The following is a 138,013-nucleotide window of genomic DNA, read 5'->3' as shown; positions in this document are numbered from 1 at the left end:
GGCTGTAATACAGCACGTTTCTCCCCCTTTTAGATGCAAAGCATCTCTTAGTCGACCCTCCGTCGTCCCCTGGCGCCCGGCATCCGCACCTCTCCGTCTCGTCCCCCTCTCCACGCCAGCTGTGATAACGCAACGCCACCTAGAGCAAGGCCGGGTTTCTGGTGGGCCTACGTCACCACTTGTCGGGGGTAGTGGGCTGACGCTTCCCGCCGTTTGACCTTGAGCGGCCGCGGAGGTGTGACTGAACGGCGAACAAGTTTGACCGCGGCATGTCCGGACAGGCCCTCTTAGCGTCGGTGGCTGACAGAGTACGCCGATCGTCTTTCCTCATTTCGGGACGCGTCCGAGCCAAATTTTCAAGCGAAAATTCAGTGTGCTGTGTGTACTGTGCTGTAGTGTGTTTCGTGATGTGAAGTGCACCGGGAAAATGCCCGGCAAATGTTGTGTGCCCCGCTGCAATGGGGACTACGATTCCGGTTCAAGAGTGCACGTGTTTGCGTTCCCCAAAGATGAGCTAGCGCGTCATACCGAGGAATAACTTATCCGTATCGAAACACTTGAACGTAAGCACATTTTGCCTTTGCGGCTTATTTCACTTGTAGTGAGCGTTATAACGTTGCGTTCATTAATTTGTAGTAGAGGTAACTCGTAATTACGTAGTGTGAATACTGTTTTAGGTACGCGAGTGCCATTTCAATCCGGACGACATTCTCCGTGAAGGCACTCATGTGGACGAAGTGACTGGACGCACAGTTACAGTGCCACTTTCCGAGTACGACTGCGCCCAGACGCAGTGCCGACGATTTTCCCGTCATGCCCGAGTTACATAAGCAAAGAAGAAACGAGACGAAAGGATCCAGAGGCAAAACGAACACGGTTAGATGCTGCGTCCTTGCAAAAAGCGCTCGCTCAGTCCGTTCTTACTGCCCGCAATGAGGAGGAAGCGGACAAGATTCATTGCGTACAGGATTTTATTGTGTGTGTCAGTAGCATGCACTCCAAATTCTGGCATGCTATCGAAACCAATGGGAACCTAATTTTGCTGCACAGAACTTACGATGAAGCGCCCAGCATCAAGTACTCCATCGTCGTAAAGCCAGACCTCACGATTCCACTACACGTTACAAAGACACCGGCCAGGCGACTGGGCTGCAACCTGCTTGTCTCAGCGGTGGCAAACAGCAAACGGGTGTTGGAGTTTCTTGATGGCGTCGAGCAGTATGACAGTGGCCTGAACGCCTCCTCTGAAGATTCAGACAATGATGCCCGGGAAACGATAATTTATCTTCTGGAAAAATTATCACAACAAGAAGAAAACACCCCAGGGATGACGCTACTGATTGAGCAAGTAAACCTGCAATTCGTGAAAAAGGAACGAAGGCGCTATCCAGTAGACTTCATGGTGTTTTGCTGCCTCCTGTTTACTGTTTCGGCCCATGCATATACAGATTCCTGCGTAGCCATGGAAGCCTCATCCTACTCCACCCACGGACAATTCATTCCGTCTGCCCATCGTTTGGGCAGACGGATCGGTCTGCTCAGCGACCGATCCAATGTACAGCCTTGTCAAGATATTGACAGGGGAGGACTTGTTTACCCTGCAATGGCAGCGGTGAACGCTGTGGCCCACAACTATGTTGTCGTTGAGGAGCTCTCTAAACGAGCAGAGTTCTTAAATGTTCCCAACCAGCGACAGCTCGTCACTGAGCTAACGTCAGAGCTGCTGAACGATGACGACTCTTCCGACTTCGACGACTGCGAACAAGGACACAAAAGTGAAGTTCATTTAAAGCACGTGCTGTGATGCAGTACCAACATCCTATTCAAGAATTTTTGCCGAGTGCTCAATGTCAAAGTGCAGGACGAAAACAACAAGTCCAGAAAAAGGAAACTGCAGACACTGACAAATAAATGAGGCAATGTTTCATTGCTCTAAAAAATACTCAATTTTGCGATTTTTCCTTTTTTGTTTAGTATATCTTAAAGCGGTAAGCAGGCGGCTGCGGCAAAAACTCGTGCAATTGCTTGTCCACCGCGCTCGCATGCGGCCGGAGCAAGCCCACTAGCTGTACGTCACTGAACAAGCCTCCCGGCCTTGAAACCTTCTCTAGGTGGCATTGGATAACGCCGCTCTCCTCCTCGCCGCTCGGCTCGTCTCGTGCCGGCTAAGGAAGACACCGGCAACACTGTCGCTCCAGGAGCCCTAACCAGCTGTGATAACGCCGCTCTCCTCCTCGCCGCTCGGCTCGTCTCGTGCCGGCTAAGGAAGACACCGGCAACACTGTCGCTCCAGGAGCCCTAACCAGCTGTGATAACGCCGCTCTCCTCCTTGCCGCTCGGCTCGTCTCGTGCCGGCCCACGAAGACACCGGTGACACTGTCTCTCCAGGAGCCATCTCATGGTCGGGGCTATGTCACTCCCTTGTTGATGCGCCGTCCACACCCCCACCTCGCATGCGCGTCTCTCTTCGATTCCCCTCTCCTCCAGCTGTCTAAAAGCAGTCTGCTCCGAGACATCGCCTGCGCCGGTTCTGCTCCGGTGTGGAACCTACACGGAACCCCCATGCTTTGCATCCCCACATAGTACCCTTCGGGGAGATGGTGTAATTCTTTTGCCTGCACTTCTATTCGCCCTTATTGACTCTTTGACACTCAATTTTGTTGACACCAGGACCCTGTACATACACGAGAGGTGGTTTTCGTTCACATGAGAATTCTAATGAGCCGCATTATTAACAAAACCGGCTTTGTCATCCTGTCAAGCCTTCAAGACGCGTATCGTTGAAACTCTCACCACGATAATGTCATTGAATCCAATCAAGTGCTCATTCAGCCAAGTAGGAAGATGCCCAAACAAAGGTTCGTGCTGACAACGACTCACCTAGAAAGGAGAAATGCCGTTCTGGTATGACGGCATAAGGAGCAAATGGCAGCCGGGCTAATCAGCAAGCCGCTGGTCTCAGTTTTCGATTCATTCATCCAAGAAGCCAGAGCAGGGTAAAGGCATCCGGTGCCGCGTTCTATACAGAATGTCCAAGCACCAAATTCTAAGAAGACTGGCCGACCTTCAAAAAATACCTGCCGTGGTTCACATTGGATATAATGATGGCGATAGATCGCGAAGAGGCCGCGATTATAAGAGGGGTTTGTATGACCACACCAGAGGAAGTCTTCAGCTCCATCTAGATATCTTACCCACTCCATCAGTTTTCCAAGTCGGCACCAGTCTTCTGTATCACAGCGCAAAACTCCGAAGCCTTGTGTGTAGTATTAATATTTTAAGCTCTTGCACCTTGCATTCACAACCTGATCATCTATGTACGCCTAAAGAAATATTCACCAGCCTTCACTCGATAATGCAAGCCCGATTTTCGGCTTTCACTCTTGGTCTGACTTCCTCGGTGCAGATGGGACCTCCTTTTGATACCATACCAACAGCGCTCAATACAAGGTGAAACAGACGCAACACACGGGGTTGGTCATTAGGAAGTTGCGGTTAACACCCGTCGGCCGAGTAACAAAACCCAATGTTTCTAAAAATAGCGTACTTCCTACTACTACTACTACTACTAGGTGATTCGGGTGAAAAGGAAAGGAAGTGCACTGGAGATATCATTGAGCCCATCCGGGGGCTCACCTGCATACAACCCAGTGCGGAGGGTGGGGGAGAGGAGGAGGGATGAAAGATTAGAGACGAGAAAGGGTGGTAAAAGAGCTGGGTAAGCTAGAGAAGGAAAGCGTGGATCCTCTGCGCTAAACTAGGCGATGCAGCAGCAGCAATGGCGCGGACAGCGGTCTGCCGTCTACAGGCGCTTGTTGAGTCCGGCGGCCTCAAGGTAGAGCAGCAGGTGGCGGAAGACGTCACGGCGGGTGCCGTCGAAGTCCGTTGGGAAGAGTAGGTCTTGGAGGCGTTGGTGGGGCAGCCCAAGATGCATAGTGTACTTCCTGTAGCTTATGTCCGCGAAAACGTCAAGCGGGTGGTGCCGAGCCGATAAGTCCGCATATGAACGCCAGGTGTGATGCAGATTGCTTTTGCAACGGGGAGGTTAACCTGAAGTTTGCAAAACTGTAGAATAATCTAGCCGTTGCGAGGACACTAAAGAAACGGCGTTGACAGTCCACAAGGCTACGAGGGAACTATGGTTCGGCTCTGAGTTTCCTGGGCATTCGCGTCCAGCACAGAACTCGCCGAGAGCCGCGTTCCTCCTGCCTCACACTTGCAACTTCTTCTGCTCCTTCCTTTTCCCCCGCCCTCATTCGTCGTGTCTTGGCCGGTTCGCCTCGGAACGCGCACGTTTTCTTTTGTAGCGTTAGCTACACTGGCCGAGGGTGAGCAATTTCGCGTGGTCCTGAAGGGCCGTGCCGCTCAAGTGCGAGGACCATTGGATTGGATTGGCTTGGCTTGGCCTGGTCTGGCTTGGCTTGACTTGGATTGGATTGGATTGGATTGAATTGGATTGGATTGGACTGGATTGGAAATACAATCCAATTGGAGTACGGGTGTGTAGAGAATTGGGTCTGCACATTCGCCGGTTTGCACATTCCAGGGGAGTGACGTTATAGCCGAAGAAGACGCACTGGCACTGGCGCGTGCCCAGCTGTGCGCCTCCTTTGCGCAGTATCGAAGTCTGACGGTGCGCCGGATCCGCTTGATAGCCCTTTCGCGTGGCTCCTGGAGAGCCGTGTTTTGCATGCGCGAGGAGCAGTGACTCGACTGGACTGGACCGGACGGGACTGGATTGGATTAGATTGGATTGGAAATCGTTTTAGCAGCAATAAGCATGATAATCAAGCTAATCCTAGACAACAAGGAAACCTAAGAATAACCAGCTGAACCTCAGCTCACTCTACGTATATCCTGGCATAGCCGAGTTAAGCCACTCCTCCTTTTTTCTTCTTTTGCTCCCCAAAAAGCGCCCCCCACACTTGGCTACGTAGAACTGTTTTGTCTGATGATTCCAAGGTCTGCTATGGTGAACAAATACCGCATGAACTGTCAGGTTTGAAAAGATTAGTTTTTGCCGCGTATGTTTTAGTTGCGGAATCTATGGGCACTACTAGAAATTTAACCCAAATATTTTGCCACACTTCATTCTTGCAGGCATCAGCACCGACGGCTGCTCTTGACAGTGGAAGAGTCTGGACTAAGCCGAGCGCCCTTTCACAGCGTTTCGGGCCACGTCGAGGTGGATCACGTTGCACTAAACCCTTCGAGGCACACAGGGGTGAAACCTGTGTCATTCGACATGCCGTACTATGAATACTTCATAAGCTACGTAATAGGTTGCACCGTTTCGTCAGCGATCCTCATTGCAGAGATAATTTTCCATGCTCGCACGCTGCAAGATGTACAAAAGTAAAAATGTTTGAGCTCCGTCGGCATGCACATCTGCTAAAATGTGACCTCGATTGCGCATTACGAATACAGCGTAAGCCGTCAGCATCACTCACCTATACCCTGAAGGCAACCCCGAACTTTACCCGTGTGTAGAGGGACGTTTCTTCCTGATCTGAAGTTAGAGGCAGTCTTGGAGAGCCTTATGCACTTCTCTTGCGTTATGGAGGCCGATTTTTATTTAGCTGTGTAGTACTAAATTAACAGCCATGCTGTTAGAGCTGGTGGTAGGGCTGGGGAACGTGCTATGGTAAACCTCGCCCAGCGATGAAACTAGTGTCGCCATCTGTCGGATGCGCGATGCAAATGGTACAAGCACAGCTTTAGAAACCCGTCGGGGGTTTGCTCAGTCTATCTCTTGTTGCAACTAGTAGGGCAGTATTAACGGTGGAAAGAGAAGACATAACGCCAAAATAAAAGAAGACGAATGGCCTAGAAGCTATTCGCGTTCCACACGCAGCCCCCACAAGCCACCGCTAACGCTGGCCACCGAAAACGTTCAAACATTTTGAGCAAATGCTTGTCCCGATGCGCCATCTGTCACTCCTGGGGCTTAACCATAAAGCAGGTGAGTTAAATATTGTAACGTTGTTGCTGAGCAGATGATACGAACCATGAAGAACGTGAACAATCTATTTACAGTATTTACATGGCGGCGATCAGACAGACAGCGCAGGGTTGGTTGGTTGGTTGGTTGTATCCGGAACAAGAATGGAGCGTACCCACTCTGGGGGATTGGCCAAGTCTTATTGTGATTTCACGGCTGAAGAAGCTTACTAATTAGTTTCAAACGAAGGGAAAATAGGGTACAGTGATGCTAACAATTTTGGAACCAAAAGAAATTCAATACTATGTACCAACAGGTATTTCAATAAACGATTAAAATGGGTTAATGCTATTGATTATCAAGGCAAGCGACCTGTATCGGCAATAAATGAGTGAAGAGCGCGAAAAACATCCCCGTTGCACCGACCAAGCCCTACTGCCCCAAATGACAATAAATTAGGCACCGACAAGGCGAGACCCAGGCGCCGGAGGGGAACCTCCAGGTAACGATTTCGGAGGGAAGAGAACCGCCGGCAAGACAACAAGAAGTGGTCAAGTGTTTCCTCCTCTTGACAGAAGCTGCAGATGGCCGATGGCGCTATGCGTGCACGGTGTAGGTAAAAATTCAAATTAGGTGTTCGACATCGAAAGCAAGTCAGTGTGACCTCGCACAGCCGAGACTGCGCAAAGTCACACTTCCAAGAGTACCGGAGATGCTCAATGTCAGGGCAGCCAGCGATGCGGTCTGGTGGGAAGCTGTCCAGCGAACTGTACCTTCGAAACGTAGTTCCAACAACATAGGCTATCGGGGGCACAGTATCAACGAAAGGACCATTAAGAGCTACTCCTGTCAGGTAATCAGCAGTTTCGTTAAGTTCAACTCCTCTGTGCCCTGGGACCCAGACCAGACGGATTTCTCTGACATGTGCCGATATAAGCATCGACAGCGATCGGCGAAGTGGAGAAACGGTTGGTGAAGATAAAGCGGAGCAAACCGAAAAAGAATCCGTCACAATGATCACCTGGGAATGCTCTTCGCTAAGCTTTCGAAGAGCGAGCGCGATTCCCAAAAATTCTGCCAAATATATTGACGTGAAATTTGGAAGACGAAGAGGAAATGCCCAGTCAAGCGCAGGTGAAAAGATACCTACACCAGCTTTTTTGTCTCGAACAGAAGCATCTGTGGATATAACCACATGTGTCGGGAACTCTTCTAGGTAGTTTTCTAAAATGCCAGATATTGTTCTCTGCGGCAAGCAATTGGCATTGGAGGGAAAAATGTTGACGAAATCAATGTCCACCATCGCAATGCGATAGTCAAACGTAGGTACAGATAATATGTTGATATTTAAAGGGGCGAGCAAGGACTGGACGAACACTACCTGTGGACGCTTGTACATGGGCCATGATTGGCAAAAAAGGACGCTGGGGAGTGTACAAAAACCATTTGTGATCGTGATATAGGCAATTCTATTGCACGAAGGTATGCTTCTACTGTCAACACCTTGAAACAAGATATCAGAGGAAGGATTCGAGCCTCCCAGTTCAATACCCGAATGGGGACGTACCTTGGCAATCGAAAACACAATCGCAACGCTTGCCTTTCTAATGTAATCGATGGTCGGAGCTTGTAGAACGGATAACTAGAAAAAAGGATACAGCCGAATTCCAGAATAGGGCGCACGTACATGCGATAGAGCATAAGGAGGACGTCTCTGCGCATACCCGATTTCTTATTACAATATCTCTTTAACTCGGAAACCGCTCCCCTCTCTTTCACCGCAATGAAGTCAATATGAGGACGCCAATTCAGAGTGCTCTCATACAACACTCCTAGATATTTCATAGAGGTAACCTGCGGTATTGATTTCTGTCTGTATGTCAGATCAATCGAAACCGGGTCTTTCACTGGGAATGCCAAGAGTGCACACTTGTCGACATTTAAGAATAGGTAGAGGCCATCCAGCCATGACTCTAAGGTCGACATATAAAGCTGCAGTGACTGAAACAAGACATGTACATTGCCTGAAGAGCTAAAAAAATGCGAGATCGTCAGCATACAAGTACGACTGTACGCTCGCAATAACGAAAACCTCGCTGAGTAAGACATTAAATAAAACCGGAGAAAGAACGGATCCTTGAGGTGAGCCTCGCGTTTGATTGTAATGTGAGGAGGTAACGCCCTTCTGAGCAATAAAGAATTTGTGACCGGTTAAAAACATCCTAACCCACGAAGTAATATATTCGGGAAAACATAATCAATACATCTTTTCTATAAGTATGCCATGTTCCCCGCAATCATAAGCTTTCGCCATATCCAATGTCACAAGCGCTGCGACCTTTTTGGAACGATGAGCCAGATGAAGGCGGCTCTCTAGGTCTATGTGCGCCGACCATATCGAGCAGCCTGGCCTGAAGCCCACCTGTCGAGGACTCAAAATGCTAGCACTATTTAAAAACTTTTCGATTCTGCCCACTAAAACCCTCTCAACAATTTTTACAAGATTCGACGTTAAGCTTATCGGCCTAATGTTATCCAATGAAAGAACTAACCCAGGTTTTTTAGGCAAGGGAACAACTTTCGACAGACGCCAATCGATAGGCACCCAGGAAGCGCGGAGAGAGAGAGAGAGAGAATAACCTTTATTTCGTTCCAGCATGCGGGATTCCCACCGGCCGCGCAGGGCGCGGGGTTCACCCTATCTAGCAACCACCTTTACCTCGGTGGCACCCGGGCCTAGACCTCGGGGCTAGGTTGCCGGCCTCCTATTGCTACTCGGAGTGTCCCCCTTTCGCTTTTGGAGGGCCAGCGCAGCCTCGAGCTGCCGGACGGCCCGTAATTGTTCTTCGGGATGCCCCGACCCCACACAGTGTTTCACAGGCGGCGGCAGCACGCTGTCCGTCGCCCCCCTTTTGCCACACCCCCACAGCACATGGGCCAGCGTGGCCCTGTCCAGGTTGCACAGGCTACACGTGTCGTTTTCATAGAGTTCCGGACACATGTGTTTTGCCAACGCGGGGGTGAGAACGTTTTCAGTTTGTAGCTGCCTGAGTAGTACCCCCTCCCGCCGAGTGAGATCTCGGTGTGGTGGGGGGAATACCCGGCGGCGTTCGCGATACCATTCGAGGATTTCCCTGTAGCTGGTGAGTTGCTGGTTTTCGTCTTCCAGGCTCGTAGTCGTCTCCCTTGCAACACCGGCGGCATAGTTCGCCACTTCCCGGCACTTTTCGCCACTTCCCGGCACCTCGTTGCAGTTCACTGTATGTTCGTACACGTCCCATCCCGCATGGGCTGGGAACCATTTCAGTGTCACAGATGATGCTGGCACTGAGTCCCTTAATAAACTCGCAGCCGCCCCGCACACGGCTCCGCGCCCGAAATTTCGTATCGCGTTCTTACTGTCACTCAGTATCGTCCTGACTCCCCCGGTTTTCAGGGCCAGAGCTATCGCGACCTCTTCGCCCTGGCCCGCACCAACGGCGCGGACACTGCACGCGTTGATCACCGTCTTTCTTGTCGCCGAAACCACCACTGCGACGAACGCCTTCTCCCCCGGGGTCCTGGCGGTGTCCACGAAGACCGTCCCGTCCTCGCTTCCGTGCAGTTTGAGCAGCGCCCTGGCTCTCGCTGCTCTTCTGGGTTCATCGTTCGTCGGGTCCATGTTACGGGTTAACGGGTACACGATCAGCTTTCTCAATGTTTGCTCGTCTATTGGTGTCGTGGTGTAGTCGCCATCCCTCGGGGACTTTAGGCCGACTCGCTCTAATATTCTTCTCCCAGCAGCCGTGTCTCCTAGGCGCGTTAGCTGGGCTGTGCGTTGGGCCTCGCTGATCTCCGAGAGCGTATTATGAACTCCCAGAGATAGCAAGGCCGACGTCTTCGTGCCATTGAGGAGGCCCAGGGCTCCGGTGTATGCCTTCCGGATGGCCGCATCGATGCGCGCCTCTTCTCTGGCAGTCCACTTGTGGAAGGCGCCTACGTACGCCGCGTGGCTGATGGCGAAAGCCTGCAGCAGTCGTACGAGGCTAGCCTCTCTGGCGCCACGAGCTCTAGTCGCAATTCTTCTTACTAGCCTCGTGGCGATGCCAATCTTTGTTACCACTTGGTTGGCTGCTGTGCCGTTGGTGCGGTGGGCGTCAATGTGCATCCCCAACACCCGGATCTTGTCCACGTGAGGGATGGGCATGCCGTCCCCGGTGCTGATTGTAATGTTTCGTTCCGCTTCTGCAGCGGCTTTTTTTCGTTGTCTTCCCGGTGGGGGGATGATCATACGTTGGGATTTCTGCGGAGCGCATTTCAGTCCGGTGCCCTCCAGTGTCTTCTCGATAGTATTTACAGCTTGCTGCAGGCCGGCTTCTATATCGCCGTCGCTGCCGCCCGTGGCCCATATTGTAATATCGTCTGCGTATATGCAGTGACGGATTTTCGGGCCGAGCTTGTCTAACTCTCGGGCGACGTCTATCATTATTAAGTTAAAGAGTAGAGGGGAAATCACGGACCCCTGTGGGGTGCCCACACTGCCTCCCTCTCTTTTCTCCCATCTCTCTCCCTCCACCTCCAAGCAGGCCGTGCGGCCCGTGAGGAAGGATCGCACGTAGTTATATGATCTTTCGCTCATGCCGAGCGCCACCATGCTAGAGAGGATGGCTGAGTGTGTGACCCTGTCGAAGGCGCTCTGTAAGTCTAGTCCCAGGACCGCTCTTTTGTCCTTCTGTGGGATGCCTCCGACCGGGTCCAGCACCTCTCTCTGTAGCAGCAATAGGGCGTCTTGTGTTCCCAGATGGGATCGGAAGCCCAGCATGGAGTCGCTGTAGTGGCCCTGGGTTTCCAGGAATCTTTGCCATCTGTCGTTTAGTACGTGTTCGAGGACCTTCCCCACGCAGGAGGTGAGGGAGATCGGACGTAGGTTTTCTATCCCCGGGGGCTTATTAGGCTTCGGGAGGAGAACCGTTTTGGCTGTTTTCCACTGTCCGGGGATATCCCCTTTCTCCCAGCATTTGTTGTAGAACCTCGTGAGGGCCGCTATCGCGCTGTCACTGAGGTTCCTGAGGGCTTTGTTTGTGACCCCGTCGGGGCCGGGTGCAGAGCGCCAGTTGAGGGCACCTGTCGCTCGGCGTACCTCCCATTCTTCGATCTTTCTGTCCAGTATTGAATTCGGCGTTCCTGTGTATTCCGGGTGTTGAACCTTCTCCGTGGACGGTATGTACTTCTCGTTCATAACCCGGCGTACATTTTCGGCGCCCATTTGTGTGGTCGCCTTGTGAATGATTTGGGACATCCTGTGCCTTTGATGCTCCTTGCTCTTAGTGTTGTCCATTAGGCTTCTGAGCAGGGCCCATGTGCCTCCCCTATGTAATTGCCCGTCCGCCATATTACAGGCCTCGAACCACTGTTGCATACAGAGGTGTCTGCTGTATTTCTCTATTTCTTTTCCCAGGATTGCCACTCTCTTCCTAAGTGTCTTGTTGTTCCTCTGCCTCCTCCACCTCTTCTGCATGGATCTTCGGGCTTCCAGCAGGTGAGCTAGGCGGGAGTCGACGACCATGTCCTCGTTATCCGCTTCGACCGTATCCGTGGCCTTTTTGGTCTCTTCCACTAGCTTTCTTGACCATCTGTCGACGTCTTCTATCTCGCCAAGGTCCGCTTCGCGAAATTTATGCCAATTTGTGATGTTCCTTGCCACCTTTGGTCTCCTTGTGTCAGTTCCGTGGGGAGTCGGTATCAAGGTCTCCAGAATGAAGTGGTCACTCCCGAGGTTCCACCCCGTGTTCCTCCATTTCGCCGTTCTTTTATGGTGTAGGAACACGAATGCGAGGTCCGGGGTGGTGTCCCTCACGGTGGATGTCCCAATTCTTGAGGGTTGTGCCGGGTCAGAAATCAATACGAAACCGGCTTCCGCTGCGTCTTCGAGAAGTCTTCGTCCCTTGACAGTCGAGCGTGTATAGCCCAGTTCTTCATGAGGGGCGTTAAAATCTCCGCATATGACGCATGAACGACTCTGCCATAGAAGCCAACATGGTAGAGATCGTGATCAAGGGAAGACGGGAGAATGGTAGGGCAAGAAAGACCACATCCATTTACATCACCAATGTATACAGCAATCCACAGCACGGCAATCAAAGATTCCGACACCTAATCCAGGCAGCGGGCAACACTGCCAAAGGCGAAGGATCGGAGGCCATCATAAGCGCGGAGAGAGTGGTTCGCAATATGCAGGAGGTACCACCTGCGCTTTCTTTATCTTCGTCGTCGCTGGTCTTCTGTGATGGCGCTGTGGGGTATTGCCCACGTAGATGTCCCGTAACAATATAAACATAGATGAACGTCATGAATGTGACCCTGTCGGGTGAATAGGTCGCCAAAGATCGAAGCGATGGTCAACTGATACGATGACTCGTTATCGACAGCACGTGACAAAGGCTGAGCTACTTCAAGCAATTGTACAATTATGTACACTTTCTTTACACTTCGTATTTACAACTCTCAAGGCTTATGATCGCATACAAGAGGCCGAGCAAGGCCCGCGTCGAGCCGGGTTCGCCACTCTCTCTTCTACCCAAAACATCAAACACCATTCGACTGTCAATAAAATTGTACTGGCAAACTGAATGGGACAAAAGAACCAGAAATAAGTTACGCCGAGTTAAAACATATTTATCAGAATGGAAAAGCTGCAGACATAGAAACCGCTTATTCGCGGTTATTTTGCGCCGGCTGCGTATAGGTCACGCTGTGCTCACTCATGGCTTCCTCATGAAAAAAGAACAGGAACCCGTGTGTGAGCACTGTGGAGAACCCCTTACCGTACTACACGTGTTAATTAGTTGCCCACACTTGGAAGCAGCCCGCATTAGACATTTTAAAGCGTTATACACATAGTGCATGCCCCTACATCCTGCGTTTTACTGGGTGACGAACCAGTGGTATAGTTTCGCTAACTTTTTGGATTTTTAGAAGACACTGGCCTTATACACCAGTTATAGCTACTTGCAGTTTTGGAATGCTTTAGAACAGTGATTTTCATCCTTACAATACCTTTCTAGTTTTTAAGAATACATCTCACATTGTGTGTGGCGCATTATGACCGAAAAGTTACTGTGCTATAAAACCACAAATTCTCTCTGTATTACTTCGAAGTTAATTTTTCTAGCGCTGCTGCAGTGTACAACTGCATGGTCTCTCCAGAGCTCCTTTCGTACATTACAGAATGAAGTATCATAATCAACGTATTCGGCATAGTTGAAAATATATTTCTGCTCCTTACGATTAAGCTTCTATGATACAACCACAGCACCATGTTTAACTAAATTAACTAAATTAAGTTGATTAGAACGGACTTGTGCTCCCAAATACAGTCAGCAAGAAAAAATTACGAGCTCACGTGAGCACTTGCAATGGTGTAGCGAATAATGTACAAATGGTGGAAACGGAAGAGACTCAGTATGGGCGCAGCCGTAATGTCCAGCTTTCTGGTGACCCCTGCGCGACTGGATGATGCCGCGACGAGCGGCGGATCCTCGGCGCGGCGTGTGAAATCAAGTTTCCTCTCAGAACCTGCATCATTTGTTTGCCGATGCGTCGTTTCGCCTAACTCTTACTGTGACTGGGAGGTTTGGCAATCGCCCTTGTTATAGCTGTTATAGCAATATCTAGGCGTAACGTAAGGTAATGCTTTGTTCAGACCACCTACGTAACAGCCATATCGCGCGCTATGGACGTAAAAAACGGCGTTTTATGCGGTTCGGTTGGCTGATACGTCATATGACGTCATTATTTATGATACTAGGGCAGTTGCGACGACCGTCTGAACCAGGTCAACGCGTAACGTTGTACCTTACGACGTGTCAAATAACGTCAATCTCTTTGCACGTGAAGCAGCGGGTTCTGGTAGAAGATGGACCTAAAAGCGCTCCGCTAGGCCTACCGTCAGTCCACCAGACCGCCAGATTCACAACTGCAAGGATAGGCGACATTTAGCCCAAATACAAAGTGTGAAACCAGCAGGCTCCCAATGCTTGTTAGGGCGTCACTGCATGTCTCTGACACGCGTTTGGAAATACATACATGGGTAGAATACATCTACTGCAGCCATACTTATCTAACTATATCTTTGCTCGCAGCACTTTCCGGAGGCCTTTGGTTTTATCCCCATCGAGATACATATTTCTCCAATTTTCCTAGACGCAATTACTCAACTTTCATTTCCGATAGGTCGTTTTCGTGTTTTTTACTCTTAGTTTTGTTTCTCTCAGTACTTCGGGTATGGTCCCCCATAGCTACCATGAATCAGGTGGTTCTATTTTCTTTATACCGAATTAGGATGCTTCCTCAACAAATGATAACAATAGGTGGTCGGATATAAAATTTGATGCGTACCATTCAGTGAGTGATTAGAGTACCACGGCGCCGGCTACTTATAGTAGTTAAGGAGCCCTATCCCGGTGACCGCATCCGTCCTCGGTTTCCTCATATGATCGGACTGTGACTGCCGTATTTTTATGCTGTTCGTAGAAAATTTTTGCGTAACATTGAGTTTAGTGCGATCAACCGGGTCACGCAAGTAACACCGCCGCTTCTGCCCGCCAACCCATGTCGTGTGAGAACAAAGCCTCTTTCTTAAGATAATAAACTGCCGTTATTGTGTCACAACATAATCGGATAGACGGCGGCGTTATAACGCGAGGGCCCAGGTTCGGTTCCCACCAAGAAAAACGTTTTTTTCCCGTAAGACCCTTGAAGTACCTTTGTAGAAACCCATTCTGTAAAGTGTGTTACATTCGTGCGTTTGGGTGTAACGATTTGGACTTTCGACTGTCAAGACATTGGCTTTCAATTTGGTTTTTGCCTGCCTGCGCTTCGTTAGCATTGAGTGGGCCGACTTTTGCTAACCGGCAAGCACGCGCAGTCAACGTGTACAAGCGCCGGGAAACATCGCGAGTGGTAGCAGTAGTAGAAAAATTTATTTTAGGAAATATGGGTGGCAAAGGTTAGAAAGGTTAGAAGGCTCAATAAAAACAAAACTAGACGCCTCGTTTTTTCTCTGACTTGGAGCAATACGCTTTGTGGCGTTCTGACGAAACACATTCCAAGCTTCGACTTTTTTAAATGTGTGTGTTTTTCAGAATACTTCGTTAAATAGAGAATGGCGCTGAATATATTAGGTTAGTTCGAGTTCATGAAAGCAATTAGCCGTATAGGCCTGTTAAGGCTGGCTCCCTCACTTCATAATTAAAACCACCCGGCAACTAGATATCTTTCCTGGGGTTAGCTTATTTGCCTGTATGGTGTTTGTTTTCACGCCGGCCAAGCTGAGTTACGCGCGAGGGGCTTGAGTAAAAACCACGGACGTTTATTTGTTATTCGCCGCACGTTTGTGTCCACCCGACGAGCGGGCCCGGAGATGACACATACAAACGCGTCGGTCACCCCATGATAGCTGAAGGTGATGTAAGCTTTTAAGGGAGGCTTTCCTCTAGTTCTAGTCTCTAAGAGGTCGAAGACGTGTCTCACTGGCGTCCCGACATGAGCTTTGTTTTGTAAATGATGGCAGCCCAACTTTTCTTCGTGGAGCAACATATTGCAGTTGTCTGGACTTGGCATTGGTCTCCAGAAGTCTGACTGACAGTGTTCAGTGGTTTACTGATATTGAAAGCCATGGGAGCGATCATCTTCCGACATACCTGAAGATTGAGGGCCTTGATAGTTTGCTTTAGGGAAAAATTATCCGGCGGATAGACTGAAAAAGTTTCAAATCCCTCATGGAGGACATCTGCAGCAAAGGGCTTTTCTCGAGCTTTGAAAACGCCATAACGAGCACTGCGGAGGACAGAACGCGTTGTGTTCGGATACATTACAAACTTACGGAGTTTGACGAAGGTTTAGAACATCTAAGAGCGATTCGCCGTCGTGCGGAACGGAAATACCGGCGCACAAAATCTATTCATGGCCTTCGGGAGGCCAGACGACCACAAAAGAAAATTCAACGACGTATTGCACAAGTGCAAGCACAATGATGGAAGTCATTCTGCAAAAAACGTGATCCTCGAAAGCCTTTGTCTCAGATCTAGAACACGTTTAGGGGCCTACGAAGCACGACGCAGCAACGATGCCCGTTTAGTGCCTTGGCGTTTCATTAGAAACGCCTCGAAGTGGAGGTTGCGGATGACTTTTGCCTCAGAATCGCCCAGACCCCAGCTTTGCCGAGCCAAGACGATATACGTGTTGCTCCAACATCACGGGACTCTCGCATGGACCTGCTACTTTCAATGGAAAAGCTAGAAGCTGCACAATCTCTGTGTCGACGTACATCTTCACCAGGACCAGACGGTGTCACATACGCCGCCCTGTGCCACCTAGGTCAAGGAACCCGTCACACCCTTCTTTGTCATATAAACCAGTCTTGGTAAGAAGGCACGGTCCCTGAAAAGTGGAAATCTAACCGTCTGGTTCCAGTTCTTAAACCAGGCAAGTCTCCGCTGGACCTGGCGTCGTATCGCCCTATAGCCCTAGCCAGTTGCATAGGCAAGTTAATGGAAAGAATGATTCTGCTCCGTCTGGAGTGGTATCTTGAACCCCACAATATTTACCCAACGCTATGGCTGGATTCCGGTGAGGCCGTTCTTCGATCGACAATGTTATTGACCTTGTGACATCGGTGCAGCACGAGAAATCGCTGAAACGTCTATCTGCAGCGCTGTTTCTCGATACGTCTATCTGCAGCGCTGTTTCTCGGTATTAAAGGGGCTTACGACAACGTACTATATGACGCCGTTTTGAATAGCCTGGAGGATTCGGGAGTGGATGGCCGAACGTACAGATGGATTCAAGATTTTCTATCCTGGACGATTCTTTTTTGTTCAGACCAGCGACGGCACAACCTCCCAACACTACGTTTTCCGGGGCGTCCCACAAGGCAGCGTTCTTAGCCCGACATTGTTCAATCTTAAGTCGATCTGAATTCAAAAAGCTATAACAACCACTGTACATCTCTCCATGCATGCTGATCATATTTGCATCTGGGCATCAGGAGTTTCACGTCCTCGGGTTCGGGCACGCCTTCAAATAGCCGCGACCCACACATGCGCATTCTTGCGTCTACAAGAACTTGAAACAGCACCAGATAAGTGTGCAGTGGTGACGTTTACTCGTAAGACAATGTCGCATTATGGCATCTATTTAAATGGACACCCCATTTATTACGTGAATAGTCACCGCTTTCTTGGAATCATGATCGCTCGGGTCTTATCATGGACAGCACAAATCTCATCTCTGAAAAAAAGGCTTACTGAAATTATCCAACTTTTCAAATTTCTGGCTTGAAAGACGTGAGGCGTTTCTATTCAATCAATGCTACATCTTTACAGTGCACTATTTTTCGCTGTTCTACGTTACAGCCTGCCCGTTCTGTCCAATACAAGCAAAACCAACCTGCGTGCAATTCAGGCGATACAAGCCCGATGTCTCCGTACGTGTCTTGGTCTACCGCGTTGCACCTCAACAGTGGCAACCATATGCACGGCAAGATACCATCCGATGACGACCTACGTGGCAGTGGATGCACTCCGGGCTCACATTAGACATCTCGCTCAGCTGTCTCATCACCACCCTGCATCCTTGCCATCAACGAGACCACAGGCATCCTTTTATAAGATAGTCGCCGCTCACTGCGAGAGTCTTCCCTCGGGATACACACTTGCGGCACGACCATCATCACCCCTTTGGTGCCTCTCGAAGCAAGAAGTGCATCTAACCATCCCGGGAATAACCAAGAAATCGGATGTTCCACCACAAGGTCTCCAACAGCTCTCTATGCACATTTTACATGAAGCCTACAGAGACCGGATTCATGTCTACACCAATGGCTCGGTTACAAACTCCAGTTCTGCGGGAGCTGTAATTGTGGCAACCAGATCGGTAGACATTCAATTCAAGCTGTCCAATTTAACGACGTCAACTCCATCCGAACTCACAGCTATTCGCGAGGCTCTTCTGTACCTAAAGCAAGAATTACCACAAAAATGGGCTCTGCTTTGCGACTCCAGGCCAGCTCTCCAATGTCTGCACTCTGCTCTTCGCCAAGACCCGTACGAACAGCTTGTGGCCGTGATTCGTCAAGAGTATGACTTCCTAGTAAAGCATGGGCACGATATTATTTTTCAATGGCTCCCTAGCCACTGCGGCATTTCTGGAAATGAATGCCCAGACAAAGCGGCTGTGCACAATTGGCCGACATTGCTAATGACCCCCGACGATGCACTATATGCTAGTGTGTTCATGACGGAAATGTCAATCAGTGTTTCTGTCAGAGCTGTGGCGCGCGTTGCGGCTTTCATCGAAATATCATGTGCAGTAGTGTGAATAGTTTGCTTTGCACGAGGGAAGGTTTTAATATGTCAATAGTAAAATCGCCACCAAAGACCTATTTGAAGTCACTTATGATTACATAGTTTAACAAATCTTCAAGCTGCGTGATGAAGTGGTTCAAAAGACATTCAGGGGGTCGATAAATTACGGAAAATACGTAGTACTTTGACATTAGGATCTGGTTATTCAATATCAGAACAAATAAACCAAAAGTGCTGCACGGTGTTATACTCGATGTTATTATTTACGATTATCGCGATACCACCGCCTCAGTATTTGATCTGTTAAGCAGAAATTCTGGTAGCCGTCGCGTTGCTAAGCGTCCCTACTGCAGTCGTACCATGTCTCAGCAAGTATTGACCAAGCCTCCAAGCATAACCACGCATCAACGTAGCCCAACCTAAGCTATGTGGGGCCGTGATCTCTCCTGTTTCTTCACCCTTGCTCCACTAATGCAAGCTGCGCCAGTTTGATTTTTAATTTTTTTCTATTTTATCTTTATTATCTTTTTATGACCAATTTTCGGTCTCATCCTCTCAGATAAAGATCTCCAAGAAAATACCAGTGGGGCGAGCAACCCCTCGCCGATTAAATTATGCGACAACACCAATTGAAGATACAAAAACAAGCATGCCTTTTTAGGTCAGGCAGCACATACTGGTGGCACGAATGCTGAGAGACATGCATTTGTAGTATACCAAGGGCAGAATTATTGCCCAAGCACGAGCCTTATCCTCCACATATAGAACCGAGATATAAGGACCTGAATACCTGCAATGTGCACGCATTTCCCTATCCACCACTCCCGCCTATGTGACCTGTGCAGTGAATCAACGGGGACCGGAATCAACATCCTGCAGAGTCAAGAAAATGGTGATCGATGCTGTCGAAGAAGCCGTTATTGATTACGCCATCAGCACTACACATGACCCAATCAAAATATTTACAGTTTCTCATACAGCTTGCAGAATTTATGTGCAAGGTCGCATTTCCAAACGGCACTTCGTCTCCTACCAACAAGACCGAGCATTCCGGAAGTTTATTCAGTCTTGGTGCAAGGACACGAATCCATTGAGGGTAATAACGTGGTTGACAGCGCTGCCCGCACTTATACGGGATGTCCCAACTATGGTGCACAGATATTTTAAAAAGGAGTAATTGCGTTACTCCAAGAAAACATCCAGCATAACATTTCCAGCACAGTGGAGCAGCACCTAGTAACTTCTTGTAATGAGATTGAATTAGGTAGTTTTATTATTTTAAGTAGAAAAGTACGATTCCAATCCCTACGGTGCCACTTAATCACTTGTAGCTACTCAGGAGGGACATCTAACTGGGGTTTTTTCAGCGACTACTTATGCGTACTCATTTGTTCTGACTGATGAAGGAAACACGGGAAATATGAAAAATAACACGTGACGGTGTTCCTGCCCGCGCCACAAAGCAGTCCCCTCGAACAGTTTTCCTCCGACTTTTCCAGAATGAAGTAAAGAAAACAAAGAAGAAATCGCGACCAAGTCTGTGCCTTAAATGCGACACATGTCCCGCGAAACCCTGTTGCTGCTCCTTTCGTGCCGTTATCAAGGAGAGGCGCTGTCTTTTTGGGAGTGCGACAGGCAAAGCAGTTGCTTTCAATCAGCTTATTTGGGGGCGCTGGTTTACGATACGGTTGGAAGCGCCGTCACGTGGTATTTTTCATATGTCGCGGATTTTCTTTATTATTCAAAATAAATGAGTACGCAATTAGTGCGTCGCTGGAAATTCAGCAGTTAGATGTCCCTCGTCGGTAGCTACAAGTGCCTCATTAACCCCTTAATGACTGAGACCACACTTCTCGAGTCTATATTTAATTACAAATACTTAAAATTCGATTAACGAAACAATTACTGGCGACTACTCCACTTTACTTGAAGCATTATGCACTGCGTTTTCTTCAGGTAGCACAATTGCTCTTTTTTCAAATCTCGGTGCACGATAGTTAGGACACTCGGTACATACACCGGGCTGCTTCTTTCCCGCGGCGATCAGCTTCCCGTTCATCTATCCTACAACCCCTGCTGTGCTACATGGGCATATTGGCGGACTAACTTAGCAAACGGGGCATTTTCCCCTATTCACGCCACCAACATACACCACCACCTTCAGACGACTCCAGACTAACCGATATCCGAACTCAGCCATACCCGTGGCATCTATCCAACAGAATATCAATTTACCTGCAACTACTGTTGAGTCCCCGGTATCCTATACCATCAGGTGTAGTAGTGCGAGAAAACACTGGATCTGCGAACAATCCCCAACCCATCCATACAACTGTGCACGACGAGGTTACACCGCAGAAAATCCGCGTTTAAGCTTGGCCTGGTGAAATTGGCCCGAGCAGCCACCAGCACCCAGGGGATCACGGACGAGGTGTTCCCTCCACGGCGCCGGTGCCCTAACAATAGAACGGGTTGGTTTCAGAAAAGATTTCATTCATTCATTCATTCATTCATTCATTCATTCATTCATTCATTCACCCACTTACAATACTGGAGCGTACAGAGTCTAAGCCCTGCTCGACACCATTTGCGGATACCCGCGAGTTTCAATTAAAAACTTCAAATAGAAATTTAAAATGCCACTTCGGCCTCCCTAGCATCAAGCCTTAGCAAAGCCGCGGTGCAGTGTGTAACTTCATGTCATCGATCTTCCCTAAGACAGTGCATACATGGATTCCCGCCATCACGACAACGCAAACCTCGAAGATGAACAATAATGAATTTTTACTTAAGTTACGATATATCATTTTCCTAGAAGGTGCCATTTCACACGCTGGACGTTCTCTGGAATGGATTACGACTTCGCGACAGGAGGGGAAGACAGTGTATGAATTGGCACCCGTATTTCATTTTAATTTTATTACTGTGAATAAGACTAATTTAAGTGGCTTTGCAGCTGAAAGATAGCTCCATTACGGTGGAGCCACGCTGTAATCCTGAGAACCTTCATCCGAGGCCCAAGCCTTAATGCCTACTCACAACAACGAGAATGCTATGGCTGCGGTACTGGCCGGCTGCATCTTACGGGCCTAGTCACAGGCTCAAATCGCCGTCACGAGTGTAACTGCAATATAACTGTAGGACCAGATGTACTGACACATCGGCTGGTACAGTTGCCATTTTCAATAGCTTGGGAAGAAGACCCAATTCCATTCGTTCACAGAGTGGCATTCTCCTCGATCACTGATTTCAATTCCGTGAAATCTAATACTAAATTGGCTCTTTTGGCTAAAGCAGCGTCATCCGTTAGTTACAAAACATGTAAGAAAGGGCACAAGACAGGTAAGGAGTGTTATGTGGGTCAACATTCATGTACAAAACGCGTAATGGTACCATTCAAGAGGTGAATAAAACATCCACGTTTGCGGCGAAATGCAAATTAGACCAAGCGAACTGTACAACAAGACCACCGTTTTTTCTTAAGGCACTGATACCGTCCACGTGCTGATGCCTAGTTGTAGGTGCGCGTATACGTGCACGCGTGTATACGCATGTGCGCGACTGCGAGTTCGGACAAACCAGATTGTTACGTTTGGTGTTCCGCAACAGAATCAATACCAATACCCGACCCCGGGGCATGCCGGTTTAGTTCGGACAAGCAACCCTTTCTTGAAGTGGCCGTGACATTGTGCAAAAACGGTGTGCTTGCCATTTATGTCCATTGTTATAATACCGGCCGCAACAGTGGGACCCACGAAAAGATGATTTTGAGAGCGTTATAATCGGTTGTGCCGTACCCGAAAACGGCTCGAACCCGGAGTGAGTTGCCTGGAGCAGGTTTTCAGAGCCCGAGGCCTGAGTACACTAACGAGAAAAAAGTTGTTACAATAAACCACAGTTATCCCTACAATTCATAGAATATTAAGTCTGCGGCAGCCCGAATAAGATAATGGGGAGCTTTAGCTTTACGTATCCTCCGTCTGTTTCGTGATTACTGCGTTTACCGGGACTCGGCGGCGCCTGCGCTCGCAGGCAAGGCGCACCTCACCGTGACGAACGCGCGGGCACGGCGAAGGCCGGCCCGCGAAACTAATCCACCCTACCGCGACGAATACACAAGTGCCCAGATGGGTTCCGGTGAACACGGTACGCACGTACAACGTCGAGCATACGGAGTGCTAAAACCCTCTATTGTACAACCGCAAATACAGAACCAGGCAGCGAATGTGACGCGTAGTTAAACCGTAGTAAATAAGTTTATTTCTGGCGAGAAATTCAGGTAGAGAATTTCCCGCCAGGTTTGTCCTGTGCGCATATTAGTTCCGTGCAGGTTGAACTCTGTGTAATGTATCGTGGCAGCTTAGCAGGCTCAATAACACAAGGTAGCCTGAACCGTGCGTTAGTTTGAGCTGGCGGCGACACTGCCCCCACCTACGCGGATGTCATCGAGTTCATCGGCACTTTCTCCGGGGGATGACACGTCAACAGGATCCATTTCGGTAGGGCCCGCTGAAGAGTTAATGGACGAAGAGGAGACCACTGCGCTCATCGTGTGCTTCATTTTTGTCCAGTTCTGGCTATGTTCGTCGTCGATACCCTGTGGGGCTGTTGAGGAGTCGTCACCGAGATCCGTTTCTGTTGTGGTGAGTGTGGGCTCGTCCGTATAACCCGACGATGTGTTAGTATTATCATCATGGGCCGGCCGCGATGCGGGAGGAATGCTTGCCATTTCGTGCGATGCGTTCTGCCAGCGTGCTGAGGAAGAAGCCACCTGAATGGCTTGACGGTGGGCAAAATGCCGGTCGAAGGTTGCCAGTAACACATGTGCAACTACGAGGGTGAGAATAACCAGGATAAGAAAAACCAAAGATGGCCACGATACAGGTGACGTTTCCGCAAAGTAAGACTTGAAGCGGCTCCAGCTGCTGCGCCAACTTATCTTACTAGGAACCGCGCCTGTCGACAGGCCCGGAAGCTGAACGTCGGCCAAGTCCCCGGCATCCCACTCTTGGCGTGGGTTTCTCACCGTTTCCGGAATAACTTGGTTAAGGTACGTCGGTGGTTGCATGGTGTGGGCGTCTACTGGTTCGCTCTTCTGGTTGGTTTCCTTGAATAAATGGCTGGTTGGTCCCTTTCTTCTGCTTCTTCGGCGGATGATAATAATGTTAATGATATCCTCGATTAGCTTGTCACGTATACCCACCAAGGGCTATTGACGAGGGCCAAAATATTAACTCAATGGTTCCTGAGAAGGAACCACTGGGAAAATAAAGCATTGAATTGAATTTAACATAACTATGCTTCGGTTTGACCGGTTTTAAGGTTCGAGAATCGGACACTTGCACTCAGTACATCGTGGTGAGTGCGTATTGGTTTTATCGTATTTTTTATTATCTTTAGAACGGGGAAACGCATGGCACTAACGGGATTTGTCACTTGCGATTGCAGCAACCCTAATCAAAGAGGAACTGCGCCAGATTTTTATTGAAGAAAAGAAAAAACTCCCTAGGCGAATAGGGATGGTGATTTTCTATGGGAGATTTGGTGGGCGGGTATCCATCCCGTGAAATTTCTGTGTAATGCTTAAGGCAAACCAACGCTCATTTAACACGTTCCTACTACCTGTCGGCTCAGTGGTAACTATGACTTACCCAAGGCCAACCACCGTCATGGGAGTGTGGCGGTTGGTGGTGTAGCGAATCTATATAATATTTACATTCACCGGTAGCCAAGGTAGAGAAGACGTTCCCGTCGTAGAATCTTACCAATCAGTTTTCCAGTTCAAACCCCACATTTTTAAGTGAAAACTCAAGCCCTGGCCAATCCTCCTTAGTGCGTTTGTGCCATCACCCCAAAGGAGCAGGCGGAGGATAGAAAGGAGGGGGCGAAGAATGAATGAATGAATGAATGAATGAATGAATGTGTGGCAGCGCGAGGCAATGAAAACGCCGATATAGAAGGTTGCAGCTGCCAGGCCAGCGGCAGCGATGCTTGGCCGAACGCCCGGAGTTCCCAGGAGGCACTGATGGTTCCAGCCAAGAGGCTCAGAGCGGTGCTTCGTCGTATTCGGTGATGTTGCTACAGATGAATCAACGAATAAAAGTTGTTTACATATGGATGGCGAATCGGCCTATGTGTTGGCGGGTGGAGAGTATGTTGTCAAGGAAGTCGAAACAAGTTTACATGCGGAAATGGACGCTGGTGGCGAGAGCGAAGTCCCACAATGAGGCGACCACCTTTTCGGCTTTGGCTGCAGGTGGGTGTAAAGCTAGTTCTGCAAACACGTGACGCTGCTTGATTTGTAAGAGGTGAGCTCTGAGTGCAGTCCCGTGCACCTCCAGAGTAGAGGGCCAATGTTCGGTGTGTCTCCTGCACAGCACGTCAGTCACGGGGCGGGGAGATGTCATGGTCGTCCGGGGTAGATTGTTAGCGGTATTTCTGGGGTGGAGAATGGCTGGCCGCCCTTTCTTGGGAATGTAAGAGAGCCATTCAAAAAGAATGTCCTCGCAAGCGCCGCCCTAGCACGAGCCGTGTGGATAAGAACTTTGATGACACGTAGCAGTGCTGAAGGTAAAGGGTAGTCGTTCGTGGGAATGTGCGTGCGGAGTCGAGCGCTATAGCACATTGCTTGTAGGTGGCACAGTATTCAAAGGGGTCCAAATCCGGGGTACAGTTTACGCCCTTAATCACTGTGTACCGGTATCTAAATGACAGGTAAATTTTTATCACTGATAAAGTAACTCGCCGAATAGCACAATCAAAAGCTTTTCCTAAATCAATGGACAAACCTAGCGTGAAACGTTTTGCTTCAACGTTTTCAAGTATTTGCCCCTTAAGTTGGTGGAGGACGCCCCCTGTAGATTTGTTTTTACAAAACCGGAGCTCTTCCGGCGCAAAATATAATTTGCCGTTAGGAATCGCGTCAACCTGTTGATTTCCGACGATTTTCGAAAATAGTGACAACGCATTCATTGGTCTGTAGCTGTTAATTTTTTTTTTCACTCATCCACCTTTGTATATGGCTCCGACGAGACCAAGCTTCATTTTGTCAAGAAGGACATCTGTCATGAGAATGAAATTAATAATGTGCACTAACAGTACGTTTAAGAGATTACTGACAAGTTTAAGCGGATTTGCGTTTAACTCCTCTGGGACAGCGGAATAGCAATCTTCAAGCCCAGAACGTGTGTCCAAAATCTCATTCTCATTCGCAGGAACAGGTATCCCGAATTCTGGTTGTTTACCCGAATGAGTTGCTCGCATGGTTTTCCTGCTGTGCCGCAGGTAGGAGCACATATTAAAACGAAGCGTTAGTCTCCTCACTCATGCCGTTGAACGTAAATACACCCTGCAGGAAAGCCAACTTTCACCGACCGTGATGATGAATGACTGTGGGTGAAGTGAAAGAACAAAAGGGTTCCCGTGACCGGAATTATAAGTGTGACTCTCGCGTTGTGAAGCCGGCGTATATCCAAATGCCCAAGTTCGACTTTCTTTCTTTATTGCCTACTTAGACACGAAACAGGTACTCAACAAAATCACTAAAATAACGCTTTAGGGATTTCCCCAAAGACACGTTTACGTCAACTTGTTTTAGAGAAACCAACTCATCGAGAACTGGCAACCACTAAGGCTGTTCAGCGTAAAGGCGATACACATGCCGTAGATAGACAACACTCCGAATGAAGTTCTCGCGCGCAGCATGATTCACAGGCGGCCATTCGTGATTTTCATATACTATAGAGACCTAAAATTATGTTCATGTCGCGCGGGACGCCCTTGTCATTCTGCATCGGCAGAAGGCGGATTCTGTTAGGCATGACTGGTATTACCTTTTTCAGTGTTCGATGTTGGATATCCCAATTAACCATACGGTCCCACCAATCAATGAATACATAATCAATGGTTTCAAGTACCTTACCTAGCCTACTGTTCGTGGTCCACGGCACAAACATGCCCTTCTCCGCTAACCTGCTTGCAACTGGTAGTGTTACAATGCAGCTTAAAAAAACGTTTTCATTGCTGATTTTATAGCAATTTTTTTGCCTTTTTAATAAGGACGGCCAGCACTGACCGTTTAGAGTACAGTTGGATAGGGAGAACATAGTCAAGTACATCTTTATAGAATTGTTTCTCAGTAACAGAGCACAAATATTCATTAGAAAAGCCTACTTTAAGAAAGTTAAACGAAAGTACAACTTTCAGTGTGTATTTTAACACGGGAGCAGTAAAGTTTGGTTCGTTGGTGAAGGTGGTTGGTGTCGTCGTGGAGGGTGGTGAAGGACCCGATGACGAGACGAGGCCAGTAGGTGATGAAGAAAAAGAAGTCTATTTACACGTATTTACAAGAGACGACGAAGCATAACACAAGGCAAGGAAAACTGGATTAAAATTAAAAGGCGCCGCAGCGCGCAAGGGGGTATCGCGGCACGATCCCTGGTGGGGGCCCGGAGGCCAAAAAGGTGCCAAACCGCCGCACGGTTGGCTGGAAAGATGCGTGGTGTTCTGGCGCCCAGAAACCGCCACGGGAGCGAGTCTTCGTGCGACCGCTTGCAGTCGCAGCTCTCGACAAACTCGTCGAAGCGTGTGCGAGCAGGGCGCGAGCAATGCCGCCTCCCCCACAGCAGCGCACATGCCGAAAAGGGTTTTGACCTCCGCTCCCCCCCGGCCGTCCCCGAAGGTCAAGATGAAAGGAAAGCCTCCCCCGACGCCGCACAAAAGCCGCCGGCGAGGCCCAACAAAGGGTTGCGACTCGCTGGCGTCGGCGGAGGCCGCCCCAACATTCCGCCACGGGATGGGGAGACCCAGCAAGGCCACGAGAAGGGAGGGGGGTCATCGTCAAGACGGGGGTCATCGGCGCTGTCATCATTACAGCTCCCCCATCAGAAGCCTGTGTCAGGACTGTTTGGACTACTACAGGCTCCAAAACAAAGTGATTACAGCGCCGTAACCCAAGCAAGCAAACAAAAACCGCGAAGAATATCTCTTGAGGACGCCATGCGTGCAAGCAAAATTTTCGCGTGCGAGCAAAGCACAAAGTGAAGTGCTACGCTAAAGAAATCAAATAAACAGGGTGTAAAAGAAATCAACCAAAAAGGGTGCATAACACTCCAGGGGCACATCATGCAACCAGCAAAATACCCGCGTGCGGGATACACCAACAAAGGCAAACGTGGGGCTCACTCGCGAGAACAAGGGAAGAAACAAGAGAAAACGGCGGCCCATTGAACAACGCAACTGCAAAATAAAGCAACAAAACGCAGGGTGAACGTTACACTCCGCCCAAAGCACAGGCAAGAAAAAAACAGCAGCGGAATGAACCGCGCACGGGCGTTCAATCCGTTCACCACAGTTTTTCCTTCCGCCAGTAGCACTCAGATTAATCGGGCGCCGCTTCGAGGTGAGAGTCCACCTGGTTGCTGCACCAATTGCGATGTTCGGAGTTCGCCGAGGCGTGAGGTGATCCGCCTCTGCAAGCCGTGGGGGAAGTCCCCATTGTCAGAGCCGCACGCATGACCAAGAGCCGAAGCTTTAAGACGCTTCCTTTCTCATGCACGCGTTTGACACTGTCCCCTCCAGCGCATGCAAAGTGGCTCTCCGCTGCCCCTTTGTCGACCCTTGCTCTCATTTGGGACCCTCGATTTACTGCTCCCGCAAGCAGCAGTCCATCAGTGTTCGATGCTGTGAAGCTGCGCCTAGACCTAGGCGACCCCGAAAGCTTGTACAGCGCAACACTGGAGCCATGGTCACAGCTGGTCGACGGCCTGTCAACGCTAATGAGCGCTGGAGGACCTTGCTGAGGACGCGTACCCGCCTGTGTGGACGGCGGCTCAGTGCCGTCCGAGTCCCTGTCGCTCGTCGGGGCATCACCCGTCTGCGTTAGCCCGCTGGACACCGCCGCCGCTATGCCTGCCGGGTCTCCGCTACCACAAATACCCGCGGGAGCTACTGCCGCCGGAAGCCCGTTTGAGCAGGATCGGGCACGATTCCGCAAAGAACCGCGATCAGTGCGGTAGTCAACCAGGTTCGACGCAGCTGAGCCTCGTCTACTCCTAGGGGGACCAAATATGTCACCCGGCGAATTCCGCAAGCCTCTATTGATCCCGGATAGTGGCTCGTCGAAGCAAGGGAACACCGGCGGGTATGCCTGGGCGCGAGCACAAGTCTGTGCGGACGGAAGCTGCATGGCGCGCAAATCCGGGTCTCTCGCCAGGGCCCCACCGGCCGGTGTTCGAACTCTGCCGTCGGCCGTCGTGCCTGCTGCAGTTTTACCACCGCAAACTTCGGCGGCAGCGTCTGCCCCAAGCGAACCATTTGGGCATGGCCGGTCGTGATACGGCAGAGGTTTTGCAGCACCCAAGCGGGCGTTGGCTGTCTGACCGACCGCCGCTACCTCTACCGCTGAAAATCTCAGCGGAGGCGCCTCGATATTGTCCGGCTCATTTGCTTTCCCGGGACAGCCGCTGGCCAAGCCCGCCACCACTTTTCCGGCGCGTGCCGCCGCGGCGAGCGTGCCTGCCCGGCCCGTGGCTTGGCCTACCGGCTCTGCTACCCTTGGTTGTGTAGCCGAGGAGCCGCTGACGGGAAGCTTCTGCTTCTGACGGGAAGCGCCTTCACGGGAAGCCTCTGCCAGAGAGGCAGATTTCGCCGGCCTGGTCAGCTGATCAGGGGTAACAATCCTTCTCAACAACGCAATTTCGTTCCCTGCGCTGAGACTCAGCTTGAATGGCTTAGCGGGGACACTCGGCCCCCCTAGCCGGCCGCCCACCTTGTATGGCCGTCTTTTAAAGATCCCGGAAACCGCCGCAGTGACCAGACGCGGCCTTTCAGCTGCCTCGGAATCAGCGACCTCAACCCACCGTTCCCTCTGTGGGGGTGGACTGGCTTCGCGATCGAGATAGCGGTAACGGCGGCAGTCCGCGGACGAATGTGTTGTCTGACCACAGCTGCAGCATGGCAGCACAACGTTCTCATTTCCCGGCCGCGCCCAGAATTCCGCTTCGGCCAACCTTAAAAGCCGCTCCAGCTCTCGCGTTTTTGCGCGTTCGGCCTCCAGATCTTTATCCCTAGTCATGGTGGGCCCTGGCAATGAGGATGTCCCTCCAAAAAAAGAAAGGTGCAGAGACGGACCACTCACCGTCGATGATACGGCCGCTCCGCTGCACCACACACGTCAGTCCACTCGTCCCGCGGGGATCGGAAGGTGCTGATGTGAAGTTTCCCCGGCAGGAAAACTAATTCATCCGTTGTCTCGTAGGCGGCGCGCAGCCGCCCTGCTTCATCGTTGTCCTTGCGTGTAGACGACTTTTTTCTTATACTCTCGCGGTCACCTTTGGGTCACACTTCGTTCACGAGTTCGTCACTTGAAGCGACGAAGATATCCACGACGCTGTCGGGCTGCGCCAGTAAAGTTTGGTTCGTTGGTGAAGGTGGTTGGTGTCATCGTGGAGGGTGGTGAAGGACCCGATGACGAGACGAGGCCAGTAGGTGATGAAGAAAAAGAAGTCTATTTACACGTATTTACAAGAGACGACGAAGCATAACACAAGGCAAGGAAAACTGGATTAAAATTAAAAGGCGCCGCAGCGCGCAAGGGGGTATCGCGGCACGATCCCTGGTGGGGGCCCGGAGGCCAAAAAGGTGCCAAACCGCCGCACGGTTGGCTGGAAAGATGCGTGGTGTTCTGGCGCCCAGAAACCGCCACGGGAGCGAGTCTTCGTGCGACCGCTTGCAGTCGCAGCTCTCGACAAACTCGTCGAAGCGTGTGCGAGCAGGGCGCGAGCAATGCCGCCTCCCCCACAGCAGCGCACATGCCGAAAAGGGTTTTGACCTCCGCTCCCCCCCGGCCGTCCCCGAAGGTCAAGATGAAAGGAAAGCCTCCCCCGACGCCGCACAAAAGCCGCCGGCGAGGCCCAACAAAGGGTTGCGACTCGCTGGCGTCGGCGGAGGCCGCCCCAACATTCCGCCACGGGATGGGGAGACCCAGCAAGGCCACGAGAAGGGAGGGGGGTCATCGTCAAGACGGGGGTCATCGGCGCTGTCATCATTACAGGAGCCTTATTCGTACGATTGGGAAACCCATCAGATGGCATACGACGAGACTGCAGGGCCTAAAACGTACACGGCAGTTCCAAGACGCTGCTAACAAGCTTTTTACTACGCCCGCTGTGCGCTGACAACGTGAATGCAAACAAACGTCAGAGGCTTCGGAAGTTTTTTGAAGGAGGGGTCGCAAAACAATCGACCACGGCGATGACGACGATGATTTTTTGTAGTTCCACAAACCAGAGATCGTTTGCTTCGGTGTCTAAACTGGATAGTTTCAAAGCAAAGCTTTCTATGTCTACCAGCCAACGGTTCTTTCGGGGCGTGCTGGCCAATAAACTCCCAACGCGGTGGGTGTGTGTGTGTGTGGGGGGGGGGGGGGGAGAGTATTTCATTGACGGAGCACACTATAGATGGCGCGGCGAATTTACCCAGCGTAGAGTTCCTGTATATGCTCCCTACGGGAGCCTAACCCAGCGTTGGCCGCGCGGAGGTGCCTGCTCGCCGGCGGGCGCATCGGCGGTACGGCTTTGTCGTCTGCATTAGCGACGGTTGTTTTGGGTATGTTTTGGCGCAAATCCGCTTCCATATGGCGTTTCATTCGCACAGCTTGATTAACTTGTTCGACAGGACCTTCTGGGTAACCAGGACACGACGGAATTAAAGGAGCCATGAAGAGAAAACACAAGTTTGGTTCATTCGAAAGATTGCCTCGTTAGAACCATAACGACACCACTTATAACGCAAACTTCGCTCAAATAAGCTACATAATTAGGAAAAAAGGAAATGACCATGCGACCCACCAGCTCATTTTCCGCAACAGAACCTGTGATGTCACTTGGGAATGCTCTGCGATTGGCGGAGGCCGGCAAAAGCAAACACATGTTAGGCAGGGCTTACAGCTTGCATAGCGAGCTAATTGCCCGTGAAACATACTGCACATTCTTTTTATGACAAAGAACGGTGGAGTAAACGGTTGAAGGTCCGAACGAACTGGCAAGCGTGTGCGCCAATGCGTACGAAACTAGCGCGCCGGCCGAGCTCGACATCTCGCCGTCGCGCAGACGAATTTTCGGGTTCGAGGCTCTTCGGGGCCAACGAACCGTTCCAGCACGCACAGCCGCGACCTTGCTTCGTATCGTAATCCCTTCACAGGAGGTTAGCCGTCATATCGCCAACCAGCAAAGGTAAAAATAGAAACGAGGGGAGTAAGGAACAGCAAGAAGCGACGAGATAGTGCCAGTCGTCGCGTAAGTTTCGAATGGTGTTGGCTTGCTGCTGTCGTTACGAGCTCGTTTCCAGTTTACAACCACTGAAAACTTCAGTTTGTTCAGTTACGGCAGGGACCCTTACGTTAGCTCACTCCTGGGACATGCTGGCGCTCGTCGCCGACTTCGTCAAATCGCTCTGACCTTGGGGGAAAAAATGCTGTAAACACCGCGCATTGACGCTCGTATCTTTCTGGTCGAAGCAGAGAGCTCGCGCGAACGGCTTTCCATACACGACACCGGCCAACTGGCATAAGTGATACTGCTACTGAAATTGAACTATTATTAACCGTAATCAAAATACGGCACATACGTACCAGTCTATATTCGTTCGTCGCGACGGGGCTGACGAGGCAGCGGTGCCGACGGCTGGGCGTTCGTCTGTTGTGGCTATCGCGGAATGGTCGCTTTCCCGTCCACCGCGTATCCCACAACTCTTGCCGCTCGTGCACTTAGAAGCACTGAGCGTTTTTGTGGTGTGAGGTTGTTAAATGCAAGCCCGAGCTCCTCGGCGAGAGTTTTGTTCTCCGGATCAGGCGATTCCATGACTAGGGCTGCGGGTGCACTAGGTTTTACTAGTATTTTTAAAATGGCCGCCGTCTCGATCGACTCCCGCGTGTGGGTGCTATATGGAGTCGACATACTAAGTATCTGTTTCATGGACCGGCTCTATGACGCCATTGTACACGTCACGGAATGTTCAATTTTAGCGGGAGATTTAAAATTTTGGCTTAAATTGCCTTATTTCTCAGTGAATAAAGCATCATTTGCTTCCGGGAAAGCGCTTGGGGTACTATGAAACACCTAATCTTTCGAATAAAACAAACTTTTGTTTTCTCTTCATGGCTCCTTTAAGTGGTCGTAGGGCAAAGGTAGATTAAGCTTGCAGGGCGGGAAGCAAAATTTATAAACCATATACAGTCATCTGGCCGCTGGAGAAACGCTACCTTTTGCGCACTGCTTGCCATGAATACGACTGCGTTTTGTAAATAGATGAATACCAATTCGGTTGTGTTTAAGAGGTATTACAAAAGGCGGAAGGGCCAACTCGTCCTGATAAGAAGCGATTATGAAAGTTTCCTCCGCTTTCTCGCAATTCTTAAACTCACTCAACTAACTGGTTTATATCGGCATAAATTGGACTCCTTAAGCTCACATGCCGCATTGTTTCTGTGTCTGCGTACGCTTGTGTCGTGCGGTGGTGTAGCCACAAGCTAGCACATCAGGATAGCTAGGTTCCGCTCTCTCACCCTTCGAAAGACGCTCCTCCCGCTTTCTTTCTCCCGACTCACGGCCGCGCCGGCCGCGTTACAGAGGCGGCGTTCGCCATCCTAGCCCGGCCGTGGCCGACGCTGCTGCTGCGTTCGGGACGCCGCCCCTGGGAATTTCATGATTGTAAAAGCGCTACTTGAAAACGACGACGAAGGAAGAGACACAACACGGAGCGCTAATATCAACTGAATTTTATTGTGAAAAACGAACATACATATATACTAGGAAAAACGAACAAGAATTTGCGTCACCACCAACACATTGATAGCAACAATTTACAATCATGAATCTATACTAACAAGCCCATCTGGCAGTTCTTCTAAGTGGGAATTCTAGCTAACGAATGGCAGAATCTCTGGTGTCGCTCTTTGTAGAGCCACGTTTGTGAATTTAAGTGACCTCGCATGAGCAATTGTTGTGGGTGTCGTTTAGCACTTTTCTTTCCCACTACTTTCACAGCGTGGATTGGCGCCACGGGAGCTGTTTCAACTTGAGTTCCATCCGTGCCTGGCATCGCTCAGAACTCGTCGCAGACAAGTGGAGAGGAGGAAAGTGCTAGGTCAAGAAATCTAAGGAAACGGGTGAGGAGGCAAATGGCAGAAGCACTTGGGGTGATTGCTCGCCTCAAGAAAAAAAACGCTTGCCGTGGACGGAATCAAACCTGGGCCTCTCGCGTTATGACACCGACGTCTACATCCGATTGCGCTATCATCGCATTCAGGGCGCTCAGAATTCCTTTCGGGTTCGTAGGGCGGGAGTTGGTCTTGGACTTTGTCTGAGTTGTAGTGGACATATCTTCGGGTGGATAGGCGCGTGTATGGTATTGGCTGTGCATACTGGTGACGTAATCTCTGACGTGCCGGTGTTCTAGTTGATAGAGGCGGCGTGCACCAGGCGCCATCAGTGATCGATCTACCAACAGGATGAGCAGACCTCAGAAAAGCCAATTTAAAACTAGGGAAGATTACAAACTCTGCTTGTTCCTCAGTTTTCGCTTCTAAATTGCTATGGTGGCCGGATTTTTTTTTCACAAAGTTCAGGGCTCAGTTTATTCGTGGGTGATGCACAGCTTATACAAAGTTTCAGCTCCTTCAGCCGTCAAAGAATCTACATAATATGATATATAAGGTACTATTTCTTTGGTTAAAGAAGAGCAACGGTCTGCATGCCATTCCACCTCCACCTAAAATCAGCCTTGGTGCGTGGTACAAATGTCATTCTGAGTTCAATTATCGAACAAAAACCGTTTACTCCTTGCCGGGATACGAAAACTTTAATGATATTATTGTGTCAGTGGCAAGCTCCAAGACGAAAGGCAACGCGGCGAATCGAGAATTTAATAAGGATTAACACTTGCAGGCGGTTCGTACGTTCTTGCAAAATAACTTGGTACTATTGACGCTCGCGCTTAGCACCACTCCAGCCAGCATTTTGTATGTTTGTTTTAGAGCCACAATTTACATAATCTCGTAAAGACCATGTGGGCTGAGCCCCTTTTTTTTATGAAAGGAAGGGCCCGAGCCCCCTTCCTGGTGACTCCCCCACTTCCGGAGCACCTGACCAGCACCCTGTTTCGACTGACAAACCGGAGATCATGCGTGTTTATTTCGCCTACTTGTGCATTCAGTCTTTTTACGGGAGAAGATTTGCGTGCCTGGTTTTCACCAGCCACTGCACCGCCTCTTGCACGAAACCGCTACCGCAGCAGCCGACGGTGCATGCACTCTCAGACTCCGGCCATCGCTGCAGCCGCTCTCAGACAGGGTGTTGAAACAAAATGTTTTTCGTTCCGGTTTCCTTTTTGTTCTTTTAGTAAACTTTCGTTCCAGTTCAGCTCCGGAACGAAAAAAATAATGGTTCGTAACGGTGCATAAGGTTCGTCTTTGCGAGCAAAAAAAAATACAGTTGTAAAATTATGTAAAATAGTTGTTTATTATGATTTTTTTTAAAGACTAGGCGATGTTTACTATTTTTTGTGAGGATGTCCCTTAAACAGCTCCCTTAAATGTTTTGAGCTCCGCTCTGGCAGCACTTTCGTACAAGGGCAACATGACTTGCAGCTGTTTCAGTTGAGTGTGCTGGTGTAATCGGCCGTTTTCTTTAGTTGTGTATGGTGGGGTTCACGACAAATATTGTTATTTTTCTTGTTTATTCTTACGTCGTGTTTAACAATTTTCGCATTAATCTACGCGTAACAATCCCCCTTGGTATTATCTTGGTATTTAGTAATAAATGTGTAAATAAACTAACATAAATAAATACATAAATAACTAACAAGGCCATCACCTCTAAATCGCAGTCAGATGCGCGCAGCAATCACGTGGGAAGCTCAGCACTGCGCCCATCAACACCAGAGTTACTTAAAGGGACCCTTCAACACTTGCCATCGACTACTAGTAATGTATTTTGGGATAAACTCTATTGTCCCAGAAATCTCCCCCCGCAAGAATTATGAAAATCGGTTCACAATTAACAAAACTACGCGCGACTAGAAATCGCGCATAATCGTTCCGTCTGAACTCGACCTCGCACAACGCGACGAAAGCTGCGCGCTCTCTCCCGGAGAGGGGGGCGGCTCGCGGCGTTCTCTTCGGCGGCCTTCGATATATCACATGCCGGGTAGTTTTCTCCTTTTTTCCGCAACGCGGAGGGGCCTATTTCCGGTCTGGTGCCACAAAAAGCAGGCAAGGGTGCCTGCTCGCAAGTGTGCGTTCGGGCTGGTATTTTTGAAGCAATAAACGTTTGTAGTCGAGTGGTTCCGTTGAAAGGCACGTATTGAGCTCATCACTCAAACTCCGCGCGCACTCAAAACACAAAAGAAACGGCAAAACTGTGCCTACAGGTTCAGGCATAGAAGAGGTTCGTACACAGCGATGACGACGACGGAAATGGGAGAATCTAGCCGCGAAGTTGACCAGTGACAGCCGATCGGGCAGCCATGGCCTATGTGACGTCCCTCAGGCCATGCATAATGAGGACAACTGAAGAGAGAGCTGTTGGTTTTTCCGCGTCTTTCACATCGATTTTCGCGCTCACCGCTTCACGTGCACGTGTAATATTTGGCTCAGGTATTCCTGGCAGTGTAATCTAAACGTCGCGCAGGTTTACTTGCACTGCTCAAAGAGTGTTGCAGGGTCCCTTTAACACCGACAGAGTATGGAAGCAGGCAGCAAGCCTGCCGAAGAAAAGGGCGCCTGCAAAACGAAAAATGGTTTTTTTGCCAGCGAATTGACCTTATTCTCCCTCCTAGATGCATGGAAAATAAAATGAATTCCGAAATACCTGAACTTGCAACTGAAGCCAAAAACTGAAACAATTTTTTTCGGTTTCGCCAGTGAACGGAAAAATAAATAACATTATGTTTTGGTTTTCGTTCTGGCCAAAAATATCGTTTTTTTTTTTTTTTTGCGGTTCCGGTTTTCGTTTCGTTCCGGCACCCTGCTCCTAGATGCGGGACGGGGTGGCTTCTCTGCACGGGTTTGGAAATAAATATGGCGGTTGAAAGCGCAACTACGCTTTCCTTGAGAGCTATATGCATACACTCAACTTGCATCACGGTGAGCCGGCCTTGTTGGAATTGATTCATCTTTCAAAATAGCGCACACAAACCAGAACAAGAAAGGAAAACACGGACAAGCGTCCGTGTTTGTGCACCTTGCTTTGCAGAATTACTCTGCCTGCGACAGAAGCGTTGCGCCTACCTTGGGCAGAGCACGGGCAAACTTTTCGTCGCTATTACAGTGTCTCTAAATGACGCCTCACAACAAAAATACGTTTCGTATAAGAAGTAAATAAAATAAGTACCCTTCTTCGGTGAACTTGGTTATTTCCTAGCGCTAACCTACACTGGTGCTATCTAGGATGCGCATAGCAAACACAATTCAATGAAAAAAAAAAGAACACCGAGAACTGCGACCAGCCTTCAGCAGAGTGCGCCCAACAGCCTTAGCGCCGTTTGAAACAAAACTCCCACCTCCACTCGCGGGAACCCCTGTGTAGATGCGACGCATAGCCGGAGCGGCGAAGGGAACGCGTTTTATAGCGCGCATAACGTTGAGGGGACTGCGTAAGCTGGTCCCAGTCGATGACGACGTTGGCGTACTTGTAAAGCGGCATGGACTCTAGGTGTTTGAGCCAAGCGTGGATGTTGCTTCGCCGGAGAACGGCACACCGGTTATATGCGCAGCGCGCCCGAAGGAGAGGAAACCGCGGAAGAGAGAGTACTGCACATGCGCCGGCCCCAGCGCGTCTGCCGCGGCTATGACGCAACACAATCCAACACAATCCACTTTAATCCAATCCAATCCAAATCCAATCCAACCGAATCCAAGCCAAGCCAATCCAATCCAATCCAATGCCCCTCGCGAGAGAGTGTTCGTTATCGGAGAGGAGAGGGGGTGAGCGCCGGAGAGCGCAGCTCGCGCGGCGAGGAGAATGGCAGAGGGGTGGACAACGACGACGACGCCGGAGGGACAAGGCGAGTGAATCAGATGCTCTGCATCTAAAATAGACGGGATAACTTCTTATACTACGGCCTGCATGTTGCAACTTGATTTGGGGCGACGCTGCATGCCGAAGACGGCGCAACCTATACCCTTTCTATCAACGCGGTTCCAATAGCGACTTCTACAAATGTAAAGCGTGATCGCGTGAATGCACCGCTTTCGATCAAGGTGTATCGGATGCTCCACTGTTGCTAATGTCTCGAATAAAGCTCAGGAGCAGATTGAACTCGGACCCAAAGATTAACATTCGCACACGCACTATGCATGACGGCGTACGCGCACTTCGCTTTTTAAGTCAACGGCCGAGTGCGTGTATTAGGCGTACGCCCGGAAGTGATGCTACGCTGACATGACTCTCGCGCACAATTTGTACTGTTATACACGGCCAAATAGCACTTTCATCCGTCCATATGCACGCATAAACCTGCAGCCTGCCGTCTGCTCCTTGTCAGGGTTTTAATTCTTCCGTTGTTCGCCGAGGTCACGGTTGTACACAGCACGCCTAACGGTTTCTCCCGACCGGGACCTAGTGCACGGCAACGTTTGCGCAAGAACAAACAAGGATAAAGAAAAAAATTAGCAGTGGCTTAGCTCGGCTATGCCAGGATATACATAGCGTGAGCTAAGGTTCAGCTGGTTATTCTTAAGTTTCCTGGTTGTCTATGATAAGCTGAGTATCATGCTTACTGCTGCTAAAACAATTTCCAATCCAATCCAATTCAATCCATTCCAATCCAGTCCAGTCCGGTCTAGTCCAGTCACTGCTCCTCGCGCATGCGCAGCACGGCTCATCAGGAGCCACGGGAAACGGCTATCAAGAGGCTCCGTCGCCCCGTTAGTCTTGGCTACCGCGCAACGGAGGCGCACAGATCGGAACGAGCCGGCGCCAGTGCGTCTGCCGCGGCTATGACGTTACCCCTCTGGAATGCGCAGACAGGAAAATGTGCAGACCCAATTCTGTGCACACCCGTACTCCAACTGTATTGAATTTCCCATCCAATCCACTACAATCTAATTCAATTCAATCCAATCCAATCCAAGGCTCCTCGCGCTTCTGCAGCACGGGCCCTCAAGGTCCACGCGAAACTGCCCAACCTCGGCCATTATAGCTTACGCTACAAAAACGACAAGGATGGCCGCACTCTAACCACTGAAATTTTATAGACTGAAAAATGGGGCCATAGATAGATTGAAAAAATGGTGCCATGGATAGATTCAAACTAGACCGGCTCGCGGTAGTGGGCCTAGTACGGCAGTTTAGCGCGATGGAGTGGCACATTATACCTCCTCCTGACGGAAGTGAAGAAACTTCAGCTGAAACTCGTGGGTGGTCCTGCCACACATGCCACTCGCGTGTTCGCCAAACAGTTCAATGCGGACTTCGATATCTCAGCTGGAGAAGGCCGACGAAAGGACACCACTAAGACGGAAACGGATGAAAAGCGGGAAGGAGGGTTACACACAAAACACAAGTTAGCCTGAATGTGAGTTTTTTGGCTGGAACACGTCTTTTACACTCCTCACGGCAGGCGGCCTGCTTCCACGTGTCGTACTATGATGGTGGAAAAACTGCCAGTTTGCACCGGGGGCCACAAGCCGTCGTAAATAGGCGCATTTACCACGATTGTACCTCTTCACAAAAGGCAGTATCTAGCTGTGAATACTGCGTTTGTCATAATGGGAGTATTAAAAACTCCCACGCCTCCTCCATCTCCTTCTCCTCCTCCTTCACTCCTTCCTCCTCTACTCCTCCTTACAAAATGGCTGCCAGTTGGTGTCGTGTATCGTGTGAGCTCCAGCGTCCCCGAAAATTTATTGTCGATGTGAACTTCCGGCCGCACGAACGGATGTGAAGTGCTTCCGGACAATCGAAGCTCGCTGCGAACCTTGTGGAACCAGCCTAGACTACCGTGCGACGCACACTACAACCTCGCCTCCGAGTCGCCGACCTTCGAGCCGACGGAATACGCCAGCGAGACGACGCGAGGCCTAAATGCTGTGATCGCTGAGAGTGGCTCGTTAAAAACAACGCGGTTGTGCCTCTACGATGTGGTTGAAGGTAAGATTTTCACGTTTTTTATTGTACCCAACATTTTAGGAGACTTGTGCCCCTTCTAGTGTCAAATAAACTAAGCGTGTTTCCCGCGTCACTGCACGGGTGATTCTCCGCCACTGGAGGTGAGCGTTGTGCGTGGAAGACAGCGCCATGCCCGGAACGTCATTGGGGAGGCCGAACGGTGTGAAAGCAATGCGTATTTGCGCGGGTCTCGAGCAGAACACTCACTCATTCACACTCGCGAGCAGAAAGAAAACTGTCCGAACTCTGAACGGCTGTTAGGTGTTTTTGTTAGGTTGTGTCTGTGGCTTACTGGCAGGCGAAGGTGAAGTTGGCCGGTCAAACGTCGCAGGGCGGCAGCTTTTCTTGAGAAGTACGTGTGGTGCCAGCCACGCCTGCGACGAGGAGGGGGACTGCCGTGTGCCGCCGGCGATTAATTGCTTTCACTGGAAAGGGAGAAGGTCGGGGTCCCGTGGGAGCTCTCCGTACGCTAGGCGCGTGTAACTATAACCAGCAAACGCCATTCGAGGAAGCATTCTGTAGAGTCGACGGGCGACTGCTTATTTCATTTTTTTAAAGACGATAGTCTTTCTTGGGCTACTTAAACCCAGAAATTTTGATGTCTGTCTGGCTGCCTGTCTGTCTGTCCGTCTGTCTGTCTGTCCGTCTGTAACTCGATTCAGCCACCCGGCCAAAGTAAAATGCTTGCTGCGGAATCGACTTATATACTCACACCCAAATGTAAACGTTTAAGCCCGGTTTATATGTTCATACTTGTCAACTTTGTGGGACAAGAACAAGACATTACGGAAATATAAGACAGAAAATTAGTACACAGGGGATATTTGCAGTGTTCCTTTATTAAAAAATTCCTGTACGCTTGGTATTTCGATAGCAAATGATATTCTACATCTACTGCAGAAAACCGCCACCTCCTGGCGGCATAAAAGAAATCACGCGGCAACAGCAAAGAGGTTCCACTAGCTAGGTTTCACGTTCTGCTAGGAACGCACGTGGAGCATGGCAACGCGGTTCTATAAACCTTGAAGTTGGCCGCCTCGATTCACGCGCGTCTCCGCCGTACTGCAGCGTTGGCATCGAGGAACCCCGCCTGTAGCAGTGGAACGCGGTAAATTCAAATCGCCTTGAGAAAACCTTTAGTATGTTTACCTTGGGATGAGCGCGGCGGAACAGGAACAGCATGAGAAGTGAGCAAAAAAGCAAAGAGGGGCATTTCCTTGGCAAATGTCTACAAAGACTATCGTCTTTAGACGACATTTGGAACGAAAGGAGCAGATACGCAGCCAATTTTTGAAGGGGGGGGGGGGGGGGGCAGGCGCAGGCGTCACTCCGACAGAATTTTTTCTTTAACTGTGAGTGTGCGGAGAGAGGGGCAGTGCGGGTGGTAAAACCTGAAGCTCGCTTCCAGAACACTACACGCGAAGAAAAGAGGGAGAGGAAGCATTTTGAGAAGTAGGTCGCCACAAGGGTCGAGCTCCCTTTCGAACAGCACAGCACTTCGTTTTGACGAACTAGTGAGCGCAGGTTTCTCGGACGGAAGTGGAATTTTGCGTAGCTTTAAATAAACATTCAGACATTACGGAAAGTTGGACAGAAGAGTGACAAGTTCAGTGTTTTTACAGTGCCGTTTCTTTTTTTTTTTCCAGGTCCGATGCCAAATATGCTTCTGTATTCGTTGCCGCAGATTTAAAGCGTTTTGCAATCCCTCTAATGCAGGTGCTGCTGTGGCTTCCTGGGGAGCGTGCCAGGAGGTCCGGCAACGTCAGCGTTTGGGAGGCAGGTGCAAGCAAACCGCGCACCGACGGCATGCTGACCTCATTGTTTGCAAATGGCTTAAATTTTTTTCGCTGAGGAGTGTTGTAGTGGATAAATTTCTTACCAAGATATCTTGTGTTCTCCGTGTAGGTGTTTTGTTGTCACTGTTTTTATTATCTTATTAACGTGTTCACACATATATCGTATTTATGTAATTTTTATGCAATAAATTGAGTGTGCAGAAAACAAACTTTTCCCGTTTCGCCATTCAATGTTTGAAGCGGAAAAAGATTAGAAATTACGTAATCCTAAACGAAATAGAAAAATGCGGCCTGTGCGTCCAATAAGAACTCCCAAATACAGTAATAAATTCCTCTGCAGCGCTTATATCAAGCGCACAAAAACAAAAACAAAAAAACCTCAAATGCAGTTCAACACTGCTCCCAATGCGCCCCCTGAAAACTCCCAGTTGGAGAAAATAATACACTCCCAAGGGTCCCCCGGGAAACACCCATTGTAGTGGCAGTAAAATGAAACTCCCATATGCTACTCAAAAAACTACGGAAATAATGGGAGTAAGGCGAAACTCCCATTGGAAGGAGTTTGAAAACTCCGAATTGGTACTGAGTTATGCAACAAGCCTTTTAATCCCATTCCGGCTTATTTGTGTTCTGTGTGTACGGCAAAGTAGATAATTACAATGAATTTTAAAAAGGGTATTCCAATGACCGATGGCTCGTTTGAAGTTTATTCCTTGCACCAAGTCTTCCGAAAACGTATTTAAAGCCAGGACTGCCGGGACTTGTGAGGTGGGCGATGATTATTGGCATGACTGAAAAGACATTCTTCGCAGAAAGCGCGAGCACACCTGCGGACCAGCCACTCCGGGAAAATGAAGGAGGCAGAAAACGAAAACGCCTGTGTGTTCGAGATTTTAGCGCACGTTAAAGAACCCCAGCTGGTCAAAATTAATCTTACTCCGGAGCCCTCCACTCCAGCGCGCCTCTTCGACTGAGTAGCGTCGATACTTTAAACATCATAATCAATCAATCACTCCTAGAAGACGCTGTGCTCTGTCGACGCAGCTCCACAGCAGTTGTCGCAGTCGGCCCGATGGAAGTCAGCCCGATGCGGCAGCGATGGCTGTCTGTGGGCGCGGGTACAAGGGGGATCCGCTTCGCAAGTTACGAGACCGGGCCCGAGAAAGATTCGTGAAACACGGATTGCAGGGCTCCGCTCGCCAATTTGCTGCGTTTCGGAAGAGCGCTATATGTTTTGCTCCGGTTGATGCGACATAACGTAACGAGAAAAACACAGCTCAGAAAGAAGGCAAGGGCGAAGATGGAGGACGCACACGGGCGTTAGCTTCCAGCAACTTTATTTGTGGAAGCACAACCCGCGAACTTATGAAAGCCCAGGTGACTGTAAAATATATTGTGCATGAATGAGTCGGAATGTATTCAGTAGTTAAAACTAAGCAAAAAAAAATTGGCTCCAATCCACACTGTGAAGGCGGTTCGAAAGCAAAGTTGTGAATGACCCCCACAACAATCCAACATGCGACGTCACTTGAATTCACACATGTAGCTCTTGAAAGCTCTACATGTAGATACGCGAAGGCGACGTCCCGAGCGCCGCTGCGTCGGCCACGGCTGGGCTCGAGCGGCGGACGCCGCCGCTGTAGCCCGGTCGTGCGTCGGAAGAAAGAAAACGGAGAAGAGCATGTTTCCAGGGGTGACACAGCAGAACCTAGCCATCCTGATGTGGTAGCTCGGGGCTACACCACCGCGCGACACAAGCGCAGACACCGAAACAATGTGGCATGTGAGCTTAGTTATTCCCTTTAATACAGATTTAAACTGAATAGTTTCCTAAGTTTGAGAATTGCGAGAACGCTGACGGAACTCTCACAATCGCTATTTATCACAAACAGATGCTCCATTTCTCTTTCGTAATACCTGTTAAAACACAACCGAATTGGTATTCAGCAATTTAGAAAACTCAGTCCCATTCGTCACAAGCAGTGCGCAAAACGTGACGTTTCTCTAGCGGCAAGATGACTGTAAGTGGTCTGTATACATTTTGTTTTCCCGACATGCAAACTAATCCTTAAGGTATCTTTGCCGTATGACCACTTAATTCCGTCGGGTCCGGATTACCCAGCAGGTGCCATCGAACAAGTTAATCAAGCCGCGCCAAGTAAACCGCCAGGGACGCGAAGCTGCGCTAAAACAGGCCCAACACCGTCGGTAAAGCAGACGAGAAAGCGGAAGGCAGGGTCCCGCCGACGCGCCCGCCGGGGTGATCACGGAGAGCGCGGGGTAATAGCGCCCTATCGCCGCGCCATCTACACTATGCTGCGTGAGTGAAAGGCGCCCTCCGCCTCCACAGCCGAGTTGCGAGTTTCGTGTCCCGTCCGCCACAAAAGAACCGTTGGCTAGGTAGAGAGCTTAGCTTTAAAACGCTTGATTTTCTGTGTGGAACATAACGAGAATCGGTGTATATACTCGGCGCCTGTGTGAAATTCATTACTTGTATAAGCATATATAGGTACACACACACACACACACACACACACACACACACACACACGCACACGCACACGCACACGCACACACACACACGCACACACACGCACACGCACACGCGCACGCACACCCACACGCACGCACACGTACGCACGCACGAACACGCAATGAGGTTTTCGTATGTTCGGTCCAGGGGAGTTCGGCCAGCAAGAGTACTCGACACGGGAGCCGGGAAGTGAGTGTTTATTTCACCCTAGGTTAGCGAGAGAGAAGTGAACATGAAATGGCTGTGATCGACAAAGAGGGGGTGGAGAAAGCCCAAGCCTGAATGTCGCCAAGCCGGGCTTGCCCAGCGCTTTCTGGACATTCAATCGCCGTGCTCGCAAACACAAGAGACGTAGTGCTGCTGGAGCGGCTGTGTGTCGCTGCGCTGGCGTACACAACAGGAACCACAATGTGTAAGTAAGCGGTTGAGAGAAAACGGGGGAAATAATTCGAAGAATAAAAAATACATGAATTCTGGATGCTACTTGCTCTGCTTCTCACGTTTACTATTTGTGCTACTGCTTTGAACAAGCCGCAAACTGCGCACGTGTTTGCAGATTTGCACTACAGCTGTATGTAATTCAAAGAGAAAAGGAAACCAACCAAGCATGAGCGGGGAAACTAAACGCTCAGCGGTTTCCACCCATTACTTCAGCGTTGCTCCGGGAAGAATCCAGAGGGAAATGACGGTGGGATGGAAAACGGCCAGCCTCGTTTCCCCCCGGAGATGCCGCCTCCCTCCCCTGAAGCGCCCTGGGTGTTGAGGAAACGAAGGGCACGCGTCTTACATCTGCGTCAGAAGGCGACCGGAAACAGGCCGCCCGCGTAGAAAAAAACGGGAAACGAAGCCGTGTTAAGAATGGCGGTGGCTCCGGGCACTCGTCACTTCGAGAAGCCCCCGCCGTCGCCGTACCCTGTCATCGCCATGCTCGTCACTCGTGCGGCGGTGTTGGGCGCCCTCTCCGTGCTGGTGTGCATGCCGTGCCTCGTGGTGAGGGCTCTGCGGGAGGCCGACGTGGGCGCGGGCCAGGCCCTCGAGGGACTGCTGCACATGGCCCAGTGCCGAGCCACCTGCCTCTCACAGGTGAGCGATTCGCGGCAATTAATCAAACTCCCTGTGACGATGACTATCATGGTAATGCGTGCTTATCGTGTCGTAGTTTGGAAGTGCTTTTTTTTATTCTAAGCTATAAATAAACCCTTGAGGCAACCGCCGGTCATATCCGTTAGCGAAAAGGGGTTGTGCGGCTTCAACAACGGAGGAAAGCCAAACGAAGCGCTAAGAGGATTGTTCCGGATAAAGCGTAGTCCTGTAAAATTTCAAACTAGCATTTCTAACGCTGTTCTGGACCGCGCTTGAGGTTCAGTGCAGTTTTCAAATTCGCATATGGAAGAAGAGAAAACAATTGAGGCTAGGAAGTTAAAGAAACCAGGCGGAGTTTTTGTGCAGTTCGACGCTAACGAATGCTTACCGCAGCTTCTTGCTTTCGAGATACATTTTTTTTTTCTGTATATAAAGTATCCGGCCCAAAGAAAAAAAACGCGCGTGTCTCAGCACCAGGCTGAAAGCACGCCGGAGCGAAGTGGATAAACGGCAGCGGAGTTGATTAGTTAGCAAACTGTTAACTATTTTCTTCGATCATTGGCTCGTTAGGGGCAAAGGTTTGATCTTGGGCCTACTTTGTGCTTATAGCTCATAACACCGACGCGTCTTACTCGAGTCGGCGCAACCTAATTGTATGCAACCCAGGTCCCTCAAGTGCGCAATGGGGCTTTAGTTGTTGCTCGATGTGTGCAGACTGAAATAGGGCATACTCACCCGCCAAAAATTATGTGACAGAGGTGCCCGAAGTTTGTGTTTGGGTGCAGAGCCGACCATGTACGCAAAGTTACCCAGAAAAATGCGCGCTGAAAATTTCGAAATTAGTCAAATATTTTAATTCAATGTAGATTTTCGCGTGACCTTGTCATAGCCTGCTTTGGGCTAAAGGTTTACGAGTGCGGTTAACTGGGCAAGTTGGTGAATGTTTATGGTGAAAACTGCGCATAAAAGATGAAGACAGAGAAGGAAAAACATACACACCGCTCACTCGCAACTGGAGATTTTAATGAAAAAACAGGCATATATATATATATATATATATATATATATATATATATATATATATATATATATATATATATATATATATATATATATATAGTATACATTACTGAGAACACAAGCAAGAAATAAGAGAGGCAAAACCTGTTAGCACTGACTACTACACTTAGCGATAGACATAGTGGTCATGCGTGATCCGGTTACGCAAGCTCTCTGTTAGAAAGGGTGAGAGATGTACAAGTGATACATTTTTCTGTTGTTTGGCAACTGGGCCAAGGAACGCGAACAATGTATCAGTGTAGGATCATCATCGAATGTATCATCAAATATGGCAAAATGCATGTTTGATGAAAAGGCCTTACAGGCCGTTGACAAGTCTTTTGCTAATGTTTCTGTTCAGCCCTCAAAATTAAAATAGAAAGCTGGGACCCTTTTTAACGAGTTTAATTTGTCTCAGTTGGCCACAAGTGTAAAAAGTTCGGGAAAATGTCAGCTGAATGTGTTTTCTCCGCCGAAACACATAAAGCAGGTGTACCTTTCCGGGCTGTTGCGGCACTTGGCAACACGAGATGTCGGGGTTTTTGCAGAAGAAGCTGTCGACTTGGCATATTGCGGTTGGTTTCATTATTCCTCGTTCAGTGCAAGTGGCTAACTGTTTTACAAGAACGTAATCTATGCCGGTGCTCTACTTTCACAATTGATGTTGGAAACCTTTTCTACTCCATTCCGCATGAACAAGTTTTGATTGATTGATTGATTGATTGATTGATTGATTGATTGATTGATTGATTGTAAGGTTTCACGCACCAGCGCAACGCAGGCGATGAGGCGCGCCGTAGTGGAGGGCTCCGGATTAATTTTGACCACCTGGGGATCTTTAACGATGAACACGTTCTTGTGTTTGTGGAAGAATGCATCAACGTCTACAACGACGAGGTTAAGTTTATGCGAAGTTGCGGAATTTCAGTGGAATCCTTCTTGGAGTGCTGCGTTTCTACTTAGAATCAACTATTGTAGGATGGTGTAACAATGTTTATGGGCAGAGATCTGGAATGGGTATTGGTTCGAAAGTTGCTCCCCTTGTTAGTGACATTTTCTTGGCTCATGTTGACCGTGTATTGGAACGGGACTTCGAGAGTTTGGCACTAAAACTTTCAGGTAGGTTTATGACTACCTAGTATTTTGTGAAGACTATGACCCTACAAGAAAAATTGTAGAGATTTTGAGAGCATTCAAACATCGCACGTTCGGGCTGACGTTTACTGCGAACCGCTAAAAGAAAGAACGATCCAGTTTTTGAACGTTTCGTTAACGTTCAAGCAGAATCACGTATGCTGGCTCTTTAGTGCGCGATCTAAGAAGCCTCTACTGAACTCTTCATCGGCGCATTCTAAGATTGTGAAATATGGGATTGTTTTCAACTGCGTCAGGTCGGCCATCTTCAAGTCTTGTTTTCCCCAAATTGAGTGTAGCTTTAGTGCACAGTAAGGCAGACTCAGAAATGCTGGCTATGGTGACGGAGTCATTGGGTCGGCCTGACTTATAAGTTGCTGGATTTGATCAATAAAAACTTTTCTCCTGCATGTGATGTTGTCAAGGAAAAGAAGGACAATGTTTCACGCTGTTTTAAGAAAGTTGGGAGCAGGTATAACGTCAATGTGGTGTTTTCGGCCAAAAATAGGTTGAACCGCATCTGTCCCGCCATCGAAAAGAGTGTTAGTACAACGGTCGAGCAAACAGCTGTGGTGTCAATCCCGAAAACACTTTGTTCCTTGCAGATCAGACATGGAGTATTGCATTCCCCTCAAATATGGTCGCTTTTATGTTGGCCAAACGGGCCGCTGCTTAAATGTTCGTTTGCGGGAGCATGAGAGTTTCCTGAAGGGAGTGCCTTCAGGCCATATTTCCACCCATTGCAATGATTGTGGTTGTACGCCTTTCCTTCGTGATATACCAGTACTGTTCCGACACAGTGACCAAAAGGCAAGGGAACTAGTGGAAGCACAAAAAATTTGAAAAATGTCTGATTCATGTCTTAGCGCTCCGTCGGTGTGTCGCTTTTAGATGCAGAATTTGCGTAGTTTGGTAAGAGCGGTACATGAGAACGTGGGTCTGCGCAGGTGCTTTTATGGGTCCATGTGTCAAGTTTTTATCTTTGTTTTATACCTTCGATGGCTTTATATTTGTGTCTCTTCAATAAAAAAAATATTTTTGGTTCAGCGCTAGTCCAGTGTTGTCCTCCCTTCCGTCCTGTTATTTGTGCGCTGTAAAGATGAATCTCTACCAACTAGCCCGGTTTTCTACGCTGCTTAAGCGTATATTCAAATTTACGACTCCGCATATGGGCTTACGTAGCGCAGCCTTGGTATACGTAGAGTTGGAGGTAACAGGTATGTGACTACGCCGAGCATGCAATACCTATCGCAACCGCCACCGTCCCCGCAGCTTGACAGCTTGCGAATGTTGGCACGGCTTGAAATATACCCGGAAATTTGAAACTGTTTCAGACTTTTGAAAGTTCACGCTGCAAAGAAACATTTCACGTGTTTCTCTGAGAGCTTGTGTGCGCACTTCTCGTTCTTTTGCTGGGCACACGACTATTCGCACATATTGTCAGTCGCTCTTTACGTCATCTCTGCTGGGTGACCGAGAGCTTCATTTTTTGAGTATTTACCCGCCGTGGTGGCTCAGTGGCTAAGGTGTTGTGCTGCTGAGCACGAGGTCGCGGGTTCGATTCCTGGCCGCGGCGGCAGCTTTTCTGATGGAGGCGAAAATCAAAAACGCCCGCGTGTACGAGATTTCGGCGCACGTTAAAGATCCCCAGGTGGTCAAAATTAATCCGGAGCCCTCCACTACGGCGCGCCTCATCGACTGCGTTGCGCTGGTGCGTGAAACCTTACAATCAATCAATCAATGAGCCAACATCAATCATTTTTTAGTATTTGCGATATTACTTTAAAAGTACTACCCCAGAGACTGGTATATTAGTTTTCTGGGGATGTCAGTTTATCTATTTAAACTAATTTCGGTGTTGTCTTTGGTGTCCTTTTGTTACACTGACGACTAGGTTCTTATTTTTCCTCTACTGTGTCACTGCTCAAGTTGTGTGGCCTATAATTTGAAAGTTTAAGATATTCTTATGTTTTTGCAAAAACGTCCCTCAGGGCCCGATTGAAGTTTAACAAATTACCTAAACCCTAGCTTTCAAATAACAAAAGTATATATTTTGGTTTCATGATAACTTCAACGTTCTAAGCCAAGCGTGTAAGGAAACGCAGCGGAGGAGAATCGCCGATGACGGATTGGGGCGTCTACGGCATCGAGCTGCCTTTAACGTCAACTTTGAGGGCATGCTTCCTGCATCCCATACCACAAGCAATCTGGAAATCCAGCTTCCACGTAAGACACGCGCTCACGCACACGCACACGTTCACACACGCACACAGCCTCTTCTTGCATGGGGGTGCAGATATAACCAATTTTGGCTTTTTTTTTTACTTTGAAAAAAAAAAGATACGCCAAGTCGGGCTCCTGTAGGCGAAAACAGCTTTTCGATCGGTTGCTCACTAACAAGGACACTGATGTCGACTGGGTCATTTTTAAACGAAATAGACTAGAGAATTTGACATTCGTGAACAATTTCACTCCACAGGAGACCACTGGTTTCCCACATAAAATTAGGCGCCTGTTAATTGTTCTACTAAAATTGTTGCTCATTGCAGCCCAAGCGAGCCCTACTACGTAACATATATGATAACAGGGTAATAGGACGGTCATACGTGACTTCCTCCTGGGCTTATTGCTGGCACTGCCACATTTTTTCTGGAAAAAGTGGCCGTCGAGATTCAGCAGCAAATATTACACCAGACTGAACGAAGGTTCCACACGGCTCTGTGGACCGATAGATCGTCAGTGGTCACGTGGGCCTCTGAGTTTTGATAAGAAATGCGATTAGAGGGAAATATTGTCCTAAAACGGGCGCCATGTAGAGAGCATAGGCATTATTAAAGGGACCCTGCCACAGCCATTTTCACTTTTTTGTATTCTTTAGCATTTTCCGAACGTAGTCAACAAACACAATTAGTAATTAAAGATACACCCTCCGCGGTGGCTCAGTGGCTAAGGCGTTGTACTGCTCAGCATCAGGACATGTATTCGATTCCCGTCCATGGCGGCCCTTTTCTGATGGAGGCGAAAAGCAAAAACGCCCGTGTGTAAGAGATTCCGGCGCACGTTAAAGATCCTCTGGTGGTCAAAATTAATCCGTAGCCCCCCACAACGGCGCGCCTTATTGCCTGCGTTGCGTCGGCGCGTTAAACCCTACAATCTATCAAGAATTAGAAGATAAGGGCGCAAAGTACTTCAGGCAGAAATAACTGGTCTATGCTCATCAGATAACTTGAAAACTTGCTCAAAACTTTTTTCTCTCTTTCCCGGTATCGCTCTTGGCGTTCTTCGAGCGCTGAAATGACTTCATTAAGCGGTGTAGCGGCTATTGGCCAGCTTTCCTTCAGTTGTAGCAATGAACGCATTCGATAGCCACTTTACAAAGAAGGCCACAAAAGCAAAGCAGAAACGGAAGACGTATCAGCTGCGGCGAGCATATCACGCAGTGCTCCTGTGTGCCGTTGATAGCTATAGCTTTAGCAGTGCTTACAGACACGAAAGAAACAGAGCAAGCGTTTATACGAAGGGTTGCAAAGTTTCTTAAAAAGCACTGCCTGTTTGGCGTTGAGGGTAACCTTTGCTCTTCCGATCTCTCTTGCAAACTGCTCAGCTTGCCGTGAAGACAGTCCCATCCTCCTCCGAGAACCCCGAGTGCTTGAAAGACAACAAGGATTGCTACATGGTGAGTTCCTTCCACCCCTGACAGCCTTATACCAGTGGACTTGTGACGGACTTCGACGTGGAGTACCGAGGGAGACAAGGGCTGTCGAAAATAAGAAGCGGCTACGTTAGTTCCCAATGTAGAGTTCCACTGCAGTCACTGGCTTGAGGCGATCAAAAGAAAAACATTACCATGCCTTCCTAAAGGAAGTTGAGAAAAGCGTGAAAGCTTAAAGCTTGCTTACATCAAAACTGCGTGAGTGGTGCGTCGAATCTTCACCGACCCTTCCCTGAAACTGCGTCCAATCGATCGTTAAGCCTTAAAATACCCAAATTGCAAACAAACAACCAACCCACGTGACGATTTTTCACGGACTAACTAAAAGGACATACGAACGATCTAAATGGATAGCAATACGTGGTTATTGACATATACGTACTCCTTCTTCTTACGATCGATGCGCGTATTGTCTTATCTAGAACGGTTCCTTTTTTGCGATTTCCAAATAACCGTTTTGACAGAGTGGAATCCAGGTTTTAGGCACGCGCCGTGTGTCCACATATCTAATAAGAGCTTTTCGGCCGACTAGCCGGTCTATGGTGAAATTCATTAGTTTTTAGACAGAACGCCATCGGTATCCCTAATAAAGCTATCGCTACAAAATATCAAATTTTCTGTAGCTTCCAAGACAGCTCGATGGGTCATCGCACTTAAAACTTCGCGATGGTTTCTCCGCTCATTGCAGTTGTGCAGTCCTGTGTCCTCGCGTGAGTGATTTTCCTGTGTGTGTCCAAGGTCGCTGATAAGGAATTAGCGTCCGGACGAGCAGTAGGTAATCACTGGTTGCTTCCTTTGCTTTGCAGTGCTGGGAAGTGTGCGGTCTCTTCCACAAGAACTTCACCGTCTGGGGACCCATGTGTGGCGTGGACAGCATTTGCGTGAGTAACGTCGGCGCCCCGCATGGTCAATCGATTTGATGCGACTACATACTTAGCCTTGAGATGTTCTCTTGCATGAAATTATTGGCTCAATATTCCCTGTGATGCAAGTTCTATTTGCTTTCAGTTGCTTCTAAAGTTAAGATTTCACGTGGCTGCCCCGATCTCTGTGAGCCGTCATAAGTACGCAACTATCAAGCAACACAGGAACATTTATCGGCATTAACTCAAGGTGCGCTACTAGACGCCTACAAGAGCAGTATACCTAGCCCGTCCTTTTTCAATTCAGCTTATCTTAAATGTACGCGCGCACAGTTGACATAGCCGGTCATGGGTCGCTGTTGCGTTCGGGTATAGTTGGAAGGGTGGCGAATATGATGTATTGGCGTTTCTGCATAAGAATCGCTGCCGTAACGCCCATTGAAGCTGCCAGGGCCTTGGAGCTACCGCGGGCTGAAAGTGGGGGTGTGGATTATATGCAGGGGTGGGTTATACGTGTAAAAATACAGTAACTAAAAACTGCTGAAAAATTAAGGGCACCGAAAAGCTGAGGAGCCACTGGGGCGCCGACCCGTTTTGTCCCTGTGGGGTACTCTGCGTTGTTGACCTGCGAGGTAACTGCGTACACTGGCTCGTTGCTCTCGACTACATTATGAAACTTTCCATCCTGTTTATTTGGAGACAGCCATTCTTGGCCACGCCCGCTGAGTCCGTAATCAGCATGGGAGCAAGGGATGGATCATACAGCACGGGATACGACCAACTGGAAGTCGGTGGGAGAACCCTTATCTCCCAACCCTTATCATACATACATACATCCATCCATACGTACGTAAATACGTGCGTACTTACATACATACATACATACATACATACATACATACATACATACATGCATGCATACATACATACATACATACATACATACATACATACATACATACATACATACATACATACATACATACATACATACATACATACATACATACATACATACATACATACATACATACATACATACATACATACATACATACATACATACATACATACATACATGTACCAACACTTGGAATACATTCGCAACGAGTGCGATGCGGCCATTGATCATTTTTTACGAAATGACGCTCCACTCCAAGCCGATCGCAGGGTATAGTGAGTGTGGCGGCAAGCCCGGCACTTACTGCTTCGAACAAGGCCGCTATTCTTTTGATGAATCTCTAAAAAAACTAGGTGTTCGGCCTTGGTGGGCAAATGGTGAAGTCTTGAGTTCAGACACTAGCGGCCGGGACCTGAGCCCCAGCTGTAATGAAGCTGTAATGAAGCTGTAATGAAGCTGTAATGAAGTCCATGTTCTCTTGGATTAGTGCGACGCATTGTCTACGCATATTTATTTATTTATTATACCCTCAGGGCCAAAGGCATTACAGAGGGGAGTGGGGTTAGAATACAAGTAAACAAACAAGGCAAGAATGAATTATAATATAAGCTCATTGCACAATATTAGCTAGATCACAGAGAGAAAAAAAACAAACTCACAAACATAACAAGAAAACAGACGTTACAGAGCTCCTATTTCTACAATTTGAGCTAGAAAATTTCGGAACTGTTCGTTATCATTAATAGATACAGCACTAGAAGGAAGGCGATTCCATTCCCTACTAGTCCTGGGCAAGAAAGACAGAAATGCTTGGTGTTGCAAATTTCAATTCCAACTTTGTGGCTGTGTTCGATACGATCAGATCGATAATGGGCTGTAGCAATAAACTGGTCATGCAGAACATGGTGATGATACAGTTTCTGAAAAAGAGCTAGTCGGGAAATTTGACGGCGTGCTGACAGAGATGGGAGGGCGACGTTAGATTTCATGGCAGTAAAACTGGCTGTTCGATTATACTTTGACAGAATAAACCCAACTGAGTTATTTTGAACAAGATCTAAGGAATTTTTAAGTTTATCCTGACTTGGGTCCTATACCGAGCATGCGTATTCCAGTTTGGAACGTATTAGTGTTTTGTAGAGCATTAGTTTAAGCTGCGGTGGCGCCTTATAAAAACTACGACGTAAGGAACCGAGCATGCGGTTTGTGTTGCTAATTACATATTCGGTGGGAAGGTTCCAGGTTAAGTTAGTAGTAATGTGGATGCCAAGGTATTTATAACATGTTAAGATAAAAGGGTGGTGGGACAGTCTTGGTGCGGGAAATACGCATTACTTTACATTTCTTAATGTTCAATCTATTGACCAGTCTTTGGACCAGTTAGCAACTTCATTAAAGTCAGACTGTAATGTGGTGGTGTCACTAATTGTTTCACAAAAAATAACACAATCGTCTGCAAATAGAAGAACATTCAAGTTTAAAAGAGTAGTCAATTCGTTGATATAACTAAGGAACAATAGCTGCCCAAGAACCGATCCCTGTGGAACGCCTGATGCAGCGTGACTAAAGCCAGAACAACACTGATTAGCAACAACAAACTGAGAACGATTAGTAAAAAATTCTATCCATTTTAACAAGGTATCGCCCAAATGCAAGCCTTTTAGTTTATGAAGCAGCAGTCTATGTGAAACCCTGTCAAACGCTTTTGAAAAATCTAAGAAGATGCAATCGGCATGAGATTATCGATCCAAGATTTGATGCAATTTGTGAGTAAACATATTAGTTGGATTTCACACGAGTATGACTTACGGAACCCATATTGAGCTGCGGAACAAAATGAGTTAGTCTCAAGAAAGTTAACTAAGTTACTGTAGATGTTTTCTAATATTTTGCAACCGTTACTGGTGAGAGAAATAGCGATAATTTAAAGGAGAGTTTTTGCTGCCTGATGTAAACAGTGGAATCACCTTCCCTATTTACCATTGTTTAGGAAGCGTACACGTGTCCAAAGACTGTTGGAATATTTTTGTTAATTTAATACCATCAAAGCCGGGAGATGAGGAGTTAGTTATTCAACCCGTCGATAAGATTACGACACCAGATACATATATTCGTACTGGAGGTGTAGATTCATAATTCCATGCTTGTGTTGGGGGGATTTGCTTTGAAGAATCAGAGGGAACATTGCTGGTAAATGTTTCATTGAGAAGTGTTGCACAGAGATTGCTGGTGATGCGTTTGTCGGATGAATCATGCAAGGCAATAGTATCATGAGGGAGAGGGTTAATAGTCCGCCAATTTTTTTTTTTACATTTTAAGCAAGCATCGATGGAAGGACGTTAGATAGAAAATGTTCTTTCGCCGTTTTGATAGCTGCAATATATGCTTCAGTTGCAGTCTTGTACGCATTCCAATGCAAGCTGGAAGGTGAATGTTCAGCTGCGCAATAGAGATGCTTCTTCTTGTTCGATAACCGTTTAATATGAATGTTACAAGGGTTGTTGGTACCCTTTACGTCGGTTTAGGTGCGGAGGCAGCCTTACAACACACTTGACTAATGTTCTGCCTCGCGCCTTAGGTGCCGAGCTCAGTCCCTACACGGGAACGGAACGTCGTTACAACCATATCTTTCCGAGGCTGTCCCGACAAGAAAGAAAAAAATGCGCGCCAATCCACCCTGTGAACGTAGTTCGAGAGCAAAACTCCAAACGACACTCACAACGATTACCCATGCGACGTCACTTGGATTCACACACGTGGCTCTACAAAAAGTGAGACGAGAGACAACAGCCCTGAACCACACCCTTTATTACTTCAAAGATAATCATTGCTAAGGTTAAAAAGCATGATTTATGAACGGTGTTTGATTGAGTTCTTTTGAAGAAGCTCCGTCTCTGGTACCGCCTACGGAGGCGAAGAGACCGGCGGCAGAGACAGAGGACAAGATGCCATGCTTTGGTGTGAGCTTCCTTTACTTTTTATAACCCCTAGAGCATCGGCTGCTACACGTCACGTGGAGGAAGCGTACAGCGGCGTGAGAGGTCGCGTGGCGCTATCACGTGGCATTCTGTGAGAACGCAGGGGGTAGACATGCAGATGGGCTCGGTGAGTGCACCGTCTGTCTCCCCCGTCTCCGCGTGGGCCCGTAGCTCAATAGGTAACACAACGGGCTCTCACTCCAGTTCTCTATACAGTCCAGGTTCGATTCCTGACACTGCCATTAACTTCTTTTATTTGTTTGCATGAGTTTTCTATTGACGGGCGCGGCAGAACCCTTGGAAAATAGGTCTTTCCACCCTAACCAAGCCTTAAGTCCTTAACTAAGCCCCGATTTATGTGGCCAATTTGTGTAGCGCCTGCTTGTAAGGAGGACCGTACATGCTGTGTAACGAAATGTAAACATGTTCTCTTACAGTTTCCTGGCTGCAAAGTGGCGTGCAAATTCTGGCAGGCAGTCTCACCGGGTACGTGGCGATAATTGCTGGGCGTCGAAAACAACTGGGCGCGTTACCGCATTTTCTGCCGCACTAACGCCTCACTAGAAGCCGATCGTCATCGTTCAACGATCTTTTCTTCCAGCTGCTCGGACAGAGAGCGCCGACAAAAGCTTGTTCCCCGAGGTCCCGCGGCTGGAGGGTCAAGGCGAGTACGTGCGCGTGTCTTGGTCGAGGCCCCTCGGTCCAGCCGACTCGGAGGGTCGGCCACAGGAGGCGCTGGTGTACGCGGTTCTCCTTCGGGGACTCGTCCGCCGGGAACACTGGGAAGGCGCTGGACAGGTGCTTCCGGCGTTGTCCTTTTCTTTCTACGCTGCCTTTCTTTGTTTGTTACCCCCATTAGCCTAAGCGCGCTAACAAAGGGTATGTGTAGCGCATGCCTTCATGTTGACTCAGTCATGCTAGCATCATTCTGCGGCCACTGAGGATTTCGGAGGACGAAGAAGTACCTTAGTGCACCGTTCAATTGTATAAATAGAAAGCTCCCTCCTTCTACTGCATCGGTAATCCTTACGGCTGGCCGCATTGCACGGGGAGAGTGGCGTACGGCGCGAGACGTGAAGCCTTAGCGTCCACAAACAATTATATATGCTCTACTTTTGAAAAAATCAAATGGTGGAAAGCGGGCTGAAACGGGTGAGCCGGCTGGGAAGTTTCCTTCAATTTCTGTATATCCGTTCAACATGACGGTAATTTCTGATAGACAGTATAAAAACAGGATAACTCGTGCTTCAGCACACGTCAAGGAGGACATCTCTGATCGGCTATTGGTCAGGCGCAAAGAAGTCCCATTGTGGACTTGCACTAAGGTCGGATAACGGAACTGGTGCTTTCGGGCATAAGGGGTTGTGGTTCGGTGGAAGGAGTGTCGACATTCCTTTATCTGTATCTAAGAACTGTTAGGAACACAACCGATGACGCGCGGTTGCGGGGAAAACGTGACCTGCAGACGCAGCACCACAACGCGAGCCTGAGCCGGAGCCAAGTGAAGCAGTCTTCGGAGCTGGTAATCGTCGCTGTGGGACCACATGGGCAGTGTGCCCGTACGAGGCTCCCTCTGGGACCAGAGCCGGACCTCAGCGAACCAGCGGACGAGTGTTTCAAGTCCGAACTAGACTCCATGCTGGCGGATGAAGCCAGTGCGCTGCCGTCGTGCGCTCCACCGATGCTGCACGCGATGCGCCTCAGCAGCGGAGGAGCCAAGGTGGAAGCCGACATCTCTTGGAACTGCGCAGAGGCGCCGCGTGTCAAGTACGAGGTGCGTGAACTCTGATCATCCTCCAAAGTCCTTACAGTAACAAAAAGCCGCTTTCACGGGATGCACTCTTGGCTCACTTGGTGGAGCAGTAAGATGCGCGCACAGCCTGCCTTTTCGTGAAGAGAGCGCAGATGACGTGAATCTCACCTCAGTAATGAACAGACGACGAGGTCACTTACGATGATTCGGGCAGGCGTCAAGGAGAAGAAACCAAACCGCTTACGTTATGAGATTTTGAACATTTGTGGGTATTCCGGAGAGCGCCGCTTCCAGCCATGATGATGTTAGTCTGCAGTTCAAGCACGGCGTGTACCCTCTTGTTCCACAGTGCATACCCGCAGTGAGCGGAGCACCTGACGAGCTCAGTGCAATTTGTGCAGGTTACGTGGAGGATGCAGGACACCGGGGTGGACGTGACGGGCCGTCTGTATACGTCGCGGCAGTCAGCCATGCTGCCTCTCTGGCCGGAAACCTCGTACACGGTCTACGTGAGGGCGCTCTCTTCTTCGGGGAACACGCACGCCGAGACGCAGCCCCTATTCGTGAACACGGCCGGCCTGGTGCCGCCTGCCGCACCGCCAACCTTTCGGGAAAGCAACATGCGTGAGCCGAGTTATTTGCAATTCCTGTTCACCCTGAAGAGCTGGACAAGAGGTTCGAGATAAGGAAGAAGCCCTTTCCCCTCTCTCTTCCTCTCTATGTCTGTATCTCTATATCTCTTTCTCTCTCTGTGTCTCTATCTCGCTCTCTCTAAAACAAAGATACTTGAAGGTAAGACTACCCTGGAGAGAAAGAGGTACAGATAGAAAGTTGGTTTGTGCAATGGCGGAAGGGGTGCGGGTATAAACAGTAAAGAAAGTGATCGTGTACGGTTAATGTAATTTGCTGATTTCAACTTTCCGTTCCTGTACTATGGCCGGTCAGGCTTCCTTACAGCAAGAGTTCGTGCTCACACATTGCTGAATATTTACCCTCGACACCCATGAGAAAGCACTGACGCCGTGGAAATTCAAATTGTTGAACCCATAATGTACGCCTAAGCTATACTCGACTCTTTCGTAGTCTGCTTTTTCTCGCACAGCGCTATAAACGCTTAGAAAAATCATTTGTCGGTGGGCTGTACGTGAGGAAATCCGTCTTCCGCTGCCATCAGTGACGGTGTAGTTAGAGTAGCCAAGTTAGGCAAATTCGCTTTATTAGGCGCATACACAGGGGAACGGAATCTGCCCATGCGAGTGGTAGTTCGCACTTTCTTGGGGGGGGGGGGGGGGGCGCATTCCGCAATACCCAGTTTACAACCGAGAACAGTTCTTACAATACTCGTTATTCAGAGAAAAAGGTGCGGGAATTTGAGCTCAATAGCCATAACAATACAAATGGAAAGCGAACTCGGCAGTTCGGCGCAGTTCCTTTGGACGTGCATGCAAGGGTCGCCCCAAGATAAAGGCTGAGACTACTAGAAGCGACCCAGGCAGAAAACACTTTCCTGCTGAGTATTGAGGCTGTTGTGGAAGAAACCGGCAACGGGCGCGATGCCATCCCCGTTCAAAGCCCCCCTTTAATTTTTAATTTTTACGTAGACTATCCTGTTTAGATAGGGATAACTGTGGTTGATTAGGGAGCGATTTGCACGAAGTCGCAGCAATGTCTTCCCTTGTTACGATTACGATAAAACCGGTATTTTCCATGGGCCACTACGGTGTGCTGCAGTTGCGGCCGTAAACATAGGCAGGAGCATAGAGTTTCATACTAATATATACTAGAGGGAAATCTGGCGCTGCATTCGCGGGCCGCCGTGGGCGGCGCCATTGCAGCTAGCCACGTTCCTCGCCTCCTTGGCTTGGTTAACCACATGACTTCTTTTTCGTCTTGAAGCCAAAAGGGATAACATTGTTTTTTTGCTCATCTTCCATGAAGCTTCTGAATAATCTCTGGCAAATCAATCTTTATGGAGCTTTAATTTTTTAATAACAGAACAAATTCGATTAATTTTCTGCAGTAATATTGTTGCATTTTTGCAGCCAAAGCCAACTTTTCAGCCTGTTCGTGAGCCATGCCAAGGACAAGTGGAACGTGCCTGCCCGGTACATGACGGCACGCTCGCTGAAGCGCGGCTCCCCTAGACAGTGGCGCCAGATTTCCCTCTAGTATATATTAGTATGAAACTCTATGGGCAGGAGGTCCTTCAATATGTCCAGAATAGGACAGTAGGTTGTGTGGGAAATACTAGAGCAGGGGACAGGTGTGAAAGTGTAATCAACCAGCTGTTGCTCTCGCGCTATGGTCGCGCGTTTTCCAGGGAAATGGCTAAGCAGTTGCCACAGAGAATAGCTAGAGATACAATCCAATCCAATCCAACTTGATGGGAAGTTGCGTACAACGACAATAATTGAGCTTCCCCAGTCAAGATTAGTCCAACATCGAGCACGCTGAAGCAACCATGGGCTAACCAATGGTCCACCTTGTGATGAGCATAGTCATTAGTCGCGTGGATTTTTCGTCGCGCCCACAAAAACCCGTTCCGTTCTTTACAGCGCCCAACTGCGTGCGTCTTGACATCGTGGCCGGCTGTGCAGCGGCTGTGTCCGCGCTCATGCTGACCTTTGGGATCCTCTTGGTTGTCACGGTGTTGGGACGGCGACGTCTATCAGCCCAGCGCCACAAAAGCTACACGAGCCGACTTGCCGTGGCGTCCAAAAACAGTGAGCTGCATTCTCGTTTGGTGCCGCTGGCGGTGTTATTGCGTGCAGTATGCTCTGGGGGGACGTCCGCGGGTGCTCACTTTTGGGACGCGTACTGTACACAAGTTTTCATATTAACGCGCTCTCCATCGTCCCAGAGAAAAGTGTTGGTTGCTTTATTTGACTATTTACACGGAATCGGCCTCGCAGAGACAATTTAGAACTTTACGTGTGAGATGATGTGGACTTTTAAGTCACCACGCAAAGCTTCGTGTTCACTTTTTCTTTTAATCTCTTCGTTTCCCCTCTTTCTTCTGTCCTACTTCTTTTAGGGCCTTTACTCCCTTCTCCCCATCCCCGCAGAGTAGCATGCAGGCGAAAACATGCCGGCAAACCTCTCTGCTTTCATCTAATAAAGATCTCTCTCTCTCTCTCTCTCTCTCTCTCTCTCTCTCTCTCTCTCTCTCTCTCTCTCTCTCTCTCTCTCTCTCGCACTCACTCGGCACCACGTGGATGATAGAAGCAAATGCATCAATTCAAACAACATCAAAGCAGCTTTGATGCGAAGGATAATGCGCCCTTCATTGGGTACTCACTGCACGTCTAAGGATTGTTTAAATATATGCTCGATATGAACAGAGTAACCACTTCAAATCCAGATCGAATATAGGGTGCAGCTTATATAAAACTATGGAAGAGAAATCGCCCTGGGATGGAACGCCGGCGGGAATTGCTATGACTATACGAGAAACTTTATGCTATGTGTGCGAGAGAAATTAGTGGCAGTCACACAACAGAAGCCATTGCATTCGGCGCGCGAACCGGTCGTCTTGTAGGTGGGGCAGCACGACGTTTTTCACTGCTAGCCTTTACGACGGAGGGTACACACATCCGACTGAGTTGTGGACGAGAGATTCGGGGTGTGAAAAAATTGGCCGCGTAGCTGCTCCTTTCGTTGAAAATGTCGTCAAAAGACAATAATCTTTGTAGACATTTGCCAAGGAAATGCCCCCCTTTGCTTTCCCACTCACCTCTCATGCTGTTCCTGTACCGTAGCGCTCATCCCATGGTAAACACACTAAAGGTTTGCTCAAGGCGATTTCAACTTACCGCGCTCCACCGCTACAGGTCGGGTCCCTCGATGCCAGCGCGGCAGTAAGGCGGAGGCACGCGTGGCCGTGCTCCACGTGCTTTCCAAGCAGAACGCCGAACCTAGCTGGTGGAGCCATTCGTTGCTGTTCCTGCGTGATTTTTATATGCCGCCCGGAGGTGGTGCGGTCAACAGCAGGTAGTGATTTTCTGCAGAATATGTAGAATATCATTCGCTATTGAAAAACCACGCATTCATGATTTTTGATAAAGGAACACTGTAAATATCCCTGTGTACTAATTTCCTGTCTTATATTTGCGTAATGTCTTGTTCTTGTTCAACAAAGTTGACAAGTATGAACATATAAACCGGGCTTAGACGTTTACATGTGGCTTTGAGTATATAAGACTATTGTGCAATGTGTATTTTACCTTGGCCGGGTGGCTGAATCGACTCACAGACAGACAGGCAGACAGACAGACATACAGACAGACCAAAATTTCTGGGTTTAAGTAGCCCAAGAAAGACTATCGTCTTTAAAAGGGCAAACATTTTTCCAGGCGATGAGAAGTAACCGTAAACGGTGTTTATTAATGCGAGCGTCTCTCTTCCCCGCAGGCTCTTACGAGAGGCGCAGCCGACACGGATCCCAGCACTGTGGTGGACCCAGGGCCCTGTTCAGCGGAGTGGCACAGACCTGCGGTCTTGCGACCCCCGTGGGCGAATCGCGCGAAGACTTGCTCTCCGCTAACGAGAAAGGCGGCGGCGCCAAGCACTTTGTCTTCGAGCCTCGACTGGAGTGAAGAAACCCGCACCATTTTTGATGGCGTGCAGTGCTAGAAAGAAGCGCGGTTGGGCATTGAAACTGGCGTATATTGTCAGCGTCTTTGACGCATTGCAAAAAATGCCCTCGCTTCTGATTGCTCACTCTGGAGATATCTCTGTGAGCAGAGCACTGAAATAATCATTTCGGTGAGGTATGCTGCCATCTACAGTGTGCACGTTCATTTCTATTCTATTTTATATATTCCTGGTGTTTGTCTATTTCACATATTTATTCTTCGTGTAATGTTGATTCTCTGGCAGCGCTAAGATGGACATTCACTTTTCAAGCATTGCAATAACAATGCGATACCGTATAATTACCGGAGCTTATGGTGCAGCAGGACTGCACGCCTGCAAGTATTCATCTTGCTCAAAGTTCATCAGGGTGCTCATATCGTGAAACAGCTTTCGTTTTCATGTTCCCCACAGCAGAAAGACTACCCTTTACAGAAGATGCGATTGAGGCACGTAATATTAGAATGGGAATATTCCTTGATCTATTGGTTTAACAGTTTAAATAAGCCTGTTATTCCTTCCATCCAAATGCTTAAAGAAGAAGCATACCACCTAGTGGAGAAAGTTTGTTGTGGTATCTTCTGAAGTAAAACCCTCCTGTAACACCCATTGAGATATTCCCCTATCGTTCCAGGAACTACGTACATCCAAAAATTGGTCGCGGTAAAACCAGCTTCGAGGGGAGAAAACAACACTACATCAGTGGGTTCTTTTGCGTAGGACCTATTGCTGTCCGAAGCCTGCTCTATTTGTTACTCTACGTGTATTCATGTTTTTGTGGATTTCTCTAAAGCCTTTGACCAGCTCTGCCACAACACGTTTTTTTGAGAAACTTTGAGAATAAGGCATTCATGGCAAACCACTTCTTCTGATAAAATATTTTTGCTGTCGTGAGTAAAAAGTAATTTCATATGTGCATTTCAGTCAATCACCATTGGGGTCCCACAAGGCATCATATTAGGGCCATTGTTATTTATGTTGTAGATAAAAGATATACGCATGATATTGTGTACGCTGATGAAACGACTATACATTTTACTGGTATCAATCTGCGGTGTTAAAATCCACCTTTTAAAAGAACACTACGGGACCTTAAACAATGGAGTAAAGCAATCTCCTGTCTTCTTGATACTAACAACACAAACGCGATTCTGTTTCATACGCGACAACTTGAAATTTCATTTGACGGTCGGTCATATTCGGGTAACACTCCTATTGCGTTTGTGGATGGCGAAAAACCCTTAGTGTTCATTTCCTGAAGAATATTTTATGGAGTATTCAGGCTTATTCCTTTGTAAGCAATTTGTGTAAATGCGTTTGTGTTTCCGCCAAAATGAGTTCTTTCGTTTCACTGTCTATCAAACCACTAATTTATAACGCGCTGTTTTTGCCGCATCTGACTGACTTTGTTTTGGTGTAGGGAACTACCACAAATAACTAACATAAATAAACCTTATACGCTTCAGACAAAAAAAAGAATTAGGTACATAACAAACGTTGATTACTCTGCGCCCACAGATGAACTGTTTACTCGTTTAAAACATTGCCAGTCTCTACAAGTTTTCTGTGTTTCTTGGCCCTTCGTTACATACGATCTGTCTATAATAAGGATGAAAGTTCATTGTCCATTTTATCTGAAAAGAACTTTCTTTTTACATTATTTGGAATCGAGTATATTACTGGTGTACTCTTTTCTGCAGAAAAAAATTATTTCGTCAAATTCCTCGCTACACTGTCCCGCAAGTACCTAACTAGTCGAGAAGAAGCATAGAGCATATAACGCAGTAGCATACATGCAATTAGGTGAGCTATGTTGTAGGTCGTGTGAACATAAGCGCTTTCTTACATAAGCGCTTCGTGTGGAATCACTTTCTTCATGCTGCTTTCGATTAATGTATTTTTCCCAGACCTAAAACATGTGTCCTTGGTTTATTTACTGTTTCGTCCCGCATCGCAGCTCAAAATCTCTATAATTTTCTACCAGCGCAATCGGAATAATTGTTATATTCTTGTACGATTTTTTTCCTGTAGGTTTTTTGCAGGTCTTGAATTATTTATGCGATGTACGAAAGTTTATGTTCGTGGTCTTATGTGTGCCGTGTAACAGCGAGGCTCGGGTCTTCCTAAATGACACCAAGTCGTTTTTTTTTTTCGTTTCAACCCTTCTCTGTGTAATGAAAAGAAATCAAATGAATTGAAATAAACTGAAAATGCATTCCAAGAAATTGTCGCTGTCGATATTATCCACGTTTCCCCACTCAGAATCGATTCTTACTATAACGATGGAGCCCTCTCTTACTCTGCACTATAGTACATAGGCCTGAAAAAAAAAAAAAAGAACTGGCCGGTTGTATCAAGGTATATATTTTGTAGGTGCCAATAAACAATTCAATAATAAAGAAGTACCCTATATCAACATCGTGGGCCCAAAGTATGTTGTAACGTTTTTGTGTGAATGGACATTTTGAGCAACCAATTAAGCCTCCTTATCCGTAAGGCGACTGTGTTGCCGTCCGAAACATGACGTTTTTTTTTTTTTTTTTCTGAATCAGAGTTTCTAAAAATTGTAGCTGCGAAAACGTCGAACGACTTTTTGGCTGTCTACGTTCACGCCTTCAGTGGGCCCCTACAACCGGGTTGTTCCAGAAAAGGGTTGGTCACGTGTTCTAGGGGTAGTGTCTTGACACAACCTATTAGGTGAAAGCATCGCTGGCTTATGGATCACAAAAAATAGCGCGGTTGTGTGCCGGCATGACGTCCCGGGTGACTTCGACGAATCATGCGGCCCTGAAGCTTGGTTACAAATATTTCTGAACGGCACTTCACAGTGGAGCTATAAATTCGCGTAAGGCAAGAAGTCGGGCTAGTTTGTTATTACTTGCATACATATCACAAGCGAAAAAAGGACGAATACGAACAAAGGAGCACACCGGATGCACGCTGAGTTCAACAGAAACTTTTTTTTTTGCCAGAGTGAAATATCAAATGATAGCACAAAAATTACTTCCCGCTCCAGATGCGCACAATCCGACACTCTCCAAGCTATGTATTCATGCAAGCTCCGTTGTAAGAAGCATAACTTCTTTTCTGTGAGTAATCGAAGGCACGCTCACACATTCGCCTATTTCCGTGTACATATTGTAGCCCTCGTTATTCTCCCGACTGGTTCGGCCGCGTCCACATCGTAACAAGCGTCACATACTCGGTCACACCCACACCGCTAACAATGGTCGGGCAGGTGACTCCCCGCCGCAAACAACGACACCGCTGCTCGGTGTACCCTCGGTATGTCATTGATACACCGTCCCATCTGTCCTACATTGCAGTCGCCACAGGACAGTGGGATGCGGTAGATAACACCTTCTTTGTAGGCGACAAACCTGGCGGCAACTTTGTGGATGCCTTCTTGGACTTGTTTCGCGTCTACTGTGGACACGATGAACGTGCGAAGGACGAAGGCGAGGGATAAATGAGCGAGGCGGCAAGCATGCAGCGACAAAACTTAGTCCAAAAGTCCGAAAGTGAAAATTCCAAGGATAAATTTCTTTCTTGCTTATTTACGGAGCTATCTTGGTTATTGTGTGTCTGTCTGTTCAAGAAGGAGTCTTGTTTATGGGGGCATTTTGTTTTATGAACCGCGTTGTTATGGGGTCGAGTTAGAACCGCGACATGCGTCTGCTGCTTTATCAAAGTTAGGAGAGAATTTTCAAGAAATTAGTGTATACAGTCATTGTTTATCGTTCCATATTCGTCCTAGGTGTCTTAGGAGATCTGTAACGTGCGCCTAAATTGCGAACACACGGGCGTTTTCGCTGCTTGCCTCCATCAGAAAAGTGGACGCAGCGGCCCGGTGAGCTAGACGCGATATTTCGTTCCGATATAGGTACTAGGCCGTCACTTCCGGTGTGACGCAAAACTTTAATTAACCGTATTTCTTTGCAGCGCCCCACACCTAAACCGACCTAACTGATACCAATTAAACCACCCTTACTGACGAAAAGAATGCACACATTCGAGTCAAGTGAACATTTAACCGTAAAAAATAACGGTTCTTAAAAACGTTTCTGCTGATGCAGCTCGGGACCAGGCGGACCGCTCCAACCCCCTGGAGAGAGAATGCTCTTTATTAGAAGAGAAAGCCGAAATGTTCGCCGGAATTTCTACACCGACATACTACTCAGCGGAGAAACGGGGAGGGGGAAAGAAAAGGCCCCATAGATTACAGGGCAGAAGAAAGAGGAAGAAAGAGAAGAAATAAAACAAGACAGACAAATAACAAAAAATGACGCTCAGCTTGTGAGTAGGGGATTAGAAAATCTGTCTAGTTCTACCTATTTGGCTACCGAGGCCTATACTGTAAAGGCTCTTTTAGCCGCTGCTCAAAACAACTCAAGAAGTGTTCGAAGCGAAAAGACAGGTGGCGCTGGGTGCCTACAGGAAGGGGTGGGCTTGGGCCACAAGGGAACGTAATCTCGCGGGACAGACCCCATAACGCAGGCGATTCGTATCACCGTTGACGAGCGCGACCGACTCTTTTTTATGTTCGTACGACGCATTTTCTTGGGACTTGCATTGAGAGAGAAGTTCGTCAAGGTATTCCTTCTTCCACAGCTACCAAATTCCGTTTAATTTTCCTCCCGTCTTCTGCGCTTTTCGTGTAACCATGTTGACACTGATTGGCCTCTGGAGAGGTCAATGACATGCGGACAGTGTGGTAACTACGTCAGTCGTTTTCAAACAAGAAAGCATGCTGGTGATTCCCGGCCAGGTTCTGAAACCTTATTGCATACAAACCTGAGCAGCCGACAAATAATAACCGCGCCTACCGCCGCCACGATGGTCGCCATTTCAGCCAAGTTCCTGAGTCACCGCCCCAAGATAATCTTCGCCCCAAGCTAGATTAACTATACAAACTGTTTCTTTTTTATTCCGCTAGTTGAATTATCTATTAACCAAATGCTCTATTAACCAAAAGCCATCTATTAAATAAATGCTCATACCCGTGACGTATTTTTCCCTTTTCTCTATACACACCTGGGATGTGGTAAAAAATTAAGAACCTCACACTAGCGCGTAAGACTTGAAGGTAGCGAAGCTGTACTCAACCTGCACGATGATCACGAAGGTTTAATTATACAATTGCATCCGATTTCCTTCTCCTTCGCTGCCTGAGCTTCGTGAGCTTCTTTAATTTTTTTCGGAAGTGATAATTATTGGACGTCACCTTTGGGGGGGGGGGGTGTAAGCTATGACGTGCTTTCTCGTTCCAAGACAGTGTTGGCACGATCACGGCGAACGCTGGAGCCTTTCTCGTTCTAAGCAACTGTTGCCACGACTACAGCAAACGCTGGAGTTTTTTTCGCCATTCTTGGCGGATCTCCCTAAGAGAGTATGATGGCTCGAAAAACATGCGCCAGGTAAGCTGGGCCGTCGCCTTGAGGCACGCACACCAAAGCGCTCGGCATTTTTTTGGTTTTTAAACTGCCGGGCGGTCACTGCAATCTTGGCCAATCTCCCTAAGAGGGTATGCTTGGCTTGACAAACGCGCGCAGGGAACGCTGGGCGGTCACCGCGCGGCACGTACACACGAGTGCTAGGCATTTTCTTTGTTTTGTTACCTACCGGGCGGTCGCCGCGAGGTCCGCGCTCACGTGTGCGCGCTGGGCAATTTCTTGGTATTTTTAACTGCGGACACGAAAAATTACGATTTCCTGAGCAGCTCCGCTGTTAAAAACACAAAATCATAGCATGCCACCACCTTCGTATACACTCTCCCAATCTCCCAAAAGTGGTAAAATACTAAATGGCCATCACCAAAGTGTCGCCATACCAACCGCGTCGAATGGTATGTTACAACTGCATGCCATAACATCGGGCATATGTCTCGACATTGTCCTTCTCCAACCGTTTGTCGCAACTGTGGGAAAATGCATCCCGACACAGCAGACTGTGGACCCACAATTGCGTCGTTCGCGATGAGTTGGGCCACATTGCACTGAACCCTTCCTGCCCTGGAAGAGTTCCCACGCCACCCAACAAGCCCCCTGCCAAGGACCGCACCAATGCCATCTCTTGGGCGGATCTTGTGCAGCAAAAAGATATTTAATTTCCTCGTGTTCCTACTACGCAAACCATTACAAACGAGCCCAAAAGTAATTCGCAATCGAAAAACTCTGACAACAATATGGCACATATTCTTGCTCAACTGAATGCCCTTCGTGCGGAAAATCAGCAACTCAAGGCCGAAATCATGGAACTTAAACGAGCCCAACAACCCAGACTCCCACCCTCCTCTCAACCGCCTCCCTCCTAACCGCCCTCCTCCCAGCCATCCACATCGACGACCCCTTGATCCACAAGGCGCACTCGAAGCCCTAGTACTAAACGCATTCCTACGTCCAAATCCAAATTGGACCCCCAACTTACTCAAGTACTGCAAACTATGTGTACTGACATACATCAAGAACGACTCGCTGGACAGGAAGATTGCAAAAACACGCATTCCTATATCGACACGCAGGTGAATCAACTGCGAACACTTCTGCAACAAGTCATTACTCGCCCTCCACCCATTTACCCAACCAAAGAGCCCCCGAGAAAGATCCCACCCCCACGTCCGCAGATTGTTTCATGACTGCCCCAGTAACGGCACTACAGTGCAACTGCCGCAGCTTTCAGCACCAGCGCACTATTTTACTGATGAAGGTTAAACTGTCCCAACCTCCCCTTATTCTCCTGCAAGAAACATACGGATTTCCGAGTATCCCCGGTTACGTTGCACATACGAACCCATCTATCACGCAAGAAACGCGCGGTAGGACCAAAGTAAAATCAACTCTCACTCCAGGATATGCCGCCGTTCTTGTACTGTCCCGCTTCGCTACCTCTCCCGTCATCCTCCCTGAATTTTCATCCTGTAATCACGAAGTCGTTGCAGTTTTAACACGCCTCCCTTCTGACCGCAAAATTATTCTCGTCTCAGCCTACTGCAAACCTATCGACAGTTCCTCACGTTCCTCCAAGTTTGCCTGGATCCTGGCTCTCGTCACCCGTCACCCAAATATTCGAATACTCATTTTTGGTGACTTCAATGCCCCTCACCCCCAATGGGGTTGACGGGCATTGAAGTCCCGATGCTCGAGACTTAGAGGAGCCATGGTGTTATGATGATAAAAATTTCCTCGGACCCCCGCCCACTCCGGCCTTGGAGGGAACGAGTCTGTGCACGAAGCCGCGCGAGGCTTTACCGACCGAGCGGACGGCCCTTCCGATGTGGAACTCGTCCCAATGTCAGGCAGGGACAGGCTGTTATCGTACAGTGATATCATCGGTCATTACCGTTTAGGCCGGGCCCGCTTCCCACCCGCGCACCCACCCCTCAGTAAACGGCATTCGGTAGTCTGGCGACTGCTACAGACCCACTCGTACCCAAATCCCCTAGTGTATAGCTATTGCTACCCAGGGCGCTATTCCCCCCAGTGTCATAGATGTCAGGAACGAGCGGACCTGGCTCACATGCTATGGCAGTGTCCGCAGGCGATCACAAATGGCCGCACAATCACTAACAGTGAGCAGTGGGAGACCGTGCTGCTCAGCTCCAGCCCGGAAGATCAACTCTGGGCCGTCCAGCTGGCTGAGGACGCTGCCAGAGCCCGAGGGCTCACGGCCGACGACTAAGCTATACAGCTGGCAAATGGAATAAAGTTTACTTTCTCTCTCTCGGTGTTTGTGGCTTGTACCCTCACGGGGGTATTGGCCAGAACTAAACCATTGCTGGTACACTTGTTGGACCTCTCGCGGAATCACTACATCGTTGTCGTCAAGAAGAAGACGTCCAGATGGGGGGGGGGGCGGACCTTCAGCCCCGTACCTGCCACCAACATAAGGACTTCGATTCTCCTTGACCCACTTTCTCAGCCAAATTTATCCCTATGTCGTCGACAAAAATGAAGCTGCGAGAGCCGCTGGCTTGACCGGGAAAAGTCCTCTTGCATGTGCTTACGTCGCTTTAGGACGTTTTGAGCGAAATAGATAAGAAAAAAGGCTGGATGAAGTTAACCCAGATTAGGTTAGGTTACGTTTAAAGCAGATTCAGATAGGGTTCGCGAGGATTGGGTGGAAGTTTTATAGGTTACGTTACGTTCTGTTGAAATAGCATTTATAGGTAGGTGATGCTGCGGAACATGAGGAAAGAAAAAGAAAGGAGAGGCCCTGAGTAGTAGTAGTAGTAGTAATAGTAGTAGTAGTAGTAGTAGTAGTAGTAGTAGTATGAAACTTTAAAGGGACACTGAAGTGAATTTGTCAAGCTCCCGTTTTTGCTTGCACTGCGTAGACTGGCTCAAATTAGCACACTTTTCATCGTTTATCCGGTTGACAAATCGGTAATTATTTTACAAAGCGCGAAAGAAGAAAAAACTACCATGCGCGGTTTGCGGCGGCCGCACCAACTAAGGCTGTGACGTTGGGAGGAGGGGCGCCGTGATTGGACGATGCCCAAGATTAGCAATCACACAAGTTCCGGTTTCGGTTTCGGTTCTGTAAAACATAACCAATGGCGTTGTTGGATGGGCATTCTCAATATCTCAGTAATCATCGTACCGCTCTTCTGCCATGTTGTCGGCTGGAAAATGCACAAGATAAGCCTCCCAGGACGGCTTGTAGTCGTAGCATTCACTAGCCGAGACCTACGCAGTGCATGAACGCCCTCCGCGTACCCGCAGCCGCCCAAATGTCATGCGCTTTTCCCCCATATTTGGAGCTTGCCTCCCTCATGCCTGTATCGTAAAAAGCGTGTTCGCACCAGGCCAAGGGTCTGTTCATTCTGGCCTGTGCGCACTGCCTGCAAGCAGTCGGTGCTTATGGCAACAGCACGCCAACGAGAACTCGCTAGCGCGCCAGTGCCAGCCTGCGCGCGTTTTGTGAACTAGTTCGTGTAGCCATGAACGTTGCGGCCCAAAAAAAGGTGAACTCAATATAGAAAACATCGGCGGAAAACAAAAAAGTTAACTTACAAAAAAAAAGCACGTACCCGCGGGGATTCGAACTCGTGACTTGCAAAACATTTGCGGTGACATACCTAACGCCCCAGACCACAGAGCCACGGAGCGGGACGCGAAGGCCGTGCTAATATAGGGTATATATTGTATAACCGGTTTACACTTTTATTTAGTTTTGGCATTTCAAGCAGCTTAGGTGACTATTTGTTGTACTGCGATCGTGCAGTAAGCGTCGCCCGAGTTTCCACCGTAGCTCACGTCTAGCAATTGCATTTCGTAGACGGAAAAGCGTTCGCAGATGCGTAGTCGTGCTGCTGACCGCTGTGCTTGTTCGCCCAGCGCAAAAAAGTGCTTCCCGCGCCCTAGTTTTACGCTGTACGGTAAAAATATCAGTTGATTTTATTTCCTTAGTACCTATATTGACTTCGCTGACTCTTCTCCCGCCTTCAAGAGGCCTTATATTTTCCTACTGGCGTACCAGTCAGCGAAGCGTCGCATGTGCGCTTGTGCAGCGCTTGTGTGAAGCGACCTTGACTTGGAGCTAGATACAGTGTACAAACAAACCAAGTAAAGAAAGGCACATTCTTCCATTCACAAACGTGTCCTGGCTTCGTTTCAACTAAGCGAACGAATTGCGACCAAGCAATTTTTTTAACCTCCTTGATTGCGACGACCCGCCGGCGGCCGGCGGACGAAACGCTGGGCCGACTGACTCTGTCGGCCGGGGAGCCGTGCAGTAGCGCAGCTGTGGCGCAGCCAATTGCCAGATCATCCCCTCCTGACGTCACACGAAAACGCCACAGAAAATGGGCGAGCGTAAAGAGAGGAGGACACCATTTTCTAATTAGTTTTTCTACTAAATAAAATCGCGTAAACGCGCCTAGAGTGGTCGAAACATGGCCTGGGGACTCCGGACTACAATTTGCGCTAGTAATCCCGCAATGTTTACATATCACTTCAGTGTCCCTTTAATGAGCCTTATAAAGGAGGAGTGGTTCCCTAGTCCGGGAATCCAAGTGACGACCGGGCGACCGACGCCCTAGATGCCAGTAGTTGCTGGTCGTCCAGGTGGTCGCTGGTGATCAGGTTCTCCCACAGCTCATGGAGGGGGAGGGGGAAGGAAAGGGTGGGAGGTCAGGGTTATGCGTATACACTCCAATAAAATGTGGACGAGTGGGCCAGGCTTAGAGCAAAAAGTGCACTGTGCGGTCGTTTTGGGAGGTTGCGCTTTTTTTAAGGCCCCTCCATATACACTGGTCTCGTCATCGGCCGCGCAGGGAGAAAGTGGCCGTGGGCGAAAAGGAGGGACTTTAGTTGTGGCAGAGGCCGAAGATGGCTATCGGGGCTTCACTCCTGTCGCGACCGCCGTTCGCCTGTAGTAGAGTTAGGGACCGCCATGCCTTCAGCTGTGTAACCGGCTCTGAGAGTCACAGTGGGGCCTTTTTGGTATCACGCCGTTCCATAGTTTCTTAGGTTAGGGAGAAGTGCGAGGAAAGAAATCTGTCCAATCGAGGGGGTGCAGACCGAAATGGCTCCGTCAGCAGCCCCGTTTTCAGAAGGGGACGTGCCGTGGACAAGGGGACACGCACACTGTGACCATACAATTAGCCCACTGAAAGACACTCTTATGTCTCGACAGTAACGTGAAAGAGAGGGGATATTAAGTGCCGGCGCGCGTAAATGCGCCTTAGTCGCAACGATCCTCTCCCCGCGCAGGGCCCTCATTCATCTGACCACACATTTTGCAGGATGCCGAGCCCCATTGTTTTGTTCGGTCACTTCGTAGGAGTCTTGGACGTCTTCTGCCCCTGCGCGCAGTTCTGCTCAGACAGGCAAAGAGCATTGTTTCCCTTTTCTCCACCCATCAATGGGCGACGGTCCCGCTTTTTCCGCCGCAAATTACTGCAAACTATTCCTTGGTTCCCCGCCACACCGTGACGAGTAATCTTCTTTCCTACGTCGAAGTCGGGCGTGGTTTTCCTCTTGGGACGAGGAGGATAAACAACTTTATTGTTGGCAAACTTTGCATGGAGTTTTTTGGAGGTGAAGTTTTCAGTCCAGGGCCATTTGCCTTGCCCGCGGCTACAGACCTCTCCACCAGTCGAAGCTACACTCGGATACAAGTCAAGGAAAAAGGGGCGTAGCCCAATCCCCCACTTCCACTACCCCGCTTCCAGCCAATGGTGTCGCTCTACCAACGTGACGTCGCGGCCGACCGCCTTGCACCTGCAGGCAGCGCTCGGAGTCAAGCTTTTCTGAGCGAGTCCGCGCCGAAAAGTAGTTCTTCAGGACGCCTTCATTTTGGGCCGAGATAAGAACCCTAGCTAAAAATTCTTTATTTGACGATATAATGCAACGCGTGAAAAATTCATCAGCCGGAGTAGTAAGTTTCAATTTTATTGCTGATGGTAAATTTCTGCTCTTCCGCGTTTTCCCTCAACCGCTTGCTTCTGGTTTTATGCATTGCCTGGTTCCTTTTTCGGTTTGGAGCCCGAAGAAGTGGCGTCCGAGTCTGCGTTATCGTTCTCGACTGAGGGTTGTGGTGCGTTCCCATCCACGCTACGCCGGCTACGCCGATGGTACAAGAAAAACGAAAGCGTCGTGTCATCTTCAGCTGCGGGCGGGAGATGATCCGGAACGCGTACGTTCGCTTGCGGCATCTACACCAAGAACGCAGCGTTGAAGAAACGGTCGCGGCAATGAGCGATCTTCTTGGAATCAGAGTTACTTTGGTGATGGACGTGAAGGAGATGAAAAATAACGATTGCAATCTTGCGACGCCCTCCCGAAAGTGCCCGCGAAGCGGTGGAAAGAGAAGACGCACAGAAGTGTACGACGACTTCACGAAGTGCGCATTGCGGTCGTCCGTGCATCGCCTTTTTTGCCGTAATGGGATCCCGACAGTGACGGCAATTGCTGCGGATGTCAACGCTAGCGGCGATGTTACTCCTCTGAAGCCATGGACTGTGCGCCGGCTGCTGAGTGACATCGGGTTCAGGTATGAGAAGAGGAGCCGGAACTCGCTGCTGATCGACCGGCACGACATTGTCTCGAGGCAGCAGAAGTACCACTACGACATCGCCAGGTACAGGATTGAAAATCGAAAAATATTCTACTTTGATGAAACCTGAGTGAATGCGGGACACACGATATCGACTGTTTGACGGACACGACGGTTGCTTCCCACCACGACCCCTTCATGCGTGGTCTGACGACAGGTTTGAAGCAGCCGTCAGGGAAATGATAGCGCCTGATTGTAACGCCCAGCGAGGGCGGCTTCGTCGGTGGGTGCATGGACATCTTTGGAGGTACGAAGGCAGGCGACAACCACGAGGAGACGGACGACACCCGCTTTGAAAGGTGGTTTGGGGCCGTCTTGCCACAACTGCCACTCGGTAGTGTAATTGTCATGGACAATACCTCGTACCACTCGTGGTTGGAAGAAGCAGTGCCTACGACGACTTCGCGCAATAATGTTGTTCAGGACTGGGTGACGCCCAAAGGACTTGCTTGGGATGAAAAACGCTTAAAACGGAGCTCCTCAGCCTTGTGGCCTCTGTTAAGACACGGTAAATCAGGTATCGTATTGACAGTGCAGCTGAATGGACAGGATGTATTCGGGAGCCCTGCCATTGTGAGCTCAGTCCTATTGAGCGCATATGGGCACAGATGAGGTGAGGCGTCGCAGCAAGAAATGACACATTTAAGCTGGCAGATGTAGAGGTGCTCCTGAGGGAAGAAGTTGCCAAGGTAACAGCTCAGCACTGGGCAAACACTGTTCAGCATGGGATCAGCATTGAAACAAAGTTCAGAGGAGACGGTGGAGCAAGTGCGCATGTTTAACCTATTATAATACATCTGGGTGAGGACATGGACTCCGACAGTGACCTATCTGCTATCAAGTCCTTTCAATGTGTGTAAGGCTGCGACTTATTCGCCACTGCCGCCTTTGCCTCGTTCAGTTAGTGTGGAGTGGGGCGTTTAGCTTAAATACCTGTGTTTCTATAGCTGCAGAAGCAAGGAACTATTTCAAACAGCAGAGATGACCAGATATGCCGTTTGTGTGCTTTATTAAGGCTTATTTCTGGAGTTAACTGGAAAGCCAGTGTGTGGTGCGTAACTTGCTCAGGGTTGATTGCTTGGACATGTAGCTATGAGAATCAGAGGAGACCATTGCAATGTTTGGTTTGTAATCTCATTTGCCATTACTCAGTGTTGTCTGCTGTGTCATAGACTCAACAGTGATCTTACAGTGTAACAGTGAGGGCGGCAGAAGCTATTTCAACAATCGGGTTATGATCTCATTTGCTCATTTGATCTCATTTGCTCTCATATGTATCTATGAGAATAAGAAAAGGTTGTTGCAGTGCTTGGTTTCTGATCTCATTTGTTATAAGTGTGGTGCAGGAATTAAGCCGTATAAGTTCAGTCGTTACAGGATACTGCGTGGCAGATGTATTCATAAAAGGAAATTGTACATCTCGAGCTAGAGAAAACCCGCACTGTTCCAAACTATTTCCTGGAAGTAAAGCCACGCTTACACTGCACGAGAAGGGTGACTATTCGCATGTATAACATGAGGTATGTGCAAGCGAGTTAACAAATTCACTTCAAGCAGAATCACTTCACTTCTGCGGTGTTGGGGCTCCTTGTGCGACACTGTAAATGGTGATAAGGGCAAGTTTCACCTACAGAACAAGACATTAGTTTGAGTTTTCACTGCAAGTTTTAAATGCATAGCATTTTAGTAACTCACAATGTCACGCGGCGTGCCTTGTCGTAGTCCGCAGGCGCGCCTTGTCGTAGTCCGCAGCCAGGCCATTACACTATAAAAGAAATAAGTTTCCGGCGCCGGGTTTCGAACCCATGACGCTGCGGGCGGAACGCAAGGTGCCGGGCGCACTACCGACTGAGCCACGAAACCGACACAGATTTCGAGGCACCGAACGCGCCTTACATCCTTCACTCATTTCTGGTTTGTTTCGAAAGCGCCACAAGTTGTCCCGCGCCTCCGAAAGATGGCGACACGGGTCCCGCGATCGAGAGATACGACTTGCCGGCGCACCCCCTCGGAAATGCTGTGCGGGATGTATCGTGCCCCTGTCGGATCGTGCCCCTCGCGAGGGGGATGTCTTTCTTTGTAATGGCTTGCGCGATGGCGTGTTTCATCTTAAAATTGAACTATAATTTTTTATTTCGTCTTTTTTTACATTGTTTGAACACTTATGCGCGTATGGGATGCCGAAACAGTTGCAAATAAAATGCCTACATGAAAGCTTGTACCTGTCTGCTTGTGTGGCTGGCTGAGCCAAGTTGTCTTCTGATAGAGCGTTAAGAACAAATAAGTCTGCTTCAGTTTCTTATTGCTCATTTCATTTGCTCTGCATAACTCAGCAGTGTGTCTGTTTAGCTCTGAGCCAAATGTAACTTATGATAGCAGTAAGGACCAGAAAAGTTGCTTCGGTGTTTTATTTCTACTTTGATTCTGTTTAGCTTCTACCTGGCTATCTGCTGTATCACGCAGGAATTGGGATAAATAGGTTTTATCTGTTTTCTAAGCCACTGGATAAAATTCAGAAGCACGACGTCAATAAAAACAATTCCCAAAGTTTTGGGAAGAGGAAACTGTTGGTGTCAATCGATACTGCCATGCATGGGAATAATTTCATATAGTGCATTTTTGGCAAGATAATAAATTTCTTCCTTAGCATATGATCTGATTCTCGCTCTTGCGTAACAAGAAAAGTACGATATGCATTGACCAGTTTCAGCAAAGCGATATGTGCCGTATGTGTGTTTCCATGCGTCCACTCAACCGACATGTCATACATCAACCGGTGCAGATAACTTTCTATGGTACAGATCACTAAGTAACCCTTCAGACATACTTCATACTTCATTGCCCGTGTTATGAATTTGGCATCAATTGATGTGCTGTCATTGTGATTTACACTCCTAATATATGCGTAAACATTGCACGTGTTGCGTTGTGAACAGCGCTGCAGCAAGCAGCAGCTTACTGTTCGACTTGGCATCCACGATGTTGAGCACTGCTGGAGCAGTGAGCTTCTTGCTCCAGCAGCCACTTGTGATGCGACAGGGAAAATGGGTGAAATGCTCACATGTTTTCACCCTGAATCCTCCCTCTTTCTCGAATTTACAGCACATGCATGCAAATTACCATTACAGCAGCAGCTTCTTACTTAAGTGATATGAGCACAAGGCGAGCAGTGCCTATACGCCTCGAGCTTCGCGATCGCTGCGCCGCCTGCCGCCGCTTCTCCGCGGCGTTGACGGGATTTGCGCTGCGTGACTGATAGGGGCTCGTGCAGTGTTTTGGTTCTATTTCGCTTCTTTTCGCCTTTCCGCGCCGTAAAAAAACTTGTTATGGTGACGACTACAGACAAAGAGTACATTTAGATCACTTAAAAAGCAGCTGCGTCTTCTTAGAGAACGCGATCGCCTGCAAGAGCTACCCGGGGACGCGGTTCTGCGCGCTTCGTCGCCGCTCTTCCGGGCGTCGGCGACGGCAGCAACATATCACCCATGTCACCTCCAAAACATCAGTCACAAATGAATTCTACTGACGCCTAATTTATACCTGATACTGGCACAATGAGAGGTTGGCTTCATTTTGCAGCGTTGACAACGAATGCGGCTTCGTTTCGCATATATACGCCGCAGAAAAATATGTTTCGGGGATGTGATTACCCAATCCCGGACAATAACTTATGCCTTTCATAAGAATATAAACCATGCAAAAATGTAAAGTATATTCCAAGCCTGTGCGTCGTGAAATATGTGCCCACACACGCCATATAGCAAGAACCAAGGAAATGAAACCACAGAAAAATAAATGCTGTGCCAATGCGGAATTTAGAAACATAATAGCTCTAACGGAAATGAAAAAAAAAAACAGTGCAGCTTCTGGCATGCTAAAGACGTTCGTCTAAACTTAAGCCAGGTAGGTTTCACTAGACCAACTATACGCGAAATGCACTGCTATTTCGCGAGAAATCGATGGGGGGCGGGGAGGGGGACGCCGTGTACAAATGCGGAGCGGAATCAAGCAATGAACGTTTCAGTAATCCCACACATAAATCTCGCGTTCACTTTCCTTTTGTTCTTCTACTTCAACGAAGAGCTGATCGTACGGCGGACGCATTTTTGGAAGTGTACAGGGTAGGCTGCTCAACAAGCGATGAAACGTGTCGTTGGAAGAGTGTGGTATGTGATAAGGCCCTCTGATTTCAGTTTCTGCTTTATTCTGCAGGCTCCCTGTGCTATATGACGATATTTCGAAGAAGCATTCAGTCGCGGACGAGGATTATATTGTAAGCCCGTCTCCGCGCTGCCCGCAGAGGATATATGTAGCAGATGAAGGTCTGCGGGCGCGCACCTCACGACAAGACGACTCTGTCGTGTGCTAATCCCCGAGTATAATTATGCGTTGTCCATCTTACTTCTGTTGAATATTCCCGAAATTAACACAGACTGGGTTGTAAATGGTGGTGATCAATATCTGAGGTATAATATTGGCAAACGTAACTGGTGTGCTGTCAGGTATGAGTGCTCCGCTGATTATGTAAGCGCACAAAACCGATTTAAATCGTAGTGTATAGCCGTAGCATGAACATCTGAGGAACCGGTGGTTACGGAGCCACGGCTAGTAAATGCAGGTCAGTGTAACTACAATCGGCTCCATCATACGCCGATTCCGCAACGCTGGCCTGTGACACACACCTGGCGCTTATACAGACCGAAATTACCACACTAAGATCGCGTCGGAAACATTTACACTCTCGTAAACACACCCCATGTGCGAACAGAGTGACTGCTCCACACAAACATGAATTTCAAACGCCCACAAACGGTAAATCTCAGTCGTGAACGTGCCGCAAAAGCAGCGGCGGCACTGGGGAGCGGGGCGCGGACTCCCGCGCCTGCTTTCGAAACGGGCCACTAGGGGGATTTCAGTGGTGCCCCTACAGGCCGCGCTCGAGGCGTATATAGCTTCAATAATGCACATCTCTGATTCAAGAATTTGATTGGTGAAGGATATGCATGCGCATGTCTAGGAAAAGCTGAAAGGTGGTTTATTTGATTTCAGTGCTGCGTTTCATGTCTTCACATGCACTGTTGCAGTTGGTCATACCGGTGAAATCTAGCTCATGAAATTTCACTATCACGAAGCACAGCTCATTTACGAAGCCTAAGCAAGACAATGAAATTGAATTTACAGTGTTAATACTCATGTATAATCTTTATTATTATAGAGAATGCAAACTCAACGCAGATCCCTATTGGTATTTGATTCACAAACGTTTTTGTCCAAAACAACAACTTAAAGTGCTCCAACATAAAACAGGCGACGAAAACATGCGAGCTGCAAATAACATATTTAATAATGGAATCTCAGCGTAACCGAGAATCAAAATAGAAAAGGTGGCATATTAAATCACACCACGCAGCTAAGCTACAGCTCGTACGCGTTCACGTTCACGTTCAAAAAACGCGATAATTCAGCTTCTTGTATTTGCGACTTGATCGCAATTTGGGCGAATACGCTTGCGCCCTGCATGGACTTGGGACATACGGCTCGACATATGCTCTAACGAAATGCAGCGCGCGACATCGCGCTGTTTGCGTTTCGCCCCGTGCGCTGAGATAATATAGTGGCCCCGAGCATAACTCTCAATGGCGTTAACGTCGTGCGCTATGCACAACAGTAACATTTACGACTGGCGTAATCAACGAGATATAAACAAGGAGTTATCGCCCCCTGTCGCAGTCACTGGGGTGATAACGTGGGTAGCACAGACACAGGAGGGACTAAACGGTAGAACGAGAAGCACTTCACGCTCAAGACGAAACGCCCGCACAGGATGACGACGACCGCTTTGTATCACACAGCGTACACAGAATCCAGTGCCGGCAGCGGCGGCTGTTTCCCGGCAACGCCGGTCGCTCACACAGCAGAAGAAAAAAACCCATAGCGGTGGTCGTTACCGAGCATGGCAAGAACACTGCACACAACACGAAAACAAGGAATACGACTGAACGGCACTAAAAATCATTCTCAGAGCCGGACGACGCCGATGGATTGACGCGAACAGCCATGCGAACAGCGGAGGTGGCCATTTTGGTAGAAGTCCGTAAGCGCGGAAGAACATGCTCTGTGATTTCTTCCGTGAACGCGGCGTAGAGGCGGTGTACCATGACGTCACGTTGATACGGTGACACCATTGGCTGGAGGGGGGTCCTTTGATGAGGAAAAGCCGCATTTTTCTTGAGTTGTATCCGATAGACCGTTCCATCGGGCGAGGGGGAAACGTACTCTCGTACTCAGCGGTTGCGGCGCGCGGCCGCCTTTCCTCCTCTCTGGAGTGGGCGCGCGATCCCGGCAGGCCCGCCGCGACTGCTCCTTTGCCTTGACTACGCTTCGTAGGCATCGCGCGTGTGGGTTTACCAATAATTTACGCATTCTTTTAATTACATGTTGCTAATAAATGAGCCAGACTAGCAGCTTGTGAGTTGCACACTTTAAGGCACACAAAAGTTTTGGCAATTTTGTTCTTCTGAGCTCTTACTGTCCTACCTTGGAGTAGTGGCACGAAATTCTTCTACCTTCTTTCCAAACTAAAATGGGTCACTGAAACTTGCCTGTGCCGCATATGTTATTAGTTCCATCCAACGTTGCTCCGGTCACATTGCGGCATACCCGGCTCCAAGTATTACGTGGGCTGGAGTTGGCGATTTTCACAGTGACTACTACCTCCCTAGGTTGTCCCCTTCCCCTGACAATCTGAGCGGAAGGGGGGAGGGGGCTACTGAAGAGGATTCCACCTCCCTTTTTCCCCCATCCCCGCCTCGGGCAAAATAAAATTGTTCACTCACTCACTACAGCCAAGGGTTCAGTGTATTACCCAAATGGGATGTCTCGTTGTGGGTAACAACAAACCTAGATAAAACCAACGCAAAAGCGAACGCTTGTCTGGTTGGCCAACGGCAGACGCCTAATAATAAGTTGGCCAACGGCGCAGGCTCTCCAGGAGCTGTGCTGTTCATTTTATTTATGTTGTACATTAGTTGCACGGCTAAATTGTGCTGCAGAGCAGCTTGAAATTCTAAAGAGAGGAAGTTTTGTTTATAGTTGGCGGCAGTGTTGATATATCAATAATATTTAATACAAAATATGTAATATACCAAATATTTACTAAGTCCACCCAAAACTACCTGTATTAAACCCTGAAGGGATGTGAAACCAGAAGTCTGTTACACTGACGTCGACACGCGCTTCTGTTTGTTGCCCATGGGTGCCGAGCGTATCACGGTTAGATCGTTTTAAGAAACATCATTCTTTGCAGTGAAGCGATCAAAATACCCGCTTTACGTGATCCCGGGCACACACACGCAAACAGAAAAAATTGGGATGAAGTACTGCAAACGTGTTCGACACAGCATCGTTTACCCACCGTGGACCACGCTACCTCGAAGCGAATTTCAGCTCCACCGCAACCTTAAAAGCCGCCAATTTAAGCCAGATGGCTTAAACTGGTCCTATGCAACAACTTTCCCATTTAAAGGAGCCATGAAGAGAAAATACAACTTCGTTTAATTTGAAAGAACTAGGATTCAATATCTCACTCACCTCCATTAGAGCCACAAAAGATGTTTTTTTAACGAAAAAAAGCAAGAAGTATTTAAAAACTTTCAAATTTTGCGCCACAGTGACGTGTTATGAGCAAGAATGACGTCATACGGGCCAACAATAAAATATAATTTTCAGTGCGTTAACTGCACGTTAGCATTCATGTGATGCGGTCAAATGGAAGTAGAGGCCCCACTACAGACGTCCAGTCATGTGTCGTCGCGACAGGTCAGTTAGGCGGCCACCAATCGCACAAACAAGGTTCCGTGACGTCATAGAGAAGTTGCGGGAAATTGGCTAAGGGGTCGCGACTGCTTCACACGTTTTCTTTCATATCTCCGTTATTTGGTCGAAGGTTGCGATGATATTGATATCATTGTTATCGGGACTAAGCAGTCTTTCTAATAAACCCAACTTGTATTTTGTCTTCATGGCTCCTTTAAAGTATATTACGGAAAAGAACGTACAACGTGCTACAACGAAAAATTCACCGAGCCGCCGTAGGCGCCTATGCGCCGTGGAGCAAACGCCCAAGCCAGCAAACCGGCCAGCTACGAGAGGGCGCTGCGCACGTAAGATGGCGGCGCCCTCGTTGGAACGGTCTATAGTCGGACAGGCTTGAATTAGGCACGGCGCCCCTTTAGAGCTGCATGGGAGAGTTGAAAGGATTCGGGGCGGGGAGAGGCTGCTCCCCGGAGAACAACAGCCCTATCGACCAAATAGTCTCCGCGTGGCGACATTGTCGACATGTCGCTACCACACAAAAGGACCACGCACGCGCTTGGTGTCCCGCGCTTAGCTTACCATCGCTTTGGAGGCTGCAGCCCTCCGCAAACATCATGACTGAGTCACTGAGGCGCTTCGGTCTTTGTAAGCGCCCATACGTCGGACTGGCATTGAGACGCGAATGTTTCCAATAGCGACAAGTTCTAAGGACATGTGCCTTCGTTTACACGCGACGTAAAGCTCATAGCAGGGAGCACGGCGCCTACGGTGAAAATCCCGCACCCCTGGCACACCACTGGCGCACACGAACTTTTCCAGTGGGGGCGGCGCCCCTCCGAAGAAGTTCGGTGGGGGCACGCGCCCCGCTGCCCCCACGTACCTGACGCCAATGTGGTGCGCACTCTGGATCGGGATCTGGGGCGCCTATGCGTTCTAGAATATGAATCTTTAAGCAGTGTTCCCATGTGGAGGGGGAGGAAGGTTGTGGTAGTTCTGGGGAGAGTTCCACGAACCAAGAGCCGCTCTCTGCCAAGTCAAGAAAGGGAGATCTTCAAGAAGTTGAGTTTCCTCGAGGAGCAGTTCGAGTGTGGGTGCCGGGGGTGATTGCTTAAGGGCGCCGTGCTGGGTATGGCGTGGAAGGCCGATAATGGTGCGAAGTACAGCAGGATAAAGAACGCTGAAGATGTTTTATGTGCACATTGTAGAACTTATAGACAGGAGCACGCACTGCTCCGTGAAAGTGAGGCAGGCTGACTGGCATGCTCCGTCGTACTTGTTCGGCCTACACGATATGGGTTTCCAGATGCGCCTAATGGTGGCTGATCCAACACTTCGCGCTGTTATTGCTGGCCAGCGGGACACCTATAATACGAATTTGCCCCCCTTTAGAAGAAACCGGCGTGTCGCCGAGGTAGATCGACCTTGTGCGCATATCCGGCGGGAGTACAAGTTCACAATGCGTAAGTGTTTGCATTGACAGTTTCTATGCCACTGTAATCACTACAAGCATTGTATATTTTGTCATTACTATGGAATGTTTCTCACTTTTTGTGCTTATTGTATTTTTTATTATTTATGTGCTGGATTTCGCGCTTAGTTTTATAATTCTTTTGTCGTTGTAAGCTCTCTGTACAGTCTTCGCTTAGTTTTTTTTATTCCTTCTGTTCGCGGCGGGCAGATCTCGGAAGCAGCCAAGTCGGTGTCGCTGGGCGAGAGCGCTACCGACGCCCAAAAAACAACAGCGTATCCCCTAGATAGGACAGAGCCGTTACGGCCGGTATGTGTACAATTAAACGTATTATTGACCTCTTTGTGGCATTGACGAGAGGAGGCGATCTTTTTTTGAGTCTACTGGATGCCTGCGACGCTTTCTTTTACTTTTGCTCTTTTACGTGCTCGATAAATTTTGTGATGTTTGTTTGTTTTTCGCTTGCGAAAAAGGTGTTTTTGAGCGCACAAAGCTTACGGGGAAACATTCAGCCAGTCGCACCTTCCGGACATGACTACTCCGACATCACGATGACATGTGATGTCAGTAGGGGATTCCTTGAAAAACGAGAACCCTCATTCCCGGGGGACATATTCTTGTCCTTTCTCGGGTGCTATCACTGACGACCCTGTTAAATAGCTTGGGCTAAGAATTGAGATTGGGTTCGTTCTCGTTAAGTTAGATATGCCGAACAGTTTTGTAACGAGTTAACACATTTTACACACATATATTGCCCTGAACCATGCCCTTTTATTTGTTTATTGATATTTGTTACTAGCACGTGGCCGCACTCAGCCAACTTATCTTGCGTTCCGTGCGAAGCGGTGCTATCCTTGTTCTTTCATATATGCTGTATCGGCAAGCTTGATTGGGAAACGGTGATGGTTTTCGGTCTCTTTCATAGACTGTTCCTGTTTCATCGACAGTGTTCTCGACTTAATCATATATGTTTCCAGAAAGGAGATCACAACACATAAATGCGTGCAAAGCAAACGCCGCGGATTTCGATTCACCGACGTTCGACTACATGTGCCCGTTACTTTGTTGACTGCATTCTTTACCGCTTGTGTTTTTTTCATGTTTATTGTGGAGCACAAGTTCTTCTTTACTGCGTGGCAATATTGCAATTTACCCCTGCAAACATGTTCTGCACGATAAACCCTTGAAGTTCTACTGTACGCTTCGCAGTTGCCTCGATCGTTTTGCGCTGGGAACATGCGGACTTCCCGACTACCGTCTCTGGCGGATCTGGGAAACCACCGGCCGCCTCGCAGACGTCTGGTTTGAACCCTTCAACCGAGTGGTTCGAGATGACCACTGTAATGGTGGAGAAGAAACTGTACGGTCGTCTTTACGACGTTTTGTGTCTATTGACGCCTAAGCACCCCCCCCCCCTCCGCCCCCCGCTGAGACCATGTCCTAGGCAGATATGTTAATAAATAAGTAAGTAAGTAAATAAATAAATAAATAAATAAATAAATAAATACAAGTATTCACTGCGTGTTGTGTCTTTGGTATTTAGCGGAACTTAAAAGTTGTAGTGATTTCCCTGGACTACTTTTGTTTGCAGGGAGTTATTGTAGACATTCGAATAAACCTTAAATATTAACTTCAATCTAGACGCCCTCATGCATTCGCCAGCGCGGGGACAGGGCGATTACTAGTATGCGCCGTAAGGTGCGCTGCCTTTGTAAATACCTTGTTGAGAAAGGGATACAGATAGCAAATTAAGAGGAAAAGCAATACGAATAACTAAGAGCACTCGGCAAGCACGACAGTCATGTCAAGTTCAGTGACCCTTTTTGCGAACCGGCGAGGATTTATTTACTCATCACGCTCACGGTTACTGACATCAAAGTGCTCTACATCACGTAAGCTGCATGGAACGAACACAGGATGGAAGGTCTCTGTTCTTGTTTCCTGTAATTTTTTATTCAAACGAACGGAAGTATTAAAGCGCATCTACCAGCAGCAGGGTATCATAGGTACTTATAAACGGAAGTATCGTGAACGAACGAAACGCAATGCAAGGCATCGCCTTCTCACAACGGCTTCTTGTCACGTAGGTGTTTTGAACGCTCGTCGTCTGCTTCGCCGCAGCTCTCGAGCAGACGACACACGCGCCGACTTGCAGCGCCCCTCAGAGATTTCACAACTGATGCTCGAGATGTTTCAAAAAAGAAAAATCTTTCTATAAGCTTACGTTATCAGACGAAAAACGTTGCTATTAACTGTAGCACTATGGAAGTTCTGCGGGCTATGGTTATTTATACAAACATTTACTAGAAGTATTCTAGCGCTAATCCGGACCCTTCTCCGGGCGTCCGCGAACTGTCCAGGTCGTAAACTGTAGAGATTAATACTTTATAGTTTGTGTGAAATAAAGTTTCTCATTTCTCCCTTCCTTTTTGGTTTAAACTTGTGATTACGCATGCATAGCCGACCACAAAGTTCATTGCATTATCATCATCAACCCGCTGTACATGTGCTTTCTTCAATGTGTGTTTGGCGCGATTTAGGATGTTCTGCTTACCAGTACAGCATTGCTGTTGTCGTCCTTAGAACACCACTCTAGGTGGTGTGCTGTCTCCGGTTTGGTCGGCTAATATGAGCGCCTTGCACGAGCTGGACATGTTCAAATCTTCGCATGGTTCCTTCGCAAAGACGCACGCACGGACCACCGCGCGCTGGCTTAGCGCGGCAGCCCAAAGGTGAGCGCGAGTGCGACGGTGCGCTCGCACGCGCTTAGGGGCTTTTTCCTTGTTGCTGCAGGGTGGTTCCCGTGATCGTGGACGCCGCCACCCCTGCCGCCTCGGTGCCTCCCCGCGAGCCGCACGTTAAGCAGGGCCAGCTGCTCCGAATGGCCGAAGACTAGCGGGGGAAGGCCGAGGCCCGCTATCTGAAGCTGCGCGAGAAGTATCGCGTCGACAAGTGAGGCACAGAGTGCTCTAGGGATCGCCGAGACCCAGATGCGCTCTTTAACACTCGAAAAAATTGGTTTCATAAGGGGTGTAATCAAATACGAGTGCTTTCTACTGGTCTTATTTCCCTGTCCGTGGCAGTTTTGAGCAGTTCCTGGCCACTCCTAAACTCCTCTAGCAATAGAAATTCCACAGGGAAATAAAATACACAACTGCTTTCGGGCAGTTTTGAGCATTCTGAAATGACGAATAAAAGAGTCCTTAACGAAATTTAAGTAAGAGGAACTTGTAACTGCAACACTTACTTTTTTACTGAGTAACTGTAACACGAAATATCATTACAGTTACTTCCTTTTTTATACAAAACTGTGTAATAGCAAAACTCGTGAAAGCCTGCGTACATTTCGCGCTTTCTACTGTTCCAGACTTCTTTCTCTACACCATTTACCTTTCCACAATGCGGCTCCCCTCAAAGTTTAGGAGAGGGGGTCGCTTAGAGGATGAAGTATCGTCATGCAGAAGACCTAGGTCGGAGGTGGTTCTTAGAGGTGGAGGAGGTGGTTCTTAAGCAATTCTGTCATCTTGAGTGAACAGAAACAAAAAAAACAACTGGAAATTAGAGCTCCGAAATGAGGGAAGCACTCATGTGTGCCAACTTGGAGGAACATTTCACCTTAAGGTTCCTTTCGATTCACCCTGCACCTCTGGAACCAGTTCACAGCAGTGCAATCGGCGGAACCAAACCTGCACTTTGGTCGTCTGCTTCACCACCTCCTTTGCAGGGAGTGCAGGCTAAGCCACGAAGTGGTCCTGCACCCGTCAGGACCTCCGGTGAATCGAGACGGCGCAGTTCAGGTGCCGTGAGCTGCACCAGTGAAACGAACAGTGGAGTGCTCACCGCCTTAACTAGTTCTCGTGGTGCAGGTGAAACGAATGGATCATAAGCTACAATGAGTTTTGCAAATAAATTCCCCGACACCAAGTGCATCAACAAACAGGCTCATGCAACAAAATTAGGCGCACACAACGATGGTTCGTGTTTGCCTTGAGTGCACCCTTGGGTTTCCTTTGTGTAGGGTTTTACCACGCGCAATTCTGACTACCTGCGTGCCTTCGTAGGTTTATACCAAATAAACTCCACCATTTGGTTTGTGATCGATTACTTAGTTTTACGCAGTAATGTAAAAGTAATGACGTTACTTTTTCATAGTAGAAGTGTAACTGTAACAAAGTTACTTTTTAAGCTCCGGTAACTGCAACTGTACCACTGTTACTTTTTACTGGTAACGTGCCCATGACTGAGCAAAGCCCTCCGTGAGTGGTACTGTTATTGAGCGACTGTGCAGCACCTTTCAGATTAGTTGACAGCTTATCAGTGGCTTCAGGGGTTCCTTGGTGCCAACACGATTGAGAATTCTGGCCCTAGTAAGATGTTTCATGGGAGTGTAAGAGGTGTTCGTCTGTCATCCCACTCAGCGGTTGGAGCCGCCATCATTGAAAGTTACCATACCATGGGGTCTCGGTCTAGGGAGCAATCACAACTCTCACTGCTCGCGACTAGAGCCTGGTAACAGGCTTGGTAACCTTGCATGGTGGATCAAGCTGCAGCTTGAAGTTTATGAAGTACGGAACAGGAAAAACACAGTTGCCACCTAATGTGGTCAGCTCTGCCACTGACCAGCCCTCCTGGCAGCTCAGTTGGAGAAGCGACTGCCTTGGACATGCTCGGGATCGGGCCCCAGAAAAAGGCCAATTTCTTTTTCCGTTGAAATTTGCAGAGTAAAGCTTGCTTCTGTGAGGTTTGCATTCAGTTGCAAATTTTATTTGATTTGATTTGTGCATATTGGGGCCCTTCGTGGGTGCTTACAGGTGTGCGTACATGAATAAATGTGGGCAGCATACTTAACGCAGTTTAAAGAAATTTCGGCTGGCATGTTCCTGAGAGAGCGGTCAAGTGCATGGTGCTTGAAAATGAACCGTCTGACTAATAAGCTAGCAAACAAGAATACATATATGTACCCTTCCTAAAAAACTTCTTTCTCGACATGAGTGCATTTTCTGAGAAAACTCAGTTTTTTTGAACAGTTTACGGACAAGTCTAAAGTTTTGCGAATTGACAGCGCTGCTTGGCAATTTATTTCAATAAGAAATGGCTGGGAACAGAAGACAGATATCTGTGGTGGCTCAAAAACGAATTTGCTGTAATTTGTGTAGGGCTTTTCAACTAACTGAGTGAAATTTGGGTTAGCTGAAAGTTTGGCAGCACGGTAATTTAGCTGGATGGTAGTGTTCTGCAAGTTTATTTTACCGAAGTTTGTGTAAAACTCAGTACGTGTTCCTTTCGGGTAAATATGATGCACTTGGTTTTAGACGTTTTGGGTCTCGCACCCCATGTGTGGTATTGGACAAAACAAACTTATAGCATTGCAGGTTTCATTTTAGATTATAGATACAACACGGTCATCTTCTAAAGCCACATCTGAAATGGGGATTGCGTTCAGCATGGAGTATTGCTAATATAAATCAGAAAGGTGACCCGTGGGGCACTCCGGCTTATGCCTCCGAATGGTCAGCATTGTACGTACTATCACAATCATGCAAACAATTGTATACGTGACTGTTAAGTGCATGCTCTGTGGTGTAGTGATGGGAGGCACGTGGGGATCTCTGTGCAACCCCGAGTAGTAGGCCTTGACACTCGTTCAAAAAGACACTGGCTTGCCTAACTTATCCAAATGGCCATCTTGAACAAAGAGTAACAACGAAATTGGTTGGAGCGACGCCAACATGCTGCCCAGCCGTTGTGCGGACGGCCTGGGAAGTTGTGCCGATCAGTGTGTTGTGTGCCCTGACATTGTTGCGTCCGTGTTGTTGCAGGTTGGCCGTGGTGGTGACACCGCTTGGGAAGTACCCCTGCAATACTCTTGGTGAGTGGCCCTGTTTAGGGGTTATATGTTGTGGGTGTAAGATCTTGGGGACATTCTTTTCTCCTAGACGTAGATGCCTTTGGCAGTGCCCTGATTGGGGCCACGTGTGGATACCTATTAAGACAGAATCGGAAAATAAAAGACTTTCTCCAGCTGTCAGTACTGGGCGTCGAATCTGGCCATACTGGTTTCACCAAAGTGGAAATTTTAACCAGTTGCTGGCAAATTGTGATTCAGGAAAAGAACCTTGTGGCAAGATGGCAGAGCAGGGGAATAAAAAACTGTACGGCGGACGTCATCATAAAAAAGGAGGGCACTTGCTGAGCATTGAGGCAGCTGGTATCCTGTTGCAAGCGTGGTATCTTGTTGCAAGCGTAGTATCTTGTATGGTATCTTGTTGCAAGCGTAGGCACTTATTTGTGGGACGTCACTCACGCTACAATTTAAAATAAGCTTTCTTTTTTGTTCCAAATTCCACGTCACATGCCTTAGGTAATGCACACCAGAGTTTAGCACGTGCTTGATCTGTGCGAGGTTCACATGAGGTCGGCTTTCCAGCGCAAGTGTGGTGCCATGCAGAAAAAGGCAACCTAAGGGTGTGGTGCATGTGGCAAAGTTAAGAGTGACACTAATGGCTCAGTAACTTTTGGTTTCAACTGAAAGATCGCGATGCCTTGTTTGTTGAGAAAGAAATAATTAGGGCTGTCATTTCTCTCTGCTATTGACGTTCCATTTTTTTCATGATGTTTCTGAGCCCATCACAACGCAGCCAGAGTCAACAGAATCTAGTGTTGCTCGATCTGTGCCATTTTCCTGAAAGCCTGTCCTCATTGGTTCTTGCTTTCATCTCGGCCGATCAGGAAGGGTCTGTTTATTGCCATCTTGGTGTGGTGGCATACAGCAAAATTGGCCAACAAGTTCCTGCTCTTTATTGGTGGGCAGTGGCGATGTTGGCAAAGATTCCACAGGAACGTCCAGGACGTGGGGCCACCTGGGAGCAGTTGGGGAAACTACGTTTGCTGTTGATCAAACAATTTCACGGTCATCTCGTCTCTGCTCGATCGCTTCATTATGATCTCCTTTTTCTGACGCTGGCTGTTTCATGTGTACATGCGCTAGTGGTTGGTAGGTGCGTGAGCTCCAGCATTTACTCGCATGCATGCACATTGTGACTGCACTTGCATACAGAGCGAAACAGTCGATAAAATTGAAACCGAAACACAGACTACTGCCTGGGCTGTGGCATCATATTTTACGGTGCGTGCTTCCTGTGCTTTGTGTGTTTTGAAAAGCACGTGACCATCAGACGTTCCCGCATGCATTTATTTTAGATTTGCAGGTCTGTGCTGCCTCTGTGCTTGTTTCAGAAAACACTTAAGCAAGTTCTACTCTACCATTCCTGTTTCACCATGCCTTCGCAGTTTGTGATCTCACAAGGTGTCGTGCGGGAAAGTTGACACCTCTTTTCAGGCTTTCCGCATTCTTACTGTTGATAAGCAACTGCTGCTGCAGCGTGTGGTATATTTGTATTCAAAACAATTTAATCTACTGATACAAGGCAAGTTGCTCCTATACTTTGTGTCCCTTTAAAATAATGCTTGTCACGCAGCGAAATCAACTTTTGTTTGTTTAATACTGATATATTTTGAGTAATAAAAAAGCAACAAACAACAACTCAAATATTTTAACGGGTGAAACTTTGCTTCAAATTGAGTCGAGTAGCATGCACTATTCATGATCTCTTTGAATTTCCCAGTATTTGCACGGCTCTGTTTTTTCTGTGGTGGCTTGTGCGAGTGTCTGGCATATACCTGGCACCAGAGGAGCCAAAACAACACCTGTGAGCGTGAGGAGGTGACCTTAAAGGGTCAAGCGAGGGGAGTAGGAGAACAGGAAGTCCCCCTTGTTCCAGGGGTCAATGAAAAGTCATCTCCGTTGCCTTATGCCTACAGCTGCGCCTTTTGCTTCAGTCAGGGGTGAGACAGCTGCGCATATTGCGCACTTTTGATACAAATCTGCTTTCCTGCGCCAGGCTGCTCCAAAAGCTTGAAAATTGCAAAAATTGCGCCAAGCGGCTCCAAAACAGTCTGAGAGCCAAGTATTTTAACGCTCCCGCCAGTTTCAGTGGGGAAAAATGCTTACTGACGGCACAATTTTCCAGCACCCCCAAGGTGATCCTGTTTGTAAAGGTTTAATTGATTGATCATACAATAAAAAACCCGCATAAAATTGTCCCCAAGATAGTTTTTTCGAAGGTCACCATGTCGTGTTGCACATTCAGTTTTTTTTTTAAGTTTTCCCATGGAAAACAATTGCTAAGTCCTGTAGAAAAAATACGCATGTGTACTCAGGCGACAAACTACTGGTGAAAATTGATGAAAAGACGGCAATTTTCGGAGCGCCGTATCTCCAGAACGACATTAGGCAGTTTTAGCATATCGTTACCGTGTTAGTGGAAGCCGCTGGCGACGGTGAAGCCTGTGCCGGTAAGTTACTGTTCGCATTAACTCTCGCGCTGCGCAGTCGACTCCCGCAAACACGATAAACGGTAACGTAAACACGGTAACGCTATGCTAAAACTGCCTATTACTGGGCGGCGCCATCTTGGTGTGGTGAATATTGGAAACCATGGCCGCCGGGCGAAACAGTTGCTCGTGGTTCAGGCAGAGTGCTGTTCGCCGATTTCTACTGTTGTTTTGGTTATGGGGGTGGCTGGGTTTTCATTTAGTCGTTTGATCTGTTGAGGGAAGTTGCGTGACTCGAAGAACGGGAGTTCATCAAAAACAACGTGGGGCCCGTGGATTCGCCGTGTTTCGGCCTTGAGTGAGAGGCGCGTTGCGTGCTTGAAGTGAAATTTCGGACTCATTGCGGTGTTATAATAAAACGCTGAGTTATTGCTGCCTTTGACAGCGAGCTTGCGCGTGGCGGGAATGGGACGATCGACACTGCAGAAGTGGCGGCGCAGGCTACATCGCCGCAAAATGTTCAAGCAGTGGCCAATAGTGGGACGGGCTATTATTGCACGCTAGTAGTAATGGTTTATTTATCTGAAGTGAAATTTAATGCCAAGAGGGAGGTGGCTAAACGTACCAATGTTATTCAAATTGCGATCGTAGTGAATGCGCACCTTGGGGATTGAAATGGGAAGGATGGTGGGGCGCGAAGATCGTCACCTCGCTTTGCGCAACTTTTGCCATGCCTCTACAATTGTGTGTAAAGCCGAGTCTGGGATTACAAAAACAATAATTTCAGCATTCACATGATAATGAAAATGCCTTACGATTGCTTAGTTTTTCGATTCAATGTTTTCATCGGCACTCCATGCTATCTATGCATAGAGCCTAAGAATTTACAAATGGCTTGTAAAAAGGTAGTGCAGTTCGTGCCTTGTGATACTCTAGTAGAAAAAACTTCATTGAAAGGCTGTTGCAGTGTTATGTACGTTCAAAACCCATTAAAAAGTGCACTCCCCCCCTTCCCCCCTCCCCCAGAGATGCCAAAAATTTGATTTTTAGGCTCCTAAGGTGACGTAATAAATGTCATCATTCTGCTCCAAATCAAGGTTCTTCTGCTCCAAAATCGAGATTTCACTGCTCCAAAAACTGCTCCCAAATCTGATTCAGCTGTCTCACCCCTGTTCAGTGGACCCAGCACGGTTGCTTAGTGCTTGGCTGCCGAGTCCATTCTTAGAATGTGGATTCGATCCCGGCCGCGGCACCCGCTTTTGTGATGGAGGTGAAAAGTGAAAACGCGTGCTTGTCAAGATTTCAGTGCAGATCAGAGATTCCCCCCAGGTGGTCAAAATTAATCCCAAGCCCGGCCCTGGGGCACCTCGTAGCCCAGGTGCGTTGAACCCCCAAAATTTGAATTTCTTGTTCCACTGGATCGATTCCACCAGTCGGTGCGCAGGAAGGAGTGCTGCGGGACTTGACCCTTGTCCTTTGACCTCAGTGTGTGCAGTTCAAGTACGAGGACCTGCAGAGGTGCCTGCAGAGGCTGGGCAAGCGGCTGGGCCAGCCCAACGCGACCTTCCTCCCCGACCCCTACGGGCTGCCCTGCCCCCCGTGACCAGTGCTGCCCTCAGTGAGTGCTCCCCTCGACCCGTGAGGCATCTCCAGCTGAAAAGTGTTCGGGGTAACAGCCAACCCTTTGGCCCCAGAGTTTTAGAAGACACGGTGTCAGGTCTTCGGAATTCCTTTACTGTGAGCGCGTGTGCACTTGAGGCCTGTGTGCTCCCTGAAGTCATCAGAGTACTTGGGGGTGGGGATTCGTGCACTTGGGCCAGTAGCTTCACAACTCTGCTCTGGCACGGAAACCTGTTCAGTGGTGCTAAGATGGGGGCTAGCACGGATGGTAAAATGCAAGACTAAGAGATCCCTGCAATGCATGCAAGCAATCACAAGCCCACGGAGTGCTGGTGGAGCACTGCAAACAATGCAAGTGTGTCCTTTGGTTCAATAATGTATACATGTTGGCAGAGTGTACAGAGAACAGAAAGAGAGGGATTACCAAAGCTTACTACGTTTGCACTGAAGCTGATAACTACATTAGTGCACCCGCTATTGGATTGTTCGAGGGAGAGACAAAGCAGATTGAAAACGACCTGGCATAACGAATGGTACGTGGGAACAAAAATTTATTTAGATGTTGTTTCCTCACTCCCACCCCCACCTTCTTATGGTCATCAGTATTTTGTGCGAATAAATCAGTCGATAGTTTCTGCTTGTCTTGTGTATGTCCCTGTGTTTTCTTCGTCATGTCTAAACAGTCAGTGCAGTCTAACATGAGCATGAATAGAATCCTGGTGTGCAGATGTGTTTGCGTTGCATTCGAGTGCATCATCTGTATGAATTGCAGTTGTCAAACAAAATTGATTGATTGATTGATTGATTGATTGATTGATTGATTGATCGACCTCGTGTTTCAATGTGATTCATTGGTGTTCTTCCTCAGTGTGTTTCATTGTTATTCCTCGGGAGAGTCTACCGGTCATTTCGAGTCAGTCCAGTGTGTGCGATAGGGGCAAAGGCAGGCATCCCTGGAAGCTCCTTAAAATTGCCTTGGATGTGAACATCTTCGACAGAACTCTGTCTGGTTGGGTTAAACTTGAAGAGGCAAATACACCAACCAAGGGCGCTTATTCAAAGCGGTCCCAACATTTCGGAGCCGACTCGGCTCCTTCATCAGGGGTGACTGTGTACGACAAGAAGCAGCGGTTATATAAGGTGTCTTCTTTTTCTTTTTTCTTACTGGATTCTTGCCCTTGTGCGTCGGAGGCCGTGGGCGTAGATGGTGGGCAGGGCTCCGAGGGATCTATTCAGGCCTTGCCAGTTCCCTTGTATGTGCCAGGACTCAGAGTAATCTTTGTGAGTAATGGGTTTCGGTGCCAGTCACCTGCGTGCCGTCAAATTGAAGCCTGTGGTCAGCTTTTTCGCAGTGCTCGGCCAATGCACTGCGCTGAGTGTCGGATTTGCGAACGTCGTTTTTGTGTTGGCGGAGGCGTTCCGGGAAGTTCCTGGTCTCCCCAACGTAACTAGCGGGGCATTGTGCGCGAGCAATTTTGCAGACGACCCCTTGGGCTTTTTCTTTTGGCCGCCGCTCTTTAGGTCGAGGTATGAGCCGTCCAAGAGTTGACACTGGCTTGTGGGAGATAACAATGCCTTCCTTGCGAAGAATGCGGGATAATGTTTCACTCGTTCCTTTAACATAGGGGAGGGAAATACGGGTGGGTCGGCGTGCGGAGGGGGTGGGGGGCAGACGGCGGAGACAGGAGAGGGGTTGTTGACCGGCGGCGTCAGTACAGAGGAATTTTCTTGGTTGCAGCCCGACTGAGGGAGACGGTGTTTGGCGTGTCGTATGAAGTTGCTCGTGTATCCATTTTTCTTCAGGTCAGCGATTTTTGGCTTTTTCTTCTTTCTTCTGGTCCGCTTCTGTTGAGCATATAGTTCTGGCTCGAAGTAAGAGAGCTGAGACCACAGATGATTTGTGGGGAATTTGGGTGGCAGGAATCGAATTGCAGGTAGCCGCCGGTATGGGTGGGTTTCCTGTACCCTGTGAAATTTAGTCCGTCTGGCTGTCTTTTTATCGAAACATCGAGGAATGGTAAGGTGCTGTTCGTTTCTTTTTCCATGGTGAATTGGATGGCTGGTTCAATCGAATTTAGCTGCGGCAGGAAGTTATCTGCTGTTGTTTCTTTGATGACACAAAAGCAGTCATCCACGTACCGGAGAAACACCTTGGGTTTTTCGGGGAAATTTTCCAGAGCGGTCCTTTCAGTTTTTTCCATTAAAAAATTCGCTGTGGTCACGGAAATAGCAGCCGCCATCGCAGTTCCACATACTTGCCTGAAATATTCCTGCTTGTAGCAGAAATATGAGCTTTGCAGGCAGAACTGCAGAAGTTGCGTTATCTCGCCAACGCTGAGGCAGGTCCTGGAGCTCAGGCTGTCGTCGTTCTCGAGGGCACTTGTGGCGGTTGCGACGGCCAGGGAAACAGGGACACTGGTGAAAAGCGACACGACGTCAAAAGAGACGAGTCTGTCCCCACGGTCGATGGGTACTTCGGAGACAAGTTCGACGAAGTGGCCGGCGTTCTTGATGTGGGTGGACGTTTTGCCGACGAGAGGGGAGAGAACCTGATGAAGGATCAGGTTCTCTTCGATGAAGGACCAGTAAGAAAAAAGAACAAGAAGAAGACACCTTATATAACCGCTGCTTCTTGTCGTACACAGTCACCCCTGATGAAGGAGCCGAGTTGGCTCCAAAACGTCGGAACCGCTTTGAATAAGCGCCCTTGGTTGGTGTATTTGCCTCTTCAATTGCCTTGGATGCAGCGTCTTTTAATGAAGTGTCCAGCATCCCTCGTGTAGCTGCGCTCAGTCCTCATTCCACTGACCCACAAGAAGGGCTGACCAAGGTGCTGGGAACTAGGCCAGCGCCCATTTCTTCTCTCTGTGCTTTGTAGTCGCCTCAAAGTGCAGGCATGCGCCGTGCATGCCGACATTTTGGTCACATTTTTATTGGCTGTGGCAGCTGAGGTGCTTGTGGCTGGGTCCTGTGTGGTGCCTTTCTAGACGCGGCTTTACCTGATGGGAGAGTGGGATATTTTTTGGACCATTTTCCTGAGACGTTTCCTTTCAAGATGCCGAGGACAGTCAGTAGTGTCGACTGATAGCAAGGAACTCCCGTGGTTTGCTTCTGTCACCACCTCCAGCCGCATGTGTATGCATGCGTCAAGGCTTCAAATTGCAAGGCCTGAACACACTGTGCATTGAGAAGTGTCTGGCATGTTTTTTTTCCTGGCAGTAACGTTTGGTTGCCTACACTCGCAGAAATGATGATGACCGGTCTGTGCAGCTCATGGTGTCAGGGTACCGCATCAGTGACGAGTTCTCTGTCCACCAGAGGCCGCGTGGGGAGCCCAGGCCCATTGGCTTCTTGACGGGAAGCTTTGACGGTGAGTGGTGCCCTCTGCAATGGAGCCACCTCTGTAGCCAAAGGGGCGATGAAAACAAAAATGCAAGGTTGGCTCGTTAAAAGGACTGCCTTGTCTCGATAACAGCGGTACGTTGTTTTTACTGCAAACTTCAGACAAGTAATTTACATGCTAAGGAATACACACAAAGCAGTGGCGACTCCCTAGCAGCTTGCGGGTGATTTCCCTACAATGTCACAGAATCCTGTTTGTGCAATTGGTGGCTGCCCACGCCAGAGCCATTGGGAGGAAGCGTGAATGGGCAGTTGCAGTGGGGCCTCCGGTTCGTCTGACCGTATCACTTGGATGCTAGCAGGCAGGGAACACACGGAATGATAACTACGTTTTTAGCGTTGGCCCATATTACGTCACTCCTGCATATACTATTATATCGCTTTGCATAAAGTTCCAAAGCTTTTCAATATTTTTCTTTTTTCAGTTATTAAGAAAGCGTCTGGCATGGTTGTAATTGAGCCGAGTGAGTTACCAAAGGCTAGCTCTTTCAAATTGAAGAAAGGTGTATTTTGTCTTCATGGCCACGTTATAATTAAGGGGGACCCACCTGTTAACATTCCTATGCGATGCACAGCTTCATGATCCATCGGCTTAAAAACCATCGTGCAGTGATACGAAAGAATTTACAAATGCATAGAAATGGGCACAACAGCCTAGTTCACTTATTTTAGAAAGGTATCGCTTCTGTGCTGAAGTAAAGAAATAGAACTCTCGCATGGTAGACACCGAGTGCCATTGAATGAAGACTAGAGGAACTGAAAGGCATTTCTTGTTTATTTTTTATTTCAGTAAAGACGTGCTCTAGTAGTAAAATAAGCAAACTAGGCTGCTACGAACATTTTTGTGGATCTTTAGAACTTTTCGTATATGTACACGAGGCTTTGTTAAGCCTGTGGGTCACGAATCAGTGAGTCCCATGGGAACGGGATCAGGTGAGTCCTCTTTAAGCAGGCCTAAATGTAACAGAGAGCAGTGTGCTGAAAAAGTTGTCTCAGCCTGGGCTTTGCAAGGAAGGGAGCATAGTGATGAAAATGTGCGCTTGCAGATTTGGATCGTGTGGTGTGCGTGAGCTTTGAGCACGCACACTAGGAGGGCCACAAGGAGGGTCTGCGAGCAGGGCCACAAGCAAGTCGCCAGGGTGGGTGGCTTCTTGTATTACTTGTTAACATAGAGTGCTTTAGTGTGCTTGTGGCAACACACACTCATGCACAATACACGTGTACACACGCACACACTCGCACCAGGAACATGGATCCACAGACATAAAAATGCTGGTAGCATGATTTCTCTGTAGGGGTGTGCAAATACTTGAATATTCGAATACAAGTCCAATAGTACCTCCACAAATCGAATATCTACTGCAGTTGAACCTCGGTGTAACGACGTCGGTAAAATTCATTATTGTTTGTTACGTTGAAATTTCGCTACAATAAAATTTGCAGCTAAAATGAAGTCTTAACCGCGTGATGCGGTTCCTACGAACAAAAGCGTGGTGGGCACACACGGCTGACACACTGTTTCTGTTTCTGTCAGAGCTTTATCGTTTACGCGGGCATCAGCGTGAACCGCGTGGAGTGTTTTCAGCACGCGAAATCGCGCCTCGCAATCCAGGCGCTGAACCGCAACACGAAGAGGCAAACAAAGTTGTTCAGGCGGCAAAAAAAGCTGGTAACGTAGGCGAAAGTTCCCCTCTTAAAACGTCATACATGCCGCTTAAGCAGAATTCACACGATGGAGAAACCCTGTCCTTCTGGCCCGCGAGACCCGCTCACGTGACCAGTTTTAGGCTCCGCCCTTCGGTGGGGATCGCCCGTGGATGCTCCGAGAAAGAAAATGCCTCCACACGTTTTCGCTCGGCGGCGGCGGCCCTCCGTGGGGAATGGAGCCTGATTGTGGCACGTGGAGCGGCACGGAGCCTGGCAACGCGTGCTCACTGCGGTCACATAGTTTCGTGTCGTAGCAGGTGGAAGCGGGTGGAAGGGCGGCTTTTTCGACGCGGTGTGGTCGACACTTGGTGAAGTGACAGGTGCGGGTGGCGCTTGGGATATCGCTCTTACAGTCGAACCCCGCTACAACGAACTCTGCTTCAACAAAATATTTCCAATTCCCCGTCAACTAGCCATAGAAGTCAATGCAACAAAGTCCTCGCCACAACAAACCATTTGCCAGTGACAATTCCTTTATTTGAAAGGACTAGATGAAAAAACAAAACGAAACAAAGTAATAAAATAAAAACAACATTCCACACTGTTGCTTTGATATTCCACACTGCTTGCACTAGTGTTGGAAGAATTTGTCACGTCGCGCGAGATTTTGGCCAGTGTGCAGAGGCTGCCAATATAAAAGGCCAGGGTTTGCTTGCTCCAATCCCAATAAGACCAACGGGTGCAGTCTGATCTCGTGGGCAGACTCTTTCCGGGTCGAAGCTTCCCTAGGCTGCTACCAAACGCTTTCAGAAAACACACAAGAAAGTGAATGAGACTCTGAATAAGAATGTGCTAAGACTTCAAACTACCAAGCCCTGCGCAGTCTGGTTCGCAGACCTATGATCCATGCTTATGATGACTTGATCGGCAATTTCATCAAAAGTCGGGGCCTCATTCGTCACTGCCTGCAGCATGGGCGGGTTTCCCCTCCACTCCTTTCCACAAGGGGCGCGTTGTGCTGGAGGGAGTCGGAGATTGTCTGCTGCATCAGCCGTCGCTACGGTGGCTACAAAAAGGTGGCACGGAGAGGACCTCGCGAAAGTGTAGCATAAAATCGTGCTCATTAACTCAGGAACAACAACTGCGCATTCAGAATGAAGCTCGTTGGGATAACGAAAGTATACATTACAGCGAAAAGTTGAGTCTGCAATCCCTTTGCCCGTGAGCGTTAAATAAAAGCGCATTTTCGATGAGAAAGCAGCTTTCCCGGCTTTCCTTCACTATTCTCGAGGGGGGCGGTTACGTCACTTAGCTGTTTGCGTTTGTGCTGTAGTTGGGCATTTGGCTTGGGCAGTGAGGGTGTTGTGCTCGTACAAGCATGCGCTATATCAACAGCTGCCAATCTGGCAGTGGGAATTGTATGCTGTTCCACGCTTTATGCATGTCGTGGGTGCACTGGTGCAGTCGACGGAATTCGTAGTGTAGTGCTTCTGCCGGTAGCTTAGAAAAAGAGGACCTTGCGACCACGTTGTAACGTAGCTGGCAGCCAGCGGCTGGGGTGCTCATTGCGTCCAAGTCTATGACGATGAATCCAAAGCAGGGGTGAGACAGCTGCGCATATTGCGCAGATTTGATACAAATTTGGTTTCCTGCGCCAGGCTGTTCTGAAAGCTTGAAAATTGCAAAAATTGCGCCAAACTGCTCCCAAACAGACTGAGAGCCAAGGAATTGAATGCTCCCGTCAGTTTCAGTGGGGAAAAATGCTTACTGACAGCATAATTTTCCAACACCGCCAAGGTGATGCTGTTTGTAAACGTTTAATTGATTGATTATTCCATAAAAAACCCGCATAAAATTGTCTAGGGATGGGCGAATATAGATTTTGAGGTTCGAAGCGAATTCGAAGCGAATAGTGATTTGGTCGAATAATTTCGAATCGAATAGTTCGAATAGTGCACATTGCAAATCACAAAGACAAATGAGCAACGTGTGACCTGACTAATGTACACATTTTTTTCTAATAATTAGAACTCACGTAGGCACAGCATTGTGTAAAACTATTACCAGTTGAACATTTATTGCAAAATCTTACACACAGCTTTCATTTGCTGTATTCACAAGTTTTCATGAATAAATGCCTGTTGCGCCACATGCTCTAGGTGCAGCAGTTTCCGCAGGCTGCTCATTCACAAGTTTAAGCGCCGCCTAGAAACTCGCAGAGTTAAGCGCCGCCTAGAAGCTCCGTTAAAAAAAGAAGTATTGTAGCCACTAGTATCTTCGGCCGTAGCCAAGCAAAGCGCAAGTGGCTGGCCGCCATTTTGAATAGGCTCGCTTAGTGCGGCGTACTGCCGCGCTGTGCGAGCCTATTCAAAATGGCGGCATGCCTATTCAAAATGGCGGCATGCCTATTCAAAATGGCGGCCTGTACAAGTCTGCTGGCTTGGTGCCGCGATGTTCGGAGCGGTGTCGTTTCAGTGCCGCCTTTTTTTTTTTAACCTAAAGTGTGCTGGCGGCCGAGAGCTTCGTCGAACCTCTAGGCAAGGCAGCAACTCGGCAGTGCCGGCACTGATAATAGAAATGTCCGCGTCGGGTCTTGAGCCAAGCCTGGGGTAACTCTCGGAAAGCTTGACCGAAAAGCTTGGCTTTCAGCTGCCTATTCGGGAGCATCGAATAATTCGAAAATATTGAATACAGTTAAACCTCGTTATAACGAAATTGAAGGGGCGCCGCGATTTGCTCGTTATAGCCAATATTTCGTTATAGCCGTAGCCGACATTTACTGCAAATATTATGCATTGTAGTTACCTGAAACCATCCTAAAACAAAAAGCGGGCGAAATAGCATCTTGCCGCACGGCGGTAGTCAGTAAAATAAACACATTCCGGAGGTAAAAAGGAAAAGTCACGAACCTACTTTATTGCAGTTCAAAACTTGTATTTCAAACAGACTTGGCTACGAAGAAGTCCGTAATTGGACGTTGATGCACCTTCCTGATGCGAGCGATGGCTCGCTCAGCAGCGGCCGCTATGTTCACGCCATCTTCGCCGCCCTCGTGCGCGCCGAAGTAGCGGCGCAGCACGTCCACCGCATCTATATATTAGTGCCTCCGACGCCGTCCTTAGCGCTTCTTTTCACGCCACGTGCAACAGCGCTGACGATGGACTCTCGGTTGCTCCCGATGGTGGACAGCGTACTCGTCCACACGTCAAAGTCTCTTGCCACCTTACCACGGAGTGCACCTTACCTTCCTTCGTGCCCGATGCGACGGCTTTTATCATAGCCGTCTTCTGTTCAAGCGTGATAGTGTTTCGCTTTCGCTTCCCGCCTGTCGCACTCGCGTTGTTGGAATCACGCGGGCAGTACGACGATAAAGACTGCCAAAACCCACGCACACACAACGCAGCGACGTCGGCGATACGAACAGGGGAGGAGGGGGGAGAAGAAGGCGACGCAACCGCGCGCGCCGTGTGCATTGGGGCTCTTCTCGCATTCACCGCGGATAGTCCGCGGGTAGTCCGAGGATTCCCCGAAGCCATAGGGATAGATGGGAAAAGGGAAAATCGAACGTCGGACTGCTTCTCGGGGAGCCCGCGGTGAGTCCGAGACTGTAAATCGAAGGGCCCCATTGCCTGCATGCCGTGCGCAGCGGAGGAGGGTGGGAATGGCTTCGTGGGCGCAGCGTCCGCACGGCGCGCCATCCAGCTTCGCGCGCGTGGCGGGAGTTTTGAACTGCTAATACAGTTGTCGCGTCGCGCACTGCCTCAAATCCGCGTTGCGCACTGTTGTAAAATTAGCTCAAAATTTGATTTCTCGACGAAATTTGTTCGTTGTATCCCGTGACGGGCAAATTTTACTTCGTTAAAACGAGGTTTTAAATACATTGGCTTCTATGGGGACATTCAAGGGGAATTACGATTTGCTCGTTTTATCCATTATTTCGTTATAGCCCGTCTCGTTATAACGAGATTTAACTGTACCTGCATTCGGATCGAAGCGAATAGCGAATAGAGAGCTATTCGATCGAATATTCGACAATACCGAATATTCGCCCATCCCTAAAATTGTCCCCGAGATAGTTTTCTCGAAAGTCACAATGTCGGGTTCCACAAGTTATATGCCGTGCGGTTTTAAAATTTTCCCACCGAAAGCCACTGCAAAGTCCTGTAGAAAAAATACTTTTGAGTACTGAGGCGTCAAACCGCTTGTGCAAGTTGATGAAAAAAAAACGGGAATTTTTGGAGCGCCGTATCTCCGGAACGACATTACTGGGCGCCGCCATCTTTGTGTGAAGATGTGAAAACATGGCCGCCGGGCGAAGCAGTTCCTTGTGGTTCAGGCAGAGCGCTCTTCGTTGATTTCTACCTTGGTTTTAGTTATGGGGGCGGCTGGGTTTACATTTAGTCGTTTGATCTGTTGCGGGTACGTTGCGGGACTTGAAATACGGGAGTTCATCAAAAACAACATGGCGCCCGCGAATTCGCCGTGTTTCGGCCTTGAGTGTGAGGCCAATGCGTGCTTAAAGTGAACTTTCGCACTCATTTACGGTGTTATAAAACGCTGAGGTATTGCTGCCTTTCACAGCGAACTTGCGAGCGACAGGAATGGGACGATCGACGCTGCAGAAGGGGCGGCCCGATAGCGGGATGGGATGTTATTGCACGCTAGTAATAATGGTTCATCTATCTGAAGTGAAATTTAATGCCACGAGGGAGCTGGCTAAACATACCAACGTTACTCAGATTATGATCTTAGTGAACGTGCACCTTGGGGATTGAAATGGGAGGGCTGGTAGGGTGCGACGACTGTCACCTCACTTTGCGCAACTTTTCCCATGGCTCTACAGTTGTGTGTAAAGATGAGTCTAGGATTACAAAAATAACAATTTGAGCATTCACATGATAATAAAAATGCCTTACGATTGCTTAGTTTGTCAATACGATATTTTCAACGGAACTCGGCGCTATCTATGCAGAGCCTAAGAATTAAAAAAAATGGATATAATAGTATATTAAAAAGGTAGTGCTGCTTGTAGTAAAAAGGTAGTGCAGTTCGCGCCTTGTGAGACTCTGGTAGAAAAAAAACTTAATTGAATGGCTGTTTCAGTGTTATGTAAATTCAAAACCGACTAAAAAGTGCACTTTTCGCCCGTGAGTTGCCAGAAATTTGATTTTTTAGGCTCCTAAGGGGACGTAATAAATGTTGTTTTTCTGCTCCAAATCGAGATTTCGCTGCTCCAAAATTGAGATTTCGCTGCTCCAAAAACTGCTCCCAAATCTTATTCAGCTGTCTCACCCCTGCCAAAGCCAATGTGCAACTGTCTACTTCATGGCGACATGAAAGCGAGATGAGTTTGCAACATCGTGATATCTCGCCTCGACAGCATAGCATTGTTCTGGCCTCCTCGGGAGCAATTGTACACACACTGCAGCTCCTTTTCGTGTCAGTCCAGCGGACTTCGCAGGCGCACGCCACGTAGCAGGCAATCTTTGTTTGTGACTCACAACAGCATCTGTGGCCTATCAAGGCCTATCACGTGAGGTGGCCTATCAAGGGTGGTGGGTCGTTGTAACAAATTCGTGACAGGGCCCAACTACACAGCCTGATGAGCCACGTTTCTTGAACTGTTTCGATCATGCTTTGAAACAAACACTTGGCAGACACTGGCGACGCCAACAGGCAGTTTTGCGGTGCATTCCCTGCTCTTCCCTAGAGGGACCTGCCGTGCACAGCTAGGTACACGCACATTGCCCCTATAATCATCATTAAGACTGTTCTGAAGCCTAGCCTGTGCACTTTTGGGAAAGTGCAGTAGTCGGAATCTAACTCGCAGACTTATTGCAGTCCATAAACTTGACTACGCTGCCAATAAGACTGCCAGAAAGTGGTTTTCCAGCAAAGAAGCCCAGCTGTTTGACAGTGCCTCTCTGTATCGCTAGCTGTGAGCATGGGTGCACCAAGAGGCTCACGTCCGTGATGCGTGTTGGTGTTGACTGACAATCATCGAGGTTTCTCTTTGGACTGCCAAGCAGTCCTCCTCACTGACTGGCCCCAGCCATTGCAAGCAGAAAAGAGTCTTTGGAAGACGGCGTGGTTTTTAAAGCATGGTGGCCAGTGCAGGGTGAGCTGCTGCCTGGGGCCACTCAGTGAGAACGAAGAATGCTGGGGGCACACTCTGCGTCCTCTTACGGAATCACTGGTCTCCTGCTTTGCTGGCTGCCAGTGCCACCATGCAAAGTGTACACCATACACGTGAGCATGGATTGAACGAAGCTTTCCTCCAATAAAAAATGCTCCATGAGTAAGCAGACACTGAACCAGTTGTTGCCTCAACTGAAAAATAAAAAGGAAAGTGAAAGTTTAATAAACCTGTTCTGCAGAATCAACACTTGAGCCCAAGGTCTATCGCGCTTTCAAGTTGTGGGACACTTAGAAAACTTTTTTTTTTTCATATTTGGGTTCTCTGCATAGCTGTGATGTTGTGCAAGAAAGCCACCACAACATCGCTACCATGATGGCAATGAAACAAAGTAAAGCTGTATAGTATTATTTTTAATTTGTAATCCTATTTGTACAAATAAATGACCTTGAACTGTAAAAGTTCCAGTTTTACTGTTCGAGAAACACAAGAAGTAGGAACGGGATGACTTAGTGTGAAATATCTGATGTTTATCAACACACGAATTGAACCAAATGCTAAGTAGAGGGGTGCTCATTCAAATACCTGACATAACTGGTTATACGCTTATCCATAATACATGCCCAACACTGTTCCAAGTTCTTACACAGAAATAGAAATGCGCTCAGTCAATTATTCAAAATAGCCAATTATATGGAAACTGAAACACATGACCAATATTTTTCCCCAGCCTTACACCAAAGAGCAACACAGTTTTTCACCCGTTGCTTGATCGTATTGTAACGTGGCGGCAGGACAGACGACATGAGCGATGAGACAGTCGAACGATCTATTTACAGATTATTTACATGGCGGCCAAGCCAGAGCCCGCGCAGGCAGAGCGCACAGACAGATCTTCTTCGTCGTCGTAGGCTGGGATCACAAACCGCGCTGCTTTGTCCTCTTCATCGTCTTTTCGTAACATGGCCCCCCGGTTGAAAGCGACCGCCCCGGTCGACGCCGCGGCAGTAGGTTATGTGGTGAGGACGAAAGATGGGATGACAATGTACAATGAAGCCCTTGCCGCCACATAGGATGATGATGCTGTAGGCGATGCCTGGTCCCGCGACACTACCTCGTCAAGGCACCGACGAAAAGTCGAAGGTATCCGGAACCACGTCGGACTACTGGGCTGGGGACACGCCATCGTCGTCTGGTCACGTCATCTGGTCTTGGCGGTTCTGAATCTGCTGGTCACGGGCTGGGGACACGGGGCGGGGGGAACGTCGTCGAGTGCTGGTAGCGCCGGGGCTGGGGCTGCCGACGTGGGTCACGCCCCCTCGAAGATTGCCACGATGCCGATGAGGTGTGCAGCTGCGGCCAGCACGGGGAAGGACCCGCACACTCCACCAAGATGTAACGTGGTGGCAGGACAGACGACATGAGCGATGAGACAGTCGAACGATCTATTTACAGATTATTTACATGGCGGCCAAGCCAGAGCCCGCGCAGGCAGAGCGCACAGACAGATCTTCTTCGTCGTCGTAGGCTGGGATCACAAACCGCGCTGCTTTGTCCTCTTCATCGTCTTTTCGTAACAGTATCTTTGCATTTTGTTTGCATAGTTGGTAACAACGCCTCTTATCAAGCTTTGTTTTGCCAGTGAAGCAACGATCACCCTTGTGGATAACGACCTGCTCACACAGCCAGCTCCTGCAGGAGACAGTATGCCGAGAAGTCGGTGGTTGGGTACACTTGTGCCATCAAAGGGCGGTAAATTTAAACCTAACAATTACCAGCTCTGCTTCGCCCAAAGTGCAAGCTGTGACTGTTAGCATGAAACGTAGCAGTCGTGCCATTCAGTACCGATTGGTACGGTACCTAAAACGTACTGGTCAGTTCAGTTCCGGCGCATAGCCATACAAACACAAATGGGTGCAAATAAACTGCACCGGTAGTATATCCGTCCTCTCCACTGGCATATTTTATTTCTGAGGATATCCGTTCGTTAAATCTTTCGGAATTTTTCTCATCTTTCGCTTTGTGTTTACAAATTTTCATTTTGCGTGAAACTCCGTCTGTCTACCTGCAAAGGGTCAAGAAGGGCCTCGGGAATATGTTTTCAAGCAGCTCCAACGAGGCCATCTTGTGGGTGTGGGGCCCCGTCATTTTTGCATGAAGACAGAGGGTTTTTCTCCAGCGAAGGTGGCATCAGAAATGTGAACTTCTTTAAATGCTGGGACTCTTTCAGAAGCGTGCGTGCCACACTTGTAATAGCTTTTTTAGGCGGCTGCAAGCTGAACAAATGGCAAAGTGGGGTGTCACAGCCCCACTCCTGTCTATGCTTCAATGAGGGATCTTCAAAACGCATCTTTTTCAACCACTGCCCAAGTACTGAAGTGACGGGTAACGAGTGAAAAGAAATTTCCTTTGCCAGCCAAATGCTACTCTTGCACAGTGGTGTGCAGCCATAAGCCATCGCGTACAGTAATGTGCTAATGGATAGTGTGTCGCAAAAAAATAAAAGCTTTTTCATTAGGGGGCCATAAAACAAGATACAACTACCGTATTTGCATGTAAATAACGCGACCTCGTGTATAACGCGAGGGGACACTTTTGGTTCGTCCAAAAACGAGAAAAATGTAGATTAAAATTATAATGCGAACTGATGCGAAGTTGTTGCGAGGGCCCCCGGCGTAACGTGCAAGTTCTCTGGCTTTGAGTTGCACAAGCCCAGCGTTTACAGGCAATACTGGCGGACCAATTCTGCCAAGTCATTCTCAAGTTTACGGTCATTCTCGAGTTTACGATTCTTGGGTCCATGGAACGCTTTACAAGTCAGTGCTGCTTGAATTATGCGATCACGACACTTCCTCCAACCTTGAATGGTTCACTTGCCTAATTCGAGATGTCGCGCCACACTTGAATTTCCCTGCTCAGGACGGCAGCATCGCCGGTGTCTTAAATGCAGCGGTGTACTGATTTCGCCAGTTAATTGCAGCGGCTCAGAAGGCAGAAGCAGCTATGAAAAACATAAAGCACAATGAGGAGTCAATGCTGCGCCGTGTGTGTGTGAACTCTCGCCTCCGGACCAGACTGCCTGGTCGTGTAACCACCAGCAACGTAGCCAATGGCATTATCGGGAGCAGCCAGCACCGAAGTTGATGCCGAGAGCAGCGAGCTCTCGGCGGCAAAAATTCGAGGGTGGAGCAGGGGGTTCGCAGTTCCCGTTCCAGACATGATAGTAAGAGGCGAGTGCAAAGGATGAAGGTACTTGAAGAAAGAACGCCGAGAAAAATAGCTTGCGCTATGTTCGAGCCCGAATATAACATGAGGGGTGTTGTGGAGGCAAAAATCGTGTGAAAAAAAAAAAAAATGGGATTACATTCTTGCAAATATGGTACATTCAGCTGGAAAGGACTAACTTTTGGCAACTCACTCAGCTCGACTCCGGCTATGAGAGATGTTTTTTTTTTTTTGATGGTAGACGCAAGAAATGTTGAGAAACCATCAAATTTTGCTCTACAGGGACGCAGAAATGGGCCAGCACTGCAAGCACTCATCAGTGTGTTAGTAACTGCACACTAGCATTCAAATAACCTGGTCAGACGATGCTAGAGTCCCCACTACAATCCCCCAGTGGCATTCCTTGGCATTGCTTAGGTTGGTGGCAGCCACTCGTACAAGTCAGATTGGGTGATGTCACAGGGAAATGGCCGGGAAGTGGCTGAGGAGCTGCCACTTCATCTGGTTCTTCTCGCTTCTCTAACTGTATCTCGGTTGTTTCTTTGAAGGTTGGAACAGAATTGGCGTCATTGTTATCGGGACAAAGCAGTCTCTTTATTTACCCAAACTTGTTTTTGTCTTTATGTCCCCTCTAAAGGGCCATGCAGGCAAAACACAAGTTTGGTTCGTTCAAGAGTGCCTCGTTAGAATCATACTGACACCACTTTTAACGGACACTTCGCTCAAGTAAGCTACATAATCAGGAAAAAAAGGGAATGGCCATGCGACCCAATCACTCATTTCCTGCAACAGAACCTATGATGTCGTATGGGCCAGCCATGCGATTGGATGAGGCCGGTAAAAGCAAATGCAAATTAGGCAGCACTTATAAGCTTGACGAAGGAGCTACTTGAGCCTAAATGCAATGCATATTCATTTTACAGCAGTAAGAATGGTGGGGTAAAGCATGAAAGGTACGAAAATACACGTAAACATAGAAGTGCCGATGCACACTGCTGTTGGTACTGGGCGCACTATGCTTGTTTTAGTTGCAAAGCAGTCGGCCGCTTTGGAGTTGTCTTACACGACACTGGCCGATTGGCGTAAGCGACGTTGTCTTACGTGACCCTGTTTGTCCAGCATAGTTTCACGAAACTATTACATTCTACCGTAACAAAAACAATCCAGGGGCAAACGCGGTCAAAAACAAAGCAACGGCGGTCCACAATCTGAGGCCGAGTATGTAGCGCCATTAGGGAGAACCGACAGCAAGCGAGGCTGCAGAGCGTAATGACTCACTGGAAGTTTGTGTGGATACTTGCCCTCATGACATCAGGGAAGACGCCACAAAAACACACGATTTGTCGGGATGGCCACAATTTTAATCTAAATTGATTTATTTCTCGGTGAATACAGCACCGTTTGCTGCCAGACAAGTGCTGGGGGCACTCTAAAACACCAAATCTTTCGAATCAAACAAACTTGTATTTTGTCTGAATGGCCCCTGTAAACACACAGTCCAGCCCACAGTGTGCGTGCATTCTCTGTACGAGGAACTGGCGTAGACGGACTGCAGGGACTCAAGAAACAGAATGAAATGACAGTGGAGGCAGACGGTGCTAAAGCATAGCAAGCCAACAAGACACTCAGCTTGACAAGTGAGGATGAAATGCGTTGGAAGCTGGTGTGGGAGTGTCCTAGACAACTGAAAAAGGTGAATAAGTGAGGGCACATGTGGCGCAGAGGGATCCCCGAGCATGGGCAGGTCGTTGTCCATAAAGTGGGTCGTGACTCAAGCCCGTGGAATGCCAGTGCAGGGAGGCATTTATCGCAAATGCGTTGAACGGCTAAGTGAGCGGAAAAGCTGGCATCTGGCCAAGTTGGTGTCTGTGCCAGCTAGGCAGCTCCTAAAATGGCTGACTGCGCAAAGAGAACAAAAGTGGAGGAAACGTGTGGAACAGGAATATGCCGTTATTTCTTGAGCCAGTCAATGTGCCAGTCATAAAGCTGTAATCTTTATATTTTCCAATGCTAGGTACCCTGGTGAATACAGTGAGGCAATCCGTTTTTTGATGCACCACTTGGAACTAACCGTACAGCTCATTAAACTGTGGTGGCACCAGTGGCAAGGACCATTTTGAATGCCCATTTCAAGCACCTCTTGGTGAGTTCTGCCAAGTCGGTGGTCATCCACAGCAGTGCAGAGATGTGGCATGCTTGGGGGATCCATGCAGTGGCACCCACTTGACTGCTGTGGCTGCTTACAAGGAGCCTGCTTACAAGGAGCGTTCTTGCCCCCCCCCCCCCCCCCTCTCCCCCTGGTGCCGATCTGTTGTGTCTGTGTGGGTAAAGGTGCTGCCCTGCATTGTTGCAGGCACCATTGGGCTGATGCTGGCACGGTAGCTGCACACGGTACTGGGCATGGACGTGTCTGCCCAGGCCATTGAGGCCGCCACACACAATGCACAGCTCAGTGGTGAGTAGTAGTTATTGGCCAGGACTAGCCAACATCGAGGGCTGATATAGTGCGCAACATTAACGACAACATTCAGTTGCAGGCAGCGTTTTTGAAGATATTTGACAGCACAGACCTGAGGTCTAGTTTAGTTAACGCCACTGCAGTTGACCCTTTGCACAAGATTAGCGCTGCAATTTAGGGGTGTAGGAGGAGGAGGAATAGCTTTACTGTCAGAGGGGGTGTGAATGCCCTGGTGGGGAAGGAGGGAGGGGATAATCGAAAAGATAGCACTGTTCATGGTTCAACCACCTGAAATGGTGGGTGGCATTTTGAAGTCAATGGTTCCGTGAAGATATAGTTCGTAGGTTTCGTGAAGAGATGGGTGCTACGTTTATCAAAGGAGTCAGTCCAGGTTATCACACCAACTTCTAGAGACCACAGGTCAGAAAAAAATTCAGTTTGTGACAACACCATTTTTTTCCCTCTATAAAACGAGTTCTTTTTTTTTGTTCTCTCTTCAGATTAGCAGCCTTCAAAGTCTCATGTGAGGCTTTGCATTTCAATGTATGGTGGCTGCAACATCGTAGTTTGCTTGCGCTTTCTGCTTCCTGCACCTAACTCTTTCTACCCTGCAGTCTTGACAGCAAGCAGTGTTAGCACGGTGTTTGCTTTCATGATTAAGAACTTCCCTCTTTTTCAGGAGAAGTTGCACATTTTTGGCATCGTTGTGTGCAGTAAGCCAGCCCTTCCTCCCATTCATGTCCACTTTTCACCTGGCCTTGCACACACCAGGACTTGATTAGCTTCGTGGCTGTGCACACATCGTATTGTTTCCACTAAATGAGCCTTTGCAGAAGCCACTACGGTGCTTGGCAGTGAACAGTCAGTTACACGGCTGGTGTGAGCATGTCAGAACCAAAAGGACTTACTACATATATCGGGAGCTCTGCCATGCATTGGAATGTGCTGAAAATTTGCAGTGAAGTACTTGTACTGTGTGGGGAGTTATAGGCATTGGGCCGTGTTAAAGGTGGTGAGATAACAGCCATGCCAACAAAAGCTGTGGGAGAGGTTTTTACGAGGAGCGGCTGTCCGTAATTAAGCGAGTGAAATAGCTGTGGTGCAGCTTTTTCCCAGCTTTTCTAATCAAGAGGTCGCCACCTTCCAGCCCATTTGTTGGGCTGCCACTTGTTATCTTGCATCTTTGTGTATACATTCTGCACCCAATAAAGGGTGGGGTTCTTTCTTGGCTCGGCAAGCAGGCGTGCACATCGTCTCTTCCTGCGGGCTCGGGCCACTCGTGCTCCAGCACGCTCCTGCTGCAGCCCCAGCCACGCGACAATCTTAGATTTGCGCTGCATTTATGTTGTAAATTGTGAAATTGCCCAAATTCTTTTGAGGGTCATGCTTGGAGTGAACTTTAAATGTCATAATCTGTGCCTTCAAGCGTGCGCATAGACTTTCGCTCCACGCGTTGGTGCCAGGCCTCGATTGTGAGGGAGTCAGACTTGGTACAGCACTTCTTTTTTTGGTAATCGGGCCCTCAGGTGACTGCCTTTGCTCTATTGGGTGTGTGTGTTCTGCCCCTTCTAGGGTAGGCAGAAGGTTGGCCAGCACGTACTACTAGCGCATGAGCAGGCCAACCCTCAACGGGTTGTTGTCTTTCCTGTTAGGATTAAGCGCACAAAAGCCCAAGCGGCCAGCCACACCCACAGCGATGTCCTTATCGCAGTTTATGTGGCCGTTATTGTGATTGTGACAAGTGGCAGTGACGATTGAGTCGTGGTGCATCAGTGTGGCCCTGCTTTGTGCACAGCAGAATTGCATATCCATGGGCAGGTCAGAAATGTTGGCCCTCTGGGATTATGTTCACAGGAACATGTTTCTGCACTCTCTGGCGGGGATCGATGCTTGAGGTGTAAAAGGAATCACAGGCCAATCCAGCCTTATCCTTACTTGCGTTGTCATTTCCTGGAGTGGCAAACAAAATTTTCAAAGCTCCCACATCCGAAATTTGTGTCCGACAGCTTCTGAAAATCATGTCCACATCTTGTCAGGTATCATGTCGACGTGCATGACATGAGCAGCCATGATTGAGGGAGGCTGCCAAAATCGCGGCAAAGCATGGTGTCTCCAAGGAAAAGAAAAGACAGGCTATTTTAGGGAACCGAGAGGAGGGGGTGGGCAGTGCTTGGAGAATCGCATCTTTTTCTGTTATATTCAAGCGATTTATTTGGTTGTGGGTCACTGCTGTACTTGCACACTGCTGATCTATGCTGATCAGCCAAGCCTGCAACTGAGTGCGTAATGCACCACCCAGTGCTATTTGTGCATAGAAGGACGACGTGTTTGGCCTGGTGTGCACATCACGCCTAAGCGAAACAAAGTATACCAACAAACCTCCACTCCTCGCCACCTTGATAGAAGTTTGTGCCCTTTTTAAGCGGGCATTGCCGTGAGGGAGGTTAGAAATGCTGCCAGTCAAGAGCACCACAAATGCATTGTTTTTTTTGTGTGTGTGTGTGTGTTTGCACTTGGAGGAGAACAGTGGTCCCTGCAGTTTTGTGCTGATGTGTGTCATCATCCTTGCGCACAGGCTTCAGCAACGCACGCTACCAGGTTGGCCAGGCAGAGATGCTGCTTCCCGAGCTGCGCGGCCAGTTCCTTGCCGACGACCTCTGCATCATCGTGAACACGGGCCAGGCGGGCCTGAGTGAGTGTTTCCCCACATGGCTCGTACTTCAATATCTGACAGAGCCTTCCGCAAAGCCTTGTGCAAAGCCTTTGGAAAACAGCTCTTGAATGACTAGATAGCTCCTTATAAGCAGGTGTAAGAATTTCCTCAGAACTTGACATTAGGTGTTTCATGGCTGGTCTTGTGAGCATTAGCTGTAACAGCGTTGCATCGTTGCAGCTTGCCAGCGAAGATGGGTGCTGCAGTCATGTGGAGATGCACACCCTTCTTTTCTTACTTGTGCTTGACAGGAATCCACAAGCCCTGACGTTTCCTTGCACACCATTCGTCAGAGTTGGATGCTTTCAAAAAGCCTGCCGCTGCAGCGCGGATTAGGGAGTTATATGGTCTTCCTGGCTCACTTTGTGAATGAGAGATGAAAACTGCGTGACATTTGTGTTTTTAGTGCTGGGCAAGGGCCACTGATAGTGCCTTCCCTTCTTCCTTTTGTGCTGATGAGTGTGAGTGGGGTGGAGCCCGTCCTTGTCGCTGACAAGCAAGGCCTACAATGAATGCGTGCTGCCAATGTGTGCTGATGGAGCAAAAAAGCGTCTAGGTGCCTCAGAAGGCAACTAGGAAGCAGACTTGAATGAGTTCAGAAAGCCATGGAATGAAACATGTGAAGTGCCACACTGAGGGAAAGAGGGCACCTGTCATGGTGACAGAGCAAGAACACACTTGGGAGGGGGAGGTGCCATTGGTGTGGGCATGTGTGTGTGATCAGGAAGCATTGCACGGATAAAGCATGCCCCACTATGCCCCGACGGTGGCTGACAAAGTAGGGTGTGTGATGCAGGTTGTTCACCTGCATCACAATACAGCCACGGGAGGTTGCCAGCGTGCTACCACTTCAAACACGGCTCACGTTATCGAGTTGCTTGAAAATGCTGGGCTGGTTCCCCTGAAATGTTGTTGCTTCGTGATAGTGGATTAGAGAGTGGACAGGGATGGGGGTCATTGTGGCTGAAATGAAGAAAGGACCGAGGAACCTGTGATGGCCCCAAGATTTGAGTAGGGGTGCTGAGCTGTCATGGTGAATGAGATCCATGTTTGTTACTTATGGACAGTGGGGGGGACACGAATGGGCTTGGTGGAGCATACTTTTGTAATATCAAATGTTGTCGCCACCGTCATCACTTTATTGCTGTGTGTTTTATGGCGCCTTGGGGTGGCTCCAACCTTCAGAAGTTTATGGGCAGGCTTTGCTGACTTGTTGAGCTAGATGTGTGAGGTTCTGCAGCCAGGCGTGGCTCACCGGTGTCTGTGAAGGGCCCACTGTTGACATCTGCCTGGAGTTTGCACCGCGTATTGTGCAGCTTCTCAGCTGGCAGAGCGCTGTGTCTATAGCGATGAAGTAAACCTTATTTGGTGCCATAGTATCTTCTATTTCCACGTTCAGGCACGCTTCACCACAAAGCCTTCTCAGTGGCAGAATTGCAAGCAATGCTGTGACGGCTCCTGATGTTGTCGGCCCTTGGCCTGCTTCTTTTTTTTAATGGGCCCAGGAGTGTGCGTGTTGCAAAAAAGAAGAAAGGTGTAAATAATTAAAGAATAATTAAATAATTAAAAAAAGTCAATAATCCTCCGAACAGCACAAAAAAAAAATTGGACAAGACATAAGCAGGGCACTGCACTGTGTCCTGTTTAAGTTTTGTTCACACTTTTTTTTCCCACTCTCCAAGAGTAAACATGCGTTCACTGGTGACAGTCTCTTGCCGAGAGAATCTGCAGATAGCCTGCAAAAAAAGGAAAGAAAAAAGGAAGTGCAGTTCATCTCGCTGATTCTTGAAAAGAAGCAAGGAAGCAGAGGCAAGGTCAGTGCACACGTGGAAGGTACAAGGAGCCCCTTGTAGAGCACATTGCTATACTTGCGACACAGAATCATGTTCCCACTCCTCACTAGCATCAATAGCAAAATAAGACACTAGATCACAATCTTACTTATCTTATGGACTGTTCTATATGTATCCTGCTCCTTTCAAGATGCAGTTGTAGGAACACAGGAACTCGTGTACACATAGAAAATATCCTGCAAATACCCCAGCAGTGTTTTTTGACGAAACATGAAGAGCAATTTTAGTAGAAGAAACGTGGTGAAATCCAAAGTGGTTGTGTTGCGAGAGGAACTGGCAAGCAGTTGTTCAGTACAGGTGATGAAGTCCTAGAGATGAGTGTAAAGTTGCACTAATTTTGGGCAGTTAGTCAGAAGAAGCCACCACCTAATGAAGAATCAGCTTGGAATACTAGACTTTATGGGAGCACTCTGAGGCTTACCTGCACTTGCAGCATTCCCTAAGATTCATCCTTTCCAGGACTATCCCAGCCTTGGACTGGTACTAACATGTTGTGGTACTTGGGTAGCTGTCCCCTCCATCAGACCATTGCAATGTACTGGGCTCCCTCGGTCCTTTACACGAAGAATAGTGATGTTGCTGGCATCGAATTGTTCATCCAGTCCTATCCCACCGAAACTGTATAGCTCACAACTGTGGCACTAAACAAACGGCATGGAACACGGGTGAAAGTTGCGTCTCTCTCATTTCCAGCTGTATTTAATTTAAGAGCTATGCCATTACACCAACTAGCCGAGGTTTTTCTTTTTTTTTTTTTTGTTCTCTCTTCTAAAGCCACTATGCTTTTGTTTCTATTGTCTTGGTTTGATGGCCCAGGTCTTCTCTGAATCTACATATTAGCATGGACAGTATAGGCGGACTCAGGCCATCCACATTTTTATTTCTTTGTATTGGTGATCACTGCGTGACGATATGTAGGTTGGGGGCGAAAACAGGGAATCGGAGAGGGCTCTCCCATTCCCTGAAAATGTCATGAGCTATTCACTAGTGATCTTTGGCTCGGAGAAACGGTATCTTTATTCTGCAACAGCTTATTTCTAAAGGTCCCTCGCGTGTCTAACAAGCGGATCTGGCATTTTCAGCCAGTTTCCAGCAGTTTCGGTTTTGCTTTTGCATTGCAAAGTTCATATTTACACAACTTCCTGCCGATTTGCCATGGCGCCTCCGTTGCCCGCTACTGTTCCTTGAAAAATGCACGCCGCTTGTGATTCCATTTCACCCACGCCTTCCTTCTGCGATAGCAGCTTCAGCTGAAAGTCAAAAGATAACGCTAAGACGTCGGATATCAGTTTAGACAAGGAGAGCGCTTCCAATCGGCCTTGAACACCGCCAGCTGTTCACCGCCCAGTTTCCCTTCCATATAAGGGTATTTCTGGATGTCTAGTTTTGCTGCTTAGTAGAACTGCCTATTTCCACAAAGTCTCCAACAGGCTTGATATTGTTTCTTTTCAAAAATGTTAGGTGGTGCTGCAATCAGGAGGCTCATAGTGCTGAAGTCTTCATAGCGCAACAGCTACTTGGTAGAAGCTTGCTGGGCATGATACTAGCGCATCGCACCTTATTCCTGCAAGCACGGCTACCATAGGGGGTCAGTAGGTGATATTAAACTGCAGATTAAAGTTCTGACAGACAAGTGACGATCAGAGCGTCAACAAGCATCCGCCACCGTGTTTCGTTTTCGACTCCAAGTGGATTTTCTCGCATCGCTTGCTTGCCTTGAATCTTCTTCTGGCCGCAATCATTGACGAGGCATTTTTACATCGTGTGGGGACTAAATGGTGTCTTTAAGAATGTCAAACCATCAGATTTCTTCCAGAAAAGCATCCAAAATTGTAAAATTTGAATTAGCGATTGGGCTTCACCTCACGGCACGGTCACCACGTGTGCTAGTATTTTCTTTGGTATCCGGCAAATTGTTGCGAGCAAATCAATTTTTTTTCTAGGATGGGTTTTTCGAATGTTTACCTACAAAATTTATATTCTAAATTTTTCCTAGTACTGTTGGTTTGCTACATACAACTTCCTTTTGCGTATTTTCTTCGACGGCTGGACGAAAATTTCGAATTTGATAATTTTTTTCGCAATCATCATTTATGAAACAATTATTAAAACTTGTGTCGTTAGAAAGGACCTTGAATCATCTGCATTTTATGTCACTGCAATATGTGCCTACCCAATATGTTTAGCGCAGAAAAAATGTTATCTTAGACCCCTAAAAATCTGTCAATTTTTCGCGGTAACGAAAGAGTTTTAAAGGCCAACTGCACTCAAATTTTATCTGGGCCAAATTTACTTTGAACGCACAGTACGTACCACCAAATCAACTGGGACATGACTGGTAGCCGCGTTAAATGCGTGGTTAATTAATTCGAAGCATTGGGAACAGCTCCGTCGCAGGCGACGTTGCACCTGCCGGCAGATCGCGCAAACAGCCGTGAAGCAGAAGGGACATTGCGGCCGGCCGGGTGCTTTTTCCTCCGGCCAGCCAAGAGTACCGGTTGAGCTCCGCTGGGCGTGCTTCCCCTAGGACTGCAGGGAGAGTGAAGCATTGCACACAGGTTCGCTCCGGCTGGCCGGCTGCATGCAGCTTCTTGCTCGCTGCCTGGGCCAGCTGGAGGCCTGGCTGTAATGGCTGCACTCTTCGCGACTTCGGTTTCAAAATCTCCGATTTTTTGTGGTCGTTTGCACCGTGGATACACGTATTTCAGCTGTCATATTTTGCATCTTGCAATATTTTTAGGCAGACTATACGAAGTAACGCTTTCAAGAGGTTGAAGTTTTGAGTGCAGTCGGCCTTTAATCGTGCCCGTTCTGTCATTGTTGTCTGGTCCAGAAAATGGCCACTGCTGTAAAAAATAAATAAATAAAAGAAACATATACATGGTCTGATGGGATTTAAACACTGGCTGCTGCAGTAGCTGCCCAATGTGTTACCACGCTGCTATCACCACGTGTTGCCAGCCGTAGAACAACAGTTGTCGTCGTTCTTCCATTTCCTTTCGTCGTCTCACTTGGGCTATTGGCGGGGAATTGAGAGCTTTGGGGAGATCACGTGCCTGTTCCATAAAACTCTGCATCAAAACTACAAAGCTGCATAATACCGTATTTTCGTGTGTATAAGCTGTGCCAAAAATGCAAAAATTTCAGTGGCAAAGTAGGGCTGTAGAAAATATCCAGGGTTTTTCCTTTAGTGCTGCTTCTCGGCAATGCGCGTTGTGCTGTGAAGCTTCTCCGCAGCTTCAAAAAATGCTGCACCACAAACGACACGAATGGGACTGAAGATGACCTTGTGTACAGCAGTGAGGGCTGTGGCTCGAACGATAGCTCTAGTGAGCGCTGTGGCAATGAGTGAATTGTGACTTTGGCCTAGCAGTCGGTGTATTCGACTTGCTAAATGTACGCCTTTTCTGTCCACATAGTATGTGATGTGTTGCTTGAAAAGTAGCCTTGGTGCAGCGTTTCCTCTATCAAATGTGCTGGCAATACGCGAAGATTTTTTTTTTTCCCCGGCGGGCTGAAAGTGGGGGTGTGGATTATATATATGCAGGGGCGGGTTTATACGCATGAATATACAGCAGTGTTTGCCACATGATACCTGAGTGTGAAGTTTTGCGAGTAGCAGAAAAGAACCTGGTTAAAGTTGGGATTTTCGCCAAAAGACAAGGAAATGAAACCAAAGGAAGAGACGAAAAGACGATGTACTAGTAGTAAAGGAGCTGTTAGCAAGTTTCGCCAGGCTTTCAGCTCCGAAATGCGTACGCAGGCTTCAATGCCCCCGGAATTTTTTGACACCTTGTTATACAATGCGTTCGTGTGTTTTATGCAGGTTGTGCAGCCAACCTTCCCCAGGCAGGGAAAGTGGGAGTGCCGTTCCGCCTCCTCCTGGCCTGTCCGGTAGACAGGTTCCCACGGACTCAGCACTGTGAACTGCTGCTGCTGCTTGGGCAGTAGAGGACAACGGCTGCGCTGCGCAGTGTGGGATCGGCTCAATTGTTGTGGTGTGCTGTGATTCTGAGAGATGTACAATAAATTCGCTCTGTACTGCTCCTGCATCAACTTCACCCTCTTTCTCTTTTTTTCATTCTTATTTTTCTATATTTTTAAGAATTGGGGGCATGAAGAAAGGGCTTGAACGTCCTCAGGCCATTACTGTGGGGCAACACAGCTGTGTGACGAGTTTTACTGTTATATCAGTGAGTACAGTTCTGGTTAAAAGTTCCATCCTTGGCGCTATCTGCAAAGAAATTCAATTTTTTGGAGAGGAGAAGGTGGTTGAGCAAGGGCGATGGATGAAGGCTGTTCGCACGTGTGTGTGTTCAATTTCCGCCATGTGACATGGGCCGGCGCTGTAATGGCCTGTGATATGAGCGATAGTGTTTTCACTGCGTTTTTATGATAACCCCTTCAAATAGCATGCACTATTGGTGTTTTTATGTTTATGTGGCATAAACTCGGTTGAAGTTCTAGCGTGTAGATAGTCTTCTCTTTAGCTTTGTCCCTGTCTTAATGTTTGCTAGTACGATGAATTCCTTAGATGTTCCCAGGCTAGGTATAATTAGGGTAGAAGCTTAAAGGGACCCAGAAGAGCCTTTTGTAAAAGTTACAAAAGGCCTGTATTGTCGCGTAGCACCAATATAGCGATCCAATGCCATTGGAAATACTGATCTACATTCAGTATTAGCTGCGCCAGAAGCAATTAAATGCACCTCTCCCCCCTTGCCGATCGATTCCTCCTCCCTCTCTGCTGCTTTCAAAGCAGCTGGAAACACCGGGAATAGTCATATGACATTGCGGCGCTCGACTTCCGTTCTGCGCTAGCTACATTCCTGCCCCTAGGCATGCATCAATCGCTGCAGACCTGCCTTTCATTACCTTTGCCTCGGGATCACGCACGAAGGAGGAAGAGCAGCTGGAAGCCAATGGCAGTGACGTTGCCGACGGCCGACCTTCCCGGCGATTGGGCGAATCAGGGGGCGGCTCACCGTTGCGTCAGCAGCGATCGGCTCGCTGCGGCGTCGCACTCATCGGCTGAGAAAGGCTATCTTCAAAAATTGTTTACAAATTATCCGTACAACGTATGGGGCTCACACTTGGCTCAAAGATCCCCAGTTATGTGTTCTACCACCTGAATGCATTTGATTGCCACCTTCACACTTTTCTGGGTCCCTTTAACTCATGGGTGCTACCAAAATATTTTTGATATTCAGTGTTGCCCACTTATAATGAACCTGCTTTTAACGAAATCTTCGTTCCCACAGGGCATTTAAAGCTGTGCTGACATTTCTGCGCAGCACCGGCCTCTCGGAGATATTGTAGTTGAGGCAGTATCGGTATAGGCATCTTCTATACATAGCCATTTATTTATTTCTCCGCCATCTTCATCTCTCTCGTCCTCTATCCGCACTCTTTCCTCCCCTTTCCCTGCCTACACACAGAATAGCTGGCTAGATATACCACCATCAGGCCGACCTTTCCGTGTTTTTTCATTTCAATAAAATTCCTCTCTCTCTCTCTCTGGCCCCATAGTGATGTGCTGATAACAGCAGATGCTTCAAAGGGCACGTCCAGGCATTGTCCAGTAAACCATCGCATCAGCCACTCATTCCACCTGTGGCTACATCATCATGCTCTCTACGAGGTACAAAATAAATGCTGAATGCTTTCCACTAAGCTTATCGGGGACATCGAAGCTGCGTTATGGGTCTTTTTGCCTCTTCCTTTCTTTATTGTCGCTTGCAGTTATCTGCCTGGTTCTGCCGGACAAGCACACTGTCGTTTTGGCAGGCTGAAACTCGTGTTCTCGTGAGTGGTTCTCATCGAGCTCCTTGTAACGTACATGGACCACAGGTGCATTTGTCAGATGCAGAAATGGAAATTGAGTTGAACTGTACGGCAGAGTACGATGACAAGGCTGTCACTGCATCTGCCGTGTTGCAGTACAATTGGCACTCCACCTGCACCAGCAGCGACATCAGCACCAGCTCGACCCTTCTTGTTGCCAAACCCGTAAAGTGCAGACGGATTGCTGATCACAATGTGGCCCAGTGAAGCTGTCCATCATTTGACTGCAGGGTCGCAGGTATTCATGCAGTAGGAAAATTGTACATTCAGAGACCACCATTGCCTACTCCTTGCCGACCTCATTCTATCCACGTCTGCGAAGGAGCACTTGCAAATAAGAGCCCACAAAGGGTCATCGCGTGAGTGCCATTCAGTCTTTACTTTTAGGCAGAGGTTTAGAACCCTTCTAGGGACAATTCCGTGTAACCAGCCCCTGGCTTGCAAATTGTGGAAGGCAGTGATGGGTCATCTCGCAAACGCACCCCTCCTCTCCTTTTTGAGCGGGTCACAGTCCCCACTTGTAGATGCATTGGCAGGGCTGTTTCGCTTGGCTGCTCCGTATTTGTATTAGGCGGTGCGCACTTCAATTTTTACGTTGTAGCTGCCACGTTATGAGGTCGTCATTGGCAAAAATGTCACCTCGCAAGGGAAAAGCCAGCAGTGTGCACCAGTGGAAACGATTAGAAAGTGGTCGTCCTTCACCAACACTTTGCACATTTGAAATATAGCACCTTTTGAAAAGCTCATGGTTGTGGTGGTGGTGGCAAGCTTTAATGAGAAGAAAGGCCAGTAGAGGTCGGCAAGGGAAGTTTGGTCCGTGTGTGGTCTTGAATGTGGGAATGCTTGATAAGTCCCTTGTAGAAAGGTGAAATACGGACACAGTTTGTGACATAGGCCGCGGCTAAATGGCTCGTACTAGGCCGCTCTTCGTTGTATAAATGAATTGAATACGGTGTTGCTGGGTATGTGTAAGTTATGGCGTAAACATTTAAGGTGGGGGGAGGGGGGGGGGGGGAGAGGGGAGCGAGAAAATTCGGGGCAGTGCCCTGTGCTTGGGGTTGACTGTGGGAGCCGAGAGCAGTTCACGTGTTACCGACGGACTTCCCACCTTAGGCGGCGCAAAGCTCGCCTTAGCCCTCACGAGGGTCTCACCAAGCCGACGCCGAGCGGTTTTCAAAGGTGCGGGGCGTATCAGCAGAATGGGTATCCCGAGGAATGCCCCTCAGTGAGCGGCCGCATTTCGACCCGCGTGGCGACATGATCGCCGCGCAATGTTTCTTCGCTAGCACGTCCGGCTGCGCGTACACGAAATATTCCGGCCGAGATGCCATTAGCAACTTCGCTGCAATATTTGTGCCATTTCGATCATGCGCACAGTGGTTATGGTGTAATATTCCGGCCGAGATGCCATTAGCAACTTCGCTGCAATATTTGTGCCGTTTCGATCATGCGCACAGTGATTATGGTACAAAACAAGGGAGAATGCGCCTAGCATACGTGAAATTGCACTTTGACTTTGCCGCCAGTGCGGATTTGAGCGCAGGCTACGTCTCGGTACCGTGTCGTCTCGCTTGGGTTTCGGTTTTACGACTTGGCTACGGCTGCAAATGGGGCTAGTAATGTGACTGGCTAGGCTTCGTTATCCTCGTGGTTGTTGTGGTTCGCAAAACAAAGCAGCGTGCGGAATCTTATGCATTGCAGTTAAAGTTGCCTTCGAAAGCCTTCGTTTCTCTACGCGTTTCAGCGGTGACAGCGAGTTTTTCCCCACGTTGTGTAACTCCTCTCGACTGCAAGCTCCACGGCGTCTCGGTCGCGGCGCGCTTGACGAGATTTCTGGATTTTTATCACCGGCTGGGCGTTATGCATCAGAACGGCAGCACTGCCACATGGAAACGAACAACGACAGGGAGACTGACACCCACGTGTGCATACGAGGCCGTCAATGCCCCTTGCCGCAGCGAAAACTCCCAGCGATGCTTTTTCGAAAGACTGTATCTCCCTGTTCCGCGAACATGCCGCTCCACAGCCCTGCTGTTTTCAACTCCCAGGCGAGTCCGTCGCCGCGCTCGTAGCGGCTGAAGAAGCTGGCGGCTTACTAAGCTCCTGTGCCGCAGGGGCCGACAGCCTTGCCGCGAAAACTCTGCGTTGAACTTCGTTCGTAGCACAAACGCCAAGGAGCATCAACGAAAACATCCAAGGACGCAGTCGGACCAATTTCACGGCTCACCCAACCGCTTTCACAGATCGTGGACTCCAAACTGCTGCACCTTGCTCATGCCAGGGTCGTCCCAGCCAACTCAGCATTGCAGCCATGGGTTTCCTGAAGCCTTTTTGCCATCAGTGAACACGGCAGACGGCAGCGTTTATGGGGCCAGGTGTTTTCCGCCGTAGTGCTGGTCTTGGGGCCGGAGCAGAGCACACACAAGTGGGTCCGCAGTATGTTCCTGTGTTGCCGCATTATCGTCAAGAACAGTGCCCAGTGCCCCGCGATTCTGCCCCACACTCAACTATGTGACAAGAACGTCGGCTGGGATTTGTCAGGCCACACCACGGAGCACATGGTGAAGCCTTGGGCTTGAGCTGGCGGGCTTCCGCTTTGCTAGCCGTGGCGTTGAATTGTGTCTCAGCGACAGCGAAGCCACAAGGCATCGATTTCATCGAGAATCTTGTAAGGGAAGGCCGAGCTCTAGACATGGAGTTGGAACACCCCACTGTGCCCGTGGAAACACTGCGTCGTGAATTTGCCAGGACACTTGAAGGACACATGCTCTTGATAATCGCTACTGCATCTCCAATTGGTTGTATGCACACATCTTGGTGACAGCGACATCAGTTTTAGTTAAAAAGGAGCTCCAATTTCTCCTTGGGCGCTTTATGAAAGGGTTGTGTGTGACAACAGAAAGGTCTTTGTGCCCCCAAAACTCTGTCATGCAGTTGCATTTGTGTTGTTTTTAAAAGTGCACTTAACCGTCCTCCTAGCACTTGACCGTGAGACACCTGCTGAGCTCGTGCAATGTTCAAGCACACTGAAGCGAGCATTCCTGCTTGGTCAGCATTCCATTCCTCTTGGACTTCTGTGTTCCAAACCAGGAGATTTTACCTGTTCTGCATTGTGGACAGTTGATTCGTCTGCACAAGATCCTCTTCAAGAGCAGCCTGCTACGTCTGCCTGTGCTTCAATCAGCATTCCATCTGCTGAAGTTCCACCTTCTGGGAAGGACACGACAGCATCAGCACATCCATGGCTGGTAGCCACACCACAGAACCCAACAAGCTGTTGACGTGGTGTCAACGTGAATTGGGACGTGATCGTGGCTGTAGCAGGTGACGGCAGCCCGTGACGTGATTCTGTTGATACCGCATGGGAGGTCAGTGCATTTTCTTTTTCCTGTGGTTTCTGCTTTGAGGTCTGTTGGGTGTAAGAGTGAACGGTCTTCAGGAACTAATGTGCAAAACTATCTATTCTTGGGATTGTTTGTTGAAGTCTTCACCAGTTGATTAGTGGCTCTGTTGAGCTGCAAAAGCTGTTAGTGTTTTTTTTTCAAAAGGTTTGGGGAGGTGTGTACAGTTGCGAGATGCATACCGCCGTGCAGAACGGTGAACCACTCATCACCAAACAAGGTGTGTCGTAATCAAAAATGCTCAGGTTCTACTATCATAGATACTGTCTGGCTGCCTGGACACTCGAAAGCAGCCACAATCCTGGGGTGGGATATCTGCTCACAACCTGCAAAAAAAAACAGTTGACGTCAGAGGTATGGGTTGTAAATCATTGAATTCATCAGTCATTCAGCAAATCGTCCAAACGCATGTCCTTCTATTGATCTGTCGAACTGCCTTAGTCATTTGTGGAAGTCCATGGCCATTTATTTTGGCAGCTCCGAAAGTTATACGTCTCTTAGCATTGTCAGATATTATGACTTGATAATTTTGAGTCCTTCAAGTGTACTATCGGCGTCAAATAAAACGTGAACACGAAAATATGGACCTGAATGCACAAATTGCGCGATTTCTTTCGATGCAAGCCAAAATGACGTGTGGCTTAGTTATAAAAACAAAGATGAAAAAAGTGGATTTCCAAATACACCAATAGCGTGCCATTATATGAACTCTACGAACAGTATTTTTCAATTTTGCACGTTCTGGTTTATATTTTCGTTTTCGCGTTTCATTTGACGCCGATGGTACCAATGTAGGTCTGCACATGATAATACAAGTGGCATGGCCCGCATATGCCTTCCTACAAAGATATGCTGGGAACAGCTCTTGGTCTGGCCATATGCTCTTGTTGAATTTTTTCTTTATTGCCAAATCTTTGCTTGCAGCACCTTTATGACATTCCTCCATTGTCTGCACTACAGCCCTTTTATTGCTGTTATAGCTGGTCTTGTAAGCAGTGATCTTAAATACTGGAACTTTTCTGTCCTGCAGAGCCCTTTGTTGCCTTGCACTGCTTTTCGGTAGCATTCCTGAAAGCTTGGCATACCTAAAGTGCCCCGTTGTAGCGTTCCAGGTGCAGCTTGGGTAGCCTCACTCTCTGTTTTCAAGGCTTGGCGGGTGGCTGAGGATGGGATGACTTAACCCTGACCGAAGTAATGGCACTCGTCTGAACTGCCACCGTCTTCTCCTTGAAAAGGCCAACGGCTTGGTTAGACCTTGTAGAAACCCCCAACTTCGACTTCTTTCTTCTAGCCATCTGGCAACACTGTATATCCGCCTCGAGCTCGCTGTGTAGGCAGCAGCACTATAGAAATAAATTTAGTCGTTGTTTGTTCCTCACAAGGGTGTGGTGTCGCTCTATCTGGCGTCTTTCAAAGTTTCATTATTTTGGTGCCGAAACCCGGGAAAGTAACAACGCTTACCGTGAAACAACGAGGCTATCGGGCGACGACGAGACAACGAATCCAAGTACATGGTGAACGCACACAGTCTTGGAAGTGAAACGCGAGTTGACTCTGTCGCGCCCACGCACGAAGCCTAAAGACGCCATCCCAACGAAGCCGAAGAACCAAACGAAGCCTACCACACCACAACGGGGCTATGGACCGACTCAAACAGAAAAGAGCAGCATTGCGAACTCAGGTGACGAAACTGATTTCCGAAGCGAATTCAGCGCTTGAAAGCCACGCAGAAGAAAAGGCCCTAAACGTTCTAACTGCCAGGCTTAGCGCCCTGAAAATAAAACTAAACGAAGCGGATGCCGCCATTGAGCCACTTGTGTTGGAACTCGAAGCCGAGCAGAACTACGCCAGCACCATAGAATACGATGACGCCATCGTCACGTGCATAGCGAGGCTCGGCCAGGAGGCCCAAGAAGCACAAAGAGCAAAAAAGAAAACGGAGAGCGAAGCAACGCCGCCGCCGCCTTCCGACGGTAACCGGAGCTCTGCGAGTACGAAGGTGAAGTTGCCGAAGCTCGCTCTACAACGATTTAGCGGCGCTGCCACGGAGTGGCAGCCGTTCTGGGAGCAGTTTCGGCAGGCTATTCACGACAACGAAGCTCTTTCTAACGCGGAGAAGTTCTTGTACCTACAGACAACGCTCACTGGGAAAGCTGCATCGGCGGTAGCTGGGATACAAGTGACAGGAGCGAACTACGCCAGCGTCATCGAGCTTTTGAAGGAGCGTTTTGGCCGCTCGGATGTGCTTATCCAGGAACATCTCACCCAGTTACTGGACTTGCCTACCATACGAAGTGAAAATGTGGTTAACAGCCTACGTCGCCTCTACGATCACTTGCAGCGCAACATGTCGGCGCTCACAGCTCTGGGTGTGAACAGCGAAAGCTACGGAGCGATGCTTTGCTCCGCGCTGCTGCGAACACTCCCAAGCGAACTTGTCATCGATTATCACAGGCGTCGTACCGCAGTCAAGGAAGACAACGGATTGCGCATAGAGGGCTTGCTTGATTTCTTAAAAACCGAAGTGGAAAGTAGAGAACAAGCATTGCAAGTTGGCCGACAAGAACGAAAGAACCCCAGTACGAAACCTCGTTTCGAAAATGAAAAGACCAGAGAGTGGAAAGCGTCAACGGCTTCACTGTATTCGGGAAGTGGGTCGCGGCATATGGATCCATGCGCATTCTGTGCTGCGAAGAACCACGGAACGAAGGAATGTCAAGCCCCACTTTCTCTGGAGGAAAAGAAGAAGACCCTCCGGGATTCCGGTAGATGCTTCCGCTGCGCTGTCAAAGGCCACACTTCGAGACAGTGTCACAACAAAAGCGTCAGGTGCAAGAATTGCGGCAAAAGGCACCTGACTCAGATGTGCGACCCTGGGTGGAAGAAAAGTGAGAACACAGCAACAGAGCTGCACTCCGCTACGGGCAAGAAGAACGACAAGGCGTCTTCCGTGCTTCTCCAAACGGCCCAAGTCTGGGCAGAAGGACGTCAGCGAAGAGCACTGGCCCGCCTCCTGTTTGATGGAGGTAGCCAGCGTACCTTTGTGACCGAAGAACTTTCTCGCGAACTGCAGCTGGAGGTTCTTGGGGAAGAGGACGTCACGATATACGCCTTCGGAGGAGCCGGAAACATCATCAAGGAAAAACGCAAGCGAGTGCGACTTTGGCTCAGGAGCCAATACAACCGAAAGGAGCATTCCATCGAAGCTCTAGAAATACCAGAGATCTGCACTGACCATCTCATTCTTCCTGAGCATGTCGTTCATGAAGCCAAGGCGAAGATACGGGAACTGGCGGATGTCACCGTCCCCCCAGCCCACTTAGCAAGAACTGGCATCTCCATTCTTGTTGGAGCTGACTACTACTGGACTCTCGTGTCTGGAGACATGCAGAAACTGCAGGGAGCTCTGGTTGCGGTCAACACTGAGTTTGGGTGGACACTTCAGGGACCAATTCCCCGCAGCAGCTCAACTGCCTGCTGTTCGACCGCTGCTGTCCTCCGGACCCACGTGTGTGGAGAAACACAGAGCCTGTCCGCCGAACTCAGGTCCTTTTGGGAGCTTGAGAGTATGGGCATTACCGAACCAGTCGCCCAACAAAACGAAGAGGACCATGTTGTCAAGCAATTTACATCCTCCATCAAGCTCGTTGACGGACGCTACGAGGTTGGACTTCCTTGGAAGCAAGTGAATTTCCAATTAGCTGACAACGAAGCTGTAGCAAAGAAGCGTTTGTTCAACCTCACTAAGAAGCTGGTGAATGATGAACGGATGAGGACTGAGTACGATGAGTCGATACGTCAGTACCTGCAGCAAGGATTTGCGGAACGAGTACCTGCAGAGGCTGACGTCAAGCCCGAACAACGACTGTACTACATGCCACATCGAGCAGTCTTCAAACCTGACAGTCTTACGACAAAAATTAGAGTCGTGTTCGATGCATCGTCCAGTGATGCAGGGTGTGCTTCCCTAAATGAGAGTCTGGAGGCAGGACCCAATTTGAACCCGGACCTTCTGAAGGTACTACTGAACTTCAGGATTCATCGCATCGGCCTGACTGCTGACATTGAAAAGGCGTTCCTGCAGATTTTGGTGCGCCCTGAGGATCGCGATGCTCTGCGATTCCTTTGGTATGAGCGTATGCCAACAAAGAGCGACCCAAGCCCACCGATGGAAGTCTGGAGAATGACAAGGGTGCCTTTTGGAGCGACAAGCAGCCCATTCATTCTCGCCGCCACTTTGCGTCATCACTTGTCGAAGGCGGACGGCCACCCCGAGACGACAAAAAAGATCGCGGAAAGCCTCTACGTGGACGATCTAATCACCGGAACGGAGTCTGAACAAGAGGCGGAAGATTTCTACCGTCAAGCCCTCGAAGTCATGAATCTTGCGAGCATGACACTACGGAAGTGGAGCACGAATTCGAAGACATTGCAACGATTGCTGGACAATGACAGGACAGGATGTGGCGAGAGCCAAGTTGAATGCCCCATGGCCAGCTGCTCACGGGTCTTGGGACTCGTGTGGAACAAGGAGCAAGACTGCTTGGCCTTCTCTTTAAATGCCCTCCTGGACTTCTTGGATCAGAATAGCAATACAAAACGCTTCATCCTCCGGGCATCGGCGCGCATTTATGACCCGCTTGGACTCATTTCCCCAGTAACAGTGACCGCGAAGTTGCTGTTCCAGACACTCTGGGAACGGGGACTCGAATGGGATGCCCCCCTACCTGAAGACGTACAGACAGCTTGGAAGCAGTGGCACACACAGCTGCATCATTTAATGGAGGTCACAGTACCCAGAAGATACAGTGGTCTCAAGGACGGCCAAATTGACGTCCACATTTTCACGGATGCAAGCCCCAAGGCATACGGAGCTGTAGCGTACTTGTGCGCAACAGGAACAAGCGAATCGACCGTGACTTTGGTTTTATCGAAGTCACGTGTGGCGCCAATCAAGAAGCTTTCTCTTCCAAGACTGGAATTGATGGGAATGCTGGTGGGTGCCAGAATGAAGGAATATTTGTCCGAATTTTTGAGCCTACCAGTTGCGAGGTGGTACATGTGGACAGATTCTAACGTTGCACTACACTGGGTCCGAGGGTCAGCGCGACTCTGGAAACCCTTTGTGGCCAATCGAGTGCTGGAGATACAACAACGAACTGATCCGGATACGTGGAATCACTGCCCCGGAGCGGATAACCCAGCTGATTTCCTGACGAAAGGAGTGAGCCCTAAGGCCCTCAAGGAAAACATGGTTTGGTGGAATGGACCAAGCTGGCTTGCTGAACCACCTGCGGCCTGGCCAAGACATGAGGATGTCGAACTGACTGAAGCAGACGAAGAAAGAAGACCAGTTCGCGTTCACAACGTAACAGTCGAAGAAACGGTCTTGCCAATGAAGCAGTACAGCTCCCTTTTTAAGCTTGTTCGAGTTGTCGCGTGGGTGCAACGTTTCTTGCATAACTCAAGAAACCGAAACGAGAAGCACACGGGACATCTGACAGCAGACGAGATCGCACGAGCTCAGACGCTTGTGATAGCGCAGGTGCAGCGCGAGGCCTTCCCCGAAGAGCTGCAATGTATTCAAAGGTCAACCCGCTTGGCAAGCAACTCTCCTTTGCGTGACCTGGATGTCTACTGCGACCAAGACGGAATATTAAGGGTCGGAGGACGTCTTGACGACTCCGCCCTCCCCTACAGCACGAAGCACCCGATCGTTCTCCCTGCGGGCCATCATTTCACCGAGCTCCTGATATGCGCCACCCATCGCCGACTTTTACATGCTGGCGCACTTGAAACGCTCACGGAGCTCAGGGAACAGTACTGGGTGGTTCGCGGAAGACAGATGGTCAAAAAGGCCTTGAAGAAATGCTTCACGTGCAACCGTTTCAACAGCCGCGCTGCAACCGAACCAGTAGCTCCTTTGCCACGTGACAGGGTGACTCAGGCTCCACCGTTTGAGGTGACTGGCCTTGATTTCGCAGGACCATTGAATACAAAGGATCAGGGCAGGAGCAAAACGTCATACATACTCGTTTTCACGTGTGCGGTTACACGCGCTGTGCACTTGGAGCTAGTGGGTAACATGACTACTGCCAGCTTTCTCATGGCATTCAAAAGGTTCATAGCAAGACGAGGAGTTTGTCGAACCATCTTTTCGGACAACGCAAAAACGTTCAAGCGAGCATCAAAGGATTTGAGGCGACTGTGGGAAACACTGCGTGGAGAAGAAGTCCAGAACTATTTCACGGGTCATCAGATTCAGTGGAAATTCATCGTCGAAAGAGCCGCCTGGTGGGGCGGATTCTGGGAAAGGATGGTTCGGTCCGTAAAGACATCTCTAAAGAAGGTATTGGGCCACTGCTACTGCAATTTTGAGGAGCTGACTACGGTTCTGACCGAAATCGAAGCCGTCATAAACTCAAGACCGCTAACCTACGTGTATGCGGAATCGAACGAACCAGAACCACTGACCCCCTCACATTTTCTCGTTGGCAGACGTTTGACTTGCCTTCCCAGTGGCTCTGGTCAGGAAACACTCATCAACGCAGGATCAGTTGACCCGTCGTTGGCGATACCGGCAAAGGTTGGCTGATCACTTCTGGCGAAGATGGCGACAGGAGTACCTGACTTCTTTGCGCTCCGCGCATTTTGCTGTACCAAGTGCATCCAGTGCATTGAAGAAAGGAACTCTTGTGTTAGTTCATGAGCATCATCTGCCAAGACAGCTGTGGAAAACCGGAGTGGTAGACGATGTGCTGGTCGGACGAGATGGACGTGTTAGAGCGTGTATGGTGCGTCTACCAAGTGGAACCATCCTCAGAAGACCGATTCAGCTATTGTATCCTATAGAATGTACCTTAGAATGATCTGAAGCTCATTCCGGGGGGAGTATGTAGAAACCCCCAACTTCGACTTCTTTCTTCTAGCCATCTGGCAACACTGTATATCCGCCTCGAGCTCGCTGTGTAGGCAGCAGCACTATAGAAATAAATTTAGTCGTTGTTTGTTCCTCACAAGGGTGTGGTGTCGCTCTATCTGGCGTCTTTCAAAGTTTCATTAGACCTGTCATCGTACTGGAGGGTTTCGTCGTACTCTTGCTCGAAGGCGCCCTCTGGCTGGACGTCTTCGATCACATGGTTGATTTTTCAATGGAAGGCATTGTTGATTTCCATTCGCTGTAAAAGAGCACTTAACTGTTCTAGACCACCACTTTGAAATGACACCGCCTCAACAGACAATAGCAGTGCTTAAACGGGGTGCACAAAGATTCACAAGACAAGGCGCTGACTAGCAACAACAAGGTTTATTTCATCGTAACGGAATATATACCCTCGGAGAAAGAAAACTCAGAGAGAAGGAACAGACAAAGATAAAGAGATTGTGAAGAACTAGTATTCACATACATAGGCACGCGTGAAGAAAGTTGTCATCAGTCAAGATAATCATGTTCCCTTTGTAGCAAAACAATAGATGGCTTGCTGACGGATGAATCCTTTCGCGTGTGGATGACGTGCGCCTCGAAGATCTCTCTGGCGCACTGATCTTTGTATCTTCGAAGCACACGTGTCTGGTCGAATTTTGGAGTGCACTTGCACTTGACGCAATGTACGGCGAGATTTCTGCTTGTTCCTTTCTTGTAAGTGCCCGCATGTTCCCACAGTCGGTCATTCAAACAACGTCCTGTTTAACCCTTGTAGGACCAAAGCTGAGATGACTATGTAAAAGGCTTCCTTTGTACATGGAGATATCTCCCAGCAAGTTTCAACAATGTAACATACCTTGAATCAATTTTCATTCTTGCGTGCACACGAAAGGTCAGAAGCAAAAGCCTTTCACAAATGGCATCAGCATGATGCCATCTGCTCCTTGCCCGAAACTGCTGGCGTGAGGGCTACCGTGAAATGGCCAACGCACTGGCTGCCATTTGTCAGGGAACATATATATGCAACAGGCTTCCGCATATTCTTCCAAGTCGCAGATAATAGTTATTATCTAGGCACAGGATACCAGTAAAGTTAAAATCTATGAGAATATTTTAGTGCACGTGCAATAAAATTTCAAGAACTGGTATTGGCAATGACAAGTGCAATGTTTACGGATACAAATGCCCGCTTAGTGCGGTATTTTTTAGCCCTGTGCCTGCAAGTGTCAGCCGAGAAAACTTACGCCTGGACCGTGCTTTTCTTTCGCGGACAGTACTGTTTCAGTCGTGGAACAGGAAAACCGGCATTTAGTGTACAGGTTACTAATTCTAGCACCAACCGATATAAAAGATTGACTAATGTCATAACGGGTAGGAATCTTCAGACTTCCTGGTACGAGTGTAAGTTTAATCAATGAGCCCGTGTAGGCCATTTTGCAGCCCGACGCTTTTTTGTTAGAATCTCACGATCTATACCTTGCGCTTTTCCCCCGGCATGTCGGCCCCGTTGCCATCCGGCTCGTCGTCCGATTTACCGTCGCTGCTCTCCGACATGTCGGTACGCGCGGCAGTTTTTGTCCGAAGACGCTCCATTTGGCGCACGGAGCCGATGCATTAAAAGATAATTAGAAAAACAAGGCTCCAAAACATGACTGACAAACATGACTGTCTGACACTTGACCGTCTGACACTTACCAAAGCCCAGGAGCTGCGCTTCTGCCGCCGGTTCACCTTCTTTCCAAATGACCATCACTTTCCTTCCCCGCCAAGTCATAATGGCCGTATTATCTGACAAAAGTTGCAGGCCCACGCTTGCGTCGACGAGTGCCCTGACAGGGTAAACGTCCCATGCCTTCTCCTTAGGCCACTTAACCAAAATGTGCATCATTGGGATGAGCGATAAGGTGAATGAGAGCTAAAAAAGTGCGCTAACTCTGCTACACCAATCTTCGACACCCACTTCGCGACCTCGCCGTTATAACAAAAGAGCCCCCCGACGGCTCCGTGCTCTCACAAGCGACTGGACAAAAAAAAGCAAGAAAAATATCAGAATTGACGTAATAAATTGCGGTGCATAAATTTAAATGAGCAGTTGTATATATTGATTGGATAAAATATTTTAGTTTTATTTTATGCGCAGTTGTCGTTACCGCAGAATTGGTCCTGCACCGTTTTTGTCTACTTCTGCATAGTTTGTTTGTTTACTCCATGTTCTGCACCGCCTAGGAAAAGCCGTGAGCTAATCCTGCACTCTCTGCACCGTCGAGAAATCGAAGAGGAAAGTGCAGGCGCCGGGCGCTACACTCGAAAACAGGAGAACAGAAGTACTTAACGGGACATGGCTGACTGGTTAGCGGTCTCGCATCAAATGGGTACGACGACGGGCGGCAGAGTTTCTGAAGTGAGTCCTGGTACAGGCCGCCCGCCGTAAACCCGGCGGAGAGTGTTTATATTTGGTTCATGCTGACTTTTGGGAAAAACAGCGCATTCTGGCCCCTCTTTCTGCAGCCAATCAGGGAGACGCTTGTAAACACCAATCAGCCATTTTTCCGCCAAAGTGAAAAGGACCAATCAAACACAGACACAAGGTTTGAACCCGAAAACATGTGCGTGGAGAATTATTGACGTAAAGGAAGTAATTTAGAGAAAACACACTAACGTAAACAGTGTAACAGACAGAAAAGTCTTCTGAACTACACCGAGGACCCGGAGCCCGAAAGTGACCAGTGCACACGCCACGGGGGGTATGTAACGCCGTGGCCGCGCCGAAACCCAAGCTGGGCTGATGGTCCCCCTTAACAGCCGCGTCTTCCGGTCGATCAGCATGGATGCCGCATGCCTTTCTTTGAAAAAATGGCTTGGCGACTGAAGAAGGGGGCTACAATATATAAAAGCCTACCGAAGGCATTCTCCACAGCACATCTTGCTTTCAACAAAGTGTAGTTAAAGTGCCGCACAGGTCCCTCACTCGTGCTTCTGTTGGGGTACGGCTTCATTAAATGCGACGTTAGGGGGAAGGCCTGGTCGCATAAAATTATGGTGCCCACCTGCTCCCCTTCTATCTGCTTCGCTGGTTCCGAGAAAAGCTGTGTTCACAGCCCGAGCCAGCACTGAGCTTTTGTAGACGGCCGAATCATGGTTCCTGCCTGGGGAGCCCACATTTATGAACATGAACTTATAATTGTGGTTAACCAGTGCAAGCAGGATGACGCTGTACCACCCTTTGTAATTATAGTAGTCCTGCGCATTCTCTTTTGGCGGGGACACCTTTACGTGGCAGCCGTCGGGAGTGCCAAATCCCTGAGGGAATCCTGTGCTGGCCTCAAACTGACGCACGTGGTTTTTCACGTCGTTTAGTGACGGCACGCACACAATTTATGGCTCCAACACATCCATTAGAATGTCGCAGTACCCTCTGCAGATATTGTTCACCAAAGAGCGGCTGACGCTAATAAGGTGTGCGACAGTCCGCTCTTCTGCCGACAAAGCAAGACGGTACAGCGAAAGAGCGACACGTTTGTGCAGCGGAATACAGTGACGCATATTCGTGTCTTGCTAGGCAAGCGAAGAACACGAACTTACGATGTACGTGAATGTTTGCCGTGTGACGCGAAAGTTCGCCTTAAAGTCGGCATCTGACAACGTCGGCACTGTGGTGTGACTGTCATACCACGACGGGGGCCTGGGTAACATCCACACTCGCGTCTCCGCCGCACACAGTTGCAGGGCTACTGCGGCCAGAACGCGATGTCTTCCCGCTGCCAGTCTCTGTTTCTTCAACGACGACTTCCTTATTTGCAACACGTGCAGCTGGGCCTTTTTCTCCATCAATAAAGTCTGGTAACGCGTAAGCACCAACACAAACTGTTCCTCACGACTGCAGCCGCGGGTCGGCCTGCTTAGAGCCATTTCAGAGGCTCGCGTTCACACACAGAGACTATTTCTAAAGGAACACCGCCCTAAGAAATAAGAAAAGGAACGCCTTAATACACATACAACAACGCTACACCAAAACTTTTACACGAACACAAAAAAGAAGCAGGGCTTGAGCCGAACTGATCAACACCGCCAACAAACGAACACCAACCAAATGACCGGCTTTGGATTGCGATGGATAGGAACAAGCCGCTGTCCGTGCGAAACGTAACAAAAATTGTGAAAAATGAAAATTTCGTTTATAAAAAGCCCAGGAAATGTTAAAAAATATAAAATGCACGAACTTACATTTCATTTTCTGCTGAAATGTTTTCCACTTATTGTAATCACGTGACTAAATGGTTCAATGGAACCAAACGACGTACATGCCGTGTAGCTGCGTTCAACTGTTGTCCAGTTGAGCGGCAGTTGAGCATCCCAACGACAGTTGAAACTGCCCGTGTAACTGGGGTATAAAGCTGGGGAGATCTGCTTAATGCGTCCAGCAGCTTCCTTGCTGAAATTATGGGGCGGAGCTTGTCAAATGCGTCTGTGCCTGTAAAAATACAAGAACAAAATTTTTAAACATTTGATAGTTACTATACTCCCTAGGGCCAGAAGAGCAATGGAAATGGGTGCATGTACAAAGAGTTCTAAATGCTGGATACTATACTGTGCACAACACAAAACATGAACAAAAAAATGTGGGCGATGCAGAAGCGCAAGATTTTAACCCACTCCCTTCTTCAATGCACAACTACCATTCACTACTCGCTGCATTTCACAGAATGCAATCAACAGGCACTCAGCAAAATGCAACGCCGAACAGGATTGGAGCAAGCCCAAAGGCTGCACCCATAACTGTAAACCTGGAAAGTGAAATGCCAGCCTGATCATTTTCATGCTCTGTTTTTGAGAGGTAAAACATGCTGAAGTACAACATAGGCATCATGCAACAGAAATTATGCCAGTACCTGAACAACCTGGACGTCAGTTACCTTATTGAGTGATGCCTCGATAAGGGAGTACGTCCCGTATTCCGTGCTGTAGCCTGGCGAATCAGCCCTGCTGTCACCGGCAAGCTTGGCACCACCAGCTACTGCCTTCACCCTCTCTAATGTAGCTGCCCGCTGCTCCTGCCACACCTACAAAAAGTAACACACACTTGGCACTGCACCCTTTAATCTGGAAAACCGCATAACCACTTAAGGTTATTCAGCAAGGAACACCCTTCACTGTAGGATGGGTCTTCCTAATAGCTTGTACTGCATTGCCAGGAGTGCAATTTGGCATTCATTTTTCCATGGTTCTGTAGAAGTCGATGTCTCAAAATCTTAAGGAAGCTCTTGCACTGCTCCCAGGATATCTAAGTAGTGGTGAATCAGAAAATGCTTGATTGTGCAGTACAGCACTGTGATGCTAAACAGGTCAGAACTGTGAAGGGCATTAACAAGCTGCAGTCAAATGTTGTAGAACTAAAATCACACAAAAATTCTTTCAAGATGCATTTTTTGGGATAGTTGTCTCCTAAATGCTTCGTCTGAACTTACGTACATTGTTGAACCATATTTATCTTGAAGTTCTATTTTCACAATATTTTCAGCCAGGTCCACATTCCCCACCGCATACCTGCTCTCCTTAAACTGGCGGTGCCACTCCAACGTATGCGATGCGCATGTTGTCACTACGACAAGAGAACCTGTGATCTGAAAGTAAAAACAAGAAGGGTCAGCTCGGAAGTTGCAACACTCATTTAGCGAAGCTTTGCACTGTAAGTGGCACACCTTTCTGCCAACTCCATGTCTACTCAAAGCACAAAATATACTTTAAATCGAGCAATAACCTTACAATTTGTAGGCCTCGAAACAGGTTTTAGTTTTGTTTTGTGCAGCGTGGCGAACCGAAAAAAACACGGGTTCGGTTACGCTTCGGGTTCAGGTAAATTTATTTTGTTCCGGTTCAGTTCCGGTCCGACTAATTCGATCCGCGAGCCGGTTCGGTACTTATAAATGACAAACTCCAACAACCATATCAAAATAAATTACGAATAAAACATCTGAAATCAGCACATATGACACGAGATACATCCTAGTGGAAGGCTCAGGGATTTATACCAGGAATGGTTCCTTAATGTGCACTGAAAGGTCACCTCACCAAAGTTTTCGCATTCGGAGTTTATGTAATTGCGTCCGACGCAGTCGGTGTAAAACCCGCGACCTGCTTACAAACCCGCTTACAAGTAGAGCTCGCTAACTATCCTGCCACCTCGGCGTGTTAGCAAGTAATTGAAGGAACCATGGGGAGAAAATACAGCTTTCTTTAATTGAAAGAACTAGCCTTCGTTAACTCAGAGTAGACCCTTAAAGAAGTCTTTATTAAACAAGATACGGAATATGAAAACACTTCGCCCAATGCAACGCAACGCCAGAAGGACGTAATGGTATAAATATTGGAAAAAGAGTTCGCTGTCTTACAAATATGTCAGCTTCTAAATTCCACGATCATGCGAAACTGGATGCATCGTGGTGCTGGCTTCCGTCGGCTGCCGCCACTCGTACAAAACTAGCTATCCAGTACACTTTATTACCTGGACGTCTAAAGGGATGCGCGAGAAGGTAACCACTTCTTCCAGTGACCACGTGGTTACCTATGAGGTGCTGCTTTACGACGTAGGTTATTCTCTCGCAAAAAAAGTTGCCCTTGATTGACTTTTTTTTCAAAATAAATAAATAAATAATCGTATTTAAGTGGCATTAAAATTAGTAACATTGTTATTCGTATAAAGCCGTTTTTTTTTCAAATACCAGTTTGTTTTTGTTTTCATGACCTCTTCAACAGCTTCTGCGGCAATCAAAATAAGCGCTAGTGTGCAACTACACAAACGCTAAGTATACCACAAAGCGTAGGACGACCCGGGAAATTTTCCATTTCCCGCTTTCCCCTCAGTTCATACGTTTTTTTCTGTACAGCGCGAAAATTTGTAGTTTAGGCAAAGTCGTAAAATTAGAAACGCACGAAACGAGCAGGAGAATAAATAACAAAATCGGGAGGGCAGTCCGAAAACGGTACAAAAGAAACAGTGTCCTGGAAAATTAACACAGACACGGAATTTTGCAGCGAAGTTGTGTATTTATTCACTCAAATTGTTAGCCAGGAATGGATCATATCAAAATTAAATATCCCTTTCAATCCATTATACACAACGTACATATGACTGGAAAAACATTAGTTATACAAGTAACAAAAAATAACGCAACATTGATAAAAGCAAAACCTGGTAGTAGCTTGGTTACAGTGCTACTGAGCT

At 48.5% G+C, this 138,013-nt stretch overlaps 2 protein-coding genes across 5 annotated transcripts; both read left to right on the top strand.

The window, feature by feature from the left end:
* Nucleotides 1-51,533: 51,533 nt before the first annotated feature.
* LOC144167906 (uncharacterized) lies at nucleotides 51,534-61,859 on the top strand. Its single transcript, XM_077697039.1, has 7 exons — nucleotides 51,534-51,650; nucleotides 55,949-55,997; nucleotides 56,113-56,309; nucleotides 56,977-57,285; nucleotides 57,666-57,888; nucleotides 59,820-59,987; nucleotides 61,675-61,859. Exons 1-7 carry the CDS (start codon nucleotides 51,627-51,629, stop codon nucleotides 61,857-61,859), a joined length of 1,155 nt encoding a protein of 384 aa, XP_077553165.1. The 5' UTR covers nucleotides 51,534-51,626.
* A 23,716-nt stretch (nucleotides 61,860-85,575) lies between these two features.
* On the top strand, nucleotides 85,576-118,794 carry LOC144167060 (tRNA (uracil-5-)-methyltransferase homolog B-like). Of its 4 annotated transcripts, XM_077696451.1 has the most exons (9): nucleotides 85,576-85,968; nucleotides 86,030-86,188; nucleotides 89,056-89,105; nucleotides 93,057-93,188; nucleotides 96,461-96,560; nucleotides 97,639-97,731; nucleotides 109,954-110,055; nucleotides 112,634-112,750; nucleotides 118,451-118,792. In XM_077696451.1, exons 7-9 carry the CDS (start codon nucleotides 110,001-110,003, stop codon nucleotides 118,573-118,575), a joined length of 297 nt encoding a protein of 98 aa, XP_077552577.1. In that variant the 5' UTR covers nucleotides 85,576-85,968; nucleotides 86,030-86,188; nucleotides 89,056-89,105; nucleotides 93,057-93,188; nucleotides 96,461-96,560; nucleotides 97,639-97,731; nucleotides 109,954-110,000; the 3' UTR covers nucleotides 118,576-118,792. The 4 variants fall into 4 exon arrangements, 3 of the variants coding, with proteins under 3 accessions (XP_077552577.1, XP_077552578.1, XP_077552576.1); XM_077696452.1 differs by lacking the exon at nucleotides 97,639-97,731 and having other exon boundaries at nucleotides 85,580-85,968; XM_077696450.1 differs by lacking the exons at nucleotides 97,639-97,731; nucleotides 109,954-110,055 and having other exon boundaries at nucleotides 85,585-85,968; nucleotides 96,436-96,560; nucleotides 118,451-118,794.
* Nucleotides 118,795-138,013: the final 19,219 nt, after the last annotated feature.

The sequence above is a fragment of the Haemaphysalis longicornis genome, unplaced genomic scaffold (genome assembly GCF_048455015.1).
Source record: "Haemaphysalis longicornis isolate Haplotype H1 unplaced genomic scaffold, Haemaphysalis longicornis Haplotype H1 scaffold_2, whole genome shotgun sequence".
Classification (NCBI taxonomy): domain Eukaryota; kingdom Metazoa; phylum Arthropoda; class Arachnida; order Ixodida; family Ixodidae; genus Haemaphysalis; species Haemaphysalis longicornis.
This window is presented reverse-complemented; position numbering and strand designations above follow the sequence as displayed.

Bases quoted from the DNA above. Each gene is read 5' to 3' on its own strand.
- LOC144167060 (XM_077696450.1), top strand. From the start codon at position 96,464: ATGGTGTCAGGGTACCGCATCAGTGACGAGTTCTCTGTCCACCAGAGG. The intron at 96,561-112,633 runs GTGAGTGGTGCC...CCTTGCGCACAG, and splicing joins CTTGACGGGAAGCTTTGACG to GCTTCAGCAACGCACGCTAC. The intron at 112,751-118,450 runs GTGAGTGTTTCC...TGTTTTATGCAG, and splicing joins CACGGGCCAGGCGGGCCTGA to GTTGTGCAGCCAACCTTCCC.
- LOC144167906 (XM_077697039.1), top strand. From the start codon at position 51,627: ATGTGTGGCGTGGACAGCATTTGC. The intron at 51,651-55,948 runs GTGAGTAACGTC...GTTCTCTTACAG, and splicing joins GTGGCGTGGACAGCATTTGC to TTTCCTGGCTGCAAAGTGGC. The intron at 57,286-57,665 runs GTGCGTGAACTC...CAATTTGTGCAG, and splicing joins CGCCGCGTGTCAAGTACGAG to GTTACGTGGAGGATGCAGGA.